The following is a 144179-nucleotide window of genomic DNA, read 5'->3' on the forward strand; positions in this document are numbered from 1 at the left end:
TCCAAAGCTCACCACATGGTATGTAAAACATGTTAGAGCCAATGTGATGGCTTGAGCATGCATCCTTCCAATGGCACTGGGTCACTAGTGGTTATTGATGATGTAATAGAGGGAAGAAACAGCCAGATGAATTCTGAAGTGTACAGAGATAGAATTTCTGCTCAGATTCAACCAAATGCAGAAAAGTTGAGTGGACGGATCTTCAATTAGAAATCAGATGGACAATAACCAAATAAATACTGCAACACCCATTATTTAAAGCAAAGAAGTGGAATATTCTGCAATGACAGTCACCAGATCTCAACTCGATCGTGCATGTCTCTCACATGCTTAAAGGGGTATTCCCACGTCGCATACTCACCATTCTTCGTTGCTGTAAAATCTTCTGTCTTCCTGCTTTGTTGCGTCATTGGTGGGCAGGGTTACATATGCAAAGCCAGCGGCCTTACATGCAAAGCCCTGCGTGCATGCTCATAGATGGTGAGACCAATCTAGCCTTCACAATGCGAATACAGACCCGGCATCTGCTGTAATAGAGAGGCGGATGCCGGGGAGGGTTAGACGCCTACAACATCGCTATGCTCCATAACATGCAATGCTGTTATTCCCCTCCTCCGCCCGCCCTTCCCCCGCTGCCTCCCCCCCCCCCCCGGAATAGCTACATTGCTCCTGCCGCTGCTGGCTTCATGCAGGGCAGGAGCATAGCGATGTTGCAGGCACCTGTGCCAGCGTCTAACCCTCCCCGGCATCCGCCTCTCTATTATAGCGGATGCCGGGTCTGTATTGGCGGCCCCTTCCCCCCTCCTGGCTCGCTTCCGTGCACTTAGCCCCTCCTCTCTCCCCCCTCAGAGCAGCAGATACATCACTTGACTTATGACCAGATAAGTCAAGGGATGTGTCCAAAAAAATTAATAAAGTAAGATAGTGGACAAACAAAGCAGTTTTGCTGAAGCAGTGTATTTAGGAAAAGTCTTACATTCACATTAACAAGCAGTATAGATAGGATCCTTGTGATGGGACAACCCCTTTAAGACAAAACTAAGGCAGAAAGACCCACAAACAAGCAACAACTGCTGCCGTAAAGGCCTGGCAATGCATCACAAAGGATTAAATCCAGTATTTGCTGATGTCCATGGGTCTCAGACTTCAAGCAGTCATTGCCTGTAAAAGCTTCTCTGCAAAGGATTACAAATGGACATTTTATTTATGGTAAATTGTCCAATTACTTTTGATCCCCTTTAACAGACTTTTTCTCCTCTTAAAAGAAGTCAGCCAGCAGTAAATTGCTTCTTCATCTAACTTCAGTACCTTGAAGTGATTCTATAATTTCCAAGTATGTCTCCGTTATTCAGTTTTCACCTTTACAAGGTACATGGATTAGGTCTAGAACTCTCTTAAAACTTCCTATGTTACTATGTATATCCCAGTACTGTAATAAGCTCCACAGAGGTGGCAGCCAACTGTAGCCATGCTGATATACAGAGACGAAACCTATGCTATGTGATCAATGTTTTTATTGTTGTATACACTCTGTTCAATGGAGTCTTCTTTGCTGTTGATGTGGCGATCTTCTAATTTCCAGTGGCCTACACATCCTGTTATTCCTGCATGGATCGTCATGTAATGTGTGGCGGCTGCTAGGAGACGTTTTCTGAGTTATAAAAAATAAATCATTTCCCAGAATAACTGAGCTGAATTTTCTTACATGATTCTCCTTATTCTTATCTTCCCATTGCTTCTCTCTTTATAATCAGTCTGTATTGTTCTAACATAATGAAGTTTTTGATGAAATGTTTTGTTTTTAGGTTTATATTGTTCTTAATAAATTAACAAGCCTGTTACGCCGAGCTGCACATATCACATTATATGCAATGTTCCTATTACAAGCAGCGCCTTTGGATAATATATACAGAGAAATGGATTGTTCCTGTCCGGAATGGCTGCCGCAAAGATTGGATGTGAAAGTCAAGGTCCAATTAGGGAGAGGCAATTAGGTTCTGAGATGGAATAATTCACATTTTTGTAGAATATGAGCTGTGTATAGATATTTAATGGTAATTCATTGTCAGATTACTCATTCCCATAGTCATTTTCTTAGGTTGCTATAGATATGCTAATATGCATGAAGGAGACTAGTAAACAAGACGTAGATTTGATGAAATAATAGTCAAAAGTAATGTCATAGTAAGGAACATAGATGGTAGTGATACAGATGATGATACAAGCAAAGGGAATCATTACTTCTTTAGGCTAAGGCTACACAGGCCAAGTATAGTCTGCAGCCAACTCAACCACAGCTAACCCACCACAAACTTGTCCATGTGTCCCTGGCCTCAAATTGATTATTAAAGGGGTATTCCCATAACTCTTGTTCTGCAGCATGCAGGGTCTGTGCTCTCTTCACTTCCTGGATTTCTCGGCACATGGTGGGCGGGGTTTCACTTGCTCTGCTATTTGCAATGTTTGCAGTCAGTAATGAGGGATTGGTTGTAAATGCATTACCACAGTATAAAGCTGATGTGGAAACTGATGTAGCGGAGCTGGATTTGAGTCAGCTTGCATTACATGCAGAGCTAACGTACTCCTTATCTCAGCCAAATTCAATTAAACTGGCTGATAAGTGGAAAAGCTGAAGATAGACAGCACAGTAATCCCGGAGCTCTCACCTCCCCTCTCCCCTATCTGAGGAGCTCCGTTGCTTGTCAGCCCCTCCCTCCCCCCCTGAGAGCAGGCGGCTAGGTCACTTGGGAAATGAGCAGATAAGTCCAGTGGCCATAGAAACGCAGTGTCAACAGTGAAGTGAATAAATTAAGATAGCGGCCAAGCAAAGCAGTTTTGATAAAGCAATGTATTTAGGAAAAGTCTTAAATCCACATAAACTAGCAGTATAGATATGATGCTTTTCATGGGACAACCCCTTTAAAGTGTAATGTAAACTTTCATTTATGGTTTCATAACTTTATAGCGCAGATGAAGAAAACAAATTTTATAATATTATTCACTAAAGAACACATGGAATTTTTTCTCTAACCCCCAGCGTTCCTGAGCAATCAATGCTGTTAGTTTTGTTTCCAGTACTGTTAGGAGGGCGGTGTCAGGTAGGAGCAAGTAAGTAAGTAGGAGCGCTTAGGGTAAGTTCACATGGAGTTTTTTGGTCCGGAACTTGAGGCGGAGGTAGCGGTGACTGGATTCCGGTGCACTGCATCGCACACTCCATTCAGGATTAGGCCCAAATGAATGGGGGACTGTCTTCAGGCGGATGTTGTGAGGCAAATCTGCCTGAAAGAATGAGCATGTCGCTTCTTTTTTCCGGAACAAACAGCTCCCAAAAAAAAGAACTGACCGGCTCCCAATTATTTCAATGGGAGCTGTCTTTTTGGTCAGGATTTTGAGGCGGACACAGCCTCGAAATCCTGACCAAAAAACCCAGTGTGAACTTACCCTTACACTGGCTGCCTCTGATTGGAGCTCTTAATCACACCCCCTGCCTGACACCACCCACCTGACATTACAGAGCTTAAATAGCACATCAGGTACCAAAACTAACCTGGCTGATTAGCTTGTGCTAGCCTGAAGCCCCTGATCTGAAACATACCTTCAAAGTGTATAGGATTCTGGCTAATTCCATCCACAATTTGCAGATTTTTTTTTTGATTTTTTTTTTGCAGCAATGCATTTCTGCTGCGTTTTATTTTCTGCATTTTTTTTTTCACCACTTCGCTACATGGGGCCGTAGCCTGAGGCCAGGACCCCATGTAGCGTAAGCGCCGCGATTTTGCCATGGCAAAAACCGGAGCGTTTTACAAGACCTGCAAAGCGGATGGAATTCTGGCTAATCCCATCCACACATTGGAAAAAAATATCCCCAGCGCAAATCACAGCATGTCAATTATACCCATGGAAACTTTATCACTTTATAAATTCTTCATTTTCAGGGTGTCAGGCTATAGTTACAGTTACCCTGTGGCTTTTGCTGTACTGTCACATGATACCCCTTGAAACCCAATGGACCTATTCACTTGCCATAGAGTCCATCTACTTCTGCCAAGTTGTCTGTGTTTTTGTCATATAAAATAGTACAATGCACAGTTCTGTTTTTTACTGTCAAATAAGATAAAATTTGTGACATTGACTTTGAATGGCGCCTCCAGGTTCACATGTGAACAAAGCCTTGGTTGCAGATCTGAATAGACGCTCAGGTGCATATATGAATGTAGTCTCAGATACAGACGTGAACGGAGCCTCAGGTGCTAACATGTACAAGGCCTTGGGTGCAGATATAAAGGGTGTCCAGGTACAGATGTGAAGAGACCCTCAGGTGCAGATATGAATAGAGCTTTCGTATAGATGTGAGCACAGCCTTGTGTGCAGATGTGAGTTTGCTGTCAGTGAATGGTACTTCGTGTTTTCTTTTACAGGCTGCCAACCATATTTACTGTATCTAGCCATACAGTGAAGTGAATACAATTCTAGATACATTAGCAGCTGCTGCACAAATCTCACTGGTATCTGAGGACAATGTATCAGTCCGGGGTCCAGGCTGTTTAGCTATGGGGCTATTACAGTACAGATGACTACTAATTGCCATTCTGCACTTCTACTTGCCATTGTTCCAAGTAGCAATTACAGCTGTAACATTGCAGTTAGTGGTAAGCCTGTAGTACCCGCAACTTAGTTGCAAACATGTACTAGCACTCTACAGGGCATTGCCTAGACTGGATACAGTTGAATCCACTTCTCTACAGGACTAGTTCTATACTGTTTCCAGCCTCTGAAAGTAATTCATATCTTGAAAATAGTGATAAAACACCAAATTATTATAATTCTTTGCAGTTATTAAAAAGGACCTTTTTGTTGTCATACACTAAAAACTTCATTTCAGATTTTTTTTATATCACACATAGTGTTTGGCTCAAATGCAGATGCAGAAATGTCATCGTTCTGGTGCTGAATGCTATAGTGTCTGTATAGATTGTCTGCACAGCATGCTAAGAATAAGGCTACATTCACCACTGGACTTGACATTAACCAGGCTTCCCACTACTAGATAGCATCAAGACTTCCCCCACATCATATACCATCAAGACTTTCCACCATTAGAACATCAACTGTGATCTGCTTCACATGTTGCCAGGTCCAACTCAGCCCAATGGAACATCAGACAACTCTTCATGCAAGTATAATGATTTATTATATTTCTGCACCATAACTTCTTATATTCTCCGTGCTAAAAACTACAATGCCAGCAATTTTTGAAATAAATCTAGCAATGAAGGCTCAAGAATATGGAGGTTGTTAACTCATTTTCCTCATATGTTACGGCAGTATGTACAGCATACTTCTGAGGAGACCGTTTTTAGCTTGAATATGATCCTAGAGATCATATTGCTTCAAGTAATGCACTGAAAGTTTGTTCAACATTGCTACATTTGTAGCTTTACCATCTCATGTCTACTATGGACACCTGTGGTAGAATAGAAAAACAACATTTCTTCCAATCCAATAGTTGGTAGAGCCCAGCAGACGCTTCCTTACGGATGGTATTGATGGACACAATACTCCTGGATGCCTGGTGAAACTCCTGGTGTATGTGAGCCATCGGTTGGGTGCGGTTTCTCTGGCCAGCACTCGCCGGTCTCTATCTCCCAGTTTCGGGGATCTGCCGACTCGGGGCACATTCTGACAATCACCATTCACCTTCCACTTTGTAATCACATAGGCCACTGTAGATTTTGGGTAATTCAGTTCGCTTGCTATGTCCCTCAAGGATCGACCATTTCTGTGGTACCCCACAATTACCCCTTTCCCGAAATCGATAACTCTGCACGTGGCATCTTGCATGCGACTAATGCCAATGCAGTAATGTCAATGCTGCTTCCTAGTTAACAGCGGAAGGCATGACGTACATCACGACCGAAGATATCTTCATTTGCATGGGTGTCCAAATACTTATTGGTAGACAGTGTAGTATCATAGACCACATTACACTCACCGGCCACATTATTAGGTACACCATGCTAGTAACGGGTTGGACCCCCTTTTGCCTTCAGAACTGCCTCAATTCTTCGTGGCATAGATTCAACAAGGTGCTGGAAGCATTCCTCAGAGATTTTGGTCCATATTGACATGATGGCATCACACAGTTGCCGCAGATTTGTCGGCTGCACATCCATGATGCGAATCTCCCGTTCCACCACATCCCAAAGATGCTCTATTGGATTGAGATCTGGTGACTGTGGAGGCCATTGGAGTACAGTGAACTCATTGTCATGTTCAAGAAACCAGTCTGAAATGATTCCAGCTTTATGACATGGCGCATTATCCTGCTGAAAGTAGCCATCAGATGTTGGGTACATTGTGGTCATAAAGGGATGGACATGGTCAGCAACAATACTCAGGTAGGCTTTGGCGTTGCAACGATGCTCAATTGGTACCAAGGGGCCCAAAGAGTGCCAAGAAAATATTCCCCACACCATGACACCACCACCACCAGCCTGAACCGTTGATACAAGGCAGGATGGATCCATGCTTTCATGTTGTTGACGCCAAATTCTGACCCTACCATCCGAATGTCGCAGCAGAAATCGAGACTCATCAGACCAGGCAATGTTTTTCCAATCTTCAATTGTCCAATTTCGATGAGCTTGTGCAAATTGTAGCCTCAGTTTCCTGTTCTTAGCTGAAAGGAGTGGCACCCGGTGTGGTCTTCTGCTGCTGTAGCCCATCTGCCTCAAAGTTCGACGTACTGTGCGGCGTTCAGAGATGCTCTTCTGGCTACCTTGGTTGTAACGGGTGGCTATTTGAGTCACTGTTGCCTTTCTATCAGCTCGAACCAGTCTGGCCATTCTCCTCTGACCTCTGGCATCAACAACGCATTTCCGCCCACAGAACTGCCGCTCACTGGATGTTTTTTCTTTTTCGGACCATTCCCTGTAAACCCTAGAGATGGTTGTGCGTGAAAATCCCAGTAGATCAGCAGTTTCTGAAATACTCAGACCAGCCCTTCTGGCACCAACAACCATGCCACGTTCAAAGGCACTCAAATCACCTTTCTTCCCCATACTGATGCTCGGTTTGAACTGCAGGAGATTGTCTTGACCATGTCTACATGCCTAAATGCACTGAGTTGCCGCCATGTGATTGGCTGATTAGAAATTAAGTGTTAACGAGCAGTTGGACAGGTGTACCTAATAAAGTGGCCGGTGAGTGTATAGTCTATGGGGCCCGTTTGCTTTCACTGCTCACCGCTTGTTTATGCGTTTGGTATTCCGCACGGAGATTAGCCATGTGGACTCCCCGAAGAGATTACCGAACACAGATGTGAACCAGGCCTGATATAGATAGAGTCATACAACATTTTTTTGTTCAATTAAATTGTCCTTATGAAACCTTTACCACTTGCCATAAAAAACGATTTGTCAGTATGAAGCCAGCAAATTTTTATCTGAATTTCTCTATAAAAGAAATCAGAAACTTCTACGTTAACTGAAATGAATTGTGTGCGGTGAGACATTTATCAGCGGATGTCATATTAGTAATGGATTGTAGCAAACATAAGCAGTAAGAATGTAATAACACCATTGAACTGTATAACTAATGGATCGAGGGTGGTGAATATTTTATAGCTGACTTATTACAGGCGCGTCTAAATTATTTATTACTTTCCAGCAATTAATTTTCCTTTTATGTTATCCAAATATGATTAATATCCTACATCTCACATCTTATTTGATACGTTACACTTTTTCTTACACTCACCATATGGCTTACTTTAAAGTAATATTATGGGCCTAAGGCCGGGGCCCCAGATTCTGAAAATGCAGTGTTTTGGCCACGGTGGAAAAGCTGCAGCAAAAACCGCAGAATTTTAAATAACCTGCAAAGTGGATGGGATTATGGATAATGCCATCCCCGCATTGCAGAAAAAAATCCATAGCAGAAAAGCTGAAATTTCAAAAACTGTTGTATGTCAATTATACCTACGGTAACGCTGTCTTTTCCATATAGTTATAATAAGAGTATTCCTCCTCTCTGGACTTTCTTTCAAAAGCACTGCAGAAAAAAAACGATTTATATTAGCTATGGTCTTTTCTGCAGTGTTTTTTTTTACTGCGGATTGCTATGTGGGGACTTAGCCTAAAGACAGGGCTGCACCTCTAATGAGGCAAACTGAGGCTGCCGCCTCAGGCGGCACTATCGGGAGAGGCGGCATGGAGGAGCACTGGTCTGAGTGCGTCCCATCAGGTACATCGCTCTGCAGGTAACTTTATCTGACGTGATGCACGTCCTCATATTCCTAGGCCATAGTTCATTTCCCAACTTGCAGCAAAAGTGCAAACAAATCACCGCTATAACCAAAACACATAGAGTATGAACCATGAAATAATGATGCACGGAGTAAATCTTGGACCAAGAGGCAATGAATATGGAACAATTGGCATAAAATTTCTGTATCAATTTTTTGCTATTTGATGCTGGAATTTTATGCCATTTTTCCATTGCTCCCAACTGTCCCAGATAGGTAGATACTAAATCCTAGTGGGCTAAAGGATCTTTGGTAACGTCATGACCATGTGATCAGGATTTTGTGTGGCGGAGCTATTCTGTATACTACAAGACAGTGTGGTGTTACACAAAAAGAGGAAGCTGCTGGGAATGGAGACTGATGGAAGATAAGGAGGAGAGAAGAGACAGCATGTATGAGCAAGAGGAGGGAACTAGGGGAAGATGTAGGTAGCAATTAAACTGAAGGCAGATGAAGGGGGCAATTAAACTGGGGACAGATAAAGGGGGCAGGTTTTTTTTTGGTGGGGCGTCTTTCTATAGTCCAACTCAGGTAGTAATATTAATGGCTCCATGGCCCTCACTGAAGTCAGTGCATCCAAGCCTGTCAAAATTTATTTACATCCCAGTAACAGCTGTTAAAATGGATCAGTAGGTGGGATAAAAAAAAAAGATATTCACCAATTCATCATTTTATGCATTTTAGATGCAAACGGATGACACTTCGCTGTTAGAGACGGACATGCATAATAGATGCTAAATGACCACTGAAATAAACCCATTAATGTGTTTTTCGTGGCTTAGAAATTAACATGGTAGTGAATGTAGCCTTAATCTGAAGTGTGCTCAAGTTTTAAGGGGTGTAACACTTCTCAATATTCTCAATAGATACACTACACCCTTGGTGGTCCATGTGCCGTATAATGAAATCTATGTAAAGGTGTCTGAAACCAATCTGCTATGTGTGAATATATCATACAGAATTTGTGTTTGCTATTTTATTTGGGACTAATACACATGATATGATAGTAGATTAAGAAAGAAATGTGTATCTATAAATTTACAATTCTTCATAATTTGGGACACGGAGCTTTCTATTGCATTTATATATCATTTTAGCAGAATAAATATATAACAGTTCTTTTACATTGAGATGTGTCGGCATAAACATTTTATAAGTACAGGAGACCTCCATTGACCTTTTGTGAATACCGTCAGCAGAAAATAGCACAAGATCGTTCTGCTCTTACTGCATAGCAACGCATTCTCCCGAGCCGTGTATACTGTATAGATAATTATTATAACCTCATAGATTTACATAAATAGTGCTGTACTATGGAACGCCAGTCTAGCCTTGAGTATAATAAATTCAATGCATTATCAGCTTCTGTATTAAATTCCATCTATTATATCGTGTACAGTGATGTGAAAAGGTCTTTCAAGATGTCCTTGTTCACTTTTAATGGTTTCTATGCATTAAACTAATAATAACATAAGATAAACCTGAGTAAGCACAGTACAGTACATGAAGCCACACAGCGTTTATTTAGGGCCCGTTCACACGGCACAGAAGGGACGGATTATGGAGCGTAATCCATGTCATAATCCGCCCCCTCACAACTGTGGTCTATGGAGACCGCCAGGCTACTTTTTTCCATGAGCGGCATGCTGCTGCTCACGGAAAAAAGAAGCGAGCTGCCCTTTCTTCAGACGGATTTGCGGCCTGATAAGCCGCAGTGTCCGCTTGGCGGCAGCAACCTCCGGAGTTGGCCCATTCATTTGAGCTGACTCCGGGGGGAAGGGGGAGGAAGCCGTGACCGCAACAGTCATGGCAGGCGGGTTTTGAGCTGAGAGTGACGTGGCTCCCCGCGTCATTCTCAGTGCCAAAATTCGCCCCTCCGCCCCCCCCGTGTCAATTTAGCCTTACTGGTCAGCTTTATTCTGCATTTCACAAATGTATTCTACATAAAAATGTCAGTAAGGATATGTTCACATGGCAGGAAATGGATTCTACATGTGAACATACAGCGCGGCTAGCCGCAACAGAATGCTGCTGCCAAAAAACTCTGCGTGAACATACCCTAACATTGTAAATGTTCTATTTTCTGACAGATTTGGTATCCCTGCCTTGGCCAACCTTGATTCCTGCCCTGCTTCACACATTGTTCAATAAAGTGGTGAGATATGCCATGGAGTTGAGGCACATTTTTGGCCGCTGTCTTGGCACATCCCACATAGTAAGTCTGGGTAATTTTGTCAGATTTACTAAACTAAATGGACCACAATTCTGATTTCTTTTACACAAAAATGTGTGTGGCACACCGGCTATGAACCACATTTACTATGTGCCTTTGACCCCTTTTTTTCCTATCCAAAAATGAGTTTAAAATCCCACTCCTATTTTCTTTTTTTTAATGTTATTGTGTCAGGAAGGGGAGTTGTTGCCGATTTTTTTTTATTATTATTATTAGAGATGAGCGAACAGTGTTCGCCATGTTCGAATCGAATCGAACACCGCGTGGTAAAGTGCGCCAAAATTCGATTCCCCTCCCACCTTCCCTGGCGCCTTTTTTGCACCAATAACAGCGCAGGGGAGGTGGGACAGGAACTACGACACCGGGGGCATTGAAAAAAATTGGAAAAAGTCATTGGCTGCCGAAATCAGGTGACCTCCATTTTAGACGAATAGTGGATTTCAAATCCGGGTCATATGAGAATGTGAACTTTGTGACTATGAGACAGGGATAGCTGTACAGGCAGGGATAGCTAGGGATAACCTTTATTTAGGGGGGAATGTTATTAAAAATAACTTTTTGGGGCTCTATCGGGTGTGTAATTGTGATTTTTGTGAGATAAACTTTTTCCCATAGGGATGCATTGGCCAGCGCTGATTGGCCGAATTCCGTACTCTGGCCAATCAGTGCTGGCCAATGCATTCTATTGGCGTGATGAAGCAGTGCTGAATGTGTGTGTTTAGCTCAACTACACCGGTGGAGTAGTTGAGCTAAGCACACAGATTCAGCTCTGCTTCAATCAGCGCTGGCCAATGCATTCTATTAGCTTGATGAAGCAGAGTGTGCACAAGGGTTCAAGCGCACCCTCGTCTCTGATGTAGCAGAGCCGAGGGTGCACTTGAACCCTTGTGCACCCTCGGCTCTGCTACATCAGAGCCGAGGGTGCGCTTGAACCTTTGTGCACCCTCGGCTCTGCTACATCAGAGCCGAGGGTGCCCTTGAACCCTTGTGCACACTCTGCTTCATCAAGCTAATAGAATGCATTGGCCAGCGCTGATTGGCCAATGCATTCTATTAGCCCGATGAAGTAGAGCTGAATGTGTGTGCTAAGCACACACATTCAGCACTGCTTCATCACGCCAATACAATGCATTAGCCAGTGCTGATTGGCCAGAGTACGGAATTCGGCCAATCAGTGCTGGCTCTGCTGGAGGAGGCGGAGTCTAAGATCGCTCCACACCAGTCTCCATTCAGGTCCGACCTTAGACTCCGCCTCCTCCGGCAGAGCCAGCGCTGATTGGCCGAAGGCTGGCCAATGCATTCCTATGCGAATGCAGAGACTTAGCAGTGCTAAGCCAGTTCTGCTCAACTACACATCTGATGCACACTCGGCACTGCTACATCAGATGTAGCAATCTGATGTAGCAGAGCCGAGGGTGCACTAGAACCCCTGTGCAAACTCAGTTCACGCTAATAGAATGCATTGGCCAGCTCTGATGTAGCAGAGCCGAGGGTGCACAAGGGTTCAAGCGCACCCTCGGCTCTGATGTAGCAGAGCCGAGGGTGCACTTGAACCCTTGTGCACCCTCGGCTCTGCTACATCAGAGCCGAGGGTGCGCTTGAACCTTTGTGCACCCTCGGCTCTGCTACATCAGAGCCGAGGGTGCACTAGAACCCCTGTGCAAACTCAGTTCACGCTAATAGAATGCATTGGCCAGCACTGATTGGCCAATGCATTCTATTAGCCCGATGAAGTAGAGCTGAATGTGTGTGCTAAGCACACACATTCAGCTCTACTTCATCGGGCTAATAGAATGCATTGGCCAGCGCTGATTGGCCAGAGCACGGAACTCGACCAATCAGCGCTGGCTCTGCTGGAGGAGGCGGAGTCTAAGATCGCTCCACACCAGTCTCCATTCAGGTCCGACCTTAGACTCCGCCTCCTCCAGCAGAGCCAGCGCTGATTGGCCGAATTCCGTACTCTGGCCAATCAGTGCTGGCCAATGCATTCTGTTGGCGTGATGAAGCAGTGCTGAATGTGTGTGTTTAGCTCAACTACACCGGTGGAGTAGTTGAGCTAAGCACACAGATTCAGCTCTGCTTCAATCAGCGCTGGCCAATGCATTCTATTAGCTTGATGAAGCAGAGTGTGCACAAGGGTTCAAGCGCACCCTCGGCTCTGATGTAGCAGAGCCGAGGGTGCACAAGGGTTCAAGCGCACCCTCGGCTCTGATGTAGCAGAGCCGAGGGTGCACTTGAACCCTTGTGCACCCTCGGCTCTGCTACATCAGAGCCGAGGGTGCGCTTGAACCTTTGTGCACCCTCGGCTCTGCTACATCAGAGCCGAGGGTGCACTAGAACCCCTGTGCAAACTCAGTTCACGCTAATAGAATGCATTGGCCAGCACTGATTGGCCAATGCATTCTATTAGCCCGATGAAGTAGAGCTGAATGTGTGTGCTAAGCACACACATTCAGCTCTACTTCATCGGGCTAATAGAATGCATTGGCCAGCGCTGATTGGCCAGAGCACGGAACTCGACCAATCAGCGCTGGCTCTGCTGGAGGAGGCGGAGTCTAAGATCGCTCCACACCAGTCTCCATTCAGGTCCGACCTTAGACTCCGCCTCCTCCAGCAGAGCCAGCGCTGATTGGCCGAATTCCGTACTCTGGCCAATCAGTGCTGGCCAATGCATTCTGTTGGCGTGATGAAGCAGTGCTGAATGTGTGTGTTTAGCTCAACTACACCGGTGGAGTAGTTGAGCTAAGCACACAGATTCAGCTCTGCTTCAATCAGCGCTGGCCAATGCATTCTATTAGCTTGATGAAGCAGAGTGTGCACAAGGGTTCAAGTGCACCCTCGGCTCTGATGTAGCAGAGCCGAGGCTGCACAAGGGTTCAAGCGCACCCTCGGCTCTGATGTAGCAGAGCCGAGGGTGCACTTGAACCCTTGTGCACCCTCGGCTCTGCTACATCAGAGCCGAGGGTGCGCTTGAACCCTTGTGCAGCCTCGGCTCTGCTACATCAGAGCCGAGGGTGCGCTTGAACCCTTGTGCACCCTCGGCTCTGCTACATCAGAGCCGAGGGTGCGCTTGAACCCTTGTGCAGCCTCGGCTCTGCTACATCAGAGCCGAGGGTGCGCTTGAACCCTTGTGCACCCTCGGCTCTGCTACATCAGAGCCGAGGGTGCACTTGAACCCTTGTGCACCCTCGGCTCTGCTACATCAGAGCCGAGGGTGCGCTTGAACCCTTGTGCACACTCTGCTTCATCAAGCTAATAGAATGCATTGGCCAGCGCTGATTGAAGCAGAGCTGAATCTGTGTGCTTAGCTCAACTACTCCACCGGTGTAGTTGAGCTAAACACACACATTCAGCACTGCTTCATCACGCCAACAGAATGCATTGGCCAGCACTGACTGGCCAGAGTACGGAATTCGGCCAATCAGCGCTGGCTCTGCTGGAGGAGGTGGAGTCTAAGGTCGGACCTGAATGGAGACTGGTGTGGAGCGATCTTAGACTCCGCCTCCTCCAGCAGAGCCAGCGCTGATTGGTCGAGTTCCGTACTCTGGCCAATCAGCGCTGGCCAATGCATTCTATTAGCCCGATGAAGTAGAGCTGAATGTGTGTGCTTAGCACACAAATTCAGCTCTACTTCATCGGGCTAATAGAATGCATTGGCCAATCAGCGCTGGCCAATGCATTCTATTAGCGTGAACTGAGTTTGCACAGGGGTTCTAGTGCACCCTCAGCTCTGCTACATCAGATTGCTACATCTGATGTAGCAGTGCCGAGTGTGCATCAGATGTGTAGTTGAGCAGAACTGGCTCAGCACTGCTAAGTCTCTGCATTCGCATAGGAATGCATTGGCAAGCCTTCGGCCAATCAGCGCTGGCTCTGCCGGAGGAGGCGGAGTCTAAGGTCGGACCTGAATGGAGATTGGTGTGGAGCGATCTTAGACTCCGCCTCCTCCAGCAGAGCCAGCGCTGATTGGTCGAGTTCCGTACTCTGGCCAATCAGCACTGGCCAATGCATTTCTATGGGGAAAAGTTAGCTTGCGAAAATCGCAAACTGACAGGGATTTCCATGAAATAAAGTGACTTTTATGCCCCCAGACATGCTTCCCCTGCTGTCCCAGTGTCATTCCAGGGTGTTGGCATCATTTCCTGGGGTGTCATAGTGGACTTGGTGACCCTCCAGACACGGATTTGGGTTTCCCCCTTAACGAGTTTATGTTCCCCATAGACTATAATGGGGTTCGAAACCCATTCGAACACTCGAACAGTGAGCGGCTGTTCGAATCGAATTTCGAACCTCGAACATTTTAGTGTTCGCTCATCTCTAATTATTATACATTATTAACCTATCTAACCCTCTTTTTAATAGAAAACAGGCTGCAGCATTCTCCTTAGTATCCCACTAACTGAGCTGTTTCTAGGGAAAGTCCATACACATTTGGATTGTGAATATGCAGAGATATAACTCCGGTTTTCTACCACCTAGAAATGGTAATGGTATCATAAAAAGCTGAGATTAGCTTTCATATGCTACCAAGATTGAAGTACTACCTATAAAAGAATTCGAGATATCACTAGTTAAAAACACAGCTGGGAATTTGAACTTAATATGTAGCAGTACTGCATATAAAATCACATTCCTGTGTTTTTAACTAGTATATATCTCTAATTCTTTTATAACTATAGTACTCAGCTTTCCTATGATACCACAACCATTTTTAATGTGATATATAACCAGAGATTCAGCCATTTGAAGGGACCTTTCCCCCTTTGGTTAATCTTTCACCCCTGGTATGTAAAAGAATAGGAAGCACTACAGAGTTGGTTCAGAATAATGGCAACACGGTGGCTCAGTGGTTAGCACGGCAGTCTTGCAGCACTGGAGTCCTGGGTTTAAATCCAACCAGGAACAACATCTGCAAGGAGTTTGTATGTTCTCCCCGTGTTTGCATAGATTTCCTCCCATTCGTCAAAGACATTTTGATAGGGAAGAAAATGTACATTGTGATCCCTATATGGGGCTAACAATCTACATAAAATGAAAAAGAGTTGATTCAGCATTATCCTAGTTAGGTTATTTTAGTGGACACATCCAATAAGTAACAAACTTGAGTGCTCAATAATAATGTGCCATATCAGGAAATAATGCGCAATGTTTCGGGAATTTTCACTTGATCAGGAATCAGTATGGCTAGAGATGAAGGGTTAGAGGAAGGAAGGAAAGGAGTACTCCACCCATTTTGTTGAGCCACATTTATCCAGGATAGGAACGGCAAGTGGTGGATTTTTTGGACTTTTAAGTCACACTTCCTTTAGCCGATGAACCATATTTGTCAAGTTGCACTGAGACACGCCATAGCGCTATGCCAGTGTCTGGGTCAATGTGTGCTAGAACTGCTTCAAAATTCTAGTTCGAAGTTTCTGTCCCAATGTAAGACGACTAACCAGATATTGCATAGGGGCTGTGTTTGGTATTGCAGCTCAGCCCCATTCACTTAATTGGGAGGGAACTGTAAATAGACCATTGATTGATAGATCTGATGTCACTCTGATATGATATGTCAATTATATGTAACTCTTAGGAAACCCCTTTAACTGTATTAGTCAGCATAGGGCACCTATGACCCTTTTGCTTTCCACAGGTTGTCTTTTGTGGGACCACTTATGGTAAGTACTAACCACTCTATATCAAGAACATCGCATATGACCTGCTGTTTTGGAAATGTTCTGACCCAGACACCTAACCATCTAAATTTTACTCTTGTCAAAGTCATTCAGATCCTTACGCTTGTCTATTTTTTCATCTTCCAACACTTCAAGAACTGGCTGTTCACTTGCTGCCTATTATATCCTATACCTAGATAGGACCCATTGTCACAAGATAATCAGTGGCATTCACTTTACCTGTCCGTAAAGTGAGATTTTTTTATGTTATAGCTGATTGATCTAATCAATAGAGACATAAAAAGAAGAGAAATTGCTTCAAAATGGCGCACTCTATCAAGTAAGGAGTCTTAAGGACACTGTTGTTATAAGAAGGGGTCTAGTAGGTTTCTCTTGAGCTGAAGAAGATGTCACGTATGAGGCTAAGGATACTGAGGATTGAACATGATTGTATCTCTAAGATCCAAGGTAAAAGACTTAAGAGGCTGTCTCTGACTAGAGCGACAAAGCTAAAGGGTATACTGGACTGATGTGACATGGTTGATGTCATTGTGGTCAATAAGTCATTATGGTGTCCATTACTTCTGGTTGAAATGAAGTTTCATGCATTATTTATATAGCATAGGCTTCTGCACACAGCCATATCAAAGGTTCACATTATACAGAACCATATATAAACGTCCATACATAGGGATCTCAACTGCCCTTCTACGTGGATCTGATTTTACATGTTGGTATATCACTGTTTTCTTGCCACAATTGAATGCTGTATATAGAACAGCATTATCATTCCTTACCTAAACTGATATAACCAGATTTGTTGGTAACGAGATAACTACCTTTTCAGAACAACATCATTTTATCATACTTTGTCATGAGATATCTACCCTGTGTGTCTATTTGTTTCCACCAAGTGTTTGTGTTGGTATTAGAAGCTTGTTGCTATTTTGTATTGAACTGGCTTCCTGAAAATTGCAGTCCTTGAAGCCCCATTCTAGGAGTACATGGCGTACTAATGCAAATTGAGTGATAGGATAAAAATCTATCACACCTCTGATCCGGTAAAAAACAGTGTTTATATGAGGCAATTAAACCTCGTACACACTGGAACACTGACATGACCCTGGTCATAGTAACTATGCCTAAGTCTAATATAAAGTGAGTGATGCATTAACTCACTTTGTCCAAATGGTGACATGGTCACTGGTCATGTGATCAGTAGTCTGACAATTCACATACCAGTTGGAAGTCCCTGATTTCTATTCAAGTCTTTTAAACCATAAAATTCAACCTTACAGGAAAATATTAACTTCTTACCCGTGAGTGTCTCATTCGCTTTGTATCAGTATGCGTTGTACTACCAGACTACAATGTAGCAGGTAATTTATTAAGACTGGCATTTCCTACGGCAGTATTAATAAAGTCTCAGACTGGTAAGAGGTGCACCTGACTTATCAAGAGGTTCACAGCCTCTTAAAGACACTTTCAGATCAATATTGAGGTATTTTTTTCTAGATTTCTGCTTGTTTTCATTCATTCTGCTTACTCCCAGGGGATAAAAATCAGTACATAGTCCATGATCATGTGATATACAGTCCAAGGTAATGTGATATACAGTCCAAGGTAATGTGATATACAGTCCAAGGTAATGTGATATACAGTCCATGGTCATGTGATGGACACATAGCTACATAACTCGTTACCAGGCAGATGTCTGATTACTGTGCTGTGACTATAACGAGCTGTGCACCTGTGTTCAACACATGACCATGGACTGTATATCACGTTACCTTGGACTGTATATCACATGATCATGGACTGATTTTTATCCACTAGAAATACTCAAAACTGATTGAAATTGATGATCTAGAACAGGGGTGCTCACACTTTTTCAGCATGTGAGCTACTTTATAAACTGACCAAGGCAAAAGATCTACTACCCACTTCTTGTGGGCGGGGCCGGGGTGGGCCCATGGGCGGGGCATGTCTGTGGGCATGGGCGGGGACGGGCATGTGGACGGGGTCGCGTGGAGCGTGAGAGCAGGAGACAGCGGCGTTCTGTGGCCGCCCAGGGATCCCCGGTGTCTGCTTGTTCACAGCGCAGGCTGAGAGTTATCTCTGGACACTGGCAGGCTGGGGCTGCGGCAGCTCCGCCTGCCAGTGTCCAGAGATGACTCTCAGCCTGCGCTGTGAACAAGCAGCACCCTGGCTCCCTCCATCCCTAAGAGCGGGGAGCGCGTCATCCCCTGGAGCTGCTGCTGCCTGCAAGTGTCCAGAGTGCTTGTTCACAGCGCACGCTGAGAGTCGACTCTCATCCTACACTGTGAACAAGCAGACACGGGGATCCCTGGCTGCATCCCACCATCGACCCATACGTCCTTTGCGATCGACCGGTAGATCGCGATCAACGTATTGGGCACCCCTGATCTAGAAGATCTGATCTCTCTTGAGTTATGACAAAATTGTCAGATCAAGTCATCCCTTCACTTGGCACCCAAAGATCAAGGAATATGGCACAACTTTGGTGCAAGAAGAGGTGTGCACCTAATATGTGTCCCAATAACACATCTGTACCAGAAAATCAGTGTAGATGGGTTAATAAATTCCCCCACTAAAACTTTTTGGTAGAGTGGGCCTTTAACCAAATTCAAGCTAAGGGAGCCTGCACACGGAGTTTACGCTCCGCTTGTTCTGAACGTAAAACTCGTTCAGAGTGAGCGGCGTAAAAAACAGACCCCATTGACTTGAATGGGTGCCGGCATATGCGCGCTCCCCATTGAAATCAATGGGAGGCTTTTTTACCTATTGCTTTCAATGTGATAGGCGTGTATGCCGGCACCCATTCAAGTCAATGGGATCTGTTTTTTTACGCCGCTCACTCTGAACCAGTTTTACGTTCAGAATGAGCGAGTGTAAACTCCGTGTGCAGGCTCCCTATTAGGGTGGACAAATCCGTAGTTTCAAGCATAGGTTTAAGTGGCCAACTTCAAACATAGATTGCCACAATATATAAATGTTTATTGGTGGATCTGCAAATCCATTGACAATTGGGTGTTAGAATTATAGTTGTTTTTATCGCAAGTCATGCAAATAATTTCTTACGGATAATTGACTGTCGCCTCGCCAATTTCCCTTTCTCCAGCAGTTGTTGGATGCAACAGACCATACATTCGCTTAAAAAGCAAAGCATGTATTTCTGAGTGTGACTGTAAAACATCCCCGAGGATGTAATTTGTATCTCGACTTAGAAGACTGTGTCTCCAATAATCTCGCATCTACATATCCAAATCTTTCTTTTATACTCTAAAGACAGTTACAGCTTCTCTGGCAGAAAAACACCCAATTAATGAGAAAAGTTCATAGAGAATACGCCATGAAGATACGAAAAGATTGCAGGCCGTCCCATTGTAACATGCTATAAATAAATGAATGCCCCGGTGTCTACTCTCTGGCTCGGTGATTGTCTGATTCGTCCATTGATGGAGGGATAATCATGAAGGAAGGGATTGGAAGGTGCTATTATCCGTCTTATTGTTCCATACAAATCTGTCAAGGAGCATTTTAGGACAAATGAAAAGTGAAATTCATTTCACTCCTCTCATTGATTGCCCAAATATTACGGAACTGATTTTGAATGAGACCCGATCACCAGGTGCAGACTCTATTATGGGCCAAGAAAATAGTTGCAAATGGTAAAACTTAATTGGCACATTTCATTATACCTTTCTTCTGAGCTCAAGCACATCCGGAATTTATCAAAGTGTCATGTTGATGCTCCATTGCTTAAGAACTACTCTCTATTCATTTAGTCCAAGACGCCAGGCAAACAGAAAATGTATTAATATATCGCGCTTTGAGATGAATATATAATTTGCGGTTCCTATAGGACATGCTCCGTTCATCAGGGTAAACAAGCAGTAGGCACGCGGGGGGTACTTATAGTATAGGAAAATGCAAACTCATAGCAAATATTGTACAGAAAAACATATCGCTATATTTGTACAGACAAGACTCCCTATGAAGAAAAGACACAGAAAAAGCAATTTACAAATATATAAATTCATCTTTTGGAAACCACAAATAGTATAAAAAATATTGTTATATAAACCGGATCAGCATGACAAAACCATACTAATGGATAGAGATGTCAGAATATTAACAATGTAATATGAATATAAATCACATTATAGCAACCAGGGTACAACTATATCTATCCAGTGGCGTAACCAGGAATGGCGGGGCCCCGTGGCGAACTTTTGACATGCCCCCCCCCCAACCGACGTCGAAGAACTCGACCGGCCCCCTCCTCCGCACTCTATTATGTCCCTTAGTGGCCCCTGCACACAGTATTATGTCCCTTAGTGGCCCCTGCACACAGTATTATCCCCCATAGTGGTCCCTGCACACAGTATTATGTCCCTTACTGGCCCCTGCACAAAGTATTATCCCCCATAGTGGCCCCTGCACACAGTATTATCCCCAATAGTGTCCACTGCACACAGTATTATCCCCCATAGTGGTCCCTGCACACAGTATTATCCCCCATAGTGGTCCCTGCACACAGTATTATCCCCCATAGTGGTCCCTGCACACAGTATTATGCCCAATAGTGGCCCCTGCACACAGTATTATGCCCCATAGTGGCCCCTGCATACAGTATTATGCCCATAGTGGCCCCTGCATACAGTATTATTCCCCATAGTGGCCACTGCACACAGTATTATCCCCCATAGTCGCCCCTGCACACAGTATTATCCCCCATAGTGGTCCCTGCACACAGTATTATCCCCCATAGTGGCCCCTGCACACAGTATTATCCCCCATAGTGGCCCCTGCACACAGTATTATGTCCCTTACTGGCCCCTGCACACAGTATTATCCCCCATAATGCTCCCTGCACACAGTACTATACCCCATAGTGGACACCCATAAACAATTATTATACTGTGGAGTCTTTTCAGACCCCAGAGTATAATAATCGGAGACCCCGGGGAATAAAAACATAAAAAAATACTGTTACTTAGCTGTCCCCCGGCTCCTACGCTGTCTTCTCCGCTGCCGTCCTTCTGAAATGACGTCAGACGTCACATGACCCGGGACGTACGCCGGGTTCATGTGACATCAGAGACGTCAGAAAGGACGTCAGGAAGGAGGCCTGGCAGGATCGTGGAGAGGTAAGTAACACTGTTTGTTATGTTCCCTTACCTCTCCCGGTCCGCCGATCATTATACTCAGGGGTCTGTCACTTATCTCGGCCCAGCCAGGATCGGCAAGTGAATAGGGCCCGTAACAGCCTATTATAAAAAAAAAATGCAGCGCTAGCGGCTGTCACCGGGCCCCCTAATGGCCCAGGCCCTGTAGCAGCCGCCTCCGCTGCCTCTATAGTAGTTACGCCACTGTCTACTTACATGAAAGCACTATTATCCATTACATGACTTCCAGTTTGTATGGTTCGGTCTTGCTGATCCATTTTATAATAATAATTTTTATTTCAGACCCGTCGCCTTGCAAACCCCATAATTCTTATTTTTCCATTCACAGAGCCATATGAAGACTTAATGTTTGCAGGACAAATTGTTCTTCATCATGGTACAATTTATTATTCTGTACAATGTACTGGAAAGCTGGAAAAATTCAGAATGGGGTGGAGAAAAAATGCATTTGTGTGACTTTCTTACAGACATCATTTGTATGGTATTCACTGTGCAGCCAAAATAATATGCCACTGGTATTGTACGTTTTAATAACATTCTGTAAATTTATATAGTTTTATTTACATTTTAACAAAAATCCAAAACTTTGCAAAAAATTTTTTTTCCAGACACAGGGATAGTTAATGTTTATGTGTTTCACAGTATTTTTATACTTTTATATATGTTCTATAGAAAGGGGGTGATTGAAACTTTTAATTCTGCTTTTAAAAAAACAAAAAACCTCTAATTATTAGACCACTTAGGGGTCTTTAATCTCATTGCATTGCTGTTTTGCAAATTACCAGCACTTCTATTACAGGATGCATAGAGCAGACTATAATAGAAGTTAACACCAGATAAGCCTGGGAGCCTTCAATACCAGATCTTGTACCAGGGACCAGTGTTCCTCCCCAAAATGGTTGCGCCCATGTGCCCCCAGGATAATATTCCCTCAACGCTTTTCACAGAATGTCTGCAGAATTTCTGCTTCAATTATACCTATAGGGAAACCACCAGTATAAATTACATTCTGCCTTTTCCAAAAACTGAACATACGGTATATACTCAAGTATAAGTGTGCTTTTTCAGCACAGTTTTTGTGCTGAAAAAGTCCTCCTCGGCTTATACTCGAGTCAGGGTCCAACCAGAGCTGCCTGGGAAACAGCGCTGCTTCACCACTTACCTATCAGCTGCAGCGCTGCTCCAGCAGCCACAGACAGTCAGCAGCGGGCCTCCGTGCTCCCTTGCTCTCCAGACCTCACCCCCCACCACCACCCCATTACACGCCGTAAGCTCAGGCCCGCACCCAATGTGTGTCTGCTTCCTGTGCGGTCTCCAGTCGAAGACCACTATACTGGCTGGCTAGCAGAAGTACCGAAAGTACGCTTCTGCAGTTTGAAAATAATAGTAAGAGTGATTTTTCATGTATTTATCCCCTATCCATAGGATAGGGGATAAATACTAGATGGATGTTGATGGGAGGTTGGGGTTTTGGGTGCAGTAGGTGCTGGGGAAGGGGAGGTGGCGTTTTGGTTGTCTGATTGCCCCTTCCCTAGGCTTGAGGACTGGGGGGTTTTTTGGCCTCACTTGGAATTAAGCCTTACTACAGCCAGGCTGAATATAGAGTATCTGCAGTGCTCCTATTCTATCGGGAAGGGGTTAATAGGAGCACTGCAGATGCCCTATATTGAGCCAGGCTGAATTCCAAGGTGGGGGGAAAAAAACCCAGTCCTCAAGCTCAGGGAAGGGGCAGACAGACAACCAGTGGCGGATCCAGGCTTTGCGGGACACTGGGCAATTGACTTTGGCGGGCCCTACTTACCCCCAGGGGAGCGGGGGGGTCTCGGGGTCCTCCCACAGGATTTTTTGAAAAAATTAGCCCTAAAAATGCGTTTTTCAAATGCGATTCATATTTTCTGCCATTACATTCTGACATTACAATAAATACAATGCAGTAATACTCACAGGAGACGTCTTCCCACATTTCCCGTCACTTCCCTTTGGACCGCCATGACCACTTCTTTCAGCTGTGACTTGACTCTGTAATGTTTGAAACACAGACATCTTTGACTCCTCACTTCTCCACGCACCCAACCCCTATATATATATCCCACAGTGGCCCATGCAGCCTATATTATGCCCCACAGTGGCATAATAGACTGACTGTGGGGCATAATAGAGGTTACAGTGGCCACAGTGCACCCTTCAAGCTCTATTATTATACTCAGGGGTCTTTTCAGACCCTCGAGTATAATAATCGGAGCCCCAAGGGAGATGAGAGAACATAATAAACACTGTTACTCACCTCTCCGGGATCCGATGTTAAAGAGGACCATTCATGGGTTTGGGCAAAGGCAGTTCTATATACCGCTGGAAAGCCGACAGTGCGCTGGATTCTTTAAAGGGATTCTACCACTAAAGCAACATTTTTTCTAATTACCACGTCGGAATAGCCTTAATACAGGAGTATTGCGCAGACATCGGAAGTTGGACAGACAGAAGAGGTGAGGTTGCAGCGGAAGATGAAGGCGGCACTGGAGTGAGCTCTCGGGCAGCAGTGTGGACGTTCCCATCGCAGTTTGAGTGTTGGAGCCCGCCCTCATTGCTGCAGAGAACTCATTTGCATACCGGTCAAAACTTTCTAAGGAACTAAAATTTCTAAGGAACGGCGCCGCGGAGACCACGTCTAAAGGTAAGAGACGAATAGCCTTTCTTAAGGCTAGTCCGACGTGGTAATTAGAAAAAATGTTGCTTTAGTGGTATAATCCCTTTAATCCTAGCAGGCTTCGGGCCTATATGGTACTGCTAGCACAGGCTTTGGGCCTATATGGTAATATACCAGAACACGTGATGTCTGGGCATTAGGCCCAAAGTCAGCTAGGATTAACATTGGATCCCGGAGAGGTAAGTAACATTGCTTATTATGTTCCCTCACCTCCCCTGGGGCTCCGATTATTATACTCGGGGGTCTGAAAAGACCCCCGAGTATAATAATAGCGGCAGTGGGATCGCAGCCTGGCCCGGGCCTATTCACTGCCGGCCTCTGTGGCCTATAGTACAAGGGGAAGTAGGGGCAACAGTGATCAGGTCCGGGGAGGTTGGTAAATAAAACAAAAAAAATGTTATTATACTTACCGATTGCGCTGCTGCTGCTGCCTCGAGTCTCTTCTCTCGGCAGACATCAGACGTATCAGCGTAGGCGGCGTGATGATGCTGCCTACGCTGATACATAGACGTCTGAGCCAGCGCACGGAGAGAGGCAGCTCTCCTGCGCTGGTTCAAAGAAAAAAGAAAAAAAAGTTTTAAAAAAAGAGAATAAAAAATTGCTTGGGCTGCCGCCCCCATTAGAGGTGCGGCGCTGGATCCACCCCTGCAGACAACCAAAACACCCCCTCCCCTTCCCCAGCAGTCAGCATCTACTGCACCCAAAAACTACTACTGATGTCTCAGTTAAAGGGGCTCTATCACTGGGAAAAGTCATTTTTAACTAATCACATCCTTGCATAGGCTTTAGAAATTCTATTTCACATCTACCTTTAGTATGTAGATTGCCTCAGTGGTGTCTGAATAAGTCAGTCTTTATTCATATGCTAATGAGCTTCCAGCCAGCACAGGAAGTTCCCAGCAGCCTCCTCTCTTCTATTATCTCCTATATGTGTGTGTGCAAACAGGGAGCGAGTCATCAGCAGCAGCAGCCTCCCATAGGAAACAACAGGAGAGGAGTGCACGATGTATTGTGCAACAGACTAATTAGCATATGAATAAAAACAGAATTATTCAGAAACCACTGAGGCAATCTACATACTAAAGGTAAGTGTGGAATAGACTTTCTAAAGGCTATGCAAGGATGTGATTAGTTAAAAATGACTTTTCCCAGTGATAGAGCCCCTTTAATGTAAGTTTATTGGTATCTATTTTAATTCTTGAAATTTTCCTGCTGCATTCCCCCCCTCCCCCCCCCCATGTTTATACTCGAGTCAATAAGTTTTCCCAGTTTTGTGGTAAAATTAGGGGCCTAGGCTTATATTCGGGTTAGCTTATACTCAATTATATTTTCTGCAGTGTGCAAATAGGATTACACCACGTGAGCCCTGGCCTTAGAACATGACACCCAGGTCCTAATAAATCCTCTTGATTTGAAGCTCACAGTCAGTATTTTAGCATCAACTCAGCAATGTGAGCTATTTTTTAAGGGTATGATCACACTATGCAGTCATACACAGCTGAAATAAGGTTATGATATGGTGAGGATAAAAATTAGGTCATTCTAACTGATTTTTGTTTTTCATTTTCTATACTTTGTATGTCTCTGGATCTGTGAAATACGGATGACAACCAGCAGTCATCCAATTTTTTTCACAAACCCATAGACTTTCATTGGTGTGATCTGTAAAAGGAAGGAATGGCTTCCATTGATATCAGAATAAACATATTGAATTGAAAAGACATGCATGGCATCTGGGAAAAATGTGGATGTCACAGGTATGTGAAATACGGACGTGTGAATAAGACCTAATTGGAGGGAAATTCAATAGGACAAGGTCCAATATGACTTGCTTCCAATAAGGTGTTTTTAATATCTGTATCTTGCTTTTCAGCTAGGGGGACTTGCTTCCGACACATCCAACCCATTTTATGAATTCGCTAGAGAATTTGGAAATCTTTACTCTCCTCTATCACTATAGACTTATTCTCTCTATATGGTCGCAGTTAGTAACTTCTAATACTGCTATAAATTACATTTCTCAAATTTTCATTACTTCTGACCCCTTTGTGCTTTTCTTGTCAAACATTTGAGACAAAATCCATCTAAGGTTGTGTCGGAGATTATTATTGGCACTTTGGGGGGGAGTTCTTCATATTTTACAATGACAAGTTTTGTCTCCTGAGAAATCATGTTCCTGGTAGTGCAGAGCAACATTACCCCGTAAAATCAATGCTGTAGTGATTGCTTTGTAGTCCTGCCCTGATGGCCTGGGATAAAAATAGACAGTTCCTGGAAAATTACTGTGAAATTATTGCAAGCTAAAGAAAAAATGAGGGCACTATTAGGCCATGCGTACAAGGAGCTGCAACAGGGCGCACAGAGTCCTTATGGTTCATGTGCCACCATACCATGCTTTCGTAGGACATCATATTACAAAGTATTGTCCCATACAAGCATTGCTGATAGTCATAATATGATGCAAAAAGCAATCAGAGTACTGGACCAGTCGCGTGGGAAGGATCCAGGGTGAAGCACGCACAAATCCAATGGGGGTCTTTCTCAGAGATTCTTCAATTACTTTATTACGTAACAGGAGCTATGCTTTTCAGGCTGGGCCCTTTCTCAAATGCAATTAAAAATTGTCTGGTAGCCTCTGCGCTGAGTTGCCGAAACGCGTAGTAACTGTTACGTAATAAAGTAATTGAAGAAGCTTTGAGATAGACTCCCTTTGGATTTATACGCGCTTCACCCTGGATCCTCCCCACCCGACTGGTCCAGTACTCGGATTGCTTTTTGCATTTTCAATTACGCAACTCACGGTTAGCCTCAAGGGGAAGCTGCTGCCACCAGGGGCGTAACTACCGTGGTAGCAGCAGTAGCAGCTGCCACAGGGCCCGGGCCATTAGGGGGCCCGGTGACAGCCGCTACCGCTGCGGTTTTTTTAAAATAGGCAGTTACGGGCCCTATTCACTTGCCGATCCTGGCTGGGCCGGGATCGGCAAGTGACACCGCGGGCCCCACAGGGGCTATCATTATACTCGGGGGTCTTTGCAGACCCCCGAGTATAATGACCGGCGGATCGGGAGAGGTAATGGAACATAACAAACACTGTTACTTACCTCTCCGCGATCCTGCCAGGCCTCCGTCCTACTGTTGTCTGACGTCTCTGACGTCACATGAACCCGGCATGCTTCCCGGGTCATGTGACGTCCGACGTCATTAAAGAAGGACGCGAGAGGAGGACAGCACAGCACAGGAGCCGGGGAACAGGTAAGAAGCAACAGTGGGTTGTTTTTTTTATGTCTTTATTCCCCGGGTCTCCGATTATTATACTCTGGGGTCTGAAAAGACCCCAGAGTATAATAATTGTTTATGGGTGTCCACAGAGGGACACTATTGGATTTAATACTGTGTGCAGGGGCCACTATGGGGTTAATACTGTGTGCAGGGGCCACTATAGGGGTTAATACTGTGTGCAGGGGCCACTATAGGGGTTAATACTGTGTGCAGGGGCCACTATAGGGGTTAATACTGTGATCAGGGGCCACTATTGGGGTTAATACTGTGTGCAGGGGCCACTATTGGGGTTAATACTGTGTGCAGGGGCCAGTAAGGGACATAATAGAGTGCGGAGGAGGGGGTCGGTCGAGGTCTTCAGCGTCAGTTGGGATGGGGGGGGGCCCCATGTCAAAAGTTCGCCACGGGGCCCCGCCATTCCTAGTTACGCCACTGTCTGCCACCTATACTTGGTTTTATTATTCTACGCTTTTATTGTGTTGTGACTTATCACAACACCCGGAGGTAAGAGGCCATCACGACAATTACCTACTTCACCTAGTGTTTTAAATACTACACTATATTGCCACATGGTGTTTCTCCCTTTTGTATTGTATTCATGCGATGTCTGATGGAATATGGCAGAATATTTTTATGTAAGTTGTATACAGAATTTGACAACTAAGTTGTTCATTCTGGACATAGTATGAATAAGTTTTTGTACTGTAGATAACTTGTAAAACCAACCATAAGGAAAACTCTAGCCTTGAATGGAGTTGTCTTCTGCTTATCTTTTGGGTCCCACTGATCAAGGGCGTAACCTGAGGGGGTGCAGAGGATGCAGTTGCACCAGGGCCCAGGAGCCTTAGGGTTCTCATAAGCACTGGCATCAATACTGAGATTGTAGCTTCCATCTAACCCATAAACCAAGGAGATCCACAGATTCCCCTAACCACACTAAGATGGATGATTAAACTCCTTAGTACCTGTAACCATCACTATCAAGAATTTTCTGCAAGGATGAGGTAGCAGGTCCCAGACAAAACATTGCATCGGGGCCCACAAGACTTTAGTCACGCCACTGTCACTGAAGTTTCAGAACAAGACTTATCAGCAGATCCTCTAGTACTCTGCTGTCCCGCTACCTATCAGTATACGGAAATATAATATGTGACCTCTGTGTGAGTATTATGGCTCCTAAGAGCAAGTGCAAGAACAGATATTTATAGGGTTACTATTAGAGATGAGTGAGTAGTGAAATATTCGATATTCATTTCGAGTAGCTCCTCAATATTCGACTATGCAAAAATGCTTGTTTCAGGGGAAACCACAATTCGACTAAGGAGAGTCACCAAGTCCACTATGACACCCCAGGAAATGATGCCAACACCTCTGGAATGCAACTGGGACAGCAGGGGAAGCATGCCTGGGGGCATCTAACAAGCCCAAGTCACAGGATTACTCTACTATCACAGGCTGTCAACTACACACTCCAAACTCAATATGGAAAGTGGAAATATACTTGGAAACCTTTCCTCCACAATAGTATGGACAGAAACACAAATTTAAAGCTAAAGAAACATTAGCATGCACCCCTTTAAATCATGCCCATGACAACCACATATGGCATAGGCAATGGGAAATCCAACAGCCCCCACCCTTAACTGTCATTGTGTGTGTGTGTGTGTGTGTGTGTGAGTGATGTGGTCAGACCTCCAAAAATAACTTTTCTGGCCATTCAGTGTTTTACTTTTTGGCTCTTGGGGTGAGTAGAGCCTTGCACCAGCAGTGTTTTAGGCTCTATGGGTGAATTGAGCCTTTAACCAGCAGAGTTTTAGTTTTTGGCCCTTGGGGTGAGCCCTAAAACATTAATTTTCAGGCCCTTGGGGTGAGCCCTAAAACATTAATGGTCTTTTTTAACTATTTATTTACAGTGAAGTGGTGGTGTTGGAGGAGGACGAGGAGGAGGATGAGGAACTTGTGTGCTGGCACAGACACATGGAACTGTGTCTCGTCAGTACTGATGATGGGACATGTTGGTTGCGGGTCCACAATATCTGCTATCCACCCTAGCATATAATCCTAGTGCTCGGGCCTCGTCAGTGGGGTACCCTGCACCCTGCTTGATGTTGTGGCACTGCTGGCTGCCCCTCTCCAGCAGCTAATTGGATCCGCACTTGAGCTACTGCGGCCTGGCTCCCCAGCTCGATTTCCACGTCCACGTCCCTGTGTGCTGATGACGAGGAGCACTGCTGGCTGCCCCTCTCCAGTAGCTGGACAGTGGACTGAATCCTCAGCTGGATTTCCACGTCCATGTCCCTGTCCCTGTCCTCGTCCCTGTCCCCATGTGCTAATGATGAGGGGCACTGCTGGCTGCCCCTCTCCAGTAGCTGGACTGTGGTCTGGATCCCCAGCTGGATTTCCACGTCCACGTCCTTGTCCCTTGATGCTACCCTGAAGCATCTTTGGCAGGTTCAGTGTATAGTACACTGTTCCTGCAGTGTTGCTCTGAAAAGAGCTGTTGATTACTGTTTTCCTGCCTAGCAGAAGCTACAATCTTTCTCTCTCTCAACACAATGTCTTACCCTAACTATTTCCAAACTGCATCTGAGGCAAATATGGCTGACACTATTCTTATACATCAGAGGTTACCTGATTTCGCCAGCCAATGATTTTTTCCTAGTTTTTTTTTTATGCCTATGTCTTCCTGCTTCCTGTGCCACCTCCCCTGCACAGTTATTGGTGCAAAAAAAGTGCCAGGGAAGGTGGGAGAGCATACTAATTTTTAATGCTTTTACTGCGTCATATTCGTTCGGAATCAAATATGTTGAATACCCTAATATTCAATCGAATAACTACTCGATCGAACGGTATTCGCTCATCTCTAGTTACTATACCTATTGAATTTTTTTTTTTTACCTAAATCATATAACACGCTTTTATTATCCATATCTTCTTTTTAGCTCTATGCAATACAACAAAGAAGCACCTGTGTAGATGCTGGAGATCAACGTATTGTAAATGACTTTTATGCAGCTGTTGCGTAAAATGGCCACATGCAACGGACTATTTTGCATCGGACTATTTGTGACAGTGGTGATTGTGTTCAGTTCTGTAGGCGTCCACATTACTAAGGATCTCGTAACTGTGACTAAATTGATACCGGCTGGGAATATATTGACATAGGCAGATAATCCTTGGTGAAGAACAATATCACCAATTGTAAGCAGCCGGCACTGATGTTCTTGGAAGCATCCATGTGGACACCAGCAGACACTTCTAGCAAGAATAGAATCCACCACCTGTATTTTATGCCTTGCTGCTGTGTTTTTTTTGTTACTGTTGATGAACCCGTGTGAGTCCTTGTTTTTTCTTGGAAAGAGTTGTACTTGCAATGGCACCATATACTGTACATATAATTCAGCTTTTAGCTTGCATTTGTATTTCATGTGGGCTGAAAGAGGAATAAAGAAGTACACCTTTGTATTTTAGTTTTATTATATATTCACTATTCAATATAAATAATACATGATCTTCATTGTGTAGTGAAACTTGCCCCGCTTGCCGACATGGCCCGAGTACAATGACTGTGATGTAGTATTGTTAGTGCAGGTCAAAATCACTACTTTACTCGCATACAATTCAGCAATACAATAGTAATGGGATGTCATTTGCAAAAAGATTCTCTTACGGACAGAGTTTTTCTTCAAAACCATAGCTAAGCATGCATTCAATGCACAAACAAGAAGTCTTTAAAGCCGAGGCCCCAAGTGACATAAATCACAATGTTTTACAGTCACTGCAAAGTGGATGGGGTTCTAGGAAATCCCATCCACATATTACAGAAAAATATGTGGAGCAGAAATGCTGCAATTTCTAAAACCTATGTTGCCACAGTTTTATTTTCAAAAATGCCAATCTCTGGGCAAGGGGAAAGCACCTTTTAGCTTCAGGTAGCTCTAGCCTATTTATCTGCAGGTCTGGGTCGATATATGGGTTGCGTTGAGAGAATCCCTTTAAGCAATTGTCCTTAGGCAAAGTCTCTTGGACTGTCCCTTGAGCATAATTTTTGAGTAATGTGGTGGATTTGAGTAACAGCTGGACCACTGTATAAGCAATGCTATCTTCTATGCCGCGCCTGCTACCTCTTGTATTGATTTATTTTGTCCGTACTATACCTATGATTTCTAAAGTGCCTCAGAATATGTTGGCATTATAAAAATAAAATATTATTATTATTATCATCAATAATAATAATAATGTGCTTTAACAAAATATGTCAGCTAGGTTTCCTGCAGATAAACATAGCTATCAGCAATCAATAAGAGGCATTGGAGGTAGTTATTTGCATCATCTGCACTTCTGAGGAAGGAATGGAGGATTTCCAACACTGCCAAACCTGAACTGCTGAAATGGCATGCTAACACTCCTACTTACAGAGTACTACACTACTGTGGAAGGCCGTGTGTATAGCTATACCATGCAGGTTCATTCCATGGACTGTACATGGTCAAACCCTGTCCTATCATGACTCCCAGACGCAGGTTCTGCTTCAGTTTGTTCTGCATGTTCAGTTTGATTCTTTGCTTAGAGTTTTTTGATGCTCTGTCTGTCCTATTCCCTCACCTATGTAATTAATTTTCCACCACGCCCATGTCCTGCACCTTGTTTCTCTCTGTTCATCAAATAATAAATTTTAGCCTTGCCTGTGTGATTGACAGCCTGTCTACTAATCAAATCTGAGGCAGGTCCTGGACTTCCTATATACAAGTCACCAGCTCACACAGGTTTGCTGACTATTTTGACTGTCCTGTGACTTTGTCCTCACTAAATTTCTACTTTTCTTACTATTGTATTACTGATCTCTGATCTTTCTCTTCCCTTGTGACTACTCTTTTGGATTACGATTTTGTACTGCTTTGTCTCTCTGGCTTTGACCCTTGGTTTGCTGACTCCTCTTCTGTATTGTTTTGTCCTGCCTTGTTGTATGTGACAATTATTTCAGAGAAGTGGTTGCAGCCTAGTTGCTTCTGTCATTAGGCCAGTTGTGGCAATTAGGTAGGGACAGGGGCTGGGTCAAGTTTAGGGCTCACTGTCTGTCTTTCTCTTCTTCCATTATTTCAGCAGCAGCACTAGAGAATTGCACAACAAGCAATTCCCTTACAATCACAATTTATTTTTCCTTCACAATTATGGAATCTGGAATAAAAGAAATAACCTTATGTGACTTGGTATGAAAATGGATACAGAAGTACAGAATACACTTAATGCACCCTATGCACATATTCCAAAACATGTTGAGCCCAATAAAGAGCTACACGTTGACTTAGATACAAGCTCGATATGGTGGTATGAGGGGTTAATTTGCAGTTGGCCGAAACTCAGAAGACCCAGTGATGGATTAGTCCGTTAAAGCCGTATTGTAAAGACTCTCTTATTAATCAGCAGTCATTCAGGTCTCTCCAGTTCATTCGGAGCATTATTAATCAAAGCCGTACTCCAATAACCACGCTGCGCCTAGCTGGAGTCAGCTGGAGAACACAATTTTTACTTTTCAATTTCTACGTGAGATGTTGTCCAAGCAATCACCTGGATTTCAAGTGTGGAAAAGGCGCTCAGCTGGAGGCAAATCTCACAGCACTTGTGTGTTTCTCCAACAATACTTATTAAAACTATTGAGCGTTATTATTAAATGTTTTCCCACATACAACAGTAGGCTGTAAAATAAAGACGCTTTGTTATGCTATTTACAACATAACCAGACACTTTTATCAAAGACTTTGAGATTGTGTTATGTGTCAGCACCAAACAATATGATAATTGAATATTCCCTATTGTAGAAAATGGCACCCTCTCAAAGTTTATACAACATAGATTTGTAACCATTGTCCTGTGTTTAAGCAGATAAAATACGTAATGTCTCATGTAAATTTTGCATTATCTACAGCAAAAGGAATGGAGGACTTAGAGAGTAGGGGGTTCTTGCGTAAGAAAAGTGTGTGGGTCCTTATCGAGTGCCATTCACATGCTGAACACTGACCACATTCCACCCATTAGTAGGAGACATGATGAACATGAACCACTCATGCCAAGCATATGGTTCTTACTTGCCAGACACCACTCAAACTGCATGAAGGATACATGCAATATCCCCAATCTGGACATGCACCATATCACTTATACTGGACATATGGGAAGCAGCCTGGTGAGAAGAAGTCCTGGAGGATTGGAGTAGTAGTAGCTGTGGTAATGGTGGCATGGATCTCTATCAGATCCTCCAGCACTCTCCAGGGCTGTTGCAGTGCAGAGAAGGCCTATCGCGTATATAATGGTGATAGCAGTATTTTCCCCAAGGCATGTCCTAGTTGTAAGCCTCCCTAACCCTGATGGCGGCTGGAGCGACCTTGATAGCAAGTGTAGGAATAAAACTCAAGATACTGCATTGCAAATGGAACAACAAGGTAATTTAATTTGTATAATGGAGATACAGTACTTTGGTACTGAGGCTGTAAGATTAAATATAAAAACATTTGTCCAATAGGGTAAACACTGTAGCAGGAATAAAAAAAATCAAGAAGCCAAATTACCTTCCTAAAATAGTGGAATAAAAAGTGATTAAAACAGCATACACTCCCCAACATGATAGCAATATAAACTACATATTGTCCTGGGTCCATATTGTGCTGGGGTCCTGGGTTCGATTCCTGCCAGGAACAACATCTGCAAGGAGTTTGTATGTTCTCCCTGTGTTTTTGTTTGGCTTGTCTCCCATTCTACAAAGACATACTGATAGGGGGGAAAAATGTACATTGTGATCCCTATATGAGGCTCACAATCTACATAAAAAAGCCACTATACACAGCTCTGTACGATGATATAGAAAAAGGTTACAGGGGTCAGAATTTGGTGATTCAAAGAATTTTCTTGTCAAAATTTAGTGTTTTTGTAGTTATTAAAACAAGAAAAAAACTATATAAATTTGGTATCACCATGATACGTCACCGTACTGACCTGCAGAGTAAAGCTAACCTGCCATTTTTACTGTAGAGTGGAAGTCCTAAAAAAAGACATAAGAAAATGGCGGTACTGTGTTTTTTTCTCTCAATTCCACCTAATTCTGAATTTTTTCCCTCCTTCCCGGTACATTGTACAAAAAGCAGAAACAGAAAAATGAGAAAATGATGTCTTTTGGATTGTAGGGAATAAAAAACGAAAACACAAAAATAAAAAATGTCTGCATCTCCTAAGGGTTGAAGATCACTTTGTATATATTGTGCCTTCATTTTTCTTTACCTTGGATATACATTGTGTGTTATTGATTGATTTGTCCACTTTCTACTGGAGAGCAATGCATCGTGGGAGTTATGTTACATCACATGCCAGGCAGTGGAGTGGAGCTACATAGCTGAAGCCAGCAGAATGTTTACAGTAGATAATGTATCCTTGTGAGCAACAGAAAATATCACATAGCTTAAAATCAATTTAAAGGAGGTAAAGATAAATATTTATAAAACAAAATACAATTTTTTTTCTTCCTTTCTTCTGTGAAACTTTGTTAAAGGTAGATTTTCCCTTTAAGATGTCAATGCCTCGGGACAATGATTTAGAAAACACTCTCTCTATATTAGATTAGATCTCAATACACTTGATATTTTGCTCAGTCCATTAATCTTATCAGATCAGTGGTTTCTGTAGAGTTGTAATAAAGCATTGCCTGGGGTATAATTATAGATTATGTAATTACCTGTCGGTGTAATAATGATTCCTGTTTAATGTAGCCAGGCTACGTGGCGCTTCCATGTGTTTCTGGCTCATTTCTCAAAGACTCAATCATCATGAGAAAAAAATCAATCATTATTTTTCTCACAGCTCATACTGTATAGATCAGTATATTATTCCTGTATGTATTGATGAATTATTATAAATGTCGTAAGGTTTGGCAAATTTTGGTAATTTGTTAATTTGTAAGCCGTCAGTCTTTTTGACCTGGGAGAGCAAAGATCATCACAGTAAAATATAGCTCGAGCTTTAAAAGGACTGAGAGTTCACACAAAGTTTTTTGGACTGGATTTTGAAGCGGAATCTGGGCAAGAATCCAGCTCCAAAAAACGCCTCCCATTGACTTCAATGGGAGCCGTTAATTTACTTTTTCCACTAGCGGTTTTGTTCCGCTCACTGAAAAAAGAAGCAACCTGCCCTTTCGTGCCGTGGATTCTGTGGTGTAATCCGCCGTAGCGTCCGTGGCGTGAACACTCCCTCCCAACTAGGCCCATTCATTTGGGCCTAATCCAGAGAGCATCCAATGATTAAAATCGACTCCAGCCTGGTAGTAGCGGAAATTACAAAGCTTCTTCTTTATTAGTTTGAACTCAAAATCAATAGTGACACACACACGAAACAGGAACAGAGATGTGGCGTCAGACTGACGCGTTTCGGATAGGTATCCTTTCTCAAAGTCTGATCTCATTCATTTGGAGTCCCCCCCTAATATGGGCCCGAGACACACCTTGGAACAGGTGCTCCCATTAATTAATCCAATACAACGAACCAAATGTTTCTTCCCACATTGTGGGCGGACTCCAAATTATTGCTATTAATCCACACACAAAAACAACGTGAAAAAAACTAACAAAAACTACTTAAAAAGTAAAAAACTCTAAAAACAAACTGTAATTAAAACACATCTTCGACCAAACACTCTGAACAGATACCCCTGTTCCATACAAAGTGATCAAAATAATGTAACTGCAATGACACAATGATGCATAACAAATAAACTTCTAGTGTATGTACAAATGAAATCCAGAGGATCACAACCCAACACAAAACAAGATTCAACTAGACTGCATATCGCGTGAAATATACAGAATATAACTATCCCATCAAAAAACATATAAACCTGTTATTACAAAAATAACATAATCAATAAAATTCCATATACATAGCTTTTTCATCCATGTTCTTATTTCCATCGTCCCACGAAGCCTTTGTGATGTCATACCCAATTGAAAAATCATTGGATTTGCTATCTGTCTGCTTCGGACCGAGGGAGCATATATCCGAGCAAACACTGGATTTCCCCAAAGAGGGTTAAAGACAAGACTGAAATCACCTCCTAAAACGAAAATGTTTCTGCAAAAAAAGAGGAATTTGTCCCATTGTTGGAGAATCATACTTAGTGTTAGTTATATTACCTTTTAGAAACAGGACTCTATCTTCAGTATAACTATACTGCTGAGTAAATTGGAATAGGATGGAATGATGAATGGCCTTGGTTACTCCCATAGAGGCCACAATGGGGAGAATTGGTAGAGTGGATAGGAAGCAAGGAGCGGTCATAAACCAGTGTTGACTAACTATCAGGGAGGGAGGTAAAGCACTCAATCCACTATCCAAAAGGTGGAAAAACTGCACTTGATTTACTGGGCACATACACAGAACATCCATCTGTTTGTAAGGATATATGTGATAGTCACATCACAACATGGTATATGTGCATCTAAATGAATGGTAAGTACACTATAAACCAAACAAAGTCAAGGAATTAAGGAAGAATGACCCAAAGGTAGGAAGGTAAGCAGGCAAGGAACAGACAGGTACGCATACAGGTATATCAGCCAAATCCCCAGCTAACTCCCCAACAAATAAAAAAAGAACATAGAAAAATGTCACTAAACTTAGCAACAGTCAACAACAATGTAATGTGTCCCTTGGCGAGCCATGAATAGGAACACCCATAATTTATACTTAACAAATATATAATAATAGAAACGGAGATTTGAGACGAGACTGAGGCCACTATGTCTCTGGCCTTAGTAGCGATGGTAGCTGTAGGTAGAGAGTAGGGTTGAGCCGATCTTGAGATTTCAAGATCGATTTTAAAATCCGATTTCCAATCATTTTCAGCCGATCTCGATCCCGATCTCGATCGTGAATTTTGCTCGATCGCCGATCGGAATCCAGTCTTTTCCGATCCCGATCTTCAACCCTAGTCATTGCTTTTCTATGGGAAAAGTCACTTTTGGGTTGAGCCGATCTTGAGATAACCTCCGATCTCAATCCCACTGGAAAAGATCGGGTCGGAATTCCGATTGCGATCGTGAAATTTACTCGCTCTCCGATCGGAATACGATCTTTTCCGATCCCGATCGCAAAACCCTAGTAGAGAGCCATGAGGGGAACTTAACTGGAATGACATCAAGAAGTTTCCAAACTGCACACAAGTCTCCAGGAGTATGAACCATAACTCAGCGTCCATTATGTGTGAAGAATAGCCCGAATGGGTACAGTCAGGCAGATGGTAAATTATTTTCCCTCAATACCTCAAATAAAGGCTTTAACAATCTATTTTTGCTAGAGTTGATGGGACAATGTCCTGATAGAATGATAGGGAGTACTCCCCATATTTAACAGTTCCCTTTTCTTTTTCTGCAGCTAGGATTGTAGTGGAGGCCACATATAATGCTTCTCGGGGGCGGGGGCCACCCTGTCTCCGCTTAGGCTGTTGTACCCTGTGAATATGTTCAATTACAACAGTAGAGGCTTGATCTGGACCTATGAGATCCAGAAAAATCTCACCTGCTATGCTTCGCAGGTATCAGGTGCCCACGTCTCTAAGAATCCCTTAATCCGGACACTCCGTTTGCCACTTTGGTCTTCTAATAGCACTAGCATCCTGTCTATATGGGCATTGTGCTGGGCCTTCTGAGCTGCAAAAGCAGATCAGAAGTTTGTAAAACCTCCATAATGTCCACATTGTGACCCATATGAGTAATCTCACATTTAATGTTAGCCATTTCAGAGAGAATAGGCTGTTTGGCTTGGGCCAGGGTCTTCTTCAGGTAATTTTTATATATGGGAGCAGGAGACTGGTCTTGATAGCTCTTCCCATCCAAGTCTTCCATGCTATCTTTAGTGCCCATGCTCTTCGGCACCATCTTAGAACATATACAGCAAGAATGAGGACTGTGTTTCTGCAGAAAATTCTGGAGGTCCATTTGATGTTCAGATGTTTTCAAAGTACAAGGGGTCTCTCCGCCTCTGTCTTTCCCCATTTATACCATTCTTGCACGACAAACATGGCAGTGGATGGTGGTCTGAAAAAAGGTGAAGAAGACTTTACTTCAATATCGTCATAAGAAGGATTGCCTCGAATTTGCAAGAAGTATGAAAAGTGGACAGTAGAAGATTGCAAATGGGTACGATGAGACGAAAGTCAATAAACTGGGCTCTGATGGGTGCAAATAGGTTTTGAAGAAACAAAGGAAAAGCGGACTATCGGATCAATAAATTGAAAGAACTATCAAGTTTGATAGAGGAAGCCTGATGATATGGGGTTGTTTCACAGTCAAAGACATTGGATTCTTGACCAGGATCAATCATGGTCTCAATACTGAGCTATGTCATTATCCTAAAAGACGAGTTATTTCGTACACTAAAGTACTATGGGTATGAAAAGGAGGATATACTGTTTTAGCAGGACAATGATCTGAAGCATATGATGAGATTAGTGAAGAAATGGTGCAATGAATATGAAGTAGAGGTGCTGGATTGGCCTCCAGAGTCCCCAGACCTCAAACATTTGTGGGTAGAGTTGAAGAAAAAGCTGTATTGAATCGACCAGTATGCGCCAACATTGAAAACATGTAAAAGAGACCTGGGAGTAGATTTTAGTCAAGACATGTTTGAATCTGATCGAGAACGTGCCCCAAAGGATTCGGCCAGTGTTGAAAGCCAAAGGTGGATTTACAAATTACTAACTAAATAATACAAATTAAAATTTAGATTTTTAGGAGCAAAACTGTAACAATGCAGTCACATGACAAGAATCTGCATAACTAATCATATGCTAAAAAGTTGCAAGTCAAATTTAAGTATGAGATAGCCAAGAGGATTGTCTATAAAATGATGGTGGTCCTACATAGGAAGCTGCAGTGGATGGTGAGATTTGGAGTCTGAAAGTCAAAAGCTCAAAACATTGTTACCCTTTTCAGTGTCTTCTATAATTACTATACTTCTAGATGTGAAGGGCATATTTGGAATAAATTTTATTAGCCCACTTACGAATCTAATGTAACTACTATTTCCTTTTAGACTTTGCTTCTGGTATTTTCTGCCTGTTGATTCATAAAAATAAGCTGCCCCATAAAGTCACTGAATTAGGCAAAAGTAAATTTAAGAGGTTTCCATTTAATTCAGCCTTCTTTAGAAAACATGTTTGTTCCATACTTGAATTCAAGTGTTCGTCTTCCTAATAAACATCCTATAAAAATATAAGAGGAGAATGCTGAAAGACAAAATACAAATAGGCCGAGAACTGGAGCTGTATTACCTACCCTATCTAGCCAGATTAGATGGATAAAACAACAAAATAATCCTTCCTAATTAAAGGTGAAAAGAATGTAGATTATTTCCTTACTTTTATACTAAGACATGGAGAATTCAGCAGAAAGAGATCAAGAAAAAATGTGGTGTAGTTCCCACAAGTTGGCGATTTGCCTTAGGGTCCATTTACATGGAGTAAAATGGCGCGGATTCTGGTCTGAATTCCGTGCGGGATTGCCGCCAGAATCCGCATGGTAAAAAACCCCTCTCCATAGAGTTCTATGGGGAGGCTTTTTTACTGCGTAGATTCTGGCAGCAATCCCGCGCAGATTCCGTGTGAATTCCGCACGGAGTCGCACCAGAATCCACGCCATTATACTCCGTGTGAATGGACCCTTAGTTTTTCTTAAAAATCTCTGTACATTGTGTAAAGGTCAGTTATACACAACACCCAAAAAGTTGATGCACATGCTTTGTGCAGTGATTTACAAGACCATGGGTTTGCGACTTTTAGGCTAAGACCACATGGGCGCTAAGGAAACAACCGCAGCGGGAACGCATCGCATTTTACTCCGCGAACTTTCTGTTTCAATTATATCTATGGGAAAGGCGTCGGCATTTTTGTAGATATAATTGACATGCTGCAATTTACAAAGCTGCACCGGTTTTGGAAATCACAGCGTGTCCACACTGCGGTTTTTATCACAAAGTGGCCATAGGATTCGCATGAATCCCATCCACTTTGCAAGTACTGCAAAACGCCTCAATTTTTCCCGTGATGGTTCCACCGCGGGAAAATTGCTGCGTTTCTGGCCCATGGGGCCTTGGCCTTACAGGGCGTCTTTGCATCTCCCAGGCTACTTTTGTTAAAGTGAAGTGGTGTGGGAGTTGTAATAGATTTACTGGTGCAAATGATGTAAATGCAGTGGTGAGAGATGAAGAACAAGCTCACCGCTCACTCTCCAAGACTCCTGTTACCATACAGTGCTCCTGTCACTGAAGAAAGTGCTCAATAATTACAAAAATACAGTATCACAACTTGGGTGAGTTACAATAAATGTCGGACCATTGTGTCCCTGCTCTCGGCCCTTCTCCGCCCACATTCATGAAAACTAGCGAACAAGGAATCTGGGATATGTAATGGGTTTGGGGCAAGAAATGGCCTTATGCTAGAGATATGATCACACATCTATACCAGAAAACTGTCGTAGGTGCATTGATGAATTCCCCGCAATTCTTCTTGAGAATAATATCTCGGCAAGGCTAAGACCCCATGATGGGATTTTCTAGAATCCCATTCACTTTGCAGTGACGGGTAAATGCTGCAGCGTTTCCGCCATGTGGGGACTAAGATGGTATTGTATGGAATATTGTACAATTTTTGCAACCTATATGAAGCTGAAATAGAAAATATTCTCAATTTATCTATATGCATTGGTGGTAAATGGAGTTACGTGACCAGAATATTAAGGTGTCTGCCACAAATTACTCTCCCTTTATCCTTGTGTGCTTTGCCTGCACTTTGGTCCAACCTGGTAATGATAAAACATTAGATATTGAGATAGAAAGAAACAATCATCATTGTGAAATAATTACATTCAGTTTCTAATAATTAATCCTGGGTAATTCATGTCCGCAGATCCTTCTCCCTTTCACAGCACGTTGGTATTTCGTTCTATAGAATTGAGTAATCTGTGTTATTTCCATAATACTGGAGATAAGTGAATGTTGGTACAGTATAATGGATCTCCCATCTTTATCGTCTCAGCTTAGTGACTGCAAGACAAATTGAAGATCCATTTACAATTAGCTATTATTTCTCAGGTCTGAATTACTGGTCCTTTGTTAATGCCTTTGTTGTAATGCCCAGCGCCGCACCTCCCATGAGGCGACCTGAAGCCAGTGCTTCAGGCAGCACTATGCCAGGGCCCCAGGGAGGGCGGCATTTTTGCTAATCTAAGCCAGTCCAGGACAAGCAGGACAAGCACCGAGCGGTGGTTTGGGGAGGCCACTGGAGAAGCGATGCTCCAGCAGCCTCCCCTCACGCTCAGGCAGAGAGTAGACCCTCTCCGTGCCTGCTCTCTGCCGGCGAACGGTGCTAAGCCCCACCCCCTTCGATTTGCCATGCCCCCTCCGCTCAGCCACGCCCCCGCTCCACCCACTCCTCCCGGCGGGAGGGGGGGGGTGGCTTTCTGTAGTTCGCCTCGGGTGGCGAAAGGGGCAGGTTCACCCCTGGTAATGCCCGTACATGTATCAGTAAAACATACTGAAATCACTTTGTAAGGCCAGGGCCCCACATTGTAAAAATGATGCGTTTTACATTATTTACATTCAGGCTAATCCCAATGACACATTGCACAATAATATACCCACAGCGGAAATGTTGCGATTTCCAAAACCGTTGTAACACAATCGGTGGCATTTTCTGTAGAGATACAACAGGGTCCTGCAAAGGAAAACTCTGTGGACTTTCTGTAAAAAACAATGCAAAGTGTTTTTTCCATAGTTTTTTTTTTTTTTTTGCTGCATTTCGCTACATGGCGTCTTAGCTTAAAGGGGTTGGCCACTTTCAGACCAATATTGACAAACAAATGTACAATAAAAAGATTCCAATATACTTTCTGTATCAATTCCTCACGGTTTTCTAGATTTTGGCTTGCTGTCATTCATTCTGTTACTTCAAGAGGATAAAACTCTGACCATGGTCATGTGATTTACGGTCCATGGTCATGTGATGAGCACACAGGTGCACAGCTGACTACCAGGCAGATGTCTGATTACTGTGCTGTGACTGCAACGAGCGGCACCTGTGTACATTTGTTTGTACAGGCTTTGCGGGGCCCTGGGCAATTGACTTTGGCGGGGCCCTACTTACCGGGGGGTCTGCCATTACATTCGGACATTACAATAAATACAATGCAGTAATACTCACAGGAGACGTCTCCCCACATTTCCCATCTCTTCCCTTTGGCCCGCCATGACCACTTCTTTCAGCTGTGACTTGACTCTGTAAAGTTTGAAACACAGACATCTTTGACTCCTCACTTCTCCACGCACCCAACCCCTATATATTCCACAGTGGCCCCTGCAGCCTATATTATGCCCCACAGTGGCACAATAGACTGTGGGGCATAATAGAGGTTGCAGGGGGGCATCTATGGGGCATAATAGAGTGTGTGGGTCCACAGAGTACAGCATTCAGCCAATCAACGCTGGTTCTGCTGGAGGAGGCGGAGTCTAAGATCGGTCCACAGCAGTCTCCATTCTGGTCCGATCTTAGACTCCACCTCCTCACAGATGAGCCTCCGGCAGAACCAGTGTTGATTGGACGAATGCTGTACTCTGTATGGCATTCGGCCAATCAACGCTGGTCAATGCATTCCTATGGGAAAAAGTCAGCTCCCGCATATCGCAATCTGACAGGGATCCCAACCAGATAGAGCCCCAAAGAGTTGTGTGAGTAACATTCCTACCTAAATAAAGGTAATCCCTAGCTAACCCTGCCAGTACATCTGTCCCTGTCTCACAGTCACATAGTTCACAGTCTCATATGAACCGGATATTAAATCCACTATTCGTATAAACTGGAGGTCACCTGATTTAGCCAGCCAATTACTTTTTCCGATTTTTTTTCGATGCCTCCGTTGTCCTAGTTCCTGTCCCACCTCCCCTGTGCAGTTATTGGTGCAAAAAAAAGCGCCAGGGAAGGCGGGAGGGGAATCAAATTTTTAGTGAGTTTGCCACCTGGTGTTTGACTCGAATCGAACATCTCTAGTAGTGAGGCATTTCCAACCATGCCACAAGTCAGACATAGCTGGCATAGAGGGATGATACTGAGACCCACGTCTGGTGCAGGGACCTTTTTTTGTATGTGCCTTGATCGGCCATCCTTCCCTCTTCAGCCACATTCTTCACTGATTTATTAAAACTCACCTCCATGTACTGGAGTAACTTAGAATGTAAAGTTACGCCAAATCTTACCTAATATAGATGTCTATTCTGGTGATTTCCAATCTGGGAGAACACAGCCTCTTCATAAATCTCTTGGTCCCTGCAACAGTCGGCCATTTATTAAGACTGCTGTACGATAAATTTTCCTTAAAGAGTTTACAAGGCTGGGCTATTTGTCAAGTCAAAATAGGAAGACACAGAGGAGACCTGGAGAAGACGCCCCTGTGTATTCAGGGTAATTGAATCTTTAGAATGAATTGTTGGAGCCCTACAGATCTGAACGATATGTTTAATTTTTGGCTGGGACATACAAAAAAGAATGAGAAAAGGAATAAAGAAAAAGAATGAACAAGGTTATTAATTGGTACAAACATAAAGACACCTATGATGAATTTCTTGTACTTCCTAGGCATGGAGAGTAAAGGTTGCAATTGTGCTAAAAAGTTTACACACCCCGGCAGATTTATTTATTTTTTTTTTTTTTGGGGGGTTGGCCTTTTTTCAGAGAATATAAATGATAACACAAATACTTTTTCTCCACTCTTGGTTAGTGGTTGGTTCAAGCCATTTATTGTCAAACTTCTATGGAGTTCTGTGGCCCCTGTTGTTCAGGGGCAGAACTACCAGGGTAGCAGCAGTAGCAGCTGCCACTGGGCCCAGGATATTAGGAGCTCGGCAACAGCTGCTGTGTTTTTTTTTTTTTTTGGTTTTTTTTTGTTTAAATAGGCCTTTACCGGCTGGAGTTAATTCAGACGGTAACGGGCCCTATTTACTTACCAATCCTGGTAGGGGCCGGGATCGGTAAGTGGCACCACGGGCCCCACAAACACTATTATTATACTCAGGGTCTATAGTATGCTTATTCCTTATCTTTTAGTCTACAAACCAAAGTCTTCTCCCACTAAAGAATGAATCAAAAGTGAATTTTGTAATGCAGTCCTAATGAGTTACAGGAATTTAGTAATAATATTATATATGACCCAAGGAATAAAAACGATGGAAACAAACGATGGAAACAATCCACAGGATGCAAAAGAACCAGGTGCCGCTGAAACCACAAGACAGAAAAACCTTTGGCTCCACAATCCTCTTCAGATGAATCAAATGGAGACGCCCACAGCTGGTACCTTCTCCTATATGGATGCCATCAGAATCACAAGCCTAGTGATCAGACCACATGAATTTTTAACCACTTCTACCCTTGACAACAACGCTAAGGAACTTGAGAAATTGAAGAAACAGGAAATCTCCCTTGACTTACATGCTATTAGTCTTACAGAATATTTTCCACACAAACAGAATCACTAGTGTTGTGCGCTGCATCCTCTGTCCTACCTTATTCTCACATAATATCAGTAATATATTAGTGTACAGTCATGGCCCTAAGTTTTGAGAATGATACAAATATTAATTTTTACAAAGTCTACTGCTTCAGTTTATCTAATGGCAATTTGCATATACTCCAGAATGTTATAAAGAGTGATCAGCTTAACAGCAATTACTTGCAAAGTCAATATTTACCTAGAAAATGAACTTTATCCCCCAAAACACATTTCAACATCATTGCAGCCCTGCCTTAAAAGGACAAGCTAACATCATTTCAGTGATTGCTCCCTTAACACAGGTGTGGTTGTTGATGAGGACAGGGCTGGAGATCAATCTGTCATGATTAAGTAAGAATGACACCACTGGACACTTTAAAAGGAGGCTGGTGCTTGGCATCATTGTTTCTCTTCTGTTAACCATGGTTATCTCTAAAGAAACACGTGCAGTCATTATTGCACTGCACAAAAATGGCCTAACAGGGAAGAGTATCGCAGCTAGAAAGATTGCACCTCAGTCAACAATCTATCGCATCATCAAGAACTTCAAGGAGAGAGGTTCCATTGTTGGCAAAAAGGCTCCAGGGCGCCCAAGAAAGACCAGCAAGTGCCAGGGCTGTCTCTTAAAAGTGTTTCAGCTGCAGGATCGGGCTACCAGCAGTGCAGAGCTTGCTCAGGAATGGCAGCAGGCAGGTGTGAGTGCATCTGCACGCACTGTGAGGCGGAGACTCTTGGAGCAAGGCCTGGTCTCAAGGAGGGCAGCAAAGAAGCCACTTCTCTCCAGAAAAAACATCAGGGACAGACTGATATTCTGCAAAAGGTACAAGGAGTGGACTGCTGAGGACTGGGGTAAAGTCATTTTCTCTGATGAATCCCCTTTTCGATTGTTTGGGACATCTGGTAAACAGCTTATTTGGAGAAGACGAGGTGAGCGCTACCACCAGTCTTGTCTCATGCCAACTATAAAGCATCCTGAAACCATTCATGTGTGGGGTTGCTTCTCAGCCAAGGGAATCGGCTCTCTCACAGTCTTGCCTAAAAACACAGCCATGAATAAAGAATGGTACCAGAATGTCCTCCAAGATCAACTTCTCCCAACCGTCCAAGAGCAGTTTGGCGATCAGCAATGCCTTTTCCAGCATGATGGAGCACCTTGCCATAAAGCAAAGGTGATAACTAAATAGCTCAGGGAACAAAACATAGAGATTTTGGGTCCATGGCCTGGAAACTCCCCAGATCTTAATCCCATTGAGAACTTGTGGTCAATCATCAAGACACGGGTGGACAAACAAAAACTTACAAATTCTGACAAAATGCAAGCATTGATTGTTCAAGAATGGACTGCTATCAGTCAGGATTTGGTCCAGAAGTTGACTGAGAGCATGCCAGGGAGAATTGCAGAGGTCCTGAAGAAGAAGGGTCAACACTGCAAATATTGACTTGCTGCATTAACTCATTCTAACTGTCAATATACCGTATTTTTCGGACTATAAGATGCACTTTTTTCCCCCAAAATTTGGGGGGAAAAGAAGGGTGCGTCTTATAGGCCGAATGTGGCGCCTGGCATCCGCTCTAATAGAGAGGCGGATGTCGGCAAGGGATAGACGCCGGGGCCTGAGACATCGCTGCGCTCCTCTGCCCTGCATGAAGCCAGCAGCAGGGGCGATGCTATTCCGCTCCTCCGTCCCCCCGCCGCTGGCTTCATGCAGGGCAGAGGAGCGTAGCGATGTCTCAGCCCCGGCACATGTGCCGGCGTCTATCCCTCGCCGGCACCCGCCTCTCTAGTACAGCGGATGCCGGGTCAGTATCGGTGGCCCCTTCTTCCCCGGGGCCGGTCCCCACCGGCCCCGTACCTGTGAATTTGCAGGTCGGCTCCTGCGCGGCAATATCGCAGGAGCCGACCTGTTCGGGTGACAGCCGGGAGCCTAATGAAGCTCCCAGGCCTGTCACTGCTGTATTAGTATTGCGGCTGGTCTCTATGACCAGCTGTAATACTAATAGACAGAATGTCCCATAGATGGCAATACAGTTGTATTGCCGTCTATGGGACTTGCAATCAAGTGACCGCAGGCTCAAGCCCCCGGGGGGGGGAAAAATAGTAAAAAAAAAAAAGCTTTAAAAATATTAAATAAATAAAAGTTCTAAATCACCTCCTGTCCCTAGAATATATATATAAAAGTAGAAAATCATATATCATAAACCACCGGGTTTTTTTTTCAATACAAGGTGATCTAAGCAATAGATATTCCCAAAAATGGTATAACTAAAAAGTACAGCTGGCCCCGCAAAAAAAAAACACTCTATGCGTCCCCGTACAGCTGCAGGGTCACCTGTCAATGTGGCCTTGCAGCTGTTGCAAAACTACAACTCCCATATATTAAATATTTTACCATTTTTTGCTTCAAAATTTTTTTTCCCTATTTTCCTCCTCTAAAACCTAGGTGCGTCTTATAGTCCGAAAAATACGGTAAGCTTTTGTTACTCATAATATGATTGCAATTATATTTCTGTATGTGATGAAAACATCTGACAAACACACATAACCAGAGGGCAGCAGATCATGTGAAAATATAATATTTGTGTCATTCTCAAAACTTTTGGCCATGACTGTAGTTACTTGGAAATGAGTGACAGTTCTCTCCTTTATGACAGATATTGGCTGACAAGGAGTAGGGCATCAAAGTCGACTGGTATTCACTTTGTGTCATCGTTAATGGAACGATTACCATGTAGTGTATCTTCCATCCTACATTATACAATCCAACCTCCTCTGATGCCAAAGGTATCAAAAAAGTGAATTTGTGACTATAATAGCAATAAATTATATGCAATAATAGAGATATCCTTTTTTATTGTGTCTTTCCTACTGACCCGTTCTTTACCAACTCTTATACCAAACCGAGAGGAAAGTACTTCTGTAATACTCTTTGCTCCAGAATTGTATAGTAGTAAATAGTATATTTGAGCCACCTTAATTTTGTAGACTAGAAGCTCGCCACTCTAAGGCTAGGTTCACACCTGTGTTTCAGTTTCCCTCTAAAATCTGTGGAGAGGAAAGTGGTTTTAGTATAAACCAGCATAAAACCCAAAGGACCATTGGCAGGTATATGATGACTTCTCCAGCAAAATGACTACAGATGCCCTCACCATACATTCCTATAGTAAGGAAATGATCCGAAATTCTATCGTGCTCAATATACAGTTTATATTCACTATACACTTCTTGTACTATTAGGGCACTTTACACATATTGTTTTAATTTTAGGGCTCATTCACACTACGGATACGCTGACTGATTCTGAACGTTAAAACACGTTCAGAATCAGCGCGTATAAAGCAGATCCCATTCATTTCAATGGGAGCCGGCATACGAGCGCTCCCCATTGAAATGAATGGGCTGCTTTTTTCTCTTCGAGCACTCCCATTGACGTGAATGGGAAGTGCTCGCGTGTACGGCTCACTTGGCTCATCCCGAGCCGTACACGTGAGCGCTTCCCATTCACTTCAATGGGAGCGCTCGTAGAGTAAAAAGGAGCCCATTCATTTCAATGGGGAGCGCACGTATGCCGGATCCCATTTAAATGAATGGGATCTGCTTTATATGCGCTGATTCTGAATGTGTTTTAACGTTCAGAATCAGTCAGCGTATCCGTAGTGTGAATGGGCCCTAAGATGGTTTTGCCACCGATCACCTTGCCACACTTTTAGAAAATGTCATATTTATTTCTTATTTTATCTGCTTATTTCTTATAGCCATCTTATAGCTTATAATGTATGGAGGAAGACCAGAGATCTGCGCACACTGGGATATAGTACAACACAGTCCAGTATTCTTATCCAAAATCCATTTATTGAGACAATAATATGAAAATGGCGAGTGCAACGCGTTTCAGGCTTACCCAAGCCCTTTATCAAGTGCAGTCAACTATTCACGTCAAGCCAGGTGACTGCACTTGATATAGGACTTGGGTAAGCCCAAAATGTGCCGTGCTGGCCATTTTCGTAATATTGTCTCAATAAAAGGATTTTGGATAAGAATACTGGACCGTGTCATACTATATCCAAGTGTGCGCAGATCTCCTAGTTGTCACGATTGTGTCTATGCCTCAAGCAACCGGATACTGAATGCAGCGTGCATCTCTGGAGTAGGAAACTCTCCCTGGCGCTACAACAGCTGACTAGGCCCTGCCTGCGGTTGTTGGTCGGCTGTTCCCAAGCTAAGCCTGGCCCCGACAACTTCTAGCTCTCTAAACACTAAGACCTAACAGATAGGTAGGGAGAGAACTGAAAGAGGCTAGGGACTGGGGCTACTAAAGGTGGGCACCCCTAGCGAAGAACAGGTGCAGCTGAAAACAGAAACAAACAGGATGGGATGTGCTGGGAAACCCAAACACGCAGCACAACATGAACACACAATGGGAGTATGAGGAGAGGAACAGTAAGGAAAGGGTTACACAGGACAGGGGCAAAATAACTGCCACTTTCATCTGAATTTTGATATCATGCAATTGTTGGCATTGTGACTATATCACAACCCCAAAAGATGAGAGGCCATCTGGGCTATTATAACACATTTGAATACCATTTACTGATCATACTACACTCAGTGGTGCTTGGTGTCTCTCTTTCTTTATCTTATAGCTTATAGTCATCTTATCCTCAAAATCATGCCAAATTCAACCTAGCCACATTGCAGGCAGGAGAGGCTGAAACTGGACCTTTAGCACAGAAAGATCAGGCTATTTTCAGAGTGTTTTCATTTGTCTCCTGGTAAACTCTCTGCAAGACATGAGCTCTAATATCACCAGACCAGCTGCCCTCTGGAGCTCTTAGCAGAAGGTCATTAGAAGTATGGCCAGATTCTAGATATGTGTACCGAAAAACGGATTCTCCAACATCATGTTCAAGCATTCATCATGGAGACCTTCAAAGGTGAAGATGCTTCTGCAGGGACCCTAGATTGAAACGTTGTTAGGGCCCCTTCACACTACTGATACGCTGCCTGATTCTGAACGTTAAAACACGGTCAGAATCAGCGCGTATAAAGCATATCCCATTCATTTCAATGGGGAGCTGGCATACGAGCGCTCCCCATTGACATGAATGGGCTGCTTTTTACTCTACAAGCGCTCCCATTGAAGTGAATGGGAAGCGCTCACGTGTACGGCTCGCTGTGTGAAGGGGCCCGGCGCTCGGCTCAGTCCGAGCCGTACACGAGAGCGCTTCCCACATTCACTTCAATGGGCGCACTCGTAGAGTAAAAAGCAGCCAATTCATTTCAATGGGGAGCGCTCGTATGCCGGCTCCCCATTGAAATGAATAGGATGTGCTTTATACGCGCTGATTCTGACCGTGTTTTAATGTTCAGAATCAGGCAACGTATCAGTAGTGTGAAGGGGCCCTAATACCATACTAGACTGCTTGGTAAGTAGGGTTGAGCGATCGGGATCGGATCCCGAACGACGATCGAACAAATTTCACGATCGGGATCGGCTGGAAAATGATCAGAAATTGGATTTTGAAATCTCAAGATTGGCTCAACCCTAAAAGTGACTTTTCCCATAGAGAAGTATTGACTAGGTGTAACATCTCTGCCTGTGCGGGCCTCTGCGCCACCCTCTGCTCGCATGCTGCGGCGCAGGAGGCGTGTGCAGTTTGATAATCTGCTTAAGGTTTTTAGTTGCACTGTGTGAACACGGCTCTAGTCCTTAATTGGATTTGCACCACACCCGTCTTCTGCCAAGGTTGCCTCTGTTCATTTAGTGTTTGATTTTGTCTTGCCTGTGATTGACAGCTTTTCTTCCTATCAGGTTCTGGGCGGGTTCTTCCTCCCCTATTTAGTCTTGGCTCACAGTCACACTGGTGCCGGTTATTGCCCTTGCTTTCTGGTAACTCTTGCTGTTATTTACTTGTATGCTAATCCTTGACCTCTGGCTTTCCTACTGACTATTCTCTTGACTCTGATTTGGCACTGCATCGCTCTCTTGTTACCGAACCCTGGCTACCTGACCTCCCTTTGTTGTTGTACGTCTTGTCTGCGTTTTGTGTTTCACGTATTCAGGGAGGGATTGTCTTCGTGGTTGTCGCCTATTACCTAGGATAGGGTCTGGCAATAGGAAGGGCAAGCGGGGGGCTTCAGTTTAGGGCTCACTGTCCCTTGTGCCCCTCCCTCCAGGGTTCACCAGCAGCTTCTGGGGAATTATCATCTGGCTATTCCCTAACACTAGGGTTGAATGATCGGGATCGGAAAAGATTGGAGCAAATTTCACGATTGGGATCGGGATTGGCTGGAAAATTATCTAAAATCGGATTTTAAAATCGATTCCAGAAATCTCAAGATCGTCTCAACCTTACTGGTAAGTAAGAGTACAATTACATCTATGCTTTATATCATCATAGGCATGTGTAATACATTTTTCCACCCAGTACAGAATTTCATCAAGTTCATGTTCAAGTTTTTTTTGTACAACATGCCTCACATACTATATGTAGAAGGAAAATGTTTGTTCTTGTACGTGTACAATTAGAGAGTGAAGAATGGACCTTCCCGTATCAAAACATTTCTGCAATGAGGATCATAATATAACCGATCACATGAAAATTTTGGTTTTAAGGGGGAATTTTAAATCAAGAAAAGAATGACGGATTTATGAGTATAAACTTATGACCCTGCTTCAAACACTGGAGAAGGGGTTAAATCTGTCACATGGGTTTATGGCACCTTACAGAAATCACTGACCTGAGACCCTGAGAACTGATAAGAACCTGAAATTGTTTACATTCTTTCTACCAATTACTAATAACCCTCTACCCCCCCTTCCTCCTAGAATTCTATCCCTATGTTTGTATATAAATATGCATCCTTCAGAAATGGTTTTTAAATTTACTTGAGAAAGGAGCCTAGAGTTCCAAAACGTTGTAGTCTTTCATCTTAAAAAGGTATCAACTACTGAAGACTATCAAGTTTTGTTTTTTATATATATGTGTGTGTATATATATATATATATATATATATATATATATATATATATATATATATATATGTGTAGGGAATCTATTTATAGTATGCATAAAAAAGATACCAGTAATTTCTTCTTACCCATGACAAGTTTGACATGGAGGAAGTCAGAATTTTTTTTAAACTACCAGTTTACTTCAACTGTATTTAGCTAGTAGATGCCCAAGGCAATCAAATTAATATAGTTAATTAAAGTACGTATGAACATCAGAGCATATGTGCTCCTTTCCAATCATAGGCATGAATAATTCACCGGTAAGTATATTTCCTGTGATGCTGTCTTTGGAGCAAATCATGCAATGTATGAAAAACGGCTATTAAGGAGGCCATATTTTATACTATCACTAGCATATGCCTGCGACTTCGTCTGAAAGTTGGTGTTAGCGCTGAGGCACTTATATTTAGCCAATTTCTGTTGTAGATGATCTGCCTCCTGCTGCGTCTCAGCTCTGCTACATCGCAGCATATGCGCAGCATACTCAGTTGTATGTACATCTCTGCATATGGAGAGCATACTCAGCTGTGCTACAGTGCTGCTTAAGCTCTGCTACATCTGGCCATTTGGATTATAGGGGTGTTCTTATGTCAATGTGTGAGCAGCTTCTGTGTTACAAAGGGCTGAATTGATGTTGCTGAAATGTGTCAAAGTTCGATCAGCCTGCTCCCGTATCTTGGCTCTTCTACATCGCTGCATATGTGTAGGATACCCAGCTGTATGTACATGTTTGCATATGGAGAGCCTACAGAGGTGTTCTACAGCGCTGTGTAAGCTCTGCTACATTGGGCAATTGTGATTACAGGGGTTTTGTTATGTGACTGTCTGAGCAGCTTCTGTGTTACAAAGGGCTGAATGGATGTTGCTGAAATGTGCTAAAGTTATCCCCCTCCCCCATCAGAGGTACAACAACACATTCCCCGTCGTACTCACTGAAACTCTACACCCGATATACTCCTCTTGCCCACACACAGCCTGCATGTTCTGTAGTCTCCTGATCTTCCATGAGACTCCATTTTCATCAGCTTTCATACTGTCCAGCTTCATCCTATATAGCTCCACCCACAAAATAGCGTGTAGCTCTGCGCACTGCCTAGCATGAACCTATCCTAGAATGGCTCAAGGACCTGTGATGATGTCATCACAGGTCCTTTAGTGTTGTGTGAACCTAAATTCCTTCACTGCTGTCATGTAGTGATGTCATTTACCAGGATAAAAAGTAGCCTATGTTTTAATCAGGGTTCCTATCTATTTAATTTCCTCTTATTCATGACAGGTCTGTCATAGGTGATGGGAAAAGGTGTGTTTTTAATAAATCCTTTTGTTAACAAATGTTTTATGTTTTTATGTATTTTTATAAAACAGTTTGGAATTTACTCAGCACTTTATGAGGGCTGTTAACATGAGGTGCATTAAAATAGACATTTCAGTTTACTATTAGCCCCCACAGGTGCAGTACACTCGTGTAAGTGGCCACAATAAAATGGCCAAACAGACATGTGCTGTCGGCTCTGCCCAACACCTGACGGCAGAGCCGACTGAGCATGTGCAGGATTTAGGTCTAGCAGACTGGCTGGGTGATGATGTTGAGGATAACATGGCAGAGAGGCATTGTCCAAAGAAGATGGAGGCGTCGCTGGAGAGTCTTCAGGCAGAACTGGCGACACCCCATGTGCTTTGTGAGCAAAGGGAGAATACTTTCTAAATGCTTTCTAAAGACTCATTTGCATACATAGGAAAAACTAAATTACACCAAAATGGCGACAAGGATCAGAATAATAAAGGTAGGAGAAGAATAGCCTTCCTAAAGGCTATTCCGACGTGGTCTTTATTTAAAAAGGGATTCTAATGATAGAATTCCTTTAAAACCTTTGTCGATTTTATGGCAAACCAGGCTCTATATGTTGCCATACAGAAGAAGTTATTCTCCCCTAAATAAAATAGGGCAAATTTCTTAAGATGGAGGCTCTGGCCATGTGCCATATTGAACCAGTTCTAGACTTGCTTAGACTTCCCGTATAAGTCATGTCAGAAAATGGAAATGAGTTATAATAAATATTCTGGGTGGATTTGTCCCATTCCGCTCTCTGTACTACTCTGTACACATTCATGGAAAGTGATGAACAAGAAAAGGGACTTATACCATAACTATGCCACATTATCATGCATTTATGCCAGAATTCCAAGCATTGCATTTTGAGGAGAATATCCCTATAATATAGTTTTCTATGGAATATGGCACAATTTTTTTGTTCCCTTGCAATCTGAATTACAAAATTCTATCAATGTCTCTATATGCATTGGTGGTAAATGGTGTTACTAGAGATGAGCGAACACTAAAATGTTCGAGGTTCGAAATTCGATTCGAACAGCCGCTCAATGTTCGTGTGTTCGAACGGGTTTCGAACCCCATTATAGTCTATGGGGAACAGATACTCGTTAAGGGGGAAACCCAAATCCGTGTCTGGAGGGTCACCAAGTCCACTATGACACCCCAGGAAATGATGCCAACACCTCTGGAATGACACTGGGACAGCAGGGGAAGCATGCCTGGGGGCATCTAACACACCAAAGACCCTCTATTACCCCAACATCACTGCCTAACAACTACACACTTTCCACATTCAAAAAAACCTCTATCAAAGTGGGAAAATACCTGGAAACCTTCTTTACTCCCCAAATGGATGGACACAAACCCCAATTTAAGCTCAACAAACAGTAACAACCACCCCTTTAAATCACGTTCCCCATGACAACCACAAATGGAATAGGCAATGGGAATTCCAAAAGCCCTCACCCTTAACTGTCATTTTGAGTGTGTGTGTGTGTGTGTGTGTGTGTGTGTGTGTGTGTGTGTGTGTGTGTGTGATGTGGTAAGACCTTCCAAAATTCACTTTTCTAGCCCTTAACATGAGCCCTTCCAAACAAAGTTACATGACCTTAAGCTGAGCTACCAGCAGAGATTGAGGCCCTTGGCATGAGTAGAGCCTTGCACCAGCAGTGTTTTTGGCACTTAGGGTGAGTTGAGCCTTGTACCAGCGTGTGTCCCTTAACATCAGGCGGGCCCTAAGTTCTGCGCTTTGCACAAAAGTTCCACATTAACTAGGCTGAATGGTACAAAGATTAGTAGGCCCGAGAACCAGGAACAGGTCTTGCAATGGCTGTCGGATAACGCTTAAAGCACATTGTCCACCAGCCAGTCAGCCTCTACCTCCTCTTACCCAACAGTCTTGTCCTCCTTCCACCCAAAATTCCCAATCTTCTCAGAACAATAACCCCAACTGTCCCTGCTCCCCAGAGCTGTTCTCCCTTCCTTTGACTGTACCGCAACCTGCCCCTCCATTTCGCGATTCCACGGACCTAACAGACGAGTATCTGTGTCCAGATGCTCAAACACTAGAGTCTCCTCCATTCCATCTCCGGTCGATTTGGTGGCGGATGACCAGCAACCCACCCTCATCGACGACGATGAGACGCAGTTGCTGTCAGGGCAGCCAGTTGACATGCGCATTGTGCAGGAGGAGGAGGCGAGACAGGAGTTGGAAGAGGAGGTGGTGGACGACGAGGACACCGACCCCACCTGGACAAGGCAGATGTCAAGCTGGGAAAGTAGTGTGGATGTTGAGGCAGGTGCAGCACCAAAAAGGGTAGCTAGAGGCAGAGACATGTCCAGAGGCAGAGGTCAGCTGCTTTGCCGAAGCCAGGCCAGACCCGGAATGTCCGAAGATGTTCCCTTTTGTACCCAGCCCAGAAAAACTCCCCCATCGAGGGCACGTTTCTTGAAGGTGTAGAGTTTTTTCAAGGAATGCGCCGAGGACAGATATAGTGTCGTCTACACAATTTGCCTCTCGAAATCGAGTAGGGGCCCTGAGAAGAGCAACCTGTCCACCACTTCAATGCACCGTCATTTGGAATCCAAGCAATGGAATCAGTGGCAGGCAGCAACGGCAGGACAAACGTCGCCCGCCGTTCATGCCACTGCCTCTGCTCACAGTGCTGGCGATGCACTCCAGAGGACGAGCCAGGACATCACTTCATCTGCCTCCGCCACTTTGTTGACTTCTCCCTCATCCTCCCCTGTTTCTGTCTTATCTCCTTCTCCTGCACCATCAAAGGCACCATCAGGCGCTTCTTTACAACAACCTACCATCTCTCATACATTGGAGCGCCGGCAGAAATACACCGCTAACCACCCACCCACGCAAGCCTAGAACGCCAACATCGCTAAACTGCTGGCCCAGGAGAGGTTGGCGTTCCGGCTTGTTGAAACTCCCGCCTTCCCGGACCTGATGGCAACTGTGGCACCTCACTATGCCGTCCCTAGCCGTCTCAACTTCTCCCGGTGTGGCGTCCCCGCCTTGCACCAGCACGTGTCACTCAACATCAGGTGGGCCCTTAGTTCCGCGCTTTGCTGCAAGGTCCACTTGACCACCGACACTTGGACAAGCGCCTGTGGTCAGGGATGCTGCAGTGCTTATCTTTAATGACAGGCAGGGTGAATGTGGTGGAGTCTGTTCCCCGGGTGCAAACTGGGGTGGCCTATCTCCTCTCCCAGGCCAAAATTCATGGCAGGAGTAGACTGAAACCCTACGACGCTGCAACCTCCACCACAGCTACTAGCGGCAAACGCTAAAACACTGGTGTGGGGAGACGTCAGCAGGCGGTGCTGAAGCTCATCAGCTTGGGGGACAGACAGCACAGTGCCTCCGAGGTCAGGGATGCCATCCTGGCTGAGATGGCATTTTTTTTTCCCTGCTACACCTGGGGCCTGGCATTTTTACGCCTGTGATAATGGCTGGAACCTGGTAGCGGCTCTGGAGCTTGCCAGCCTCCAACACGTTCCATGTTTGGCCCACGTCTAACCTAGTGGTGCAAAGTTTTTTAAAAACATACCCAAATGTACCGAAGCTACTGTTGAAAATGCGGCGCTTGTGCGCCCACTTTTGCAAGTGCACAGGAGTCGCTGCTAGCCTAAAAACACTCTAGCAAGGCCTACATCTGTCCAAACACAGGCTGTTGTCCGTCATTCACACACGCTGAAACCCTACAATACCATATCTTGAGCAGGGTGTGTGAGCTGCACAGACCTTTGATGGAGTTCCATCTACAAAACCCAAGGGTTCCTCAAAGTCAGCAACCAAAGTTTCTGCACCATGAGTTTCCAGGGGTGGCAGAGTTATGGCTAGGGGAAGAGGCATGGATAGGGATGATGTCTAGGGGCAAAAGCAGTGTGGATGTGGAGGCAAGCTAAGCAGGAAAAACTGGGGGTACAAGCTAAGGCATGGACTGGGGTGATGTCTAGGGGCAAAAGCAGTGTGGATGTGGAGGCAAGCTAAGCAGGAAAAACTGGGGATACAAGCTAAGGCATGGACTGGGGTGATGTCTAGGGGCAAAAGCAGTGTGGATGTGGAGGCAAGCTAAGCAGGAAAAACTGGGGGTACAAGCTAAGGCATGGACTGGGGTGATGTCTAGGGGCAAAAGCAGTGTGGATTTGGAGGCAAGCAAAGCAGGGAAAATGGTGGCTAGAGGCAAAGGGATGTCCATAGGCAGCAAGGGCAAAGATGCAAAACTCTCCCGTTTCAAGAATTTTCCTGACTTGTTTCCCCACAAAACATTCCTGGGAGGAGGGCTGAAACACCACCCTCCTCCTCCTCCGCTGTTAGATTTACCCCAGCTACGAGCTGAAAACGCTGCAACACTGGTGTGGGGAGACGTCAGCAGGCTGGGCTGAAGCTCATCAGCTTGGGAGACGGACAGCACACTGCCTCTGAGGTCAGGGATGCCATCCTGGATGAGATGGCAATTTGTTTATCCCCGCTGCCCCTGGGGCCAGGTTTTTTAGCTTGTTGGAGGGCTCTGGAGCTTGCCAGCCTCCAACACGTTCCATGCCTGGCCCACATGTTCAATGTAGTGGTGCAATGATCTTTAAAAACATACCCCAAATTAGCTGAGCTAAGGGTGAAAGTGCGGCACTTGGACACCCACTTTCCCAAGTCTACAGTACCTGGAGCTAGCCGCAATACACTCCAGCAAGGCCTACATCTGCCTGAAGCACCTACTGTTGTGCGAGGTCACCACACGCTCTAACCCTAGATACCGTATGTTCAGCAGGGTGTGTGAGCAGCAGAGACCTTTGATGGAGTACCAGCTACAAAACCCAAGGGTTCCTCAGAGTCAGCTCCCTCACTTTCTGCACCATGAGTTTCCATGGGTGGCAGACTTATGGCTAGAGGCACAGGCATGGATAGGGGTGATGTGTAGGGGCAAAAGCAGTGTGGATGTGGAGGCAAGCTAAGCAGCAAAAACTGGGGGTACAAGCAGCCGGTGACATCATCACTGACAAGCACAGCTGTCTGTCAGCTGACAGGCTGACTTTCACCAAAATGAACAGACAATGGATAGACTCATCATATACATGTCAGTTACATGACAAATTTAGTGCAATTTGCAAGTCCAAGATGGTTTGGAGATCTGCGGAGAGGAATCTCACCACCTCTTGCGGGTGCCATCATTTGGAAGGCAAGCCCTGGGCTCAGTGGGTGAGAGCAAGCGCAGGATAATCGTCGTTTGGCCTGGCGGCCACTGCCTCTTCCACTGTTGACAGGGCTGGCGCTGCAGTCCAGACCAGGAGCCAGGACACCTCCACATCTGCCTCTGACACTTTGGGGAGTTCACCCTTATCCTCACCTTTTCCTGCCATTTCTCCTTTTGCCCGCGCCATCATGCGCCTCTTCCCATCAACTCCCCATCTCCCAAGCCTTTCATTTCATGCTAAAGTACAGCGCAACCCACCCACATGCCCAAGGCTTCAACGGCCTCATCTCAAGAAATCTGGCCCAGGAGATGTTGGAATCCCGGCTGGGGGACACTCTGCCCTTTTTGGGCAGAGTGTCTACTGCGCCACCGCACTGTGCCGTCCACACCAGCACTTTCCCCCAAACATGAGGCGGTCCCTAAATTCAGCGCTTAGCCCTAAAGTTCCATGTGACCAGTTACGAATGGACAAGTGCATGCGGACAGGGACGCTACCTTTCAATTTGGGCACAGTGGTTGAATGTAGTTGAGGCGTGGACCGGGTCGCAAAATGTGGTGGCCTGACTTGTCTCCCCACACAACATTCCTGGGAGGAGGGCTGAAACACCACCCTCCTCCGCTGTTAAATTGACCCCAGCTACGAGCTGGAAACGCTGCAACACTGGTGTGGGGAGACGTCAGCGGGCCGTGCTGAAGCTCATCAGCTTGGGGGCCAGACAGCACACTGCCTACAAAGTGAGTCATGCCATCCTCGATGAGACGGCAATGTGGTTTTTGCCACTGCACCTGGGCCCAGGCATGTTGTCATGTGTGATAATGGCCGTAACCTGGGATTGGCTCTGTAGCTTGGCAGCCTGCAACATATTCCATGCCTGGGCCACGTTTTTAACTCATTGCTGCTAATCTTTTGAAAAAGGTACCCCAATGTTCCTGAGCTACTGGTGAAAGTGTGGCGCTTGTGCGGATAGTTTTTAAAGTGTATAGTTGCCGCTGCTAGCCTCTATGCACTCCTACAACGCCTGTACCTGCTGGAACAACGGCTGTTGTGCGACGTCTCCACACTGCTGGCACTAAACATATCATGTGTTGAGCAGAGTGTGTGAGCAGCACAGACCTTTGATGTAGTTCCAACTCCAAAACCCTCGGGTTCGTCAAAGTCAACTCCCTCAGTTGCTCAACCATGAGTGGCCATGGGTGGCAGACTTATGTGAAATCCCATCCCATCCATTGCACTGGACACGAAACATTAGCATGCGCTCAGCACAACTTCGGATATGGCAGATGCGTTAAGCAGGGTGCAGGGTACAACACAGACCAGGCCCGAGCACCAGGAACAGGTGTTAGAAATACTGCAGCATCTGCCATTTCCTTCCAATTTTGGGGTTTTGGACCCGCCACCGACTTGTCTGGACCTAAGTGGGGATCATGAGACACAGTTGCCATCAAGGCAAGCTGTGGTCATGTGCGGTTTGCAGTAAGGGGGCAGTGCGCAATTGGAAGAGGAGTTGGTGGATGACGAGGCCACCGACCCCACATGGACAGGGGTGATGTCTAGGGGCTAAAGCAGTGTAGATGTAGAGGGAAGCTAAATCAACAAAAAACCTGGGTAGAAGCAAAGGCATAAACTGGGGTGATGTTTAGGGGTGAAAGCAGAGTAGATGTGGAGGGAAGCTAAGCAGCAAAAACAGTGGGTAGAAGCAAAGGCATGCAAAACTCTACCCTGTTGGAAGACTTATTCCTAGGTCTGGAACACGTTAATGGCCCCCCTGGACAAATTACTGCCACTCAGGGGCCTAGTGTCACCAGGAGGGACAAGTATAGGCGCATGTTGTGGGAATACCTGGCCGACACCAGCTCTGTCCTCTCCGATCCCTCTGTGCTCTACAGCCTAAACTTATTTTCTCATCTTTTTTTCTGAACTGCACATCTCTTGCCTGCTTCCTTTGGGATCTTAGAAATGGTGGTCCACTTCCACAGATGGTAACTTCAATAGACAGTGTAACGGGAGTAGCTGAGGGATCGCTGTCTTAACCACTTTTTGGCACAAAATTAACTTCCAAAGCCAAATATGGTGCAAGTATATGATGCAAGGACACCTACACACCTATCTCTGACACATTGGGGAGTTCACCCTCATGCGCCCTTTTGGCCTGCACCATCATGCGCCTCTTCCCAGCCACTCCACATTTCCCAAGCTTTTCATTGCAGGCAGAAGTACAATACAACCCACCCCCATGCCCAAGCCTGTAACAGCCTCATCGATAAACTGCTGGCCCTGGAGATGTTGGTGTTTGTTTATGCTTCTGGAGACCCAGGCCTTCCGTCAGCAGATGGCAGCTGGGGCACCTCCCTATGCTGGGCCTAGCCGTTACTACTTCTCTTGGTGTGCTGTCTCTGCCTTGCGCCTGCATGTGTCCCATAACATCAGTCGGGCCCAGAGCTCTGCGCTTTGCTGCAAGGTCCACTTGACCACCGACACATGGACAAGCGCCTGTGGTCAGGGATGCTGCAGTGCTTATCTTTAATGACAGGCAGGGTGAATGTGGTGGAGTCTGTTCCCCGGGTGCAAACTGGGGTGGCCTATCTCCTCTCCCAGGCCAAAATTCATGGCAGGAGTAGACTGAAACCCTACGAAGCTGCAACCTCCACCCCAGCTACTAGCGGAAAACACTGTAACACTGGCATGGGGAGATGTCAGTAGGCCGTGCTGAAACTGATCAGCTTGGGGGACAGACAGCACAGTGCCTCCGAGGTCAGGGATGCCATCCTGGCTGAGATGGCATTTTTTTTTCCCTGCTACACCTGGGGCCTGGCATTTTTGCGCCTGTGATAATGGCTGGAACCTGGTAGCAGATCTGGAGCTTGCCAGACTCAAACACGGTCCACGCATGGCCCACGTTTTCCAACTTGTTGGTGCCATGTTTCTTTGAAACCTACACCATTGTGCCTGATATACAGGTCAAAGTGGGGCCATTTTCGTAAGTGAGAACTAGCCTCTGCTAGGCAGAAAACATTCAGAGCACACTCCTCTCATCTTCGCACCGTTGGCTGGCGGAGGAAGACGAGGGGGTTGGAGTGGCATCTGATGTCCCTATCCCACACGAGGCTAGAGGGTGCACTTCAGTGCATCCCATTGCTTCACCACAAATGGTGTGAAGGGGAGTGGAAAATGGAGGAAATGGAGAGTGACCCTTACAGTTGGGGCCAGCAAAGGCATGCCAAGTAACACACTGGCACACATGGCTGACTTCATCTTGGGTTGCTTTTCAACACATATTTCACATCATGAAGAACAAATAATACTGGATTTTTTCAAGCCTCGAACCCCGGTCTAGGTCTAATGTCTGTTCCTTTCTTATATTAGGGGAGAGGGAAAAAAAATTACTTCAGTGATACGTTTAGCGTACATAGACTGACTATTAATGTGTATCCCACTTAGTGTTGTTAGGGTTACACACCGTCACAACCTGGCTAAAGCTTCTATAGCTGTTAATAAAGTCAACATAACTTTACGGTATCCAAAAAGACAGCTGGTACCGACAGAGAGCAAGACAAATGTCACCCAAAGCTGTGAGCTCTGAACACCCACAGTGACTTTGGCGTCATCATCATTATAAGGGAGTGGGTGGTAATAAATAACTTGGCAGTGCCTAAAACCCAAAAAGCTTATACAACTATATTTACATTAAGATACACAAATGAAACTTTTCAGTAGCATGTCATGAGACAAGCTGATAAGCTCTTCCTTTGTGCAGTGCTATTTGAAAGTTAAACGCTGCCTTTATTTTAATTCTGGAGAAGGTGCAGACATTAGATTTAGAACATGTTGTCTTCATTGTCCAAATCCTCTATATAGGTAACGCGTTTTTCGGGCCGAGCTGTCTGGGAACGAGCTGGTGCAGCACTGACAACCTGGGTGAATATGGCAAGAGCCTGAGATGTAGGGTGAATGAATCCCCAAATTATTTGTGGAATTCCCAGTGAGACAATGGCACTGTATACCAGTATTAAAAATTGTGGGTGCACATAACCCCCATATATTCTTTGAATTCCCAGTCAGACAATGGCACTATATACCAGTATTAAAAATTGTGGGTGCACATAACCCCCATATATTCTTTGAATTCCCACTCAGACAATGGCACTGTATAGCAGTATTAAAAATTGTGGGTGCACGTAACCCCCATATATTCTTTGAATTCCCAGTCAGACAATGGCACTATATACCAGTATTAAAAATTGTGGGTGCACATAACCCCCATATATTCTTTGAATTCCCAGTCAGACAATGGCACTGTATACCAGTATTAAAAATTGTGGGTGCACATAACCCCCATATATTCTTTGAATTCCCAGTCAGACAATGGCACTGTATACCAGTATTAAAAATTGTGGGTGCACGTAACCCCCATATATTCTTTGAATTCCCAGTCAGACAATGGCACTGTATAGCAGTATTAAAAATTGTGGGTGCACGTAACCCCCATATATTCTTTGAATTCCCAGTCAGACAATGGCACTGTATACCAGTATTAAAAATTGTGGGTGCACATAACCCCCATATATTCTTTGAATTCCCAGTCAGACAATGGCACTGTATACCAGTAGTAAAAATTGTGGGTGCACATAACCCCCATATATTCTTTGAATTCCCAGTCAGACAATGGAACTGTATAGCAGTAGCAAAAATTGTGGGTGCACGTCACCCCAATATATTCTTTGAATTCCCAGTTAGACAATGGCACTGTATACCAGTAGTAAAAATTGTGGGTGCACATAACCCCCATATATTCTTTGAATTCCCAGTCAGACAATGGCACTGTATACCAGTATTAAAAATTGTGGGTGCACATAACCCCCATATATTCTTTGAATTCCCAGTCAGACAATGGCACTGTATACCAGTATTAAAAATTGTGGGTGCACGTAACCCCCATATATTCTTTGAATTCCCAGTCAGACAATGGCACTGTATAGCAGTATTAAAAATTGTGGGTGCACGTAACCCCCATATATTCTTTGAATTCCCAGTCAGACAATGGCACTGTATACCAGTATTAAAAATTGTGGGTGCACATAACCCCCATATATTCTTTGAATTCCCAGTCAGACAATGGCACTGTATACCAGTAGTAAAAATTGTGGGTGCACATAACCCCCATATATTCTTTGAATTCCCAGTCAGACAATGGAACTGTATAGCAGTAGCAAAAATTGTGGGTGCACGTCACCCCAATATATTCTTTGAATTCCCAGTTAGACAATGGCACTGTATACCAGTAGTAAAAATTGTGGGTGCACATAACCCCCATATATTCTTTGAATTCCCAGTCAGACAATGGCACTGTATACCAGTATTAAAAATTGTGGGTGCACATAACCCCCATATATTCTTTGAATTCCCAGTCAGACAATGGCACTGTATACCAGTATTAAAAATTGTGGGTGCACATAACCCCCATATATTCTTTGAATTCCCAGTGAGACAATGGAACTGTATAGCAGTAGCAAAAATTGTGGGTGCACGTCACCCCAATATATTCTTTGAATTCCCAGTTAGACAATGGCACTGTATACCAGTAGTAAAAATTGTGGGTGCACATAACCCCCATATATTCTTTGAATTCCCAGTCAGACAATGGCACTGTATACCAGTATTAAAAATTGTGGGTGCACATAACCCCCATATATTCTTTGAATTCCCAGTCAGACAATGGCACTGTATACCAGTATTAAAAATTGTGGGTGCACGTAACCCCCATATATTCTTTGAATTCCCAGTCAGACAATGGCACTGTATACCAGTATTAAAAATTGTGGGTGCACATAACCCCCATATATTCTTTGAATTCCCAGTCAGACAATGGCACTGTATACCAGTATTAAAAATTGTGGGTGCACGTAACCCCCATATATTCTTTGAATTCCCAGTCAGACAATGGCACTATATACCAGTATTAAAAATTGTGGGTGCACATAACCCCCATATATTCTTTGAATTCCCAGTCAGACAATGGCACTGTATACCAGTATTAAAAATTGTGGGTGCACATAACCCCCATATATTCTTTGAATTCCCAGTGAGACAATGGAACTGTATAGCAGTAGCAAAAATTGTGGGTGCACGTCACCCCAATATATTCTTTGAATTCCCAGTTAGACAATGGCACTGTATACCAGTAGTAAAAATTGTGGGTGCACATAACCCCCATATATTCTTTGAATTCCCAGTCAGACAATGGCACTGTATACCAGTATTAAAAATTGTGGGTGCACATAACCCCCATATATTCTTTGAATTCCCAGTCAGACAATGGCACTGTATACCAGTATTAAAAATTGTGGGTGCACATAACCCCCATATATTCTTTGAATTCCCAGTGAGACAATGGAACTGTATAGCAGTAGCAAAAATTGTGGGTGCACGTCACCCCAATATATTCTTTGAATTCCCAGTTAGACAATGGCACTGTATACCAGTAGTAAAAATTGTGGGTGCACATAACCCCCATATATTCTTTGAATTCCCAGTCAGACAATGGCACTGTATACCAGTATTAAAAATTGTGGGTGCACATAACCCCCATATATTCTTTGAATTCCCAGTCAGACAATGGCACTGTATACCAGTATTAAAAATTGTGGGTGCACATAACCCCCATATATTCTTTGAATTCCCAGTCAGACAATGGCACTGTATACCAGTATTAAAAATTGTGGGTGCACGTAACCCCCATATATTCTTTGAATTCCCAGTCAGACAATGGCACTGTATAGCAGTATTAAAAATTGTGGGTGCACGTAACCCCCATATATTCTTTGAATTCCCAGTCAGACAATGGCACTGTATACCAGTATTAAAAATTGTGGGTGCACATAACCCCCATATATTCTTTGAATTCCCAGTCAGACAATGGCACTGTATACCAGTATTAAAAATTGTGGGTGCACATAACCCCCATATATTCTTTGAATTCCCAGTCAGACAATGGCACTGTATACCAGTATTAAAAATTGTGGGTGCACATAACCCCCATATATTCTTTGAATTCCCAGTGAGACAATGGAACTGTATAGCAGTAGCAAAAATTGTGGGTGCACGTCACCCCAATATATTCTTTGAATTCCCAGTCAGACAATGGCACTGTATACCAGTAGTAAAAATTGTGGGTGCACATAACCCCCATATATTCTTTGAATTCCCAGTCAGACAATGGCACTGTATAGCAGTATTAAAAATTGTGGGTGCACGTAACCCCCATATATTCTTTGAATTCCCAGTCAGACAATGGCACTATATACCAGTATTAAAAATTGTGGGTGCACATAACCCCCATATATTCTTTGAATTCCCAGTCAGACAATGGCACTGTATAGCAGTATTAAAAATTGTGGGTGCACATAACCCCCATATATTCTTTGAATTCCCAGTGAGACAATGGCACTGTATACCAGTAGCAAAAATTGTGGGTGTATATAGCCCCAATTCTATTGCTAGGGGACTTGCAGGGTATTTCTGAGGTGAAGGTGGGGGGGCACACCGTTGGAACGGGGATTTGGGGTGTATATATGGGGTATACGGGAATACACTGTCAGTGTGTTCCATTCAGGATCCTGGGAAAGCTGGGTTGCGGCGATTGAGCCCGTCAGTGCCACGTTACACTGACAAGCTTCTCCCTGGAATTGAAGTTATATGTAAGCCCAATATATTCTTTGAATTCCCAGTGAGACAATGGCACTATATGGCAGTAGCAAAAATAGTGGGTGTATATAGCCCCAATTCTATTGCTAGGGGACTTGCAGGGTATTTCTGGGGTGAAGGTGGGGGGGCACACCGTTGGAACGGGTATCGGGGGTATATATCGGGTATACGGGAATACACTGACAGTGTATTCCATTCAGGATCCTGGGAAAGCTGGGTTGCGGCGATTGAGCCCGTCAGTGCCACGTTACACTGACAAGCTTCTCCCTGGAATTTAGCTCTTATAAGAGCTGTTGGTTGTCTTCTCCTTCCTATCCTAGCCTGTCCCTGCCTACCCAGAATCTAACCCCTAGCTAACTGGACGGAAACCTCCGTCCTCGGTGAATTGCAAGCTCAGAATGACGCGAAGCTGGGCGGCGCTGTTCTTTTAAATTAGAGGTCACATGTTTTCGGCAGCCAATGGGTTTTGCCTACTTTTTTCAACGTCACCGGTGTCGTAGTTCCTGTCCCACCTACCCTGCGCTGTTATTGGAGCAAAAAAGGCGCCAGGGAAGGTGGGAGGGGAATCGAGTAATGGCGCACTTTACCACGCGGTGTTCGATTCGATTCGAACATGCCGAACAGCCTAATATCCGATCGAACATGAGTTCGATAGAACACTGTTCGCTCATCTCTAGGTGTTACGTGACTAGAATATTAAGGTTTCTGCCACAAATTACTCTCCCTTTATCTTTGTGTGTTTTGCCTGCACTTTGGTCCAACCTGGTAATGATTAAACATTAGATATTGAGATAAAAAGAAACAATCATCATTGTATAATAATTACATTCAGTTTCTAATAATTAATCCTGGGTAATTTAATTCCCCAGATCATTCTCCCTTTCACAGCACGTTGGTATTTCATTCTATAGAATTGAGTAATCTGTGTTATTTCCATAATACTGGAGATAAGTGAATGTTGGTACAGTATAATGGATCTCCCATCTTTATCGTCTCAGCTTAGTGACTGCAAGACAAATTGAAGATCCATTTACAATTAGCTATTATTTCTCAGGTCTGAATTACTGGTCCCTTGTTAATGCCTTTGTTGTAATGCCCGTACATGTATCAGTAAAACATACTGAAATCTGCTCCAGGCTAGGTCCACAACTGCGCACATATTTCTATCTTTCAGGTCAACCGGGGGACCCAAACGACGAGATCAGACTGCAAAAACAATAGTTACCCGCGGATTCCAAATACTATAATGGGGTCTGTCGATTTTATACTGGGGGAGAGAAATGTTTCCCATAAAATACTTTTCTCTCTGCCATTTTCTGGGGGGTTTTGCGGCAGAGAGTCCAGTACAATTGTGAACGCAGCCTTACCTGTACCAGCCATGCAGCCAAAAAACATACAAATTGCAGCAGGTCTGGTTGGTTTATGATTGGTAGTAACAAACATATCGACTAATTAATGTGTGAACTTGTAGCAAGCCAGATGTACTTGTAAGAAATCTTTTGACACAAAGTGACTACACCTGACACAGTTGCCATAGCATGCTCCTGCAAGTGAATGTATTAATAAGAAATATTATTATATTTAACACAGATATGGGCTTCCCATAACGGCAGCTTTAGGAATATTTTGTGGTGGTCCTCTGTTTGGCTCTTCTATGTGGATTTGTCCATGTCAGTGATACTTATCTGTTGGACAGTGGCCACCGCTTGTCCAGACCCCTGCCTCGTGGCCCTTATTATAACAGGAAAAACATTCATCTTCTGACCACTGTCTCGAGCCTTAAAACAGTGTCAGCAGGGATTGACAACCATCCCTACTGCCTGCACAGCTTCTATGCAAACACCAGGGATGATTGTCGATCTTTATTTCCATTGCTGTAAGGTACCAGTGCTTAGGGGACAACAGAGTTGAAGGTTTTTGTATATTGTATATTGATGGTATATGTTGTATTGTAATTTATTCCTTTCTCCCAGTGTGTCTAAAGAGAGATACTTTTTATTATACAGGTGCAGATTGCAGGTGTTAGGGTAAGTTCACACAGGGTTTTTTGGATCAGAACCTGAGGTGGAGGTGGAGATCCAAAAACCGGGTCGCCGCATCTGAAAGCCGATGCACTGCACTGGTATCCAGCCACACACTCTACTCTGGATTAGGCCCAATGAATGGGCCTAGCCCGGAGGAGGGAGTTTCTTCAGGCCGAATCGCAAGGTGACTCGGCCTGAAGAATGAGCATCTCTTGATTTCAATAGGAGCCGTCTTTTTGGTCAGGGTTTTGAGATGGATACGGCCTCAAAACCCTGACCAAAAAACTCAGTGTGAACTTACCCTTAAACCCCTTTTCACAAGCTCTGCACTCTGTTAACAGGTGTTTATGGTGTATTAAAACATCCTTTGACCTGAGGCTCTGCAGTCTTTTATGGGCCAGTAACAAGCCCAGCACCCACACCTGGGGCTGAGACCTACTCAAGGCCCGCACTGGACCACACGCATTTCAGAAACCTGGGGGATATATTCAGTGACTCCTTCTCACAATATACAACAATAGATTCCTGACAAAGAACATTTATTAGCCCCTTCTGACATATAGGTTCTTCAAGCACATGACTGTTAGTTTAATGTAATAGTCACAGCATATATATTTTACTTATTGTTTCTTATTGTGTTTATTCTATTATTGTTTTATTCTTATACAGAAACTTTGTATCACCAATTTGAGGATTAGTCTGAGTTAACCCAAAGTAAAATGGGGGTTGTCACTGAAAGCCAATCCACACAGTTCAACCGGGGAAGAGGTAAGAGGAGGACTGGTTAGTATAATCCACCACTCTCCATCATTAGTCATCATAGGCTGGGGAGAGCCTGACATTAAGACAAGTGAACATTAATTGCTCATTGTTGTCAGTCATCTCAGGCTAAAGAGAGGCTGACTGTAGGAAGGGGGACAACATCTATTGTTCCCAGTTATCAGCAATCCCAGACTGGAAAGAGGTGACTGCAGGATTGAAGAATATAATTTATTGTCCCCTGTTATCGGCCATTTCAGGTTGGAGGGGCTGGCTGCTCACCTAACATTCCTAAAGAGTTGTTAATCTAACCTTGGCTCCCATTCCTCACTCAAGGACAAGGACTTGTCGCTTGTAGAATGTAGTGATTTTGCATCCTAGAAAAAGACTCTAGTTACCAGTGTTGGACTGGGGTGTCTAGGGCCCACCAGTGGAATTGTTTCTAGAGGCCCACCATCAGGACCCCTGCAGACCAGCGATACTGAGACAGGGCAGCTAAAGGTAATAACATCTCGGGGGCCATGCTGCTTACCCGCCATACAATGTGCACCACTGCACTACCTAAACCCACTGCTACACACTGTATGGAAAGTGAACAGCATGGCTCCTAGAGTTGTTATTACCTGTAGCCGCACTGTCCTGGAAAAACTCATCTACAGAGGTCCTGGCTGTCAGACTCCTGCAGATGTAATATTGATGGCTAGAGATGAGCGAGTACTGTTCGGATCAGCCGATCCGAACAGCACGCTCCATAGAAATGAATGGATGCACCTGGTACTTCCACTTTGACGGCGGCCGGCCGCTTAACCCCCCACGTGCCGAATACGTCCATTCATTTCTATGCAAGCGTGCTGTTTGGATCGGCTGATCCGAACAGTACTCGCTCATCTCTATTGATGGCCTATTCTAAGGACAGGTCATAAATATTAGAAACATGGATAAATGCTTTAAAGATGTTGTCCAGGAATTGGAGCAACCCATGTGGTGGGTGGGAGGTTTACAATAAAAAAAAGCATACTTGCCTGTCCTCAGCACCCCGTTGTCCGCCGCCAGTGTTCATTCAGTCTCGTGTTGCCACCTTCTTGCTGTGAGTTCTGCACCTCATGTGACCGCTAAGATGATTTGGGTACAGAATTTCCAGAAATGAGGTGTTGCCATGAGACCGAACAGACAGGCGGAGAACAACAGGGTGCTGAGGACAGGTGAATATGTTTTGGGTTTTGTTTTTTTGTTTTTTAATTTTTACACCTCCGTGGCAGCCACAGCGTCATGCACTAATTGTTTTCAATGGGAGTCAGAATGAGGGAAGAATCACAATTCTTGATAGTGGCGGTTACGGTTACGGCTAAAGTGATATCTCAGATACTTGAAAGTGATAAAGCTTTAGTACCCACAACTGCAGCTATCAAGAATACGGTGAGTAAGCAGCACAGCGTGCTGCATGTGAGCAATACTGGGACAGTACAACGTGCTCCACAATGGCCCCCAAACAGTATTACATGCTCCATGGTCACCCCCATACAGTATCAACTGCTCCATAGTGACCCTCATACAGTATTACATGCACCATGGTGACCCCCATACAGTATTATGTGCTCCACAGTGGCCCCCAAACAGTATTACATGCTCCATGGTGACCCCCATACAATATTATGTGCACCACAGTGGCTGCCAAAATGTGTTACTTGCTAACCAGTGACCCCACACACAGTATTATATGCTCACAGTGCCCCCACAGAGCCTGCACCTCCATTCCCCCCTTCTTGCTCACACAACCTGCACCCCCATGTCTCCCCTCTTACTCACACAGCCTGCACCCCCATGTCTCCCCTCTTACTCACACAGCCTGCACCCCCATGTCTCCCCTCTTGCTCACACATGCTGTCTCTTCTCACCTTCCATCAGACTGTTCCCAGCAGATTCATCTTCCTGTGTAAAATCACACTGGTCTGTACGATCCCATGTAGCCCCGCCCATACATGACATCATCACAGGTCCTTAAGCCCAAGAGCATCTTCCTGCAGCATGGAGTCTCTTTCATTAGCATCTTACTGCTGAAACCGGCCCTAGGTAGAGGCCTTACTGAACCTCCACTGCCTATTGAAAAAAAGCCAATGGAGGTCCAGTAGGGTCCCATAAAGGCCCTCATAATGAGGACTAATAGTGAATGTTTGGGGCCCACCGGGGGATTCCCCGGTCCCCTGGTGGGCCAGTCTGACCCTGCTAGTCACACAGGTACATTGTCAGTAGCTCAACTGTAGAAAATAACCAGGATCGATGTTAGCGCTTCACTCCACAGGGACTGAATACTTTGTGAGATCCGATGGAAAAAACGAACATTAAAAATTTTAACAAAATAGAGAAAAATGCATAATGGAACGGGAAACTTTTAGCCTTCGCCACTACTGAGGTATTTCAAACCATATCACAATTCAGACTCAAATTTATCAAATAAGTTGCCTTTAGGTCGGGACCCCACAAGCCGGAAATGCCGCTATTTGCCCACGGAGGAAACGCATCTAGAAAAATTGTGGCATTTTACAGTACAGGCAAAATGGGTGGGATTCAAGAGAATTCCATGCCCACTTTGTGGTAAAAACAGCGGTGCGGACATGTCGCGATTTTCAACACTGGCGCGGGCATGTTTATACCTATGGAAACTCTGTTGGTTTTCCCATAGATATAATTGTAACGGAAAGTAAGCGGAGGAAAACTCTGCAAATTTTCTTTTTAAAGGGCTGTTGTCGCTGCCGTTTTTCCAGCAGTGCTTTTTGCCTGCGGATCGTCCCATGGGAACTTAGTCTTATTTGGCGTAAATTGCACCTTTTGGGGGGCTTGTTTGCTCACTGCGCTTTATTAATATCACATTTGTGCCTTTTTTCCAGATGTGTTCTTCCCTCGCCAATACTGCTTTTTTTGTAAAGTAAATGGACATGGCCAAAGTGGAGTTTCTTTTCTCGCCATATTTATAACTTGTGCCAATTTAAAAAGTGACAAATGCCGTCCAGTACAAGGGCAGTGTAAGGGCCCATGCACACCATGTAACACGGCGTTGATTCTGACACGTACACTTGTGTCAGAATCAGCGCTGCAAAACAGAATCCCATTGACTTCAATGGGTTCTGTATTACACACGCTACACATTGAAATCAATGGGGGGCTTTTTAACCCATTGATTTCAATGTGTTGTGCACGTTACACAGAACCCATTGAAGTCAATGGGATGCTGTTTTGAAGTGCTTATTCTGACACGAGTTTATGTGTCAGAATCAACGCCGCGTTACATCTTGTGCACGGCCCCTTAAAAAAAAGTCCATGTCCATAAGACATTGGAATCCCAATTTTGTGCAAAATGTATTACGCAAATAACTAACATGTTCAACATTTATCAAAGATTTGCACTGATCTAATAAATATCTACTAACAAAAAAGCAGAGGGGAAAAAACAAGTGCAAGTGCAAAAATTTTAGATAACAAAAGGGACAGTTAATAAATAACCCATAAAGCGTCTACAAGGTTGGTTTATCTGTCAGGTCAAAATGGGAAAACAGAGAAGACCGGGAGAAGACGCCCCTGTGTGTTAACAGTAATTGGATCTTTAGAATGAATTGTTTGAGCCCAATAGATCTGAACGATATGTTTCATTTTGGCTGTTTCCAATGAGGGTATATATTATCAAAAAGCAGGGGGTTGTGTTCATCTATCTTACAGTAAGGTCTACCCAGCCTGAAATTGTTGATGGCAGGAAACATTACATTGTATTTGTCTGTCATCTAGTTAGTTTTTCTTGGAATTGAAACGACTGATAATAGAGAACAATGGATTGCATCTACGTGTCCCACAGGGATCTCTCCACAGCTTGGAGTGGCCTATAGCAAGGTACAATAGATTGTGTTCACCTGTCTAAGTCCGCCTTTCCCTGGCCTGCCTTGGTTGATAACAGAGAACAATGGCTTGTGCTCCCCTGTCTTATATTCAGTCGCTCAGCAGTCTGTAATAGCTTTGACTTTGACATTGACTTTGTGCCTCTATTACACCTATATGGAAAATGACAGTGTTTCCGCAGGTAAAACTGAAATGAAGCGATTTACAAAAACACAAATGTTTTTTAAATCGCCAAAAATTACATTGCAGATTTTTTTTTCTGCAATGTGTGGATGGGATTAGCCAGAATCCCATCCCCTTTGCAGATAATATAAAATGCAGCATTTTGGGAAGGGGGATAGAGACAGAAGGTGATGGTAGAGACTGTACAGATGGTGGTGTGGTGACAGTAGTGTTATTGGGGGTTGTAGGCCTTCCTGAATAGGTGAGTCTTCAGGGCCTTCTTGAATCCTGTAATTGTGGGGGTCAGTCTTATGTGTCGTGGTAAGGAGTTCCAGAGTATGGGAGATGCACGGGAGAAATCTTGGAGACGGTTGTGTGAGGAGCGGATGAGAGCAGAGCGGAGTAGGAGGTCATTGGAGGATCTGAGGTTACGTGCAGGCAGGTAGTGGGAGATTAGTTCAGAGATATATGGAGGGGACAGGTTGTGGATCACTTTGTATGATAACATTAGTAACTTGAACTAAATTCGCTGGGCAATGAGTAGCCAGTGGAGGGATTGGCAGAGGGGAACAGCCGATGAAGTACTATGGAGAGTCTTGTGGATGAGGGTGATAAGTTTATATTGTATTCTGTAATGAATAGGCAGCCAATGTAGTGACTGGCACAGACCCGAGGCATCGCTGCAGCATCTAGACTGATAGATGAGCCTGGCCGCTGCATTCAGAATAGATTGTAGAGGGGAGAGTTTAGTAAGGGGAAGACCGATTAGTAAGAAGTTAGAGTAGTTATTATACTGTGTGGGTCCCTCTTTCAGTCCTTGAAAAGTTGCAAGCAATATCCAGTAGCAGGCCAGGGTCAGAATCCAAACCAGAAGCAGCATCCAGGAACTCGTAAGGTCACATCACAGGATAGATGTACAGTTCAGGCAGGAGGTCACCATGAAAGTTCACAGGCTGATAGCAAAGCAAGTAGCAGGACTGGAACATGGTCACCTGTACTGGACCTGATGCAAAAGACAGTTGCAACACTGGACAATACTGTAGCCGGGGTCATGCCAGGAGAGCAATTCAGAAATACGGGAATGTACAGAAATCAAGTAAAAGCCAGGAGTCAAAACCAGAAGTGGAACTAAAGGTACCAAGAGATTAAACAGGATCAGACTTAAAACTTACTAGTATGACACAGAGCCCAGAAGGACCCAAGACCAGAGGAGTTTGGGCTAGAGATTGAAACTGGTAATAATGGAGGCAGTGATTCACAAGGGAAAACCACTGGTGACAGACTCTCTCTGGTATCATGCTACAGAAACATGGTAAGACATGTACCCTGATACAGAATTCTAAAATATTGAAGAAATAACTGGAAATATTCCTCATAATTCCAAGCAATGAATTCAAAGATCACAGTGCTTAAAACTAGACAAGTGAAAAGTCTGGCGGCAATTAGAGGACTTTCCACGGGAAAGTCAGAAAAGGTCAGAGCATAAAATCATTCCTTACCTCTCATTTAATCTGGCTCTGAATGTCAACCATGTTCCTTATGACAACAACGCTGAAAGTAAACTTTTTGCTATGCAAATCTACATTATAGTTTGAGCTTTCAGATTACTATTAAACTGTTAAAAAACAGAAATAAAGGGTTCAAGGATAAAAGGGAGCAAATTGAGGCACATTACTGGTGGTAGTATTCATTTATTATTTAGCTTACTTATATAGTGCCATTATATTCCGCAGGACTTTACAGACATTGTCAGTCAGGGCTCGTTCACATCTGCGCCGGCACTCCGTACTTGAGGTTTCCGTTTCCTGCCTAAAACAGAGGCAGGATACGGAAACCTGCAGGAGTCTCTCTCACCCATTCATTCACGGCCGGACCCAGTCTATGGTTTCCGTCTTCTGGCATGCAGAAGACGGAAACCATAGAACGGAGACCCTTAATGCAGGTGTGAACTTAGCGTTAGTGTCCCATATAGGGCTCACAATCTAAATTCCCGATTGGTATGTCTTTGGAGTGTGGGAGGAAACCGGAGTACCCAGAGGAAACCCACACATACATGGGGAGAACATACAAACTTCTTGCACATGTGCAATTGGCTGCATTTGAATGTAGGACATCAGTACTGCAAGACAACAGTGCTAACCACTGAGCTACCATGCTTCCTTGTACTACTGTACGTATGTACCTATAAACTTACCTATAGATGGTTGTCAACCACAAATGTGCCATATATTTCTTGTCCAGTACCATGATATCTTGCACCACACCATTGTACTAAAGCACATGCACATGCATTTTGTTTAATATATTGGGTTAGGAGCTTTCATTGAATTCACATTTTTATTTTTTAATAGAAATTCGAGAAATGCAAGTTGTCCAGATTCATTCCTTACAAAGAAATGTATTCCATCCATACGCAAAAAATTAGAGTATCCAAGACATAGTGTCAAAGCCAGAAAGGGCTTATTTGGAGTACCAATCTCTAAAGAGACTCTACAGGATAAGATCCTAGTAAGTAATGCCCCTATATAGTGTATAGCCAGTGAGTGCCTCCATATACAGGACACAGCAAACACCATCTCCATGTTCTCTCTGTGATAGAGCTATGGTATATTCCCTGGATACAATAATTAAAAAATGGCAATGACCTTTCCCATACACATAAAAATAATCCTAAGTGAAGCATTACTTATATGTCATTATTGCATTTTAGCTGAAGACATTCACTTAGACCTACAAGAGTATTTAATGTATTTATGTGCTTTAAGAGTAATCTACCATCTGACCCCAAACAACGCTGTATAACCATGTGTGTTTGTTCTTTTCTGCTGCTATATGTCTATGTCTCTGTAACAAATGATTTGATTATTTCTAGAGCTTTGCCATAGTACTTGGAATGAAGAAATGTTGCTACAGAATGTCAGAGTGATAAAAAAAAAATATTAATAAGATAAGATAAGATAATCCTTTAATAGTTCCACCATGGGGAAATTTCAGTGTGTTACAGCAGCATAGTAATACAGATACACCACAGACAGTTTGCTTCTGTCACCCACCACCTGTACTGGGTCCAGGGGGCTCCCCAGGACAGAGCTGGCCCTTCTGATCAGCCTGTCAAGTCTATTTGTGTCCCTGGCCGGTATGCTACTCCTCCGTCAGGCCACTCCGCTACTACAGAGGTGAAAAAGGCTCTAAGAAGTGGACCCTGGACTTCAAAGGCCCTCAGCCTCCTGAGCAGGTAGAGTCTGCTGAGCCCCTTTCTGTGCAGCGCCTCCAGGTGATCGGCGAAGTCCAGTTTATTATTGAGGATAAGTATTGATACTTATAGGTCTTGACTATCTCAATGCATGACCCTTGGATCTCCACCAGGATTGGAAGACGTCTCGGCTTACTAAAGCCCACCGCCATCTCCTTGGTCTTGATCTTCCCAGCATTAATCCTGAGGTGGTTCCGCTGGCACCATTCTTCAAAATACATTACCTATAATATTGATATTGTATGTTCTATTTACATGACAAGGTCATTGCCAAATTGTTCTTTGTTAAACAATGACATGATACTAGGATAGATTAAATCGGCCACAACAGCTGTTATTAAATACCTGTTAAGTACCTGTTTCTTCGCTTATTTGCCTCATTATGCTACTGATCAAATCTGTACAATAGATGTCTATGGAGAATGGAGGAGGAAGAGGAGAGCTCCTCAAAGTAAAGAGATATCTCCACTAGGGTATCAGCTGTTACTACCCAGACTTCTGATAGAAATGGTCCATTTAATGCTATAGACAACCTCTTACCTCTCTTTTCTGCTCCTTTCTTCTCCTCTTCTCCATAGACTTCATTGTAAACTGGCACAGCTTTTGTATTTAGTATGGGACAGAATCAGGTAAGAAGTAATAGTTTAAGACACATACACATTTCTTCAGTGAAGTATATTACAGCTACTAATTTACTTAAGCTTTAAGACCTCCCTAAGTGTAATACAATACAGCATAGGGATGTTTTATGGCTCCCAGGAAGATAGTCAATGTGCATGTTACTGCTTCTTTTCTTGCTTTCCTTATACTCTTGTGTATAAGCATTATCCATCTGTTCTATATACAATAGATAAGAGGAGAAGAGAAGGGCTTGACCAGGTCCAGACCATTACATTCCTGTACTGATTGAATAACTGAAAAGTCAGGCTGACTGCGCTCTATGGAGCTCCTCATATTTTATACATCTTGTCTGCACCTTGAAGCTTGTTCTTTGTAACCATAATGAATAAGAGTTCTGTTGTACATAATCCCTAATGATGCATTCCCAGTGAATTACAACGCTTAATGTGACATAAGTCTGTTTATGCTGCTGCCATAAATCTACACACAAACAAGACAAATCCACTATAGCTAAAGGTTTATGTAGCAACATTTACGTTAAAAAAGTCACCCCTACTGAATGGCAGAGTGGTAAAAATTACCGTATGTTGCTATTTATTGTACATGTCGCTTAAGATTTGTGAATTTGAGCAATCGGGATCAGAAATGTTCGGATTCCGATCGGCGATTGAGTAAATTTCACGATCGTGATCGGAATTCCGATCCCGATCTTTTCCGGCGGGATCGAGGTCGGAGGTTATTTCCCACAATACTTGGCTACTGGCCAATCATTGTGGGAAAAGCTATAGTATCAGATGAGACAGCACGCACCCATAGGAATGAATGGAAACGTCCATTCATTCCTATGGATTTACTGCAGCCTGCCACTCTTCTGCTTCGTCCCTGTTTTATCGTATACTCAACTCTGCTACTTCTGAGATGTAGTAGAGCTGAGTATACAGTAAAGCAGGGACGAAGCAGAAGAGTAAATAGTGTCTATCTCCTTGCGAACTTTGCTCAACTTATCTGCACAGAAGTGCTGTCGCTGCCGTTTCTGTTCTTCTCACTCCTCTTCTGTTAGAAATGCTGGGAGAAGGCGGAGCTTGTGGCTTAGGAGAGTGTGGGCGGGTACTGGGAGGGGATATGTGAGTGATGCACTCACGTCTTCCCACCCACACTCTCCTAAGCCACAACAAGCCCTGCTTACTCCCATCATCACTAACACTAGCCTAGGGAGGTGTGGGCATGCACAGCTCTCTGAAGGCATGTCAATGAGAGGGGACCGGGTAGAAAGGGGAGTGGCAGCGATTTGTGCAGGTAAGTGGACACCAGGGGGGCTAAGTAACCAGGGGATTTTTTTTTTTTAATGACTACACAGCGTGGAGTCCAAAAATTGAAACAATTTTTGGACTACATGCTGTGTAGTGAATAGGATCATTTTTAAAATCCCATCTTCGATTATTAAAAAAAATCCCATTGACTTGCATTGGGATCGGAATTGGGATCAGGACCGGGTTCGAATGGAAAATGATCGGAAATCGGATTTTAAAACCAATCCTGAAATTTCTAAATCGGCTCAACCCTACATATAATACATCTGCTTTCCTATGGCTGTCCTAGGGGGTTCTGTATTTTGAATTTTATTTATACTCAGTGGCGCAACTAGGAATAGCGAGGCTCCATGGTGAACTTTTGACATGGGGGCCCTCCCAGACTGACGCCAAAGAACCCGACTGACATCCCCCCCGCATGATTATGCTCCATAATGGCCCCTGAACACAGTATTATGCCCCATAGTGGCCCCTGTACACACAGTATTATGCCCCATAGTTGCCCCAGTATACAGTTATTTTGCCCCATAGTGGCCCCAGTACACAGTATTATGCCCCATAGTGGCCCCTGTACACACAGTATTATGAACCTTTTCAGACCCCAGAGTACAATAATTGGAGACCCAAGGGAGGAGACAAACATAAAAAACACTGTTACTTACCTCTCCTTGGCTCCGCTGCACTCTCCACTGATCTCAGCCATCTTCAATGACGTACAAGACGTCAAATGATCCGGGCCTACGTTATGACGCATATGGACGCAGGCCCCGGTCATGTTTATTTTAAAGCGTTTAAATTACATTTTTATACTGTTTATCCCGGTAATTGGGACTAGGAGGAATACAGCCTCCTATCATTTACTGAGAGCTAATAGGACATTAATTTTAGATTGTCAGGGATTTGACTGCCAGGACACCTACAGATCAGCTGCTTGCTGGTTCTGCGATGCTCATTTGTCATATGTTTAATAGTAGCCATAATAAGTACTGCAGCAGTTATCCCATTCAGGTCTAAGGGACAACCACTGCAGTACTTACTATAGTAGAGAGTGAGCACTACAGGGAATTGGTTGATCTGCATGAGCCCGTATCCTAAAGATAGGACATCAGTTTTGAAAAATTGGTTATCCCTTAAATGTTGAATATTAATTGTGAGTTCTTTTTATATATTACAGGTGTCACCAGGACATGAGCCCGTTACAATCTATGTGTTATGTGTGCTTTGCGCAGTGCTATAGGCTTTGTTATAATAACATACATGTAATAGACCTTAATACCAGATCTGACCTTCTATATCTCAGCTGGTATATGCAATAATCTCATTCTGCTGAGGCGCTCAAGCTTGAAAGCTCACTCGAATACTAAGCTGCGGATTTTCCTGTATAACTGAAAATAATTTTCTCTGTATACAATTGCGTTGTGGAACCTGCATTATCACTATAAAAGTCGGACCTCACAGAGCAGACCCTTCCTCCAGAAGCGGCACACGCTTACTAAGTAGATGTGTTGGACACTTAGGCACCATTCTGCCTTTGAGTGATTGTTGTTGATTCTGTAAAGAGCATACTCTAATTATAATTATTAATTACCATAAGAATCCAAATGAACCTTTAATCAAGACGTACTTTTTAATGCCATTAACTTCATTATGCTAAATAGGACTGCAGTGAATAACATCATCTAATAGATAATTATTTGTAATAGTGAGGATTTTTATCAGTTCTGCTCCTAACATGTATTGACTCATTGCATACTCTCCATGTGATGTGGATTCTCAGTGCATAAAATTGTAGGATGGGGGCATCCATATGTACCACTCACCCGATGCAACTATTATAACACTAGCCTCTGCCCACGACTTCGTCTGCGTGTTGTTGGTGTCGATGCTCCACCTATATTTAGCAAATTGCTGCCGTCGATGGGTTGCCTGCTCCAGCAATTTGGCAGCTGTTAAGCTGTCCTGCTGCTGAACTTGTTCCTCACACCGTGCCTGTGATTGTTCCGGCATCTCAGCAGCTCGCTGGGACACCATATTAATGAGCGTGTTCTTGGCGTTGATGATCCACCTGCTCCGGCATTTCGCAGCAGCCAAGCTGGCCTGCCGCTGAACTCGTTCCTGGCGCTGTGCCCGTGATTGTTCTGGCATCTTAGCAGCTCACTGGGATGCCATATAATGAGCGTGTTGTTGGCGTTCATAATCCGTATGCTCCAGTATTTCGGCAGCTCTCAAGCTGGCCTGCCGCTGAACTTGGTTCTTGCACTGTGCCTGGGATTGTTCCAGCATCTCAGCACCTCGCTGGGACACCATATAATGAGCATGTTGTTGACGTCGATGATCCCCCTCAGCTGCGCTTGAGAAGAACTCTATGACTTCTGGCCCCTTCATAGCTCTCGTTGTTTGCAACAAATTAGATTCTCTTTTTCCAGGCATGTTAAAAAAAATTGGCAAACTGCCAATTTGGATTAAAGGTGTTTGTCCATGTTTGTCAGCACTGGAGCAGATCAGATAATATGCAAAGGTGTCTATACATTGAGGATTAAGTGTGTTTACACATAGAGATAACAGCCCTTGCTGAGATAAGGCTAAGAGCTGTGTAATATACTATGTGAACCTAAATTCATAACTGTCATGAAACCATGTCATTTACCAGGATAAAAAGTAGCCTATATCTTAATCAAGGTTACAATCTATCTATGTGCCAAATTTCATTCAAATCCGTTCAGCCGTTTTTGCATAATTGAGGAACAAACACACTAACACACAAACACACAAACATACAAACTTTCACATTTACAATATTAGTAGGATATTGCCTATCAAGTTTTGCCAATCCTGAAATTTGGGGGGTTTATCACTCAAGAATCACTATTATACTCTGGGGTCTCTACACACCACAGAGTATAATATTCAGAGGCCCAGGCAATGGCTCCTGCAAAATGACCAATGAGGCCCGGTCACAGACTTCAGTGGTGACCTAGGGTCACTGACATCGCGGAAGACGTCGGCAAACATCGGGGAACAAAGACTGGAAGCCACAGTAGAGACCAGGAGAGACAAGGAAAGGTTGGGATGAGAGTATTCTAACTTTTTTATATCCACTGAGCTTATTATTCTCTGGGTCTGAAGAGTCCTGGAGTACGAGGGCTAGTTCACACAGAGTTTTTTGGCAGCGGATTTTGACACGGAATCCGCCTCAAAATCCGCTCCAAAAACGTCTCCCATTGTCTTCAATGGGAGCCGTTCACTTCTTTTTTCTGCTAGCACTTACGGAAAAAGAAGCAAAGCTGTCCTATCTTGCCGCGGATTCCGTGGCTGACTCATCTGCGGCGCGAGGCTCCCTCCCAATTAGGCCCATTCATTTGGGCTCAATGCGGAGCAGAATGCCGCAATGGGATGCCGTGTGTTGACACCCATAAAAGTGGATGGAGAGAGTGACAGGCATGTGCAACTACCCTTTTCCTGCTGCTCACCTTCCCAAGTAAGACAGTGGTCAGAGATTCCCTATTCTTGATATTGGTGAGGATCCTAGTTTTTAACAATATATATTACATAACCCAATCGTTCCATAACCATTAGGATTAAGGAATGTAGTATAGCGACTAATATGAACTAAGCTCATAATAAAAATAAGAAATCCTATTTGTAGTATTGTACACAGCCGACACACAATAACTTGACGTTCCCATACCATTTGATGTATTGATCCTGTACAAGCTTTGATGTTTATAGAGGTAGAGATAATGTCTGAGGGGATTTAGAGATAAGGCTATTTGAGACCACATAGGGGTTTATAAGATTTCTTATCTGTCAGTGTTGAGACATTTCATGATGTGTTGTCTAATACTGTTAGCTATGCAAGTGCAAATATTACCTCCTATTCGAATGAAAAATGTTTTATTGGCCAAATAGATTGTTCCTCTGAAATTGGCTGCTCACCACATGAAGATCACACAACCATACAATCGTGAAAATATTTCTTGACCATCATAGGCATCAGAATAGTTCAGTAGTGGTCTTAAAAGGCATTGACTGGGTTACACAAAAATAGTTTAATATACCCCATTAAGGAAGGAGCAATGGAGGTGGAAGGTCCCCTATTCAGGGTCCTCATATCTTGGCTGGAGTAGACTTGACTTATCCTACACATGGAAGGTCACCTGAAATGGACACTGTGTAATGCTTATTTTCACCTATGGTGGTGCTGCAGGAAATCCTAACTAGAGATGAGCGAACAGTAAAATGTTCGAGGTTCGATATTCGTTTCAAGTAGCCCCTCAATATTCGACTACTCGAATCGAATATCGAACCCTATTATAGTCTATGGGGGGAAAATGCTCGTTTCAGGGGTAGGCAACGTTCGATCAAATTATACTTACCAAGTCCACGAGTGAGGGTCGGGCTGGATCCTCTGTGCAGTCTTCTCCTTGCAGAGTCCCCGCGGCATCTTGTGGCTCTTCATTCACTCTGCCAGGCATCGGGCCTGGGCAGAGACGACTGCGCATGCCTGCACTACAAGCAGTCGGCTCTGCCCAGGCCAGATGCCTGGCAGAGTGAATGAGGAGCCGGAAGACGCCGCGGGGAAGCTGCACAGAGAAGACTTCTAAAGGTAGGAGAAGAACCAGCGTTGATTGGCCGACTGTATAGCATTCGGCCAATCAATGCTGGTTCTGCATCAAACTTTTACATTCGAACAGCGAGTGGTACTCGATCGTATACCTACTCGATTGAGTACTAATCACTCATCTCTAATCCTAACACCTAGTATCTAGTTCTTCAACAGATTACAACAGAGCATAGGAGAGCTGATCCAGCAGGAAGGCAATTTATGATCGCTATATTGTCACATGCCTCTCCGATCAATTAGGATTGTACAAAGAGGGAAATATTTGACAGCATATTCTAAGTCATAACTGTAGGCGATAAGGTCTTCTCAGAGGATTTGGTACATAAGACAGTAAATTATTTGAAGTGCCTTAAATTTCAAGGCACTGTACATATGAGTTTACATACATAACAAAAAAAATGGACTCAAAGAGTCCAATAGATCAAGACATTCAACATATGAGAAAATATATTTTATTATTGAAAATCTCTAAAATACACATAGCTATGAAAAATACACACATAGAGACCAATGGTATACTGTAAAAAAACAGGGCAGCCCAACAGAGGCAACCTATAGCACAATCACCATAGAAGACTGATAAAAGCATATAATCAATATCCTACATATATTGTACACATATGTATAAGGAATCGGGATCAAAAGACCCCCACAATAAGGATAGCTGAAAAGAATGTTGTAGGGAAGAAAAATCCACCTGAACATATGTTCGTCACAATAGAGCAGCTGTTGCTATGCAAAAATACTATCCATGTGAAAGCGGCTCAGTGAAAGATGTATTGAGATATAAAGTCCCTATAAAAATATGTCCAAAATCCCAAGACAGCTTAGCTATCCCTCAGTCTCCAACACATGTCCTAACTACATGTGTTTATCAGCATAACTTACCCATGGCTAGGTGATGAACGAGGTGCTAGTATAGGGCCCCAATGTATGGGTGAAGCCCACCCGACGCGCGTTTCGGCACGTGACACCGGCCTTCTTCCGGGGGTGGAGTCATGTAGGCATGTCTGGATATATATATACCTATCCCCCTTCTATTGTTAAAGCCTCACATGATCCGGTAGAGTGTTAATTGAATTACCTATAACTCAGCTGGGACCGGAAACATATTCTCCGTCATAAGCGGCGCATGCCCACTGCGCACGACTTACTCCGATCACGTGACCAAACGAATGAAACCGAGGCGTGGCTGGAGAGCCAAGCCTCGCTTCCATCCGCGGCACGCAAAAGGCCAGTCTACAGAGGGCATGCGCTCTAGACAGGTAAGGAGAAGGGAATAGCTATAAATAGCCGCGATGTAGTCTGAGAGGGAGAGAAAAATGTGAAAACAGTGTAAAACAATATACCTCATCCATCAAAAGATATATGCATAAAAAGATGCCTAATAAAGTGATGTGAGTGATATTTTTCGGTCAGGACATGTTTGACATTACGGGGTCATTGATCTAGAGTCATATGCACTTTGCTAGATATACTGTTTTGTCTGACTCTTACGTGCTATGTTTCTTCTTCTACATACATAACAACCTGCGCTGAGTGACCGACTGGTACAAAAGGAAATAGGACACCACTTGCCAGATCAGGTTGTTTTTTTGCAAGCATTTAATGGTTTATTGAATTGAAGTCCATATAACACAAATACATTTTTCATTGACACCAAAACCTCGAAACGCGTTATCTGTTCCAATTAAAGTCACATTTTTTCACTATTTCCGGCTTTGGTTGTCATTATCAAGGCAGCATGCGCCCACCGGGTTTGGTTTTTGTGGAACATCTCAGATTCTACAAGTTGAAATGTTTTATTTCATAGACATGGTAGAACTGCATTTTCTAAAATCCCCTTACAAATTGTGAGGCTACCATATCTGCAGCTACACTCAACTTCTTTTTTTTTATCCATTACCACAATAATTCAACTGTCTGATGAAGGTCCAGTCTAGATCGAAACGTTACAATCTGTGTTATATGGATTGCAATTCAATAAACCATTAAACCTGCATGTCGAAACCTTTGTTTGCTTAAGAGTGAGTTCGTTTTTGAAGACTGGTTTATTTTACTACAGTGTGCAATGTCACCATATGTGTCTATGACACTTTGGTTAGACCCCAAAGTATAATAGTGCTTCATAGGTGGCAAACCCCAAAAATTTGATGTTTGGTCAAATCTGAGATTTTTGGGAACATCCTTAACAACCCCAACTTATCACAAACCAGTTTGTTCAAATCTATGTGCCACCTTTAGCAGCACGCAAAATGTTTGGCCTTTATTTAGAATATGCCCGGTGGTGTAACTTGGAATGGCGGTGCCTCATGGTGAACTTTTGACATAGTGATCGCCAAAGACCCTGACTGACTGAGCTCTCTTCCCCTCTGCATTCTTGCACGCACTATTATACCCCATACTGGCCCTTGCACACAGTATTATGCCCCATAGTGGCCCCTGAACACAGTATTATGCCCCATAGTGGTCCTTGAACACAGTATTATGCCCTACAGTGGCCCTTATAGACAGTATTATGCCCCATTGTGGTCCCTGCACACAGTATTATGCCCCATAGTGGCCCCTGAACACAGTATTATGCCCCATTGTGGAACATTCATGAACAATTATTATACTTTGCAGGTCTCCAAGCCCTCCGATCATTATACTCGGGGATCTGAAAAGACCCCCCCCCCCCCCCCCCGAGTATAATGATAGTTTTTGTGGCGTTCGTGAGCCCACAGCCTTACTTACCGATCCCAGCTCCTGCTCAGAGCCTCCGCTGAAGGGGAAGCGCCAGCGCCCATAAGCAGAAGCCAGGATAGGTAAGGAAATAGGGCTCGTTACTTGCTCGAGTTACTACAACAGGTAATAAATAGCCTGTTAAAAAAAATCCATAGCAACTTCCACTGAGCCCCTAATGTCTCAGGCCATGTGGCAACCGCTACCCATTTGGAGCCCTAAAATCTGACCAAGGACAAAATCTGCAAAGAGTGTTCTCCCATACACCAAAGACATTGTGATAGGAAATGTAGTTTCTGAGCCCTAGATAGGACAGTGATATTGTCTGTAAAGCTATGTAATAGGTTTCCGCTATATGAGTAAGAGAAATAATACATTTGGCTAGATTTGATAGGAATAGCAGAACAACACTGTTCTTGTTAAAAACAGACATCACAATGGGAACTGAATAGATTTCACTTCAAGTATCATGTAGAGGGTCTTGGCTTTTGTTAGAAACAGAACAACAATGTAGGTCTGAACAAGTCTTTGACAGCTATCTGCAGAAGAACTCCACAAAAAAATCAATGTCCTGTAATATTTATGCAAGCCATAGATATTGTATTGTTAACACCGTGTCCCTCAGTTTAGAGTCTGCATTGAAGCTAAGGTTTACGCCCATGTAAAAGAATTACTGAACTCTTTGCTCTTTGTACCTCCAGAGACTATTTCTACAAAATTCTGCAGACGTTTCGATTACTGCATCTGCTCCTGTAATAGGTCTGTGACTTGAGCTTCATTTCTTAGATTTAATTCAGTTCTTTGGAAGAGTTACTCATATTTCCAGCATTGAAAAATATTTGCAGGCTTGGCAACAAACCGCATTCAGTTTTTGGTTTAAGGCTTCGGCTATCCTCAAGATTAAGTCAAGTCATATGGCTAAGAAAACTTTACTTTACTTTAAGAAAGTTTCCATCTAACAAGGCTAGGTGAGGATTGTTAGTGGGGCTTCATAACCTCCATCCTTCTGATTTGCACCATAAAACTTTTCAATAGGTGGCAAATAGAGAAATACTTTACTTGTGAAGGACACGAATAGTTACACCACCTTCACCGATTCCAAGTCTTTCCATAGGCTTTAATAGGAACAGTAGGTGCTACAGAAATAATACCAAGAACAGAACTGCACCTACTGAAGGATGCAAAGAGTTGGAGTTGTTGGAGGTGGGTAAAGGTCCGCTTTAGGCTAAGGTCCCACGTTGCAAAAATGCAGCTTGTTTTGTTGCAGATTTTGTTGCTCTTTTTAAGCCAAAGTCAATAATGGCTACAAAAGGAATGGGAAATATAGAGGAAGATCTTATCATTCTACCTTCTGCTCAATCCACTCCTGGCTTTGCAGATTTTGCTGCAGTTTGTTGAACCAAAGCCAGGAGTGGATTATAGAGAAGGTAGAATTATAAGATCTTCCTTTATATTTCCCATTCCTTCTGTATCCATTCTTGCATTTGGCTTTAAAAAAAAACGCAACAAAATCTGCAACAAAAAAAGCTGTGTTTCCTCAATGTGGGGCTTTAGCCTTACACAGACTTCTATGAATCCTGAAAGTATCTGCACTGAATAATGTTACATGAAGACGTACTCACTTTACTGAGCCTCCACCATTCCCATTCCAACACTTACCATTCCATAGTGATTTTATCACTTCATGTGCCAATGATGACTTCTGAACACGGACAAGTCCTCTCTCAATTCCAGGCCTGTGTATTTGACCGTGTGTTTGTTCTGGATTAGCCTCACATACAATGGAACTAATTAACAGAGTGGCTTGCATCTGTAGGGGACGTCAAATGGTCCTCAATATGTTGCAGGGTTCCAAATTAAATAATTAATTAACAGGCCTAGATGGGCTACCACCCATTGGGTCTGGAGAAGCCACACACACACACACACACACACACACAGCTGATAGTGTATCAAGTGAGTTCTAATTTATTGTTACAGGGAGTCAATATTTATACAGACAAAAGCAGGTTGGACTTGACATGATTGGTTATAACATAAGCTGTGGCACATGACTATTGGATAAGGTCTGCATCTCATTATTACACTCCAACCTGGGATGACCTTTAAAGAAGAATTTAAGATATTTATGTGTAAGCCAACATCTTACACTAGTTCTAGATGTATATCACAGCAAGAGAGATAATGATCACATGCTGGTCCGCTCCGGCCTTGGGACTAACAATCAACAGGTTATTTGAACCGGTTTCTACACCCACCCTCAAAGATGAATAGTCTTAGCACAAACAGATAAGGAGTTATAACCCAACCATCAACATTCCACACGCCTTATCCCCTAAAGGGGTCTCTTAGACTCTAAACAGACATCCTTATGAAGCTTATAACAGAAAAAGATTACAAAATGGCTGACAGAATACAAGATGGAAGATGTGATCCTAACAGTTCCCCCATTTTGAGATAATTGGATACAGGAATTCATATTTAGGTACTTCAGTGACTTAACGTCTACTGCTGGACCTTTCCAGATTCCCCTCGTATATTCCTGTATTCCAAATTAATCTCAATCATAGTTCTGGCCTGTTATTTTCAGTCTGCTTTGTATTTTTCAAACACTATGTATCATTACTTCCTGTTGTGTTATGAAAACAGAGATATATAACATGACTGAGGCTAATATGGGGCTATGAGGACATATCCTATAGTCTGACACATTCAGATCTTCGTTCAAGATCATATGATGTTTAAAGAAAAAAAAAACGTATTGTCCCACTCATCGTCAAATGTTCTATGCAGGCTTATTGCCAGAATAATCTATAACAGTAACATCAGGAGACTCTTCATCGCTGTGTGTAGAGACTTCTTTGCAATGTGAAGCATGGATACAATTAGGCTTTCCGTCAAGTTTCATAGAAGTATTAGTAGTTAGCAGCACTTGGAGGGAATCATCAAATCTTGGTTCAAGAGGATTTCTCACGTGTCATCAATCTCTTGGTTCAAATGAATAGGTTCCGTCCACTAACTTAAAATCTGAGAGGGAAGAGAAAACTCAAAACTATACATTAGTCAGATGTTTTTGCCAAGACATCACATAGTCAGTCAGTACACCATAATACAACCCTAACCTAGGGGCTGACCCAAAGTACACTCACCGGCCACTTTATTAGGTACACCTGTCCAACTGCTCGTTAACACTTAATTTCTAATCAGCCAATCACATGGCGGCAACTCAGTGCATTTAGGCATGTAGACATGGTCAAGACAATCTCCTGCAGTTCAAACCGAGCATCAGTATGGGGAAGAAAGGTGATTTGAGTGCCTTTGAACGTGGCATGGTTGTTGGTGCCAGAAGGGCTGGTCTGAGTATTTCAGAAACTGCTGATCTACTGGGATTTTCACGCACAACCATCTCTAGGGTTTACAGAGAATGGTCCGAAAAAGAAAAAACATCCAGTGAGCGGCAGTTCTGTGGGCGGAAATGCGTTGTTGATGCCAGAGGTCAGAGGAGAATGGCCAGACTGGTTCGAGCTGATAGAAAGGCAACAGTGACTCAAATAGCCACCCGTTATAACCAAGGTAGCCAGAAGAGCATCTCTGAACGCACAGTACGTCGAACTTTGAGGCAGATGGGCTACAGCAGCAGAAGACCACACCGGGTGCCACTCCTTTCAGCTAAGAACAGGAAACTGAGGCTACAATTTGCACAAGCTCATCGAAATTGGACAATTGAAGATTGGAAAAACGTTGCCTGGTCTGATGAGTCTCGATTTCTGCTGCGACATTCGGATGGTAGGGTCAGAATTTGGTGTCAACAACATGAAAGCATGGATCCATCCTGCCTTGTATCAACGGTTCAGGCTGGTGGTGGTGGTGTCATGGTGTGGGGAATATTTTCTTGGCACTCTTTGGGCCCCTTGGTACCAATTGAGCATTGTTGCAACGCCAAAGCCTACCTGAGTATTGTTGCTGACCATGTCCATCCCTTTATGACCACAATGTACCCAACATCTGATGGCTACTTTCAGCAGGATAATGCGCCATGTCATAAAGCTGGAATCATCTCAGACTGGTTTCTTGAACATGACAATGAGTTCACTGTACTCCAATGGCCTCCACAGTCACCAGATCTCAATCCAATAGAGCATCTTTGGGATGTGGTGGAACGGGAGATTCGCATCATGGATGTGCAGCCGACAAATCTGCGGCAACTGTGTGATGCCATCATGTCAATATGGACCAAAATCTCTGAGGAATGCTTCCAGCACCTTGTTGAATCTATGCCACGAAGAATTGAGGCAGTTCTGAAGGCAAAAGGGGGTCCAACCCGTTACTAGCATGGTGTACCTAATAAAGTGGCCGGTGAGTGTAAGTTTGATATGGGCTAAAACCAATTCTTCTGTCAGGAGGGTACCTTACAGAAAATACAAATACAAGTGACACACTACATCTTTCAATAGCCGTCTACCTGCAGCCCACTTGTGATGGCTTTCTTCACCAGATATGCCCCAGGCCATCCTGAAGAGAAATCACTATACACACAAGCACGTACTTATACCGTCTCACCTTTAGTAGTTACTAAAGTTATAGTTATAGCATATAGTTATCCTGCAATCCCTGGAGCAGGTACAAGGGCTCTGGGCATGGCTCAAAGACACTTTTCATTTACGACATGCCATGCAGGCTCACATATATCTGTCAGTAGTGATACTAAATCCTGCAGCCGCCCATCCTCCGCTCACAGGTCACACATGGCTACTACTAAACAGTGCACTTAGAAATGAGCTGCTTATGCCATCAGTGGGGACAAATGCTATCAGTAAAAATACTCTCTTACCACCGGAGATCAGGACTTGTACATCCTCTTTCAGTCCTGGACCATTTTTGGTGCTTCAGTGTTGTAAAACCTGAAAAGAGAGCTAAAAGGGGTTTTTGGGCCTAGTATAGTGACCAATTATCAGTAAAGCATATCCCCTAGGCCTCTGCAGCTTGGTTAGTGGCAGTGTCTGCCCACATGTTACCTCTACTTTCTTTCATATCAGCCTTGGTGTGTGCCTTCACTTCTGACTATACCCACCTGTGTGGGGGCAGCAGCAGGGTCCATCACTATCTGAACAGCCTGGAAATCCTTTTAGGCTTAACATTAACCCTACAGAAAGCTCTCGCTCTCCAGATTGGACCATAGTCCCACTATATCAAACACCTACCCACAGACATTGTACCCTGTCTCAGTGATGGCTTCTAGTTCAGCTTCATGAGCTGAGACCCATACAGTTCTATAATGGTTCTACTTGTGCTTGGTTTTACCCTTGGTTTACCTCATATTCAGTGACCATGACATATCTGGTGCAGAATCCACCATCATTCCTAAATCGAGAATCATCTAAAATAAAAGAACTCTCATCAGAGTTAACAATAGATTCATCATTTACATAACCAAATCAGCAAAAATAAAATTAATTTTAAGTTATCTGACTTTTTCCCTCCCCTGAAATTATTGTTAACAGGTTTAGATGGGACTTGTAGTGCAGCACAGAATGCAAATCTTACATTAGAAGACATAAATAAGACATACTGCAGTCTGAGATTGTTATCTTTGTTTCCACTGCAAGCAACCCTTGTGTCTTATCATGGAAGCAGCTGAGCTGGCTTTTCCCAAACTTGTTATACCTGTAGTACTACATATCCCAGCAGCTTATTTATACAATCCCAAGTAAATTCAGTTCTCTAAAACTTCTAATTATTCCAGAATTACAACTAATTCATTAAATGCTCAAAATATATCGGCAGAGAAGGCAAAAACTTTAAGGGATCAATCTATCTCCCCCCTCCCCCGTCATAACAAGAATTTATACACAAAAACACATTACAGAGCAGATATCCGAGTGCCTTCTGATCTACTTAGTCAGATGTCTATCACCTTGTAGCAAACAATGCCGCAGAAATACCACTTTTGTTTTGCAAAACTATGATTTATCTTTACCTGCGTGTCATATTAAGATAGCTCACATGCATTGCCTACCCCTTTATGGTGCCTAATCCCATATCAGAAGGATCAATATGAATAGAAATGACCAATAACATTGTACAAGTATTAGATACAACTTTTTCACAAAATAATTCCCGATTGTTAACATTCATGGGTTTATAGTATAAACTCATAACCAATAAACACTGAGTACCTAGTACATGTACATGGTATATCAAGTACATCTCATATTCACCAGAAGACATATATACTGTATATATATATATATTTTCAACGATGGAAAGGAACTCATATCTACTTGTCACCACCCTCTGTGGTTATCAGCATTCAATTTCTTCATCTGCTCCCTGTGGAGACTAAAAATGTAACAATACAGACATAGGCAAACAGAGCATGTGCATATAGCAAACACATGTAACCTGTACATATAATTGACACACATATGGGCCCATTCACTTTCCATGCAAAATTCACACTGGAGCTCCAGACACACACACATCCATTGAATCATAAAGAACTTGTCAAGTTTTCATATATTTTGTACAGTGATATATCACTTATTGTCTCAGGATGGACAATCTTATTTTCCTACAAATAATCACAGGGTTAGTTATAATTCCTGCACAGCTGAATATTGAGGAAAAATAAACAAACAAATCATTAGATGGCTTCGTCTTCTCATCAATATGTATCACTGGAAAATAAACATAATAATGATTATCTAAAATTTATGCCATTAATCCAATTCTAAAGACATTAAATATGATTTAAACAGCCAATACTGATACCAACATTACATATTAATATCTTTTCTTTTCTTTCGACATACCATCTATATGACCATCTTACCCTATACAGTTACAAATTATTAAACCATATATTCATAATTGTCCATATATTATACCAGTGGTGTTACAATGTTACAATCTCACTTATAGCTGACAACTTAGCCACCTGCTGTCTCCCCTTCCTCTCCCCCCCTCCTTGCTGATTCCTACCAAACCTGTATAACATGATACCTCTGCTGTGGATATACAGAGGACAATAGGAGGTGGGGGAGGGGCCTGACACTCATTGTGAATTTATCTGGTACCTGGGAAAGCTGGGTGGATTCCTCCTTAGTTAGTACAGAAACAGGAAATGAGATTTACCAGTCCTCAGCTCATAAGGTATGTGGCATCCTTTAACAACAGAAATGGCAGCCCCTGTATCCACTAAGAAGGGGATTTCTTCCCCCCAATACCTCCCCTTTTATGTATTATTGCCACACCTTCTTCTGATGTTTTTGCAGGGAGGACTGGTACAGGGTTGCCAACTCCTCATTGAGGGGTGTTGGCACATTGGTCAGTGCCCTGAGCTGGGGGGTTTCCAGCTTTTAGGGACCTACAGTCCTTCCTAAAATGGCCTGGCTTCCCACAGTGATAACACTTGTAATTGTGTTTTTGTTTGCCTCCTTGTCTGTTGCGAGTTCTCTGGCCAGAGTTTTTATTATTGAAGGCAAGCAATACCTTTTTCTCCTTCTCAGACCTGTGATCTAACTCAAGGCCCTTGGCAGCTTGTAATAAGGCAGGGGCTTCACTATGCCGCCATTTTGGTTTACAGGCTCTTTTCTGACCACATCTAGCACATGTCCATCCATCAAGATTACATGGAGCAGATGGTGCAGAGTTTTGCCCATAGGGAGATGGGTTTTTCTCAAGGGGGGCATAATACATGACTCCCTCATGTTCCTTATTTCTATACCCCTCCCTTTCTATTTCCCTGCTTACCTGCGTCCAACTTTTCAACATTTTTACTTAATTTTTGATCCTGAACCCAGCCTCTATGGATGGAGTCAATTCCTTGCCAATGACTACTATTCAGAAGTCCAGTACAACAACAATTTGCTACAGCTGTTCACCACGGCTCTACTCTCTCTCTTCTACTATCTCTTGAGCTGTTTTCCATACTGGCTGACTCCGCACTTCTCCCATTTTGTTCTGCGTGCTTTATTTCTGCCTTTTTCACTATCCTCTCTTTCACAAGATATAACACAATATATATATATTGTATCTGACTCGAAAGTGATTTTTCAAGGTCAGTTAGATTTCTGCCTTTTTCACTGCCCTTTCTTTCACAAGATACAACTGTATCTGACTCGAAAGTGACTATTCAAGGTCAGATGAGGGATCACTAAGTCCCTTTGTCACGTGACTACTTACTTTCTACAGAACACAAATGAGGAATACAACAACTGCACAACCACAACAGATCAGCTAACAATTCCAGCCCAAGTTTCTATCTAGCAACACCCATACAACATACTGCTCTTAGGTTCTTTGCAAAAAGCTTGAGATATCTATATAAGGAACATATGTGTTTACCTCACACTCGGACAGGAGTACAAAAAGTCCTTAGAAACACAGATCAGATTGGTAAGAAAAAAGTTCTTACCTGCAGCTGCTGACTTTTTGGATCTGCGGTTCCAGGAACTTCTGTAATCACTGGTCGTCCGAGGGATCAGTAAACCGTCTCCTTATTTCTCAAGCCGCACGTTGGAAGCGCCAATTTGTAGGGGACGTCAAATGGTCCTCAATATGTTGCAGGGTTCCAAATTAAATAATTAATTAACAGGCCTAGATGGGCTACCACCCATTGGGTCTGGAGAAGCCACACACACACAGCTGATAGTGTATCAAGTGAGTTCTGATTTATTGTTACAGGGAGTCAATATTTATACAGACAAAAGCAGGTTGGACTTGACATGATTGGTTATAACATAAGCTGTGGCACATGACTATTGGATAAGGTCTGCATCTCATTATTACACTCCAACCTGGGATGACCTTTAAAGAAGAATTTAAGATATTTATGTGTAATCCAACATCTTACACTAGTTCTAGATGTATATCACAGCAAGAGAGATAATGATCACATGCTGGTCCGCTCTGGCCTTGGGGCTAACAATCAACAGGTTATTTGAACCGGTTTCTACACCCACCCTCAAAGGTGAATAGTCTTAGCACAAACAGATAAGGAGTTATAACCCAACCATCAACATTCCACACGCCTTATTCCCTAAAGGGGTCTCTTAGACTCTAAACAGACATCCTTATGAAGCTTATAACAGAAAAAGCTTACAAAATGGCTGACAGAATACAAGATGGAAGATGTGATCCTAACACATCGCAGGTTGTGCGGCTGAATCATCTGCAGAATGCTCTTTAAAATTGAACAATATGCTTTTTTTTCATTGTCTTAAAAAAGAAAAAAAAAGAAACATCTATCGCTACCTCGCATGGAAAGTAATGACTGACAGATTCCAGCCAGTTTATGAACTGATTTTAAGGCTGAAAAAGGGGGCGTTCACACTACCACTGGTGTCCGCTCAGCAGTGTCCGTGGCGTTGTCCGTACAAGATTTTAGCAATGGACACTAGCTGGTCTGTTTGCGATTTCCATTCATTTCAATGGGATTTTATCTTGTGTCCTTTAGTGTCTGTTTACAACCATTTTTTTTTTCCTACATGCAGGACTTTTCTGTCTGTTTGAAAAAATGTACAGCTAGTGTCTGTTGTTTTTTTAATATTGAGGTCTATGGGCAATGGACATATAACGGACAGTAACTGATAGCCATCAGATACTCTCCGATATATAAGTGTCTGTTCACTTCAAGAAGTCATTCACTTCTTGTAATGTCTATGTATACAAACAAAAAAACGTGAAGATAAATTTGAGAAACCTACAGCAAAAGCTGCTTGGATTCGTAAAGTCATCTTCACTTTTGATTGAACATTTTTTCATCATACTGACCATTGCTATGAACAGCAGGAGCAGGTAGCACATTTGGACCCAGATACAGGACTCTCTATAGCAGGGGTACTCAACCTTTGGCACTCCAGATGTTGTAAAACTACAACTCCCAGCATGCATACTTTCTCTGCTGTTTTGGAACTTCCATGGAAGTGAATGGAGCATGCTGGGAGTTGTAGTTTCACAGCAGCTGGAGAGCCGAAGGTTGCTGACTCCTGTCCTATACCACCAGTGAAGGTCTGTATGGAGTGTAGTCACACATGCAAACAGCTTTTCTGATCCCTAGCAGATATAACCAGAAGTGACATGTAGCTGCCAGTTAACAAAACCATTTTATATGCTTTTATTATTTTGTATGCTTTTAACATGATGTAGAAATATTAATGCGACATCTACATTACACTATCCGTTCATGGTGCTTTGCATTTATTGCTTGCCTTTTCTCTGATATAACACAGCCACAATGCCACCGAAAACTAATAATAGTCCATTCTTATGGAAACAAAAAAATGTAATGCCAATCACCCAGGGAGGCGACATTCATTATAACAGATATGCATCCTATTTTATTCTGACAATATGAATGCCTAAAGCTCTTTCCATGCAGACTCATATTTGTGGAAGTGTTTATCTAGCACGCAATCCATTCAGACCTAAGTCATTCAGGTCAAACATTTTATGAGAGAAAAAATAAATCTCTTGTACATACCAGGACCCCTTACACGTACTTCACAGGAACAGATTGGATTCCACATAACCACAGTATGGCACAATTCACTTTACTGTCTATTTCTACGGGATTATGGAAAGAACCTGAATGCGTAGGTTGCCTGAGGTACATAAAATTGGATTCTTTTTTCTATACTGAATGGGGAAATTCAGACTGGAAAAACAGAATTGGAAACATAATATTGGAGACAAATAATAGTAAACTGAAGGCAACTCACCTCCAGATTAGGATTAGTGTCTACCCCTCTACCAGCGTTTTGTCCCATACAGATGTTCAAAGGGTTCAAATGAAAAATGCAGATGTGTCCACCCTTGACTTATCTCTAAGTTAGTTAATAACTAGAGATGAGCGAACAGTGTTCTATCGAACACATGTTTGATCAGATATCACGCTGTTCGAGATGTTCGATTCCATACGGACACCATGTGGCAAACTCCAAAAAAATTTGATTCCCCTCCCACCTTCCCTGGCGCTTTTTTTGCACCAATAACAGTGCAGGGGAGGTGGGACACGAACTACGACAACGGGGGCATTGAAAAAAATCGGAAAAAGTCATTGGCTGCCGAAATCAGGTGACCCCCATTTTAGACGAATAGTGGATTTCAAATCCGGGTCATAGGAGACTGTGAACTTTGTGACTATGAGACAGGGATAGCTGTACAGGCAGGGATAGCTAGGGATAACCTTTATTTATGTGGGAATGTTATTAAAAATAACTTTTTGGGGCTCTATCGGGTGTGTAATTGTGTTTTTTGTGAGATAAACTTTTTTCCCATAGGAATGCATTGAGCAGCATTGATTGGCCGAATGAGATACAGAAGACGTGCAGAGACTCAGCAGTGTTGAGCCAGTTCTGCTCAACTACACCGTGTGCCGGTCGGATCTGCTGTGCGAGCTTGGCACACACTCAGCTCTGCATCACCACTGGCATTGGCCAGCGTTGATTGGCCAGTATGCAGAATCAGTATACAGAATCAGCAGAGCTGAGTGTGTGCCGAGCTCGCACAGCAGAGCCGACCGGCACACGGTGTAGTTGAGCAGAACTGGCTCAACACTGCTGAGTCTCTGCATAGCAGAGGTGAGTGTGTGCACTCGCTCAGCACGGCTGCATCACCGCATACCCATAGGAATGCATTGGCCAGCGTTGATTGGCCAGTCTCCAGCCAATCAACGCTGGCTCTGCCGGAGGAGGCGGAGTCTAAGGTCGGACCTGAATGGAGACAGGTGTGGAGCGATCTTAGACTCCGCCTCCTCCGGCAGAGCCAGCGCTGATTGGCCGAATTCTGAAGACTGGCCAATCAACGCTGGCCAATGCATTCCTATGGGAAAAAGTTAGCTTGCGAAAATCGCAAGCTGACAGGGATTTCCATGTAATAAAGTGACTTATATGCCCCCAGACATGCTTCCCCTGCTGTCCCAGTGTCATTCCAGGGTGTTGGTATCATTTCCTGTGGTGTCATAGTGGACTTGGTGACCCTCCTGAGACGGATTTGGGTTTCCCCCTTAACGAGTATATGTTTCCCATAGACTATAATGGGGTTCGAAACTCGTTCGAACAGCCGAATAGTGAGCGGCTATTCGAATTGGATTTCGAACTTTGAACATTTTAGTGTTCGCTCATCTCTATTAATAACGCAAACTCTCATTAAACCGATCCAACAAAAAAGTCACAACATGATAGCAAAGCCTATCAAATCCTGCAATTCCCAAAATACAGATACAGTATATATGATAGACAGCATAGCATATCACTTTGTGACATCCAATTGTCTGCTAATATCATGAATCCTAGGAGACAACTCTTTTACCTCTCTCTCCTTCTCCTCCTATAGTCCTAGAAAATGTGAAATATGTTCGGTGTTATTATTATACCATCACCTGTCCAACTGGATACTAGACTACCTGACAAACCGCCCTCAGTATGTGAGAGCCCAGGACAGTGTGTCTGACACTGTGATCTGTAGTACGGGGGCACCGCAAGGTACAGTTCTTGCCCCATTTCTCTTCACACTGTACACTGCTGACTTTAGGTGCAACTCCTCCAGCTGTTACTTACAGAAGTACTCCGATGACTCTGCTATAGTCGGCCTTATCACTGATGGCGACGATAGAGAATACAGAGACTTAAACCAGGATTTTGTTGAATGGTGCCAGCAGAACCAGCTCAGGATTAATGCTGGGAAGACCAAGGAGATGGTGGTGGACTTTAGTAAACGGAGAAGTGCTCCGACCCTGGAAGAGATCCAAGGGACATGCATTGAGATAGTCAGGACCTATAAGTACCTGGGCGTGATCCTCAACAATAAACTAGACTGGGCTGATCACCTGGAGGCGCTGCACAGAAAGGGCTACAGCAGACTCCACCTGCTCAAGAGACTGAGGGCCACTTCTTAGGGCCTTTTTCAACTCTGTGGTTGCTTCAGCCATCTTTTTCGGTGTGGTCTGCTGGGGGAGCAGTATATCAACCAGGGACAGAAATAGACTTGACAGGCTGATCAGAAGGGCCAGCTCTGTCCTGGGGAGCCCCCTGGACCCAGTACAGGTGGTGGGTGACAGAAGGATACTGTCCATGGTGACCTGCTTGCGGGTGAACAAATCCCACCCCATGTATGAGACCTTGATGGGACTTGGCAGCACTGTAAGTGACCGTCTGCTTCACACCAAGTGTGAGAAGGAGCTATCGCAGGTCCTTCCTTCCAACCGCAACCAGGCTGTATAATCTACATCAGACCAAGCGAAGATCACTCCGCACAGAAAACTAATGATTATGACGATGACCATGAAGTCTTCCTCTTTCTCTTCCGTTTTTCCTTAGCTGCTATGGACTCCTAGTGTATCTTCTGTTCTCAGCATATGTGTGTCCTGTAATATATTACTGTGTATTATTCTGTATCTGTATTACTATGCTGCTGTAACATACTGAAATTTCCCCACTGTGGGACTATTAAGTAATTATCTTATCTTATTATAATACTAGCAGAAGGTCCCGGCTTCGCACGGGTATATTTCATGTTTTGTTTGTGTAGTGGCCCTATAAGAATTGGCCAGTTTTGTACTGATGTATTTTGAGTGTGTTGAAAAAAACATGCCTTGTCAGATTGGAGACGGACTTGGGTCTGCTGGGGAGTTTCATCAGCTCTCTGTTGTCTGTGACATACCTTGTCAGATTGGAGACAGGCTGGGTCTGCTGAGGGTCATCATTAGCTCGAGCAGCAGCTATGTGTTTTGCTGCCAGAGTCTTTTTTTTTTTTCCTTTTTAAATGTAGATTGTGAGCCCTACATATAGATCACAATGTAAATTTTTTCCCCCTATCAGTATGTCTTTTTGGAATATGGGATGGAAATCCATGCAAACACAGGGAGAACATACAAACTCCTTGCAGATGTTTTTTTGCCCTTGGCGGGATTTGAACACCAGGACCCAGCGCTGCAAGGTTGCAGAGCTAACCACTGAGCCACCGAGTGGCCCCAGCTGCCAGAGTCTTGTGTCCAACTACAGTTTTAGTTATATAATATAACTTAATATATATTTGCATTTTTTATTATATCATACACCTTCAGATTGTTCAAGATTTTTTATGGTAGACATATAATCTCATTCAATACTTACCCTTGTATCTCTCGACTCTGAAGCCGTTGATGTAAACAGAACCTGGAATTTTCCATAAGGTACACCACATGCATTTGCCGTCACCTTTGTAAAGATTTCAGTCTTTATAAAAGGTTTTCCAGATCTTTACCAAATGCAAAACACTTTTCTTTCATCTTCAAAGTTCTTTTGTACACTTGAAGAAATTCAATTATTGGTATTATTCCGTTTTCTTTACGATTTGTCTCAGGTTCATTCTGTACAGAAAATAGGAAGTTTTTTGTGAGAGTTTTAATAACTTCACCGTGATTGTGTAGATATGTCAGTTTTATTGTGGAAATGAGAAAGTCTTTTCTGCTTTCTTAGCCAATGGTACAATACTTTCAATACAGATTTTCTGGAGCAAACTAAAGAATGAATACATTTCGCTATTGGCCAAAAGCCATCACTATTAGGGTGCCATTAGATGGTGCTTCCTGGCCATAACCCATCATGTGTATGATGCATGAACTGTCTAAGGGCACCCTTGAAGAGCATCCACCATCTGCATAACTAGAGATGAGCGAGTAGTATTCGATCGAGTAGGTATTCTATCGAAAACTACGGTATTCAAAATACTCGTACTCGATCCAATGCTACTCGATATTCGCAGTAAAGGTTAGATTCAGAACCAGCGTTGATTGGCCGAATGCTATACAGTGTATAGCATTCGACCAATCAATGCTGGTTCTGCAGCAGGCTCCTCTTTGCTAGTCGGGAGAGCTGGCAGATTGATGTTACGAGGGAGCTGACATTTTCTCATAGGAATGCATTGACCAGCGTTGATTGGCCGAATGCTATACAGTGTACAGCATTCAGCCAATCAACACTGGTTCTGCCGGAGGCTCGTCTGTGGCGAGGCGGAGTCTAAGATCGGACCACAGCAGTCAACATTGTTCATAACCGCAAGCTGCCAGCTCTCCCGACTAGCAAAGACGAGCCTGCTGCAGAACTAGTGTTGATTGGTCGGATGCTATACAGTGTATAGCATTCGGCCAATCAATGTTGGTTCTGCAGGATGAGTAAGGGCCGGTTCACATTAGTGCTTGCCTCCCATCTGGCAGGAGTCCGCAAGAGGTCCGCCCGAACGGAATATCAGTGCAACTGCAAGCGCTGTGCAGTTAAAGCTCACTGACCCCATAGACTATAATGAGGTCCATTCATGCAGGCAGTGCGCTGCAAGCACACGGACCCATTATAGTCTATGGGGTCCATGCTCTTTTACTGCACTCCTCCTCAACTGCACTTCGCTCCTCCTAAACACTTTGCTCCTGCTACTCGTGGACTTGGTGATTCTCCTTTAGTCGAATAGTGGTTTCCCTTGAAACAAGCATTTTTTCCCATAGACTATAATGGGATTCGATATTCGATTGAGTAGTCGAATATTGAGGCTCTACTCGAAACGAATATCGAATCTTGAATATTTCACTACTCACTCATCTCTATACATACCCAGTCTGCTATTCACACCTGTTTCCTGAAGTTAAATATATATCCATATCCAGCAACTTTTATCCTAGTCATGTTAGGATGCGGCTCTTGATGTGGTAGCTTATTTCACTGCTATTTAAGCACTATATGGCACAGTTATGTGGCTTATTATTGCGAGTAGAGATGGGTGAACCTCACATAATTTTTTTATTTGTGAGGTTTGACCCCACCGCATAATCCATTAGTCTTGGACTGAACTTGTTCAGTCCCATATAACTGCTATTGTCTTACTCTAGTTGTCTCCTCAGACTCCAGAAGCTGGGGAGGTTCTACATAATAAAACACTGATTCCACCCTTTGCTCACCTCTCTTGGGATCCCTTTTAGAGTTTGCTGCTCCTTTGCAATCTTCTTCTGGGTTCCTGGATTAGTCATGGGAGTCCTGAGACCTGTGATGCAAGCGTCATGACATCAGAGTGCAAAATGTGACCACTGAGGTCCAATCACAGGCCTCTGCAGTCCACCATTCCCCATGATATCATCTGGGAGAACAAAAGAAAACAAAAGAGTACCATAAGGAAGCCATGGACAGATGAGGGAGGCTGAGTATCAATGTTTATTATTCCACACATCTCCTGAACTTCCAGTTCATATACTGTAGAAACTTGAGGAACCCCAGAGTATAATAGTGATTTGTTTGCGTTGCAAATCCAAAAATTTGGGGTTCAGCTGACCCTGAAACTTTTGGAAGATTCTCTACAAATCCAGTTTATTACCAACCAGTTTACCCAGTTGTATTTCTGAGCTATTTCCTGTTCATTTACTTTTAAGGGAAAAAAAAAGCGTGTTATTATTTCTACATTTGTGCTGCAGTTTTGCCTAAGTTTTGGTAAATTTTTTTGTCGTTTTTTTAAAGTATGTTTTGCAACAAATTTATCTCTTGACATTTGACCTGTTTGCTGCATTGCAAATAGGAGAAGATGTGGCATATATGGGTTTTATATTATGGTTTATTTTTTAAGGCTGGGTTCACACTGTCTTTTTGGACTGGAGTTTGACGCGGAATCTGCCTCAGAATCCGGTTCGAAATACCGTTTCTCATTGACTTCAATGGGAGCCGTTCACTTCCAGAAGAAACCGCTCATGAAAAAAAGAAGCAAGCTGCCCTTTCGTGCCGTGGATTCTGCGGCTGAATCCTTTGTGGCGTCCGCGGCGTGACACTCCCCTCCCGATTAGGCCCATTCATTTGGGCCTATTCCAGAGTGGAATGCCGCGACTGAATGCCTGTGCACTGCATCGGCATCCAGTCATGGATAGCCCTTTTTTGGATCGGATTCTGAGGCGGTCTCCACGTAAAAATCCGGTCCAAAAAAACCCTGTGTTAACTTACCCTAACCAGGTCGTAAATGACATGTTTACCCGAAAAATGTGCTCCTTTGGTGCATGATAATGCGGAAAGTGGACCAAAATATACCCCCTACTATACTATAGTATTGCTACTATAAATGGCATCAAAATACCAGTCATGATGGTATAACAAGATGTATGATGCCACAGTATTAAAGGGATTGCAATACAGGAAAAATTGTTTTAGATCGGGCAGGAAATATTACTTGGCCAATTACTGGCTGACATGGGTCACCCCTGTGGCCAGTGATTGGCTAATTTCCTTGTGTGTTAGAAGAACCAGGCGAGGAAGTCAGGAAGCCTTGAGTAGTCCTTGTTTATTTAACCCGTTCTGCTTCTTCTGTAACATATTTGTCCTTCTAGGCAACCCCTTTTAATGCACATCCCCATCTATCCATTTATACCTTGTGTCCCTTTAAACAGAAATGGCAATTTTTTTTTCATAAAATGGGATGTTTTTTTATATTATTCTTGAGACTATTATTTTTTATGGATTAGAAGCTGCTTGTTTTTTGTTTTGTTTTTTCCTTCAGGCAGCAAAAATCACTTCAAATGCATCATAGATTAACTTATCCAATGTATTTCCTTTGAAAGAATTATTTCTGCTGTGACTATAACTCTATTCATGGATAATCTATGGTGTGCAAAATAGAAATCAGTTTTATTAATTTTATTTGCAAATTGACTGACTATTCTGACGTTTACAAAGGTTAATTGTTTGGCATAGTCACAGTCACAACTGCAATTTATATGAAGAGTTCTAAAGACGTTCTTCTAGTATTAGATTCAGAAAGTTAACATTTTTAGCAACAGCTTTAGGAACTGGTGATAAGCTGTTACCCTATGAGGAAGACACATCTTGGCATGACGCATTTTCCCTATAGTGGCTGCTGGGGGTAAAACGTAGGGTTTAAATATATAGCATAATAGAGATGCAGTTACGTAGGTCATATCAGAAAGTTCAGACCCCTTCTATGAGATCTATCTGGTTTATCAAATTATTAGGAAAGGTCTTCAGTGGATGATCCCTAAAGTGGTCACATACATGGAGAGATAAGATAAGATAAGATAATCCTTTAATAGTCCCACATTGGGGAAATTTCAGCGTGTTACAGCAGCATAGTAATACAGATACAGGATAATACAGAGTAATATGTTACAGACGTAGACACACATAAGCTGAGGAGAGAAGATATACTAGGAGGCCATAGCAGCTAAGGAAAAACAGAAGAGAAAGAGGAAGACCTCATGGTCATTGTCATAATCATTAGTTCTCTGTGCAGAGTGATCTTCGCTTGGTCTGATGTAGATTATACAGCCTGGTTGCGGTTGGAAGGAAGGACTTGCGATAGCGCTCCTTCTCACACTTGGGGTGAAGCAGACGGTCACTTACAGTGCTGCCAAGTCCCATCACGGTCCCATACATGGGATGGGATTTGTTCTCCCGCATGGAGGTCACCACAGACAGTATCCTTCTGTCACCCACCACCTGTACTGGGTCCAAGGGGCTCCCCAGGACAGAGCTGGCCCTCCTGATCAGCCTGTGAAGCCTATTTCTGTCCCTGGTTGATATACTGCTTCCCCAGCAGGCCACACCGAAAAAGATGGCTGAGGCAACCACAGAGTTGAAGAAGGCCCTAAGAAGTGTCCCCCGGACTCCGAAGGCCCTCAGCCTCCTGAGTAGGTAGAGTCTGCTGTGGCCCTTTCTGTGCAGCGCCTCCAGGTGATCAGCCCAGTCTAGTTTATTGTTGAGGAGCACGCCCAGGTACTTATAGGTCCTGACTATCTCAATACATGTTCCTTGGATCTCCACCGGGGTCGGAGCACCTCTCTGTTTACTAAAGTCCACCACTATCTCCTTGGTCTTCCCAGCATTAATCCTGAGCTGGTTCTGCTGGCACCATTCAACAAAATCCCGGTTTAAGTCTCTGTATTCCCTATCGTCACCATCAGTGATCAGGCCGACTATAGCAGAGTCATCGGAGTACTTCTGTAAGTAACAGCTGGATGAGCTGTGCCTAAAGTCAGCAGTGTACAGTGTGAAGAGGAATGGGGCAAGAACTGTACCTTGTGGTGCCCCCGTACTACAGATCACAGTGTCAGACACACAGTCCTGGGCTCTCACATACTGAGGGCGGTTTGTCAGGTAGTCTAGTATCCAGTTGGACAGGAGATGGTCCACACCACCAAGGTTCAGCTTCTCCCTCAGTAGCCCTGGCTGAATGGTGTTGAAAGCACTAGAGAAATCAAAGAACATTATTCTCACAGTGTTCCCGGGTTTCTCCAGGTGAGAGAGAGTTCTGTGAAGAAGGTGGATGATGGCGTCATCTACCCCAATGCCCGGCCGATAGGCAAACTGGAGGGGGTCCAGAGCGGAGCTCACTAGGGGGCGTAGGTGTGTCAGGACCAGTCTCTCTAGGACCTTCATCAGGCGAGATGTCAGTGCTACAGGTCGGTAGTCATTGTAGCCCATCGGGTTAGGTTTCTTTGGGACTGGTACCACGCAAGATGTTTTCCACAGTTGAGGTACCACTCCCAGCTTTAGACTCATATTGTACATGTGCGTAATAATTTCACACAGCTGGTCACTGCACATTTTAAGAACTCTTGCGCTTATACCATCAGGTCCCCCCGCTTTGTTTGCTCTAATCTTCTTCATTTCCTTACACACTAAAGACTCCTGCAGGATCAGATATTCAGATTGCAGTTGACCGCAGTCCGGTGGGGGTTGGGTCTTGGTGTGTGAGGGGAGGGGGATTGGCTGACATGCTGGTGGAGGGAGCATTTGCTTGGAGTCGAATCTATTGAAGAATAGATTAAGCTCGTTAAGCCACTTCCTGTCCCCTACTGTTCGATGCCCTGTTGTTTTTTTCTTGTGTCCTGAAATTGCCTTAAGGCTGTCCCACACCTCAGAGATTCTACCCTCCCCCATCTGTAGTTCCATCTTCCGCCTGTAGTTGGCTTTCCCTTCTCTGATCAGTTGTCTTAGCTGTTTCTGAACCGCCTCCAGGCCATTTTTGTCCCCAGACCTAAAAATTCTCTTTTTTTCCTTGAGAAGAGTTTTAATCTCAGAGTTGATCCATGGTTTGTTATTGGAGAAACATCTCACCTTTCTAGTTGGTACCGTGCTGTCCACACAGAAATTAATGTAGTCCGTTATGCAGTGTGTGAGTCCCTCAATGTCCTCTGGAAATGAGTCTTGAAACACTTCCCATAAAGTTATATCAAAACAGTCCCTTAGAGACTCGACGCTTACCTCTGACCAAATCTTCACTGTATGGGTAACCGCCGGTTCTCTGCGCACCAGTGGAATGTATGTGGGTCGCAGATGTACCAGGTTGTGATCTGATCTGCCTAGGGGTGGTAGGGCAGATGAGTTATATGCATCCCTTACATTAGCAAAGAGCAAGTCCAGTGTTCTGTTGTCTCTTGTATGGCAGGTTACATACTGGGTGAAGCCTGGTAGAGTGGATGCTGAGACATGGTTGAAATCTCCTGACACTAGGAGCAGGGCATGGGGGTGAGATGATTGCAGCTCGCTCACGGTAGCATGGAGGACTTCACAGGCAGATGTATGGAGAAATAAGTGAACACTGAATGGCACATATTACATGATAAATACAGATGTGACATCCCTTACCTTTCCTCTTGGCCGGATATATGCAGATATATGTGTGTCAAGAAATAAGCAACTTTTCACAATATGAAATCACAGAGCAATGTGTTATCAAAAAGTCATATGCTTTCTATCCTACAAATGTCTATGTTTGGCATTGTGAATTTACGTTTGGGCCAATCTGTTCCCCTCTGCGCATGAAAAATGCGGAGAGAAAAGTACTGCAAGCAGCACTTATCTCTCCACATTTGACATGCGGAAACTGAGCGGAAATCACACGGACCCCATTATAATCCATAGTGTCTGCAGGTTTCCTTAGGTAACCGTTTTTTATAGGGTTAGGTTTTTGTTCAGGGGGTGCCCAAGCGGACTCTCCAAATGGAAACCCATGTGCAGATGTGAATTGGGCCTAAGTGAAGTGATTTTTTTTTTTTTTTTTTTTTGCAAGGTGAAGAAACTTCAGTTTTTTATTCAGTGCCTCAACATGCAAAAAGTGGTAAATTCAATACTTCACATCTTAAAGGGGTTTTAGTACTACAATATTGGTAGCCCAGGATTAGGACAGATAATCTGTTTGTACTTGCTTGCTGGCACCCTGTAATACTTGCTTTACTGCCCATCACTCCGGTCCCTAGCAGCCACATCCATCCTGCCTTGTGTTAGGCTCTGGAAGATACCCAAATATGTTTGCTGTTTTAGTTTGTTCTTCTAACCGGTGATCTCAACTCCATATCAAAATACCCACATTAAATCGGGGGTCCAAACCTCTAGCACCCCTATCCATCAGCTGATTGAATGGAGTCTCCTTTATTGTTTATCAAGAACAGCTCTGTACTATTGGACATGTTTGTGCCTGATATTGCAGTTTTGCCCAAATCACTTGAAATAAACTGAGCTGCAGTAAGCTACAATACCAGGCACAGCAACTGTTAAAGAACTAAGCTGTAGTCAGTGTTGGGAGTTAGACCTCCACTGATCTAATATTCATGGTCTTCTAGGGTTAGATCATCAATAGAGTTGATGAAGAAAACTTTAAGACCCCATGAACACTTGTGTGACATCCAAGTGCATTCCATGATGGACTTGCCTCTATATGGGGGGTTCTGATTTATTCTGTTCCAATGACATGGATGATTATAGAGCAGGTCCCATCCAACTCCTTATCATTGGAACTGAACGAATCAAAAGCCCCATATAGGCGAGTCCATCATGGAATGCACTTGGATGTCACTCAGATGTCACTCCGAGAGTCATCCAAGGGCATTCTTCTGCAAATACAGCCCCACATCAGAAGCATACTCAATCATGTGCAGGGGCCTAAGTCTTACAAACCTAAATCATACCATCCAAATTGACACTCTTTTGTTAGCATATTCAGGTAAAGTTGTCCTTTGCAAAGTTGGTGTTTCTAAGGCGAATTGTACAAAAGCTGGTGGCACCTGCACTTTTACTCCTTACTGTGTGGAACTTAGTGGTTGATAGTCCCCTAGTTTTTAGTCAGTGAGATCTTTCTGGTTGAAATAGTCTGTAGGTTACTTAATGACAGATAGGGTTAAAAGACCATGTTATCCAACCCCAAAGGTTGAAGAACCTAGATTTTGGCACCTTGCTGAGTACTGAACATCTCCACTGGTGATCAGTGAGGAAACCTAGGTATACATGGCTGAAAGGTGTAACAAACACTGCATACAGTGTAGTCATAGCCTTAGTACCCCATCATATCTGGGTGATCCTAGTCACTGACTTTATACCAGCAGAAATGTTATCTATGTTCACCAAAAAAACCTGCACTTTGCTTAGCTAAAAAAGTACATCAGAAAAACTGTGTTGTGTAACAGATCTAGACAGCGAACTTAAGATGTCACTTGAGATGACATAGTGGAACGGAGCTTGTAAAGTGCCTAATACTGTATTTATAGACACACGTACAAAACAGAGCATTGCTTCCTATTCTTGGCATATGTAATGTTAGCTGTTGCAAAAGAAATCATGAATTGATATTGATCTGAATGGAAAGCTGGGAAATTACATTTTTGGTTCATTTCACAGTTAGCGATGCTGTCTCTCTGATGGAAAAGTTAGTCAGCACATCCAAGCAAAGTGAAGTAACTGTGCTGTGACGGAAATAGCAATGCTATGACACCTTTCACATCATGTCTTACCGCATGTACCAGGAACATTACATATGGTAAACCATTCCATAGACCATAATTCACCTGACAGAGGCTTAAAAAAAACATTTCGTGTTTTAAAAAGTGTTTTTCCAAGCAAAAAAAACTATTAAAAATTTTTTGTTAGTGCTATTAATGGGTTAATGCGCACCCAAATACCTTTAGCAGTGTTTTGAGTGATTTCTGGGTTTCCCTGGGAGCTCCTGGTATCCTCTGCATTTGTTTACATGAGTAGCTTCCTTCACTCTCACCCCTCGTTCACATAAGCGTTTGGATGTCATCCGTGGGAGTGAGCATGAGGATCCCCCCGAACGCAATACCAAATGCAATTGCAAACACTGTGCTGAAAAAGCACTTGGACCCCATAGGCTATAATGGGGGTCCGTGTGCTTGTTTGTTTGTTTTTTTGCCATTGAAGGGGTTGTCTGGGATAAATTCATAATTTAACACTAAACTAAACACCCTCCCCCGCCTATCTTCTAGCTAACTTACTTTATCAAAAATGTATATTTTCCCAGATCACTAGGGCGGTCATGTGATCGCCCCAGGCACATTTTTGGATTTTCCAGGAGGCTATTGTGCAGGTGCCAGCAGACGAGAAGAGGAGAAGGACAAAGGCATCTCCTATGTCCAGAAGAGCAGGACAGGAAGACAGGTAAGTATGACGGGTTGGGGGGCTGAGTTAGTTAGGTAGGGTTAGTAGTCTGCTATTTATAGAGGACCCCAAGCTGAGCTTTTGCACCATAGTCCATGAGCCTTAAAGTGAAACTATCAGGTGGTCTTTCCATCTTATGTTGGCCACCCATCATGGTCAGGATGAAGTCATTCCTTTTCCCTCGGTGTCCTCTGTAATCTTTCTGTTGCAGCCAAGTGAAGTTATAAAAGTTTGAAAATATAAAAAGTGATATGTAAATTAACCTAAGTAGCCACAGTGGGCGGGAAGGAGCTTCAATTTATTCACACTATCCTCCAAGTAATCATACCTCCTGGGCATGATTGACAGCTGGCTGGTGATGTCAGGGATTGGAGGGATTGTGAGGGAGATGTCAACCATGCTCTTGTGACTAGCAAGGGTCATTTTCATATAACTTTTTATGCTTTTTTTCTGGTTTTACAAATTCACTTCACTGCAACGCAAAAATTACAGAGGACACGAATAGAAGGGAATTACTCCATCCTGACCATGATGGAGCCAGTGTATGGTGGAAAAAACACCTGATGGGTTCCCTATAAACTACGCCAATGTGTCCTTGCTCTGAAAACTAGAACGACTCTATTTATACCGATTCATAGATCAACTATTACCAGCGGCAGCTAGTGTTTCGTTGGCGCAGGTTCTATGTCATTTGAGGCAGGTTCTCGCTAGCATTGGTCTGTACAATGTGACTTGTATTTCATAAAAAAATAAAAAACTATGCCCCATTATGACATAATGTTGCCATAATAGTAAAGAACCTTTAATTGCCTTTACATTTTAAGAATAATCCTCTTCCCAATCTCAACATGAGTCCTATTTACCAAGATTTAAGGGGTCCTTCTGTCTCCCACCCTTACACCTGTGATTCTCCTCTTTTATTCCATTAACTATAAGTGATTTCCACTTATAGTACTTTGTATGGTTTGTCTTTCTCCGCCATCTAACGCTCCTTTGATCATTGGCAAATGTCAAGAGACCAAAGTTGAGCAGGAGTTGATGGCAGAAAGCTTTGAAAATAGAGTGAAAGGATTAGCACCCCCTCGCGAGTGCGTGAAGTGGCCTCCAATTTGTTTTCTGTTGTTCTGTTTCAAGAACGAAATAATGGATTTTATTCAAATGGCGCTGTTCATTGGATGGCCCGCTCTTGGCTAATGTAAGGGTTGTGGATTTTCTTTGAACAGCTAAGTGCTAAAGTAGAGAGCGGGAAAAAGACACATCAGAGACAATTTAGTTCACTCTGTCCAAAGCTGCACTTTTGGAAAGTGTTTGAATATTGTCAATCAGATCGAAACACATACTGTCACACAGTTATATGTTTTAGAAATTTTTTCTAATTTAACAATAATTGGTTTTGGTCTGAAGCCTGACTCTAGCGAATTTTATTATTTTCTACACCTATAGTATAGGGCGTACTAATATGTAGTGAATGGTACAGTCACTCATTGGGAAAATCATTCACTTTATACAGCTCCAGAACAGAACAGGTTGATCGTATGATTGACAGACTGACCAACAGATTCACACAATGGTCAGAAGTCACTTTTTCTATGTTAGGGCAAATTCACACGGAGTTAACGGGCACGCATTCTAGCATGTATATACAAAATTATGCTCGTTATACGCCCGTAACGACCCATTCCTGGACTGTGAAGAACGTCCTCCTGATTGTACTCTTCCACTTGCACTGCCATATGTGCGTTTTCTACCGCCCAGCAATGCCACTAGGCTAGAAGGCTCACCTTTCCAACAGTGGAGAGATATCGTGCCGAAACTAACTGCATCAATATCTCCATCATGGCGAATACAGGCAAAGCTGACAATGCATTGAATTCAGTCGGCTTTCCCGATCTGTGCCCCAGGTAAAGAGTTATCGGTACCGGTACTGTAGCTCTTTACAGTCAGAAGGGTGTTCCTGACAGACTGTTAGGAACATCCTTCTGCACAGCAGCGCCTATCGCGCTGTACAGTGTGAGCGTGGGGAGGAACGCCTCCCTCCCCTCCTGATAATACTCGTCTATAGACACATACTGTGAGCAGAGGGAGGGGGCGTTCCTCCCCGCTCACACTGTACAGCGCTATAAGCACTGCTGTGCAGAAGGACGTTCCTGACAGTTTGTCAGGAACGCCCTTCTGACTGTAAAGAGCTACGGTATCGGGACCGTCTGTATTCACCACCATGAGCCGGGGGTCAGAAAATAAAGAGGAATCTGGGCAGATGTCTTTCTGATGTCTTACTTTCTGATGTCTGAATAGGTTGTATCTACTTGTATTGAATGAACTGTATTACAGGCTACTCAAGTAGGTCCGCCTCAGCAAAACCAAAAAACTATTTTGGTTGTTTTTTCGCTACAGTGCGCATGGGTTGCTCTAAAAGGGGCCCACTGAGGCTCTGTCGCCCAAGGGCCCACACAAACCTGGAGCCGGTCCTGCATAGACTGTATGGGGTGGTTTTAATATGGCTGGATATGCCATCTCGTTCCCCACTCCCTTTATGTAGACATCCTCTGGTCCAATGTGTAATGATACTCCTTAATCTAGGGATACCTTGAGCCACCGGCCCACAAGCAGACTAGCACAACAATATACAGTCAATAATGCTCTTTATCTTGTGCAGGTACAGAGTTTAGACACAGGCTCACACGATATGCAAGAACAGAGTTCAGACAATGCTCAAATGGTATGTAGGAACAGAGTGCAGACAACTTATCCAAGTCCATGCAGGTGTTGTAGCAATGTCATGGATTCCAGGGGCCAAGAGAGAGAGAGTTCCACTGCCAGAGTCCAGGAGCCAGGAGGGAGAGGGGTTCCGCAGTCAAGGTCCCAAAGCCAGAAGAGGTAGATTCTGCAGCCAAAGTCCAAAAACCAGTGCTGATACTGAGGCACTAAGCAGCAGCAGGTGAGGCTTTTTAAGCAAAGTCCAAGCAGGAACTGGGTGTGCCGAAAGAAGCTGTCTTCTCCATCTTGGAACAGGGCAGATAAAGACAAAATGGGCAAAGCAATACACCTGGATCCTGACACAATGTTGTTCATCCCCTTTTTTGAAAGGGGTGAGACTGCAGGTGGTATAATCCGGTGCGGTGCTTTATTATAGCGTGGCAGGAGGCAATTGTCCTCTTCCCGGCTGCTTCTTCACTGCATTTTCCCACGTCCCTCCCTTTTTTTGTATGGTTATGTCTTTTTTTTTTTTTTTTTTTAAAAAAGAAGGAAAAAGAATTGGAATTGAGTTTTACACAGATTCGGTATTGTGTGTTTTTCACCATGTCATTTCTTTTGCAGTGAATCTACAGTATTTATTTTCAAGTCACAGCTGGCATGCAGTGGTGCACAGAGGATGAGGGATGAACAGGGAGCTGGACAGGCCTTCGCGTATACAGGGCACTGTTCCTGGAAAAAGTTATTGAGTTTTTGTATGAGTTAAATGAAATAACTAAAGCTGTGGTTGACTCTCTGCCCAATAAAAGGAACTTTTGTGTTGTGTCATTATTAGGTAAAGAGGAAAAAAGGGCTAAAGTGTAATAAGCGTCCGTGCGGTCTTGGCTAAACCACCAGATGATACTCCTAAAAACAGTTATTTATTTTTTTTATAAGGAATTATCCTATTCAGGTGCCAATCTCCTTGTCTCTCCTGTGTGCTAACAGTATGCCCTATACGGCCTGTCGCTCAGGCAAGTTCAGTGTTCTGAGCCCCTTGTGCAGCTTATTTCATGTCTTGCAAGTTCTATCTCCACTTCAGGGACTCTGGACAGCCTGTGTCTTTCTGTCTTTAGGTTGCAATTAGGGTTGAGTGATCGAGATCGGAAAAGATCAGATTCCGATCGTCGATCGAGTAAATTTCACAATCGTGATCAGAATTCCGATCCCAATCTTTTCCAGTGGGATCGAGGTCGGACGTTATCTCAAGATCGGCTCAACCCTAAAAGTGACTTTTCCCATAGAGAAGCATTGACTAGATTTGAGCAGTCGGAATTGGAAAAGATCGGATTCCGATCAGCGATCGAGTAAATTTCAAGATCGCCATTAGGATCAGCTGGAAAATGATCGGAAATCAGATTTTAAAATCGATCCTGAAATCTCAAGATCAGCTCAACCCTAGCTGCAATGCAATTGTAATCTAACTGGAGGGATGCACAGGACCTCTTCTACCTCCCTGCACAACTTCTAAGAGAAGACTCCTGTTCATCTCCCATACTCCAGAACTCTCTGCTATGGACACACCAAAGACACTGACCCCTGCTCACGGTAATTCAGCCCATTTATGGGGAAAAGCCCAAATTATGCATGGACTATGTACAAAATAGAACTGAGCACTTAATACTAAATTATCAAAGTTGGATTCCTGCTCAGTAATCTATACAGAACTATACGGTGGTGATCTGATTTCTATATAAAGTATTTACATGTATCAATCCTGCACTTCATAGGAGCTGACAAGGCGTTGAGAACGGGCTTTAATTCAAAGTAAAAATATCTCCAGGGCTTGACAGACGCTCAGCAGCGAATCTTAATTTGGCTCCTTCGCTGAAGTTATTGATACAGTTTCAAACCTGAGTTTTAACAAGTCCCCGGAGTAGACGGATTAAAGAGTGTACTGCTAATAAGTATTTTTGACACTCTGGCACAGAAGAGATCACCTCTTGCAGAAACATCATTCATCTTACTCTTTGGAAAGGCAGGCAATACTGCCGCTAGACAGTGATAAGTTCATAGGAGCGGTACAGTATTACTGTCAAATTTTATAATTACTGTAATTTACTTGGGAACACACAGCACTGCAAGAATTCAACATTTTGTTAGGAGAAGTTAAAATGTGTAATGTTATTGAAATCAGTCATTTAACAAGATGAAATAGAAAAAATGGACTAGAGCTGAAAGCACATAATGAATCATGGTAAAAACATCAAGCAGGAAGACATTAGAAAAGGTTCTGTTCTCATTAGTGCCCCGGCTTCCATTATTAACAGAGCCATGGCAGCTTTTATAGGGCTCTTACAGAACTTCAACACATGGATCTGTCATGTTTTCAGTATGTTGTCGTTTTTGTCGATGTCAAGAATAGTCCTGCGGCCTCTTCCCGCCTGCAAAGCACAAGACTGAACAAAACACAGTGGCAGTCTGATGATCTCTATACTGTCATATAATAATATAATAATAATGCGTTTTATTTATATGGTGCCAACATGTTGTGCAGAACTTTACAAATCGTAGGCAGTGACGTAACTAGGAACGGCAGGGCCCCATGGCAAACTTTTGACATAGCTCCCCCCCCCCCCCCCCGCTGACGCCCACTGAAGACCCCGACCCCCCCCCACACACACACACACACACATTCCTGCGCGCTCTATTATGCCCCATAGTGGCCCCTGCACATACTATTATTCCCCATAGTTCCCCCTACATGCAGTATTATGCCCCATAATGGCCCCTGCACATAGTATTATGTCCCATAGTGGCCCCTGCACACAGTATTTTGTCCCATAGTGGCCCCTGCACACACTATTATGCCCCATAGTGGCCCTTCACATACTATTATGCCTCACTTTGGACACCCATGATCAATTATTATACTCTGGGGTCTTTTCAGAACCCAGAGTATAATAATCAGAGACCAAGAGGGGATACAAATATAAAAAACAATGTTACTTACCTATCTCCAGCTCCACTGCAGTCCTCGGTGATGTCGGCCGTCTTCAATGTCGTTCGGGACGTCACATGACCCATGACGTCAAATGACCAGGACCTGCATCCCAGGTCATGTGACGTCAGGGAGCTTGCAGAAGTAGGCCCGAACCTGCCTGGAACGTGGAAAGGTAAGTAACATGGTTTTTTATGCTTGCTTACCTCCCCTGGACCTCCGATCATTATAATCAGGGGTCTGAAAAGACCCACGAGTAAAATAATGATGTTTGTGGGGCCTGCGGCGTCACTTACTGATCCTGTTCACTGCTAGGATCGGTAAGTAAATAAGGCCCATAACAGCCTATCAGGAAAAAAAAATCGCAGGGGTAGCGGCTGTTGCCAGGCCTCTAATGTGGGCCCTGTGGTAGCCGTTACACCTGCTGCCCGGTAGTTACGCCACTGATCGTAGGGTTATAATGAGACATTACAGTAAGTAATCACTTTGCACAATAGGACTGAGGGCCCTGCTCACAAGAGCTTATAATCTATGAGGCAATGGGTGACACAAGAGGTAGCAGGGGCGGCATCCGAGGTAGCATTGCTTATATAGAGATCCAGTCATCTTTGTGATAAAGATTATTTTAATTACAAAAATAAATAAAGCTGTATGAGCCATCACAAGTCAGTGTCCTTATATATCCAGGCACCATCTGGACATAAAAGGTTAAAATTCAATAAGGCCTCATGTTCTGTGGGGTAATGAGAGAGCGTGAACAGAGGATGGTTAGTTTTAGTCATTCTAACTGTGGAAGGAATTAGATTAGGAATTGTGGAAGGCCTATCTGAAGAAATGTGTCTTTAGGATATGCATTAAACTGTAGAAGTTGTGAGTTAATCTGATTGTCCGTGATAGAACATTCCAGAGAAGTGGTGCAGTTCGGGAGAAGTCTTGTATATGAGTGTGGGAGGTTCCGATAATAGAGGATGTAAGTCTTAAGTCATTGAGTGAGTGGAGATACTACGAGTTGGGCGATAGACAGAGATGAGGGAGGAGATGTAGGGAGGTGCGGCATTATGGAGAGCCTTGTGGATAACAGAGATAAGTTTATATTGTATTCTGTAATGAATAAGCAGCCAATGTAGTGACTGGCACAGATCAGAGGCATCGCTGTAGTGTCTAGACTGATAGATGAGCCTGGCCACTGCATTCAGAATAGATTGTAGAGGGGAGAGTTTGGTACGGGGAAGACCGATTAGCAAGAGTTACAGTAGTCAAGGCGAGAATGAATTAGAAGTTAAAGGGATAAAGGGAAGGAGGATAACACAGCCCACATACAAAGAAACTTGAAATACTAATAATGTCAGGCTACCACTAAGGAACTGTTGTTCCGAAACACGTTAGCCGATGCCAAGCAATATATAATAATTTTTGGGAAATACCTTATGCCACCTTTGCATTTTTGTACCATTTTTAAACTGGATTGAATAAAGAAGTTGAAATTTTAACTGCAGTTGCTGGACTCCTATCGTTTTTCCATGAGAATGATTCAGGGTGACAATAAGGATCTTTAATGTTTCCATCGTAAGGAAAGGGCGGATTCCGGAGATGTTTTTAAGGTAGAGATGACATGAGCTTGTGAGTGATTAGATATGTATGGATTTGGGAGGTAAAGGAATGGTCTGAGTCATTCTACCTTAGAGTTATGGTAATACTGCAGACTGAAATGTAAATATCAGGGCTAGGTCTGTTAGTAGATGCTAGCATATTTCCTGATAAGGCTGTGTTCACATCTGAACTATGACTTCTGTACTTAGTGGATGCAACTGATGTGAACACCATGCAACCAACCTCAATGTCTTATAATGGGGTCACTTAGAGTTCATTGAAGGTTTCCATCTTTTTGACAGCAAGAATAGTGTTGCATGCAACTGTGATGAAAACTTTGATGGATCTCTACGCAGAGTGGAAATGCTCAGGAAGAGAAATGGGGTAAGCTCTGTTGACATTGGCATCATTGTTCCATTCCATTGGTTTTCATGCAGAGTAATGTATTCTGCTGCTTGTTGTATTATTCTTTAAAAAAATGAAAAAAAATATGGTTTATGGACCTATTACAAGTAAAAACAAGTATAAGACCAAAAACAAAACACTTAGATCAAGTCCCCTTAGGATCTATTGGACAATGAGAAAAAGTTGAAAATATGATACTTGGCCTATATATTTCATGTATAAGCCAGGCATCATTATTGATCAAATGAAACATCCAGAGAAGACCAGAATTCCCAACCAACCAGTCCCACTCCCTTAATAATAAATTATGTCAGATCGGCATAATGGAGCCTTCAATGGTAAATAATTTCCTGATATGGCTTTAGTCAGGCCGGACTTTGAAGAGTGGTGGGTTGAGACCCCATCACCTGAGTACCACCTTGTAGACATAGATAATCCATCTATTGTTTCATCCCTTTACCACCTTAGAGCATCACCTCATTGCCGATATAACAGGTCTACATATTTCACTTGAGAAGCAAATGCATAATGGAAGTAACTGGGAGAGCCAAGCTCCCAACTCCTATGGCCTTTTCAGGAGGGATAGGTGTAAGACTAGATAGACACCATGATGGTGTCCAGGACAGCAAAATAAAAAAAGACTTTACAACTTTGAGAGCGTCAGCATTTTCTCCTTCGATCCTTGCCAAACAAAAACACTTAATAGTCCCCACTCACCTTTGGGCCATAGATGGCTGTGTATGTCTCATGTTTCCCTCCCCAGCTCTTCATGGTGTCCTGCCTAGTGATACATGATACTTGGATACTGTCTTTGGAGCTCTTTGATTCACCATTATGTTTTGTAAGGCCCTGTACAAAGTATATCCAATTTGCACGTGGAGTTCCTTTAAGAACATGAAGCAGTTCGGATAAAATTCCTAATTTAATTAGTTTGTAATTGTCTACCATAAATGTGACAGAGTCTCAGATGTGATAAATAAGAAATTCAGAAGAACATATGAGCAAAGTTTTGATCATCACTGAAATGTGTCATTTGGGGTCTTGACAATGACACAGCAAATTACTATAATAAATCAAAAGATTATCTATAGCCTCGGAAAGGAACCTCTAAGACAGCGCGCCCCAGGTTGTAGAACATAATGTCCCAGAGTGACATCTGAAAAGACTTCTAAGAGGCTGTGGATTAGTAAGAAAGTTACCGAATTTCCTTCTATTCTATTCAAGCCACTGAAACTAATAGCCGGCGAGGTTCTGATTATACTCATTACCATGTGACCTTCTCGCAGCATTTTATTAAATGGGAGAAGCTCACCTTTTCATTTTTTTGTTTCTTGATATTCGGATAAAGCTGTAATTCTAACCAAATTTTATATAATGCAGTTCTATTGTTATTTCACATATGAACCCCAAAACCCTGCTTTTAAAACACTGACAAACCTAACGATTTATTACCTTTAAAACTTACTAGTACAATTCTGTTAGTCGCCCTGCGGCAGATACTTAGTGCTCAGTCTCCATGTTGTGAAAACACTGCAATGCATTTTTTGCTTCGTTTTTCTTTTTTTGCACCAAAGTCCAGAGTGGATTGAGCAGAAGGGAGAAGTACAAGAGCTTCCTTTATATTTCCTATTCCCTTTGAGGCCACTACTGGGTTTGGCTTGAAAAAACGCAATATAATCTGCAACAAAAAATGCTTTGTTTCCACAATGTGCGGTATTAGCCTAGGGCTAAAGCCTCATTTAGTGGGCTGCAGGAAAAACCACGGCAGTAACGCATCGTGGTTTTTCTTGCAACGTTTTCAAAGAAAGCCCACAGAGGGGGGTGAGTAGCTTTAATTAGAAAGATCAATTTATCCCAGACAACCTCTTTAAGGGTAAGTTCACAGGCGAGTTTTTTGGACCAGAATTTGACGTGGAGGCCGCCTCAGACTCCCGTCCAAAAAATGTCTAGCCATGCCTGGATGCTGGTGCAGTGCACCAGCACCCAGTCACGGCATTCTGCTCCAGATTAGGCCCAAATGAATGGGCCTAGTCGGGAGGGAGGGGTCGCGAGGTGAACGTCCATGGCTCAATCAGCCGCGGAATCCAACTGAAGAAAAAGGAAATGACCAGCTTCCATTGATGTCAATGGGAGGTGTTTCTTTGAGCAGGATTCTGACCCGCATTCCACGTCAAAATCCGGCCCAAAAAACCCAGTGTGAACTTACCCTTTGGTGGCCATGCACTTTAAATAGAAATAGGTTGACGGTTAAACAATATCCTGGTGAATGAATATTCCACCGATCCAGCCATGTACCGTACATTTTAGTGCATATTGGCATTATTCCATTGACAATGACATTCCGGTGATCTTTCTGGGCATGTCATGTTTAAAGAAAGATCGCTCTCGGATAAGATTGTTCTAATATTCATTGTTAAATTTCCCCCAATGAGTGATCATTTTGGTTTATCCATTTTGATGTGTTTGACCGCCTTTTGGCTGAAGCCCCACGTTTTACAGTACCTGCAAAGTGAATGGGATTCTGGCAAATTCCATCCACACATTGCAGAAAAAATGGACAGAAACCCTGTCTGCTTAAACCCATAGTCTATAATGGGGTCCCCCAGATTTCTGCCTAATTTATACCAAAATCTCAGGCGGATTCCCTAGTGTGAACCTAGTGCCATGATCAAAATAAGCCAACTCCTCTATCTTATACACTGTACAATATTTTTTTGTCCTTCTCTCCAAATAATAATTGTACACCTTGTTTTCTACAGATACATCTTTTACGTTAGACGCTGCCTCACATTCACTGACTTTGCCTGATAAATCCACATCAATTAAGTATTTTGTATTAAAGTGCCCTACCGTACGTCTCCTGACAAAGCCCGGCTAGTTACATTTATAGGAAAAATACAGGTCAGCTGCATGACACATTTAATCCTGCTCTCCAATCTAATGGCTCCGTCTCCTAGATGTTCTCTGGAGCACTATAATAAGAATACAACGTGTACAGACTGTTACCCATAATCAGTTAATACTTTCCCAATGCAAGGAAAGATTATTAAATAGCACAATAATAGGGAACAGCAAAATCAGCCGCACTTCACACAATATTAGGTTCAGCCGAGTTGTACCATGAAAAGCTATACTTACACTCTTTATGTGTTCTGATGTACAACAGAGCTGATTTTAAAGGGCTTGTCCAGTGACAGTAAATAGAAGCTATTGTTCGTATAATGAAAAGTTATACAATTTTCTAATATTCGTTCTGTATCAATTCCTCCTGGCTTTCTAGGTCTCTGCTCGCACAAGCTGGTTTTACCCATTGAAAGCAAACAAAGCCTGACAGTAAGCAGCGATCTACAAAAAATATGAAGAATTGATATAGAAAGTACATTGAAAAACTGAATAACTTTTCAGAATACACACATTAATTTGTGGAAATTGGGCAACCACTTTGCAAAAACGCAACCTTTGTTGCAGATTTTGTTGCGGTTTTTTGAGCCATAGCCAAAAGTGGCTACAAAAGGAATGGTACATATATAGGAAGCTCTTAAGCCGGGTTCACACAGGGTTTTTTGGTCAGGATTTTGACGCGGAATCCGCATCAAAATCTGGCTAAAATAAAACGCCTCCCATTGAATTCAATGGGAACACACCACTCGTGGAAAAAAGAAGCGACATGCCCTTCCTTGACGCGGATTCCGCGGCGCGACACCTCCCTCTCGACTATTCATATGGGCCTCATCTGGATCGGAATGCCACGACTGGATGCATTGTGCAGTGCACCGGCATCCAGTCACGGCTAGCTGTTTTTTGGACCGGGTTCTGAGACGGCCTCTGCCTCAAAATCCGATCCAAAAAACCCTGTGTGAACATGGCTTTATACTTCTACCTTCTACTCAATCCACTCCTGACTTTGGCTTAAAAAACCACAGCAAAATCTGCAACAAAAAAGCTGTTTCCGCAACGTGGGGCCTTAGCCTAAAAATGTTAATTTGGGTGAAATAATGTCCATGTCCTTTTGTATTTCCATTCCAGTTTACAGAACAACAATCATAAACATATACAGTATTTAAATAGGAATGGCTTGAAAACATGTCCTGAAGTAGCCAAGACAAAGTTCAGTACATACCTGAATTCATAGGAGGATTTTCTTGCAGACCTTGGCACTATTTGTGATGAAGGATAGGAAATAGCTCCATCCCAACATGCAAGTCTATGAGGCTTTATTCACACAACTGTGATAAACAGTCATGTGATAGCCGTCGCATGGCTTTTCTGAAAACACATTGCGTTTTTTTGCCATTTATTTAATGCCTTGCTCTCTCTTTGTCAAAACGGACATGGATAAATCCACGTGAATAGATCCATTGACATACATGGTTTTTATAACGGCCACGTGAATGTCCCTTTCGTGGCCAATGTGACCATTTTTATTGGCAAAAACAGCACTGCCGTGAATAAAGCCTGATGCTAGAGCAATGTACCAAGATGGATAACCCCTCAACTTCTTCATTAATGTAGGTGCATTAAGCTGCATTGCAGCGACTGCTAATGGCAAAAAGATTGAGCATTGATGGATTTTTGGCAACTAAAAGTCACAGTCGCTGCACCCTCGGGGTTACAAAGTGATTCCATTAACTTTCATTAGTAAAAGAGTCTCAAGGCAATCTGGTTAGGTTTGTTCATAACCTAGTAGCTGTCAGATGAGACTCTTCTAAGATTTCTTTCAGTAAACTGTAATATGGACACAGTTTACCAACTGCATTGCATATGCAATATCTTTCTGTGTTTCTACTGAACTGAATGCACAGTATATCACCATAGAACCCTCAGGTGGGTTTGGTAGAATTGTGAGGGCTCTCAGCATTGCAGCCATAAAATGAACACTACAATATGACTATATTAGTAACAATTTGAAAGCATCCAAGCATAAAGGGGGTAATAAATGTGCATTTAACTGCATGTTGGAGAGGATGGTTCAATGCACAGGTCTGATAGGTAGGGTCATTGGCTGTATCATCGGTGACTTAGGGGGCGTTCACACTCCCAAAGATGTCCAACTTTTCAAGCGGACAGCAAAACCCAACATGTAGGTTTTTGCTGTCCGCTTGAAAAGTCGGACATCTTTGGGAACGGACAGTTAAGGACACCCACAGACAGTAAAAGAATGCACCCGATGTCCATTTAAATCAATGCAAAATGTCACAGACACAGCTAGTGTCCGCTGCTAATGTCCGCACAAGATTTTGAATAGACATTAGCATTGAACACTAGCTGTCGGACATGATAGTGTAAACTCTCCCTTAGAAGATAGACAAAGTCCGGGACATGCACATAATAGATAGGAAATTTCTGCCTACATAAGGCCAAAGGCACCACACATGTAACAGTTCTGTTTTGTACCATACATGGTGACACTTTGTAGCAAGCTCTGGGTTACAGAGGAAGTGTTGATCATGTCGGACAGCAGACCACAGTCTGGTAAGGGTTGGTTCACATCTGCGTTGGTATTCTGTCCAGGGGAGTCCGCATGGGAACCCCCCCGAAAGGAATACCAAACGCAATTGCAAGCGGTGAGCAGTAAAAGCACACGGACCCCACACATTATAATGGGGGTCCTTGTGTTTGCCGCCAGATCTCCACACAGAACATGTGTACAGGAAAGTAGTTCACAATCTACTTTCCTCTCCGCATGATTTGTGCAGGCAGCATGTGGCAAGCACAAAGACTCCATTATAGTCTATGGGGTCCATGTGCTTTTACTGCACAGCACTTGCAATTGCGTTTGTTATTCCGACGGAATACCAACGCAGATGTGAACGAAGGGTCACTCTCGGCAGAGCCTTGAGTCTCATTTTGCATATGGCACAGGGGTTATACTAACTCCCCCTTATGTGAGATGCCATATTGTTGAGGAGTAATACCTATCAGTTTGTTTAGAACAGCGTTTGGCTAACTTCAAGTCGGAAAGGAATGCACCGGTAAAGCTTTATCTTGCAAAGAAAGAAGATGTCTACCTAGCTACAGCCTTTTAGGTTTATGCTTTGGAATTACTGCAAAACTGCTCCGAAGCCATTTACATCATAGGTACAAAATAATGAAGCTGCACGCACTACACCCACTCCCACTATATCTAATGTAGTTATCTGACATTGTACAACAGGATTTCTCCATCACAAAGGACTAAGTTAGCAAACAATTATCTTTTGAAGTTAATGGGAGATAATTACTCCATCATTTAATTGTGTGGAATTATACTGTCTCCGCTATACGCTTCACTTCTTGTGCGTCCTAGCTTTCTGGAGCTTGTTACAAGGGTACATTTGATTGCTTACTTGGTATACGTTGTATACTTGTGACTTGTCTGTGACAATACGAAATATCACAATGGATTCTAGTCATCTGTAACCTACCGTATATATACTCGCGTATAAGCTGAGTTTTTCAGCACAGTTTTTGTGCTGAAAAAGTGCGCCTCGGCTTATACTCGCGTCAATACGGTAATTGAAAACATCACATGACTGGTCCGCAGTGAAAGACATCTGTGGGAGGCCACTGGAGCAGCGATAGGCGAGTGGTGAGGCAGCGCTGCCTTCAGGACCGCCCCAAGATGTTTCCGAAGCATCTTCTCTGCCTTGGAAACATCTTAAGGCGGCCCTGGAGACAGCGCTGCCTCACCGACCACCTATCGGCAGCAGCGCTGTTCCAGCGGTCTCCCACAGATGTCTTTTACTGCGGACCAGTGAAATTACCACTCGAGTCAATACGGTAATTGACTCGACCGTATTGACTCGCTGCAGCGGGCCTCCGCTCCAGTCCAGGCCCCCCCCCCCCCCCCGGCTACAACACACGTTGGGTGACGTGGCCACTTTAGCTCAGGCCTGCACCCGGTGTATGTCGATGACGTCTTACTGCGTCTCAGCACAGGTGGCGTCATCATGCCCCCTATGCTGAGACGCAGGAGCAGCCACGGGAAAAGATGAGCAGTGGCAGCAGCAGGAGCAGCAGCGTGAGGTCGGTAAGTATGAGAACTTAATGTTTGTTTGTCCCCGGGCCTGCTCACTGACGACCCCTGCGTCACCTTATACTATAGGCCGCGGAGCCCCAGCCGCAATCCCACTGCCGCTATTATTATACTCGGGGGTCTTTTCAGACCCCCAATTATAATAATCGGAGCCCCAGGGGAGGTGAGAGAAAATAATAAACAGTTTTACTGACTTCTCTGGGATCAAAGTAGCATTTCTAAAGCAGTGTACAGTACTTAAGAAAACTAAGCTAGCAATATAGATAGGATCCCTGAGATGGGAATATTCCTTTAGGCTAAGGCCCCACAGGACGTCCCACAGCAATAAAGCGCTGCGGCAAAAAAGTGCGGCGGTAACGTATTACGGTTCTTTAAACAGAAAGTTTGTGGAGTTTTCCTTCACAGACTTCCTGTTACAATTATATCTATGTGGAATCCAACAACGTTTCCGTAGATATAATTGACATGCTGCGATTTCCAAAACCGCGCCAGTTTTGGAAATCACAGCATGTCTCCTTGGCGATTTTTAGCACAAAGTGGGCATGGGATTCCACTTTAACTGTACTGTAAAAACGCTGTTTCTGCAGCGAGCAAATTGCAGTATTTCCAGCCCGTGGCGCCCCAGCCTAAGGCTATGGTTTTCTCTGCACTTTCTGCTTCCATTATATCTATAGGGAAAATGTCAGCATTTCCGTAGGTATAATTGACATGCTGTGATTTCCAAAACTGCAACAGTTTTAGAAATCGCAGCGTGTCTGTTGCGCTTATTTCTCCATAGTGTGTGGATGGGGTTTGCTTGAATCCCATCCACCATGCAGTGACTGTAAAACGCCATGTTTTTTTTTACAACACAACACCAAAAAGTGTTAATAGTGAAAATGTTCTCTTTGCGAAGTGGTATTTAGGTTTTTGGTTTTGCTACCCATTCTCCTCCCTACATTCCCCTGTTTTTCTTGCCATATAATTTGACACTGGCTAGAATGTATTCATGATTTTGTTAAGCTCAGTGTGACAGGAGAAACAGCAAACACCATGAAAATAAATCATTCGGAGCAGAATATAAAATGTTTTCTTCCTTGTGTTGACATTCATTACTGGGTCATATTATTTTCTGTTTATATTACCTAGATTTCTTAAATGGGTTACGCGAGTCATGATATCAAGCTTCTCAGCGGAATATCGCACCGCACAGAATACAGGAACACGGAGAGCCGACTATTTATTCCAACTTCAGCACAACATGTTCATTTACACTATCATTGAGTTTGAAGTTATTGCTGTTTTGGGCAAACAGTTTCCATAACAACTTCAGGGGCAGCGTGACTCAGAGGAAGCGACTGAATGGGAAGTCAATAACAAGGCAATTAAAGCAGAATGCTAAAGCCACTTATTACCAGGGGGGAAATGATTGCCCCATCCAAAAATCACACTGTACAATAGAGGATAGAAGCTTGCAGCTTTAAAAAGCACCTTCAACCTACACTAAGTAGTTGTCGGATTCTGGAAGCCATTTTGAATAGACGCTTAGGGTGGGTTCACACCTGCGCCCAGTCTCCGCTTTGCGGGTTTCTTTCTTCGGCCCGAGAAACTGGACAGGAGACGGAAACCTGGCAGTCAGTTTTCAAACCCATTCAAGTAAATGGGTTTGCAAAGTGACCACTTGTGAGCGTTTTTTTTTTTAACCGGACACAAAGTCCTGCATGTCCGCTTAAAAAACCAATTTCGCCGTAGACAGGAGCAAAACGCTCACGGGTGGTCACTTTGCAATACTATTCACTTGAATGGGTTTGAAAACTGACTGTTGAGTTTCCGTTACCTGTCCAGTTTCTCGGGCCGAAGACGGAAACCGACAGGATTGGCTAAAGCGCAGATGTGAACCCGCCCTAAGTGGAAGCCATTTTGTAAAACTTGTCACATTGAAATACAGCCTTCGTTCACGCATGCGCGAGTGTCCCGCACGGAGTTAGTGTGAGGACGCACGAGATGGGTCTGGCGCGCATGCGTGACGTTGCGTCTGTGCCAGCCCTCGGATTGGAGGAGGATGTGAGGAGGGGAGGAGCCGGGTGCCTTATATAGTGGTTCATTTGCAGCGGAGGTTACCGCCGACATCAGAGCGGTCACGCTGCGGTCACGCTACACAATTTATTTCCCAGCAATGGCATCAACTGTTGCAGAAAATACCCTGAGACAGCCCCTGATGATACTTTGAATAGTGGAAACGCGTTGGGCATTTGAATGGTGGCAGGGCTATTTAGCTACTTGTCATATATAGCTTCTCTGTGGGGAGTTTAGTGGATCCAAATTCAGCTTTTCATCTGGCATGAGTCCTGTTGGTGTGGCATTAGGCCAGTATCCTCAGGTGCAAGTGCTGTGTTGAAGGCTGTATCATTTATTTGGAATCCCATGCTATTTGATCACACTCCCACTGGATTAGCTATGACATGGTATTTACAGGGAGGAAAGGGCTAGAGGTCTGTACCTACTTTAGAGTATATATCTAGCTCTAGACATTAATGACTATTGGTCAAAGCCCCTATCCCTATCCCTGTGATTGAATTTTCATTCCCCCTAGTTGCTGCGAGTGCAGTGAGTGGGAGTGGTATGCCAAAGTCCATAGGCATTTGATCTGCTACGGCAATCATGTTGGTCTTGAGTGTGACAAAGAAAGATTGACCACTCTTTGTTCTGAACTACATTTTTAATTATTTATCTTATTAAAAGTTAAGTTTTATACTAGTGCATCAGAGTCCTCCTAGGATTTCTCAGTGAGTATATGAAATACAGTCAGGATGGAAGGATGACATATCTTAGAATAGTATAAATAATTCCGACCATTCCTTCAGTATGCAAGCAAAATCTCCAATTTATTGGACAACCAGAAAAATATGATGTTTCAGTCTACATGACCTTCATCAGACATCGGATTCCTGGAGATCATATGGAGAGAAATATAGTAGTATAAAGCCCTGGAGGAAAAGTGACAGCACAACATCCATTGCGGTACTGCCATTTTTCCTTAAGCAGTGCTGGGTGTGATAGTCACATGGGTGGGACCCCCGCCACTTTATTATTGATGGCCTATTATCAACAATGGAGAATCTGAAGGGATTTTGGAGAGAAAAAGGAAAAAAATGGTGAAGAGCAGAAAATGGCATAAAATAACTAAACAAACTTTATCTGGGTTACGGGTTTTAGATTTGTAGTAAAGAATAGTTGATCCAGGGTTTTATCCATAATTTGTATCCAGGACAATTGGCATCAGCCTCATGAGGTTCTTTGCCTTCCTCTGGATCAACACTGTAGAGTTATAGGTTGGACTTAATGGACCTATTTCTTACCCGCCATCATCTACTATGTAACTTACATGTGAAATCTCCTGCTACGCCAGTTATTCTTGCTGGTGTATGCTGATTTTCCTGTTCCTGTGACCTTCAATACAACCACCGGACCACGGGTGCAGAGGGTGAATTGAAACCTAGATCCAGGATCCTTAAGGGGTCTCGTCCCAAAATCCGGATACCAGGACTATAAATGGGTTTTGAAGAACGCCCCCCTCATGGTAATCTTCCATAGACTTGTAACGTCAGGGAGGGCATTTCTAAACGCCCAGTGATGCCGCTGAACTTTGAGGCCAGCCCCTCTGACAATGCAGGGGCATGGTTACTGAAACCAACGACACCAATATCTTTGCAACCTGAATTGAGCGCACTAATGTCAGAGGTCCTCTTTCACAGTCTTGTGGCATACGTGTAAGCCGTGTACCGAGGTGGGCTCCCCAGGATACAGCGAAGTCACGAACAAAGGAAGTGAGTCCAATTCAATTTAACCAAGATAGGACTTTACTTAGTTTAGATAACCTCTTTTGTCCAAAAGAACACTCCCAGGTATTACATTTACACAGCCTAGAGGCTGGGACCCTGGTGTTATACAGCACGGTGCCCACTAGTGTGGCCTTCAATATACTCCAAGCTTTTACCTACCTGCAAGCTGCGCCTATGCAGCTGCCTGTTACCTGTTATTACCCTATTACACAGGAACAATTCAGTGTGTGTGACACAGGCATCCGGCGGTGTAACACCAGGGTTTACAATCTTATCACAATACTACTAAATTCCCCCCAAACCAAGTACAACTAAGCAAGTATAATAGTTGGTTAGCTTGCAAGCCAAACAGTGTAAAGTTAAACTAAATGTTGCTCCCAGACTTCCTTACAAGTCCCTCTCTGGGAGATATAACTCTGTAGAAATCCTCTGTGACTTAGTCCTTTTACCAGACAGGTAGATAGTTCACCAGTATTGCAGCCTGGGGTGATGATTATACCTAACTAACTAACTACAGGCTTTTTACTCAGTCCCAGCAATATGGTGCAAAACTTGCAGTGTGGTGCGTGCACGCTTACTTCTGTTGGGTACCTTTTAGTCTCTGTTAGCATCAGGGTGAAGAGGAGCTCCTCGGACAGCATGCGGTCTCACTGGCAGTCTCACTTCTCAGCCAAGTCTCTGACAGTAATCTTCTCCTTAGGATGGTGTCTGGACAGACTCTGAAAGTCTCAAATCCTCAGCTATTCTTGCTGTGGCTTCTCCCTCCAAGGACCGTCTCTGCACAGTGATGTCTCCACAGCTCTCTCTTCTCCTCTAGAGTCCAGCACACTCTGACTCAAAATGGCTCCTAGAACCTTCCTCCAACGATCAGGGTCTCCACATCAATCTTCCAGGGGCATGCAGCCTTTTTCCTTTTACTTGTTATCTCGCAACAGCGACCTCTTGTGGTCAAACAACAAAATGTCAGGTTATGAAAACACCAACTCAATTACACATTGCACATTCACTACACAGGGGCTGTTTCACCCTCTTACATACGTGCCAACATCACTTGTATATACTGCGTACAATTTCCTGTTATTATAAATATAAATCCTTATGGATTACCTGCAAATTCCTGCAAGAAGATATATATTTTATCTGAATATGCTTTCACGGGGAAGGGGGAGATAAGACGTTTTATATGAGATTAAAGAGAAGATGGTTTTTTAAGCATTACAGATTCAGAGGAGCGTGAAAATATATGGTAATAGAACAGCTAGTGGAAAATTGTTCAAAGCAGAACACTAAGAGCTAATACTTAAAAAAGATATGGCAAATTTATGTGATAAGATTGGATCTTTCTTACATGATCCCTGGGGGTACTAGTCAAAATGCTGCTTTTTACCTTGTATTTAATTTCTTTGGATTTTTAGCTTTGCTATTATTCTTACTATATTTCACTTTTCTTCTTTTTCGTACGACTAAGAATCTAGGCATATAGGCATAAAGCAACACAAGGTAGTCTGAAACGTAGTAATGGCCATCCAGGGGAATAGATCTATGGAACCAATGGTAAAGTAAAACTAGAAATATGTGTATTTTTTTTTTTATTATTAAAATGATACTTTGTATTATCTCTCTATATTATAAAAATGAGTTTCTGTCTGTCTGTTCTTTATGTGCAACCAAACGACTGGACCGATCTTCACCAAACTTGGCACACAGATACTTCATGAGTCCGGGAAGGTTTTAGACTGGACTTCAACTTACTCAGACGTACCGTTCTGGAGATACAGTATTTCCAAAACAATGACCCCCATTAGCAATTATAAACCTGCAAGTCTTTCACTCATATTCCAACTGCAATATACATGGTCACTCCACGTGCACAATCCAATACTGGTATCCAAACTGAGATACACACATCAGAGGATTAGATACATGGCTCAGCACACAGTACCACATGCCGGAGGATTAGATACGCACATCTGCACACAGTTATACACGTCGGAGGATTAAATGAGCGCGTCTGCACACAGTACCTCACGCTGCAGGATTAGATATGCACATCAGGACACAATTCCATACGCCAGAAGATCAGATGCGTGCATCTGCACACAATTCCACATGCCAAAGGATTAGATACACGCGTCAGCCCACAGTACCACACGCCGGAGGATTAGGTATGCACATCAGCACACAGTACCACATGCCAGAGAATTAGATACACAAGTCAGCACACAGTACCACATGCCGAAGGATTAGATACGTGCGTCAGCACACAGTACCACACACTGAAGGATTAGATATGCGTGTCAGCACACACTACCACACGCCGGAGCATTAGATATGAGCCTCTGCACACAGCACCACACACCAGAGGATTAGATGCACAGCTCAGCACACAGCACCACAAGCTGGAGGATTAGATATGCGGCTCTGCACACCGTACCACGTATCAGAGCTTTACTCCAGGTTTCCATAGTAATCCATTCATTTTGCTTCACTGCTGTATGTCGGCTTTAAAGGGGCAGGGCACTGTGAATGACACTGTTACATAAGGTCACATTCACACAGCTTTACTCCAGGTATCTATAACAACCGATCGCAGGTTTTTCACTGAAATTGAAACTGAGATACACATGATCACTAGAGATGAGCGAATACTATTCAAAACTCCAGTTTCGAATATCTCGCTCCCATAGGAATGAATGGGAGCGGGCAAACTACAATGGGTTAAGCACCGGCCGCCGCGCGGCTGCTCTCATTCATTCCTATGGAGCGAGGTATTCGAAACTGCAGTTTTGAATACTATTTGCTCATCTCTAATGATCACATGATGCTTATGGACACATACACAAATGATATACAAAATACTCCAGTGCAAAACTGGGCAATTCTTATAGGGCCACTACACAAACAAAAAATAAAATATACCTGTGTGAAGCCGGGTCCTCCTGCTAGTAATTTATATAATTTAGATGTACGTAATATCTATATATGGATAGAGTCATGATAACCAGAATGAGAGAGCCAAAATTAGTGTTGCTGGCTGTATTCCATGAAGCTGAGCACAACATAAATGAGGTTTACATTGCAAATCTATTTCTTTTAATTCACGGTCAGGCACTTGCAGAGATGGCACTTGAGCCATTATACTTGACAGACTCAAAGCCCTTTTTACCACATAAGAAGACCCTGGTATTATGGTACATGGAATCCCCAATATAGGTTTTATATTGTTGGGCAGGCTCTCCAATTACTCCTCTATTTTAGCACTTTATCTATAGTAGACAAGACAATGTCCACAAACACAAATTGGCAAAAAATAACACACCCAGATAGAAATGTCAGATTGCTGCAAAATCAGCATGCAGATATATCTAAGGTAAATATGTACTGTATATACATCTACAGACATGCAGCTATATCTCAGGCAAATATGTATATGATTAAGGTGAGGTTTGATTAGACGTTGGGCCCTGCCGCAAAATGGTGTAAAAGTGCTCCTGCCCTATAACAAGTCTCGGAGGCTACTTATGAGTAGTGAAAGATCTGTTAGACAGATCTCTATAACACAGTCAGAGACATTTTGCTCAGTTGACAGACTTTGATAGGGGTGCATCATTGGACCATGGAAGCAAGATGACTGTTTTGACTAATAGATTGTAAGCCCTCGCGGGCAGGGCCCTCTACCCCATTGTGCCAGTCGGTCACTGTTAGTATTATATCTACCTGTATATTCTGTGTATTGTGTGTAACCCCCAAATGTAAAGCACCATGGAATTAATGGTGCTATATAAATTATTAATAATAATAATAATAATAATAATAATTATCTGCCATCAAGGTTGTTCTGATATAGCTGTTAGAAAGTGTTGAGTGTTGTTTACATGTGAGCAGGCACATATGTTGGAGTTGCTCACACACCACCGGTAGAGAAGATAGTTTGATCCACCAACAAGCATGAGCAGCTCTCATATTTTCCTTGTCCACTACCTAGACAGAGGTGACACCTTCATTACGCACCCAAACCATTTCCAGGTGCTTAACAAAAGGAAATTTGGTCATGCCATTATAAGCCTGCAGTGGTGTCATGAAGGAGAAACTCGGACCGCTATCGAGATCTTTAGCAACAAATCCAGGTTCTGTTTGGAATCTAGTGTTGGTCATATTTGAGCATAGAGGTCTTGTAGTGATTCTGCCTTTGCACAGCACCCCAAATGCTGGTGTGATGATCTGCAGAGCCATTGCATATGACAGTCAGTTGTTCCTAGTAGTGATAAAAGGGGCACTAACAGCTCAGTGACATGTGCAAAACATCCTATGGCCTATTTTTTTTCCTATCAGTATGTCTTTGTAGAATGGGAGGAAATCCACACAAACACTGGGAGAATATACAAATTCCTTGCAAATGTTGTCCCTGGCGGGATTCGAACCCAGGACTCCAGTGCTGCAAGGCTGCAGTGCTAACCACTGAGCCAACGTGTTGCCCCGGATACCCTATAGAACTTGTATGCCTCCATGCCCAACTGCAATTCATCTTGAATTCTGGCTAGAGGTGTCCCCATAGGGTACTAGAGCCTTCATTCACTTGCACAGTCCTACTCAATAAACATATGCTTTCTATCTAATAATGTAATAGCTAAGATATATCATCATTATATTCATACATAGACATTATCATTCCAACAACTCCTTTGTGCATTATTTTTCGGCAACAAGTGTATACAGAAGTTTTACAGTAGTTCTATAACCTTTTGCCCTCCATAAGAAACATCAGAGTAAGTTGGAGTTTTTCCTACACAAGAGAAAATCAAAAATCCATATAAAAAATCCTAACGTCGATCTGAATGCAAGCATAGCAGCACAGATCTTAAGATGGATTTTGCCTTACTTCAAAGGAGCAACTTGAGACAATGTGTAGTACGGAGTTGTTGTTAGCACTAGGTGTCAGAGCTACCTGCCCCAAGTGTTTTGGCTTTACTCCAAATCTCCCAGCACCAGCAGTCACATCTGTATTCTCCTCTCTCAGGTACATATATATTGTACATACAGTCTTGAAGACTCTAACATATTTTTTAGTTAAAGTGAAATTATAATATAGTTTACATTTTACATTACAATCTTTTTTTATGTTACACATAGTTTCTTGCTGCCAGGTAGAGGGCTACCATTTTTTTAATAACTTTTCATTTTTTTTATTTTTCAGATTCTGCTCCCCATAATAAACTTTTGGGGGGCAGTTTAACACTACTTTTTATTATAGTTTGTTGATTTTCCCTATAACTGGGGCTGATGCATTGACCCTAGATATAGGAAGAATACAGCCTTCCACCACTTACCGAAGAGCTGATCTGGGTCTGATCAGCTCCGACACTTTCTGCCACTTGGTGGATCACATCACTAGGGGGCCAGGAAGAAAGTCGTATGATGGCGGCTCACATAGCTGTATACACATTGCTCATTGAGCGCTATAGATATAGTAATAGGGAAGGGATGGTAATCCATCTGTATCTTCTCTTTGTGTAGTCCGGCTGTCACTGACAGCTGACTCTGCTCCTACAGCAGCACGGATTGTGCAGCTAACCCTTAGATCACATCTGCGTTTGGTAATCCGTTTGGAGAGTCCGCATGGGGACCCCACGATCGGACTACTGAACGCACTGGCAAGCAGTGTGCAGTGAAAGCACACGGACCCCATAGACTATAATGGCATCCATGTACTTTCCGCGTGCTGTCCGCACGAATCATACGGACATGAAAGTAGATCATGAAGTACTTTTCTGTCCGCATGTTCTGTGCAGACACTGTGTGGAGAGCACACGGACCCCATTACAGTCTATGGGGTCCGTGTGCTTTCACTGCACACCACTTGCCAGTGCATTTGGTATTCCGTTTGGGGGGGGTCTCCATGTGGACTGCCCCGAACAGATTACGAAATGCAGATGTGAACGAGGCCTAACTCTGCAATAGCATACAGATACATGTTTGCAGATTCAGTTAGTCACCAGGACGTATATACTCAACCCAGTTGGAAATTTACTCTTGCAGAACAACGGCACAACATTAGAGTTATAAGAAAAGTCTCTCCAGAATTCTTACCGTATATACTCGAGTATAAGCCGACCCGAATATAAGCCGAGGCCCCTAATTTTACCACAAAAAACTGGGAGAATTTAATGACTCGAGTATAAGCCGAGGGGGGAAATGCAGCAGCTACTGGAAAATTTCAAAAATTAAAATGGTCAGAGTTTTTGGGTGCAGTAGATGCTGGGGAAGGGGAGGGGGTGTTTTGGTTGTCTGACTGCCCCTTCCCTGAGCTTGAGGAATTCAGTCTGGCTGAATATAGGGGATCTGCAGTGCTCCTATTAACCCCTTCCCGACGGAACAGGAGCACTGCAGATCCCCTATATTCAGTAGACTGGACACTTTCAGACACAGGGGTACCTAATGTCCCAATGTGTATGTGTTTCACAGTAATTTTCAATTTTTAAATATATTCTAGGAAAAAAAGGGATTTAGAACCTTTATTTACTTTATTTTATTTTTTTTTAAAGCTTATTTTTTTCACTATTTTATGGTTTTATGGGAGATTCTATACGTTACTATTGCGGCTGGTCATAGACCCCTCCTCCCAAAAAAATTAAAAATTAATTTATTTTTTTTTGCTTGACTCAAGTATAAGCTGACGGGGCTTTTTCAGCTCAAAAACTGTGCTGAAAAATTTGGCTAATACTCGAGTATATATTATGAAGAAACTGATTATTAACTACAACAGTCATGTCAGGAGAGGTGACTGATCCTCTTGAATAAAACATGTGGACACAAGAGACCAGAATAATAAATGACAAATCAAAGAAAATACTAGAATATTGTATGTTATGAGAAATCTTAACAATTGCCGCAGGAATGGAAGAAGTCGAAGACAGGATAAAATAATTCTAATATAAGAATATTGCTTCATTGGTGACAAGTTATATAAAACGTCCTGGAACGTTATGAAACGATACATTTGATTGTTACGATATTCTGGCTCTAGCATTGCTAATATTCCACAAGGCATTCTGACACAGTGTAACTATTTCTCCAGTGACAGCAGATCTTTTATTATGAATGCATTAATTTCATTTTGCTTGGTAATGGAGAGGAAGTGGAGTGGGTAATGTCATTTAGGAAGCTGCTCGCTCTGATTAAAATACAATACTCAAAAATTCTGTAAGTTGATACAATATTTCTGTGCCTTTACAAAGTTCAATGTCTGACTCAGACTTTATAGAGAAGGTTTAATCATGTTTCCTCTCCTATCCTGGGAATGCAACCAGGTCAGATCTTCCAGAGCAAAATAGAACTATATAAAGAACTATATAAAGTCATCTTAGCAATAATTTACAGCAAGGTGGAACAAGTGCGCAACGAGTAAAGGGGGGTCTCTACCACCATTGATAGCAAATTGAACTTCAGTATTGCAAAAAGAATCCTAATCACTTTTACATAGCAGCAACCAGATGACAAGTGTCATAAATCTGATCGACTACACAGAATAGAAGTATCACCTTGTTTTAGAAAGAAAAAAAGGAAATAATGTGGTGGGTGGGATTTATTGGCTTTGGCGTTCAGGTTTGGAACATAAAGTGGTGTTCCCAAAAAGTGGTGAGGGCCCACTAGATTTATTATCATTTGTATTATGGTTTGAAATGGATGCAGCTTGCACAGCCTGGTGAAGGCTCAGCTATAGAGGGAGCCTGTGTATCCCCTGCATGGGATCTCCTCAGGGGCATCGGCCACAAACAGGGTGAAAGAGGGGGGGATAGGAGAGGGTAGGACAGGGGCTGACAAACCAACCGTGCAGATGGTCCAGCTAAAGAGAAGGAAGCCCAAATAATTCTCTCCTGGTGCTGCTTCCTATCAGTAGGCAGTAAAGACTAGTGGCTGGAAGTACTGAGGCTACTGGAAAAATCTACAATGGATCGGGAGAGTTGGAGAAGAGTCTTTTCTTTTCCTCCATATATGTCTGTCTGCAGTGATTGCTCTGTGATAGCTGGGCTGCTGGAGCTCAAACTTCACCAAGATGTTGTCTGAGCTTATTCGTGTTAGAGTGAAAACACTGTGCCAGGGGTGAGGACTAGGGTGATATTCACTGTGCCAGGGGTAAGGGCTAGGGTTATATTCACTGTGCCAGGGGTAAGGGCTAGGGTTATATTCACTGTGCTAGGGGTGAGGGATGTGGTTATATTACATCTTACGTGACTGTAATGGCAGTGTAGTATACTTAGTATGATTCCTGCATTCCCCATGCTGTCGCCCTGTATACTCCGTGCTGTCTCCCTGAGTTCCCTGTACGGCCTTCATCCTGCCCCAACCCCTTTAATTTTTCTTAGGACTTCACTTTATATAAAACTGCCCCTGCAAGTAGTATTAGTATTGGATGAGGAAGGGGGTAGACTGCTCTGAACAGTACAGGGAGAAAAGTAAAATGTGCTGCAGCCATAATGGGGCTATTACCAGCAGAGAAATTGATAGGACACGACGTATGAAAGCTTATACAGCCAGAGAACAGACTGCCTAGCAAGACCCTGCACATATTCAAACTTTTTCATGAAAATTCAGGTATCTATTAAGATATTAAATTCCACAACATTTTATTGAATCACTTCCAGAGTCTTGGAGGAGAACAACTTATCTCCTAATGTATTTAATGAATCATTAATGGAACTATTCTATGAGATCACACCAGTCATCTTGTCGTATAATATTTATGTATGTAAATTAGAAATACATTCTCCTGTGTACTTCTCAAGTAGATTTCAATCTGTCATCAAATTCTGTTAATGTGAAATTGGTGAAGTAAAATTTTACACTGTATCTGTCCATTGAGAAGATTGAATGACTTGTGTGTGCTGTATGGTAGACAGTTTGGAGACACAGTGGCAGGTGGCTGTTAAATGGGAGCCATTATAATAAGATCATTTCAGTCTATAAGGTGTAGCTGGTCCCTTCTTTGTATAACTTTAGTGTTTTTTCATAGTTATTTCGTATGATGCCGTTATTGTGTTAATTGTGTAGGACCTATGGTCATCTGACCATTCAGCAGGTCCTCAAGTTATCAGTGAGCTACATAGAGTCTCACATACGGGAAGGGCTAAAGGTTAGGTAGTTTGATTCCACTGAGCCAACTAGCCATATGCCCATGTAAAGAGTACCTGCCCGCATTGGGGACCATGGACAAGAACTTCTGCAGCAAAAGAGTGAAGAAGAAACAGCCTACCCTGAAAGAAGTAGTAACCTTAGCTGCGGTGACACAGCCGAAAGCTTTTTGCAGGCAAGGGCCACTGTGGGACATAATACTGTGTGTAGGGGCCGCTATGGAACATTATATTGTGTGGAGGGTCCACTATGGGACATTATACTGTGTACAGCGGCCGCTATGGGACATTATAATCTCCTCTTATAAGACTCAGATTCAGTTCACACTTGTGCTGAGGTCCCTGTCACTCAGGACTGCCTGTCCGTAGGGTATCCACTAGGCTTGAGCGATCGTGTTCGGAAAAGATCGGATTCCGATCGGCGATCGAGAAAATTTCACGATCGCCATCGGAATTCCGAACACGATCTTTTTAGGTGGGATTGAGATCGGTGATTATTTCCCACAATGCTTTGCTACTGGCCAAGCATTGTGGGAAGAGCTAACAATGTTAGCCTTCACACTGAGTGTACGCTCCACTCATTGTGAGCGGAGTGTATACTCAGTGTGAAGGCTCCACTGCGGTTCCATAGGAATGAATGGAAGCAGCCGGCACACAGCCTTAACCCCCTGCGTGCTGGCTGCGTCCATTCATTCTAATGGGAGACTAGCTATCATCTCTAGTATCTACTTACCTGCAGAGATGGCTGGTCCGGTGCCTGGTGTTCTTGTTCTTCTTCGCCTCGCTGCCTCTGCCTCCCAGGTTAGTGTTTAAAGAGCTAGGAAGAAGGCGGGGCTTGTGGATTAGGAGAGCGTAGGCGGGGAGACGTGACGTCTCCCCTCCCAGTACCCGCCCACACTCTCCTAACCAGCCCACACTCTCCTAATCGGTGAGGCAGGGGGCAGCGAGGCGAAGAAGAACGAGAACACCAGGCACCGGACCAGCCATCTCTGCAGGTAAGTGGACACCAGGGGGGACTAAGTAGCCAGAGGATTAAAAAAAAATCCTCTGGCTACTTAGTGATTTTAAAAAAAATCCCTACACAGCGTGGATTCTAACAATTAAAGCATTCAATTGTTAGATTCCATGCTGTATAGTGAATAGGATTGTTTTTAAAATCTGAACTTTGATTAGTAAAAAAATCCCATTGATTTGCATTGAGATCGAGATCGGGTTTGAATGAAAAATGATCGGAAATCGGATTTCAAAATCGATCCTGAAAAGTCAAGATCGGCTCGACCCCAGTATCCACCGGTTTCAGTTCTGTCCTTAGTGCAGGACTTTTCTCTCTGACGATTTTCGGCAGAGTCTCCTAAAGATATGTGACCATAGACTCAGTTGCCTTCTAGGACTCTTTGCAAATACAGTATGTCAGTTTTTATATAATATTTTAATGCTATATTAGTTTGGATGTTGTTAGTTTGGGTAAATATTACATACTTTTGCAAGTGCACATTCAATATGGTAACAGTTTTGCAGTAACATGGTGCCATCTAGTGATGAATTTTTGCCACTGATATAAGTCTTGAATTTTTGTATTTTATTTACAGAGCTTGTGTTTTTAGATGTATTCAATGAGTAGGATTTTTGTTCATTATTCATGTATGATTTTTTATGAATATGGCATACATATAGACAGACAGACGTAGGGGCCGTTCACACGTAGGATGATCCTGAGCAGAAAATTTTATCCAGATTCTGCCTCGCATTGTTTTCAATGGAAAACAGAGATCACAGCAGGACACTGAAAAAATAAGTGATAAGTCTCCTGCTCAATCTTGCAGAGTCCGGCTCAAGACTCCCTTATGATTAGGCCTAATAAGCGGCAGAAATCCCCGATGGGGTGCCATGGCTCTACATCGCCATTCTGACGCAGGTAGCCGGCGTACAGAAAATGAAGAGGAATTCCTATTCCTTTTCAACTGTGTGAACAGTCCCTTAGATTACCCCTTAGATTACAATCAGCCTCCTTATACATACATAATATAGCCATATTGTACACATAACTTATGTCGCCATTCAGAACATATAAATGCCAGTATAATATTGAAGGAAAATGAGTCAAATATTATCCACACACTAGCTGTAGAATTGTTTTTGATCAACTTTCAGAACAGATAAGTACATCATTTTGTGACATAATTTCCTTGCTTTTCAATACACTTTGTCCATTTGCCAGCAAGCATGAGAAGTTGTTTTAGGTTGAGCTGCAAACCACAAATGCCCTGATGTCTTCATCTCTTTATCAGATGTGAATATTCGTCCTCATAGTAGAACGAAAACATTTTTTTTTTATTCAAAGTTTTTTAATTTAGATTTTACATTTTACAGCAAATAATAGACATAGTAGGAAATAACGAGCCAAAAAGAAGGCAAAAGAATAGACAATATTGTCAAAAGCAATGGAACAACAGCGAGCTTTTAATATGCCCCCCCGACCGACACCCGCCGAAGACCCCGACTGAATCCCCCTCAAACACATTTGTGTGCTCTCTATTATTCCCCATAGTGGCCCCTGAACACAGTATTATGGCCCATAGTGGCCCCTGCACACAGTATTAAGGCCCATAGTGGCCCCTGCACAAAGTATTATGCCCCATAGTGGCCCCTGAACACAGTATTATAGCCCATAGTGGCCCCTGCACACAGTATTATGCCCCATAGTGTCCCCTGCACACAGTATTAAGGCCCATAGTGGCCCCTGCACACAGTATTATCCCCCATAGTGGCCTCTGCACACAGTATTATGTCCCATAGTGGCCTCTGCACACAGTATTATGTCCCATAGTGGCCCCTGCACACAGTATTATCCCCCATAGTGGCCCCTGCACACAGTATTATGTCCCATAGTGGCCCCTGCACACAGTATTATGCCCTATAGTGGCCCCTGTCACACAGTATTCTGTCCCTTAGTGGCACCTGCACACAGTATTATGTCCCATAGTGGCCCCTGCACACAATATTATCCCCCATAGTGGAACCTCCACCCAGTATTATGACCCATAGTGGCCCCTGCACACAGTATTATGTCCCATATTGGCCCCTGCACATAGTATTATCCCCCATAGTGGCCCCTGTACACAGTATTATCCCCCATAGTGGCCCCTGCACACAGTATTATCCCCCATAGTGGCCCCTACATACAGTATTATGCCCCATAGTGGCCCCTGCACACAGTATTATGCCCCGTAGTGACCCCTGTACACAGTATTATGCCCCATTGTGGCCCCTGCACACAGTATTATCCCCCATAGTGGCCCCTACATACAGTATTATGCCCCATAGTGGCCCCTGCACACAGTATTATGCCCCGTAGTGACCCCTGTACACAGTATTATGCACCATAGTGGCCCCTGCACACAGTATTATGCCCCATAGTGGCCCCTGCACACAGTATTATGTCCCATAGTGGCCCCTGCACACAGTATTATCCCCCATAGTGGCTCCTGCACACAGTATTATGTCCCACTAGCTGGTACCCGCGACTTCGTCTGCGGTGATTGTAGAAGTGGGTATATACAGGCGTGGGTAAGGTTTTCGTAGTGTGTATATGGTATGGGATATGAAATGTAACTTTGTATCTTGTTTTTGCTGTTATCAGAGAATACGTGAGACTTTTGTGTTGAAGTTAATTTGTATTTGAGCTGCTATACGGTGTTGTGAGAAACTTTACATAGTGACTTTGGGACAGAAGTATTTGAAGTTAAAAAAAAAAAAAAAAAAGAAGAAGTATTTGAAGTTAACCCTTTCCGGCCGATGGTATTTTTTGATTTTCGTTTTTGACTCCCCTCCTTCTAAACCCCATAACTTTTTTATTTCTCCGCTCCCAGAGCCATATGAGGTCTTAATTTTTCCTGGGACAAATTTTTCTTCATGATGCCACCATTATTTATTCTATATAATGTACTGGGAAGCAGGGAAAAAATTCTGAATGAGGTGGATTTGAAGAAAAAATGCATTTCTGCGACATTCTTACGGGCTTTGGTTTTACGGCGTTCACTGTGCAACCAAAATGACCTGTCCCCTGTATTTTGTGTTTCGTTACGATTCCGGTGATACCAAATTTATATGGTTTTATTAACATTTTGACCCCTTAAAAAAATCCAAAACTGTGTTAAAAAATTATTTTTTGAAAAGTCGCCATATTCCAACAGCCATAACTTTTTTATACGTGCGTGTACGGGGATGTATAGGGCGTCTTTTTTTGCGGGACCGACTGTACTTTGTAGTTCTACCATTTTCGGGAAATGTGATTGCTTTGATCACTTTTTATTCAATTTTTTATCAGAATCAAAACAGTGAAAAAATGGTGGTTTGTCACTTTTGACCATTTTTCCCGCTACGGCGTTTACCGAACAGGAAAAATATTTGTATAGCTTTGTAGAGTGGGCGATTTCGGACGTGGGGATACCTAACATGTATGTGTTTTACAGTTTTTAACTACTTTTATATGTGTTCTAGGGAAAGGGGGGTGATTTGAATTTTTAATCCTTTTTATTTTTTTTATATTTTTTTTTACTTTTTTTAAACTTTTTTTTTTTTGCATTTATTAGACCTCCTAGGGGTATTTACATGGGTGGGCGGTGTCACGGATTGTCAGAGCGGTGGGGGTCGGCAAACATGGCTGCTCCGGAGCGTTAAAGAGCGCCTCCTGGAGTATCGTTAAGGTGAGGGGCAAAGAGGTAAAGTATATGTATATGTGATTGTGTGGGGTTAGGGGCGAGGCTGTAGAGAGCAATATGAATTTTGTGGCTTGCTATGGTCCAAAGTGTGTGAGATTACAGAGATGGTGGTGTGAGTTTGGGTTTTGTGGGGGTCCTGGCACAAACGTATGTGCGGTATTGTGAAGAAAAGTAGCCTATTGTTTAATCGGGTGTATTAACTATGTTTGTGGAAAATTTCAGCCAAATCAGTGGAGCGGTTTTTCCGTGATTGAGGAACAAACATCCGAACATGCAAACATCCAAACACACAAACCCACAAACTTTCACATTTATAATATTAATAGGATAGTGGCTCCTGCACACAGTATTATGTCCCATAGTGGCCCCTACACACAGTATTATCCCCCATAGTGGCTCCTGCACACAGTATTATGCACCATAGTGGCCCCTGCACACAGTATTATGTCCCATAGTGGCCCCTGCACACAGTATTATCCCCCATAGTGGCCCCTGCACACAGTATTATCCCCCATAGTGGCCCCTGCACACAGTATTATCCCCCATAGTGGCCCCTGCACACAGTATTATCCCCCATAGTGGCTCCTGCACTCAGTATTATGTCCCATTGTGGCCCCTGCACACACAATTATGCCTCACTGTGGACACCCATGAACAATTATTATACTCTGGGGTCTTTTCAAACCCCAGAGTATAATAATCGGAGACCGAGAGGGGATACAAACATAAAAAACAATGTTACTTACCTATCTCTGGGTCTGCTGCAGTCCTCAGTGGTGTTGGCCATCTTTAATGACGTACGGACGTTACATGACCCGGGACGTCACATGACCAGGACCTGCGTCCCGGGTCATGTGACATCAGGGAGCGTCCAGAAGTAGGAACCTGCCCGGAGCGCGTAATGGTAAATAACATGTTTTTTTATGTTCTCTTCCCTTTCCTGGACCTCTGATCATTATGATCAGGGGTCTGAAAAGACCCCTGAGTATAATAATGATGTTTGTGGGGCCCGTGGCGTCACTTACCGATCCAGGCCACCGATCCCGGCCACTGCCAGGCTGTAATAGCCTATTAAGAAAAGAAAAAAATGCAGTGGTAGCGGCTGTCGCGGGCCCTGTGGCAGCAGCTACCTCAGTAGTTACGCCACTGACAGGAATGAATTAAATCCTGAGGTTCTCCACATCAGCATATACAATCCATTGAAGAGCTAAGTTATGAGAGCCAATCGTTTCTCCGATTAGGGGTGGGAGTAGAATGACTGGGGCATGAAAAGGGTAAGAGAGTAGAAGGAAGATGGAAGAAAAGGGGAGGAGATAGAGGGGGGGGGGGGGGGGAAAGAGGGCAAACTTGAGGACGGTTAGTACAGGAAGAAAGGAGAGGGAAGAGAAAAAAGGAGGGGTGGAAGGAAAGAGAAAAGGAAGAGAGAGAAAAAGGTAAAAGCAGAGAAGGTTAATTCCAATGAGTTATTAAGATCATATAGAACGCGACGAAACCGTACCAGGATCCACGAGGTAAGTTAACCACGGTGCCCAGAGTTTCTGAAAACGGTCATGTTATCTATTTGCCCGGCTAACAAGTTCTTCAAGTCTCTCGAGTTCTCGAACTTTTGCCCACCACATGGAGATTGGTGGAGCAGATGTTTGAAGCCAGAATCTGGGGATCAGTATCTTAGCTGCAGATAAAAGATGAGCCACTAAGCGATTTTTGGAAGGTTTAAAAGTAGGTGCAGGTAAAGACAAAAAGATCGCAGAAGGTGAAAAGATAATTAAAGAATTCAGAATCTTTCTCCTGTGTTTCTGAATATCTAACCAGAGAGGCTGAATGACTGGACGTGTCCACCAGATGTGCAGATATGTTCCAGGATGGGAATTGCAGTGCCAACAAGTGTCCGTGGGGGGCAGTTGTTTATGAAAGAGCCAGTCCGGAGATCTGTACCACCTCGAAAGTAATTTAAAGTGATTTTCCTGCCAACAAATACACGTAGAGAAGCCATGGGAGAAGCGTGACACCCTCCTCACATCTTCATCCAACAAGGACATATCCAATTCCGACTCCCAGCTGGAGAGAAAGGCAGGCTTGGAGAGCTTAAAAGGGGTTGAACTAAAACATATTTTATTTTCTCCTTGTATTAAGCAGTGCCAAAATAATTTTATAAAATAATCCATGTTCTAATATCTTTGTATAGAGGTCAGACCTCAGTCCAGTTCTGCTTTTCTTTACATGACCACTTACAGCTCTCTATATTTAATTCTTAAGGATTCTGTTATGTTTATAAATCAACGGAAACCGCATTAAAGACATGTGTTTGGCGCCACCTAGTGGAAGCTTCCTGCAAAAGACGTTACATAAGCATCAAACAAACATTGTGTATTTTATTTTTACTTCTATAGCACCAACATATTCCAGAACACTTTGTGAGTCCCTGGTAGAGATGAGCCACAATCTAAATTCCCCATCAGTGCGTCTTATTATGCAATTTTTTATGCAGGCAGGGTCGTCTTTCCTACCTTCCTACCTTACAAGATACTGCAATTCTTCCGTATCTCGGTATATAGTACAGTACATTACCTGCCTCTATGTTTTAGGACAAGACAGCCAGAACCCAGAAGTAATGATTTAGACCAGGGGTAGGGAACCTTTGGCTCTCCAGCTGCTGTGAAACTACAACTCCCAACATTCTACTGTTTGTAGCACAGTAGTACAGAACTGTAATGTTTCAGAATGTAGTCCTGAGCTGGTCATGTGATTGGATCTATGGCATACCAGGCAGCACCTTATTATACCCACAAAATTCTAACATCTACCTTCTCTCTACTACGCCAACCCCCTCTGCTAG

The sequence above is a fragment of the Leptodactylus fuscus genome, chromosome 5 (genome assembly GCF_031893055.1).
Source record: "Leptodactylus fuscus isolate aLepFus1 chromosome 5, aLepFus1.hap2, whole genome shotgun sequence".
Lineage (NCBI taxonomy): Eukaryota > Metazoa > Chordata > Amphibia > Anura > Leptodactylidae > Leptodactylus > Leptodactylus fuscus.